General features: G+C 36.6%; 1 protein-coding gene across 1 annotated transcript; it reads left to right on the forward strand.

Moving 5' to 3' along the window:
* The first annotated feature begins 5,814 nt into the window (after nt 1-5,814).
* On the forward strand, nt 5,815-62,657 carry LOC123561989 (toll-like receptor 4). The gene is made up of 3 exons (XM_053524618.1): nt 5,815-5,882; nt 60,467-61,221; nt 61,717-62,657. Exons 1-3 carry the CDS (start codon nt 5,815-5,817, stop codon nt 62,655-62,657), a joined length of 1,764 nt encoding a protein of 587 aa, XP_053380593.1.
* The last annotated feature ends 40,824 nt before the right edge of the window (nt 62,658-103,481 follow it).

The following is a 103,481-nucleotide window of genomic DNA, read 5'->3' on the forward strand; positions in this document are numbered from 1 at the left end:
TATCGTGAGTGAAACTATTCTTCCGCTTTTTACTTCATTTATTACGCATGGACCGAATATACTATCTGACCACTGTATTGTCGAATTTTCGTTGCAAGGTTGTACTGTTGATGATTTAAATGCTACCAATGAGCCCTTTTCAGAACATTACAAATATGGAAATTCAAAAACATATTACTACCGGTGGAAACCAGAAAAGAAAGAATCTTTTATAGATTCAATCTCAAGTGACAGTTTTAAAGCCAAAATTGGTGAATTAAATCGTAAACTTGAAAATGCATGCTTAAACAATGATGTAGACAATTGTATAAAGTCTTTTCTGTCCTGTTTAGATAGTGTTTGTAAACCATTATTTGGTAATAGATTTACTGCCCAAAATAGCGCACAACCAAATCTGCAGAATAGAGTTAAGTCCGAGCCAATGCTGTTTAATGATATATGTGAGACAAGTAGGGTAGAATTTTATAGACTCTTGAATGAGTTCAGAAAGAATCCGAGCAATGATAGTAGAAGAAAAATGGTAGAAGCTAGAAGTATATATAAGAAGAATGTGCGAGTATTCAAGAGTCCAAAAGGGATTTCTTTAGATAGTTTTACACGCTATTTTAAAGCAATAAATAATCCAAATGACAGATTTTTTCAAGCTGATGAAGATGTTGTTGAATTTAACTCCAATACAATAGATTCTGAGTTAAAAATAATGTTTGAGGAACTGGATTTGCCTTTCACTGTGAGAGATGTATTAAGGGGTATTTCGGAACTCAACATGGGCCGTAGCGCTGGACCTGATTGCATTCTGAATGAGTTTTTGGTATATGGAAAAGATGTTTTAGCAACCTATCTTTTAAATTTGTTTAATAAGTTATTGCAAACTGGTTATTTTCCGGTTGAATGGAGTGAAGGGTACATAATCCCGATTCATAAAAATGGCAGGATATCAGATGTTTCTAACTTTAGAGGAATTACTTTGTTAAGTGTTATAGGTAAACTATTTACCAGAATTATTAATACAAGGCTTACACAATGGGATGAAAATTATTACATATATGTTGAAGCCCAAGCCGGATTCAGGGCCAAGATGAGCACAACTGATAATATTTTTGTTTTACATGGTATTATAAACTATGTAATTAACCAAAAAACAACAACTGTTCTGCTTATTTGTTGATTATTCTAAGGCGTTTGATTATTTAGTACGACCCAATATTTGGTACAAGTTGTATAAGCTAGGTATAAGAAGAAAGCTTTTTGAGGTAATCAAATCTATGTATCATCAAGTTCGTTCTAGAGTTAAGCTAAACAATGAAACTGGTGATATTTTTGAGAGCTTTCTTGGTGTGATACAAGGCGAATGTTTCAGTCCTTTTATCTCTGCTATGTACCTTAATGATTTAGAAGAAGAACTGTATATTAAAGGAGCAGATGGAATAGATCTTGGAAGTCTTAAACTATTTTTACTTATGTATGCTGATGATATTGTGATTTCTGCTAATACAGCTGAAGAATTACAGAATAACCTAATTGTTTTGAGAGATTATTGTAACAGGTGGAAATTAAGTGTAAATAGAACAAAAACCAAAGTCGTTAGGGTGGACGATTGCCTAATAACCTAAATTTTTACCATGACGGTAATCCAATAGAAATTGTATCTAAATATTCATATCTGGGAATTGTGTTTACATCTGGTGGATCCTTTGCTGAAGCACATAATACATTGTCAGGTTAAACTCTAAAGGCAATTTTTAAGCTTAAGCGTTATCTATATAGTTTTGTGAACATTTCAGTTGAACATAGGTTAGATTTATTTGATAAATTGGTCAAGCCAATTTTATTCTATGGATCAGAAGTCTGGGGTTTCGCACATGCCAAATCAGTTGAAAGAACTTATACTATGTATCGTAAATCTGTACTTGGTGTAAGAACAACGACCCAAAACGACTTGATATATGGTGAAGTTGGAAGCACTGACCTTCATAGTCGGAGATTAGCATCTATTGTAAAATTTTGGTTGAAAGTTATAGGATGTAGTGATCGTAAAAGTTGTATGTTTGGTATATCAGACAATGTTAAATGACATTGAAATTTATCCAAGAAAAACAAACTGGGCGTCACTAGTTAAGGAAATGTTAAGTAAATTAGGATTTAACCATGTTTGGTTGGCGCAAGGTGTTGGTGATAACAACCAGTTTCTAAGTTTATTTAAATTGAGAGTTAGAGATGTGTTTGTACAAGACTGGCAAAGTAGAATTAATGAATCGTCAAGAGCCGTGTTTTACAGATCTTTTAGTTCTTTCGAATTACAGTCAATATACAAAAGTATAGAATAGCGTTATCGAAATTACGATTGTCTGCCCATAGGCTTAATGTTGAAACAGGCAGATGGAGCAATATTGAACGTAATCAGAGACGATGCATTGAATGTAATGTGCTAGAGGACGAGTTTCATTTCCTTTTCGAATGTCAACTGTATAACCAAATTAGGCAAAAGCACATACAGAAATACTATCGGATCAGGCCTAATATGTATAAAACTGTCGAACTGATGAATAACAAAAAACACTGCTACTATCAGAAATCTTGCTTTGTATATCTTTAAAGCCTTTGAGATAAGGCACCAATATATAATATTATATATATATATATATATATATATATATATATATATATATATATATATTATATATATATATATATATATATGTATAGATTTAATATGTTCATATATATATTTGATCCAAGTAACTGGAGATATAGTGTTCATCTTTAACTCAGAATGATCATAGTTTAATTTAGATAATTAACCCCATAGTATATAATACTTATTATCACATCTCCAAATTGTCATAGTACCACATGTCTCTCCATTTACTTATATTGAACTAAAGGTTATTCTGTCTAAATCTTTTGTCCGCCATGTTGAATGATATTTGGGCATAGTGTATATAACATTTGACAATGGGCCATTAGAGCCTAGTTCAAATATGTATTTGTATATGTGGAAATCTGAATAAAACTTCTTCTTCTATGCTATCACTTATAGCATTCATCTACCATATAGGTATAACCCTGATGCCTTGGCTATACTTTGCCAATAACGCCGAACCTCGTCTATAAGCTGGAACTCTCCTACTTTCTCAGAAGATCACCAAAACCTATGTCTCTGCCTCAGCTTTCCGATGCTCATCCTATATTTGCTATCGTCTATAGCATTCAACTACCCTTAAGGTAAAACTCCTATGCGCTGACCCTATAGCTCGAAACCTTGGTGAAATTCTGCAATTCTTCTTTAGTCTATGAACTTCAAGCGTTTTTTTAAATACTTTATCCGCCCTGACAATGTAATTGCAATAACTTCCTCATCAGGGTACTGGGATTAATATTATTTGAATCCTCGATGTGTTTTCTTCTATCGCTGGATACAGAATGATCTCTCTGTCCTACATCTACCTATTTATGCCTTAGCAGACGTGAGCTTTGATTGGTGCTATTTATAGAACTTGAGTTCGATTTGTGATCATTGGTCCAAATTTATACATAGTATTTTACGACGAGTACTTGCTCTAACAAATATCTGATCCCCTTTAACTATTATATATGACATAATGTGCGATGCTGGGATCCAGCTATCGACATAATGAACCCAAATCAGCCAAAAATGACCCAAATCCTATTATTAACAGGTCACAATAGCCTAAATAGTTTTCCCTATATATTCTATATAAAACTGACCTTTTTCAAAGAGCTACCAAACATAGCTAGACCCATTTCAGAGAACAAATCCTTACCTCATTTTAAAGAGTTATGATAAAACTGATATAAAATGAAGAGAAAAGTAGGGGTCATGTATCTTCTAAGAGAAATTTCTCTGGTCACATTTACTTTCTGTAAACTGACATCAAAATCACACTGCTGTGACCTGGAAGTACTACTCATACTAAAATTGAGCTTGACTTCACCAAATACAACCTGCTCTCCCATTTTTCTTCCTACCAAAATGTCAACAATACATCCACAATGAAATTTAAACAGAAACTAGCCTCAATTTAGACCTCTGTTGCCATGCCAAGTGAAAATTTAGTGTTCAAATACCTGGCAGCCATTACGCGACTAGACCAGATGGCTCCCGCGCTGGTTCCTTTAGTTTAGTTAGGCCTATAAGAAAAACTGTTTTTCTGTAATAGTCTCAATTTCATTTGTATAGTACAAGTAACACATCTGCATGAAAAATACCAAGTTTCAGCTTGATTAAATCAGTTTTCCAGGTTTTATGGCATTTTCAGTAATGCGGGTCCCTGCGCCAATTTTCCTTCAAAACTGATGTCGCGACACAATTTTTAACCAGTTCTTCTAGCCAGAGCTGGTTTTTGCCCTATTTCATACATTTTTACCATAATTTGCAAGCAAATTACACACTTACACTTTGAAATATACCAAATGTCCCCTCTGAAAGGTATAGATGGGCAAATTTAGAGTGCAAATGTGCATTTTAAAAAAAAAATACACCCAACACAGTGAAAATGTGATTGTTTGGGTTTTTATCAATTTTTGCAGCAAAATTTCAATGAAATGCTCATTTTTTACCAAAATCTGACCAAACTAGTTCATTTATATCAATATCTGGACAAATCTCAATTTTTGCCCACATTTTCTTATAGGTCACAATAGCCTAAATAGTTTTCCCTATATATTCTATATAAAACTGACCTTTTTCAAAGAGCTACCAAACATAGCTAGACCCATTTCAGAGAACAAATCCTTACCTCATTTTAAAGAGTTATGATAAAACTGATATAAAATGAAGAGAAAAGTAGGGGTCATGTATCTTCTAAGAGAAATTTCTCTGGTCACATTTACTTACTGTAAACTGACATCAAAATCACACTGCTGTGACCTGGAAGTACTACTCATACTAAAATTGAGCTTGACTTCACCAAATACAACCTGCTCTCCCATTTTTCTTCCTACCAAAATGTCAACAATACATCCACAATGAAATTTAAACAGAAACTAGCCTCAATTTAGACCTCTGTTGCCATGCCAAGTGAAAAATTAGTGTTCAAATACCTGGCAGCCATTACGCGACTAGACCAGATGGCTCCCGCGCTGGTTCCTTTATTTTATTGGCGCAGGTAGAACCGATTATGAATAGAAGGCAGCAAGACCAGCAACAGAGAGATAGCGATATCATGCACATGTGCATACAAAATGTGAATTAAATTTGTACAAGTATACGTAATATTCAGCGTATGCCAAATACTTTCAGGTAACCTTAACCTGGTCAGAACTTTAACGCTTACACAAAACTTATTTGTGAATATTTTTTCTTGTCTGATTTTTGTCGCTTGAGATGTTCTTTGAACCTACACGTATGCGGATCCGCCCAAGTGCAACATCACGACCTCTCTGTTACAAAGTATACAGCCAGACCTGTGTTAAGCAACCCACAAAGGAATGAACCCATGAGTTGCCAAAGGCAGGTGGCTGTCTAATTCATGATGCAAGGGCCAGCTTAAGATCGGTTGAGATCAAGGTAGAACATACAGATATTTCATGAGGTTCGCTATATCTATGTCGTTTTACGACGTCAGTACAAATATTCTTAACTATTCTTATTAGCATGCACAAACAACAAACACAAGTAGATGGGAAATGGCCGCGACTTTATTTCATTGATATCATGGCATATAGCATGTTTAAATTTTAAGAAATGAATATGAACACAAGAACAATCACTAGCTAAATGGCATAGCAACTTACAGGCAACGCAAAGTGGCAGAAGCCTATTTTATAGACTGACCATGAAGAAACTGGCAAATGGCAGAGATTTCTCCATTCACAGCCGATGAGAAAGTGAGGCGAATTGCTCAGCACATTCCCGAAAGGTAATAGGAATTACAAGTAAGATGGTAGCGAAGAAATCATGCAACAATTGCTTTTATATTTAGTTTCTAATAGAATTACGACTGTAATATTTTGCATATTTTAACGAAAAAGGGGGTTGGATCGCGACAGTAATGTCAACGCAAAAATAATATCCAGGAAAGACTGCACTATTGATATGTTAATAAAGAAGCAGGAAGCGCTACCAGATATAGCAGGTGGTCTTCTATTTATAATCAGACCAATGTGTTAGAGGTATGTAGCAAAGGATTTTGTTTTCCCGGTCTTGCCATTATTATCAATATTAACCCTGCTAAACTAAGAAACAGCCATTACGAAGATATTGGTGAATGACCGACCATTTCTGATCAAGGTCCCCTCTAACAAAGGTTCGAAAGAATTACTTCGGACTCGAATGCCGGGGAGGATCGCGTGATAACGCGAAAGATTAAATACCATCTAAGCAAAAGACTGTTCTGATAAACGGACTAATGGTAGCATAAGTTGGAGCCACAGACAAAATAAAGAGCTGGTTTACAGGCGCTTCCAGTTAGTAGAGGGGGTCAAGTTAAACATACAAGACCCACATATGTTGTTAGAGGTATGAAGCAAAGTTGATCCACACAAAATTATAAAGATATGTACGGCCCTACTCGTACATATTAAAAAAAACCCTCCTCCCGAACGGCATAACACCAACTTGGCCGGGAGGAGTCACCCTGCTAAACTAAGTCACAGTCAGTGCAAGGATATGTATCAATGACCGACCATATTTTGGTACAAGGTCCCCTCTAACAGGGTTGCAGCCGGTTAAACCCTGCAACACCAATATAAGACATGGTCATTCGATGGCAAATATTTTCGGCAGATACTCCTGACCAAGCTAGACATGTGAGCGTTTTTGATTTTTGATACAGCCGTTGTATCGTAATGCCAAGGAAGGCTTTATCGAAATAGGTGTGGATCAATTATAAAAATATTTATGCTCACTTTAAAACGGACAATTTAAACTTTAACTGCAACAAGCAAAGTTAAAAATGTCTTCGCATCCAGTCCTACACTAGAAATGTTCGTTGCTTTAAGAAAGTCGCGACAGATATATTTGTAATCCGCGCACCAAAACCCTAAAAAACTCCTATTGAGAAAAATACGGGAAAGCGTTGGATTACATTTAAAAGCAGTAAAATTGTTATTATATATGCATAAAATTAAATACAAGTAATAAAAGAAATAGAATAAAGAAAACACAAAATATCATAAAGTTGTTACAGCAATTGAATATCATTTTCACTTTAAACCTCGAAACTTAAAATGTTCACCTCTTTCAGAAGTTACCACGAAACATTAAAACGTTCGTTTCACTATTTCATTTAACTAAAATAGATAATCACTGCGACAGTTTATAGTAACATGAATAGGTGAGTGCAAGAGGCAGCCTTCTGAACACGCCCAGACCCTTGCGAATATCACGTTGACATGCCTGAGACTCCGTAAATGTATCAGTCTGGATCTGAAAAACAAACTTGACAGCAGAAATACGTCAATTGATACTATACATATATCATTCTTAAAGGGGAAGGGTGGGAGGGAATTTTTCTATCGATGTTGTTCGGACGATTTCAGCTAGCAAACTGGTTCAAGGGCGTGGCAAATACATGCACGGACTTCTCGTATTTTTTGCCGCCAAGTGTGTAGATAATAGATAAACGAAACAAACCGTATAACGGAATGCAAATAATGATGAATAATAGCCGACAAGTAATCTCTTTCAACATGACAACAAGTGAATATATATCACCAAAAAATAACACCATTTATTTCTACAAGAGAACATAAATGCATTTATTTTATTGGCGCAGGTAGAACCGATTATGAATAGAAGGCAGCAAGACCAGCAACAGAGAGATAGCGATATCATGCACATGTGCATACAAAATGTGAATTAAATTTGTACAAGTATACGTAATATTCAGCGTATGCCAAATACTTTCAGGTAACCTTAACCTGGTCAGAACTTTAACGCTTACACAAAACTTATTTGTGAATATTTTTTCTTGTCTGATTTTTGTCGCTTGAGATGTTCTTTGAACCTACACGTATGCGGATCCGCCCAAGTGCAACATCACGACCTCTCTGTTACAAAGTATACAGCCAGACCTGTGTTAAGCAACCCACAAAGGAATGAACCCATGAGTTGCCAAAGGCAGGTGGCTGTCTAATTCATGATGCAAGGGCCAGCTTAAGATCGGTTGAGATCAAGGTAGAACATACAGATATTTCATGAGGTTCGCTATATCTATGTCGTTTTACGACGTCAGTACAAATATTCTTAACTATTCTTATTAGCATGCACAAACAACAAACACAAAGTAGATGGGAAATGGCCGCGACTTATTTCATTGATATCATGGCATATAGCATGTTTAAATTTTAAGAAATGAATATGAATACAAGAACAATCACTAGCTAAATGGCATAGCAACTTACAGGCAACGCAAAGTGGCAGAAGCCTATTTTATAGACTGACCATGAAGAAACTGGCAAATGGCAGAGATTTCTCCATTCACAGCCGATGAGAAAGTGAGGCGAATTGCTCAATGTTCACCTCAGTTCATAAATTGCTATATGCCATACCGAAATGCACATACGGACACATGTGTATTGAGGGCCACTAAATATTTTATGAAATAAAATTCGTCCAATCAAAACACAGAACGCTGCATTACATTAGGGTAAATAAAAGAAATAACTCACCTTCGCTAATTTAAGACGTAAACAAGATACTTTTTTACCATTTATAATGACGTTCAATCTGTATTCTGTTTTACCATAACCGTTACCTTTATATTTGTAGCTGAAACTAGACGACATGTTCTCTTGTACTGAAATTTAAAGCAAAGGCCTTGACAAATTAAGAAAATTTATAAATTGTTACATCTTAATGATTTATAATTTGTAACAAATTATATATGAATCTTAAAAGTATGCCAGCGGTTAAACATGTGACCTAATATGAATCAAAACATATGCCAATGCCTGGCTTGCTAATACTGTTACTGACAGAAATAGTATGAACTAGACATCATAATCTTCTCAAGCTCATATCCGAATGCCTGCAATTTCATAACTACATACTGGCAACAGCTGATATCTTTTAACGGACGCTAGAAGCGGCTTATGATAAAGACAAAAGCGTTTGCTGCAGTAGAACAATCAATTTGATTTTCCTTTTTATAAGGCAGTTGGATTGCTTCTTAAATGCTGCATGTAACCCTGAACGTGGTTCGAACACCAAACAGAGAGCGACAAGTGATCCGTTCCTTATGACTAATATTCTGTCGACTGCAATGGCATATTTAAAATGTATTATATCTATATTTTCATAAATATATTAATATCATAACTATTAAATTAAGTTTATGAAATATTTACCAATCAAAACAGTTTCAAACAGCTTCAAAACTAAGTCAAACGTAATTTTACCTTTTACCTGACGTTTACCTTTTACCTTTGATTCATTTTACCTGATGTTTCCCCCTAATGTTGGAGTATTGTTAGCAAACTGAAATACTTAATTATTACAATATATTAAAACGAATTAGTAATGTGGAACATTTTCATAATTATTGAGATAAGTAATTGTCAACATCATCAACGACATCATCATCGCCATTATTGTCTTATCATCGTCAGAATATTATCACCATTGTCATCTTTACCATCAACGACATCACCATCGTCCTTAAAGTACTATAATGTACCAACATTATTTCATATCATTGTCATTTCGTAATATCACAATCATTATTGCCATCATTATCATGCCATCACAAAGATCATATCTGATTCGTTGTACCATATCATCATCGTAATCAAAACATATTATCGTGTAATATCATATCATGTTATTCTTATAACGTACCATCATGGTAATCATTTTCCTCTCAGCATTATTGTATCGTCATATCATCATCATGTTATATCATTATCATCATCATTAATCATAACTATTTCATATTTATGATCGTAATTTAATCGCTATCAACGCCATATTGTCACCAAATCTTCATCTTACCATCATCATCATCATATCGTTATGATCATTTAGACACAAACTGAATATCACCATATTATCATAATAGCATAAACATCATCATTATGAACAACATTATTGTCATATCGTCATAATATCATAATATCCACCATACCGTCATCATCATCAGCATCATCAACACCATAATAACATTATCATACTAGATACATATCATTGCATATCGTCATAATTATCTACAATACCTGTCACCACCCCACATCACACTGACAAAACTGAACATTTTGATACCGATTTTATCAATATTATCATCATTGTCCGTACTTTCAGTTATCTCAAATTACCTTAAATTAAGCTTTTGTGACATGATAATTGTCCAGCTATTAACTAATATACATGTGCACAGAGCTGGAGATTTTGAATGAACGTTTATTATAAGCTGAATATTGTTCTAAATCAAGCTTTGTTATGCACGACAATAACAAAAATATATAAAACTTATCTTCCTTTCGTGTCCCAGTAACCATTCTTTCTCTAGAATTCCATCCAACTAACGTAACAGCTTAAATTCATACTACAAGGTAACTTTTATACAGCAATTTTTCTATCGATGTTGTTCGGACGATTTCAGCTAGCAAACTGGTTCAAGGGCGTGGCAAATACATGCACGGACTTCTCGTATTTTTTGCCGCCAAGTGTGTAGATAATAGATAAACGAAACAAACCGTATAACGGAATGCAAATAATGATGAATAATAGCCGACAAGTAATCTCTTTCAACATGACAACAAGTGAATATATATCACCAAAAAATAACACCATTTATTTCTACAAGAGAACATAAATGCATTTAGTTTAGTTAGGCCTAACAGCAATTCAATAATTATAGCAATTATAGCATGAAAAAGGAGTCAAGCACTATCTGTGCTTATGTGTAACATTATCAATATATCAAACATACAAATTATTCTGACCGTCCACTTGACAAATACAGTTTTTAATTTCCTTTGGCTGGTTGCTTGTGTACACAGAACAAGTCATCTACAGACATCTCCTTTCAACTGAAAAGTCAGACTCGCTCTCACTTACGGGAATAATCTGGCATCGAGATGGACCTCGTCATAGAATAAAACAAATGTTTACTTCTAGCTTATTGGATATTAAAAATATTTCCCTACGTAAACCTATGAGAGTTGAAGTGTTCAGCAGTTCGTTATTTTTTTTTTTCTTTTAGCATTTATGTTTTATTGAATTAATTATAACATTCTATTGCTAATATTCTGATATTACCTGATGAGTCTACAAAATCAAATTTTCTTTTCTTTCTTTCACCCTCTTCCCTGGTTCTGAACTAGATGCACTCTTTGACATTATCTGCCTTTGCTTTGATTTTTGCACTATTTAGAAGTGAAATAAACTTCTTCAAGTCATTATTTAAAAAAAAGCTTTATCTAAAATTAGTATACCTGTGTCCATCGAAACTAAGTAGCAATGGCTGCTTCTTGTTTTCACGTTGTGAGTATTTGTCGAAATCATCATGTAGATATTCAAGAAACACATCAGAGTTTGGCTAATTACAATCTGTATGAGTACTACGAACATACAAAAAAGTTAAACCAATTTCCAATACATCACAAGTTATGAGTATTTGAATACACTTCATGCTAAGTATGTCTTACATATCAAAATTAGGGAGTGTTTCAGACAATCCATGTTTTTTATTTCTTTTTTTTATCACGACTTGTATCTCAGACCTAAGTTGTTGACTGACATATCACAGGTTACCAATATTTCGACATGAATTGCGAGTCCTTAAATATCACAAGTTTTAAATATTTCCATATTTCCATCGATAACGAATAGTAAAAGTCTCTCATATTTAAGTTTCTGAATCTTTCGGACATACCACAAGCTGTGAGTATTACCAACAAATTATCGTAAGATAAAGTTATATATCCAACATAGCAAACTGAATTATACATAAACAAATCCACAGATAAAGTGAAAATAAAATATATATACAAAATTCCATTTGTTTAACCTTTACCCTGCTAAATTTCAAAAATGGGCTGGCACATCATTCAATTTTGGCAGTTCCATTTCTTATTCAAAGGGATGTTCATTGATAATTTACTGACTGAAATTCAAACAGTGCACACCGCTGAGCATGGTCTGCACTGGTCACAAAGGCAAACTGACCACTTGCTGCCAGCAGGCGAAAGGTTAAGAGCTACAGCCATTCAGTTAGCTGGTCTTTTTTTCTAGATAATATGCGATAATAGGGTGTATCAGTTCGTAAAGATCGTGAGAAATATATACTTCATATAATAGGGTTATTATAACAGTAGCTTGATCTGGGATGCAGTATTCGGCTCGAGTGGATTTTGCCAGATCGGATCTCACGAGGTGCGTAAGCGCCGAGTGTGATCCGACCTTGCAAAATCCACAAGAGCCGAATACAAAGTCCCAGATCTAGCTACTGTTATAATGACCCTTTTATCATATACATTTACCATTTTTGATTCTTAGCACTTGTTGAATGAAATCTTCAATGTTTATCGATATTAAATGGAATTTAGTGAAGTTTGTATTTGCGCTATTTATAGAAATGTGTCGGGTCATGCATATTAATGAAAATAGTCCGACAGCATACAATACGGAAGGTACAATACGGAATTTAAAAGGTGCAATACGGAAATTTTGTCTGTCTGTTCATATTTAATTGTGAAATACAAGCCAATTCTTTACAGAATTTATTTAGGTATATAATAAATGAAAATAGTGCGAATTTTTGAAGAAACCAGTAAATATTATCTAATCGCACAGTGGTCCTCTATGAACAGGTGTGTGAAGTTGGCGCGTAGCTCGTAGATCGTAGGTCGACAATAAAAATGTCTACTTTGTTGACCTGGGTCGTAGATCGTAGATCAACCATCAGAAAAGGGTTTAGAATTGGTTGACCTGGGTCGTAGCTCGTAGATCAACCATTAGAAAACTGTTTAGAATTGGTTGACCTGGGTCGTAGATCGTAGATCAACCATTAGAAAAGTGCTCAGGATTGGTTGACCTGGGTCGTAGATCGTAGATCAACCATCAGAAATGAGTTTAGAATTGGTTGACCTGGGTCGTAGCTCGTAGATCAACCATTAGAAAACGGTTTAGAATTGGTTGACCTGGGTCGTAGCTCGTAGATCAACCATTAGAAAACTGTTTATAATTGGTTGACCTGGGTCGTAGATCGTAGATCAACCATTAGAAAAGTGTTCAGGATTGGTTGACCTGGGTCGTAGATCGTAGATCAACCATCAGAAATGAGTTTAGAATTGGTCGACCTGGGTCGTAGCTCGTAGATCAACCATTAGAAAAGGGTTTAGAATTGGTTGACCTGGGTCGTAGCTCGTAGATCAACCATCAGAAATGAGTTCAGAATTGGTCGACCTGGGTCGTAGATCGTAGATCAACCGTTAGAAAAGTGTTCAGAATTGGCTGACCTGGGTCGTAGCTCGTAGATCAACCATTAGAAAAGGGTTTAGAATTGGCTGACCTGGGTCGTAGCTCGTAGATCAACCATCAGAAATAGCTCGTAGATCGTAGGTCGACAATAAAAATGTCTACTTTGTTGACCTGGGTCGTAGATCGTAGATCAACCATCAGAAAAGGGTTTAGAATTGGTTGACCTGGGTCGTAGCTCGTAGATCAACCATTAGAAAAGTGTTCAGAATTGGCTGACCTGGGTCGTAGCTCGTAGATCAACCATTAAAAAAGTGTTCAGGATTGGTTGACCTGGGTCTTAGCTCGTAGATCAACCATTAGAAAAGTGTTTAGAATTGGTTGACCTGGGTCGTAGCTCGTAGATCAACTATTAGAAAAGTGTTTAGAATTGGTTGACCTGGGTGGTAGCTCGTAGATCAACCATTAGAAAAGTGTCCAGGATTGGTTGACCTGGGTCGTAGATCGTAGATCAACCATTAGAAAAGTGTTCAGGATTGGTTGACCTGGGTCGTAGATCGTAGATCAACCATCAGAAATGAGTTCAGAATTGGTTGACCTGGGTCGTAGCTCGTACATCAACAATTAGAAAACTGTTCAGGATTGGTTGACCTGGGTCGTAGATCGTAGATCAACCATCAGAAATGAGATCAGAATTGGTCGACCGGGGTCGTAGCTCGTAGATCAACCATTAGAAAAGGGTTTAGAATTGGTTGACCTGGGTCGTAGCTCGTAGATCAACCATTAGAAAAGTGTTTAGAATTGGTTGACCTGGGTCGTAGGTCGTAGATCAACCATCAGAAATGAGTTCAGAATTGGTCGACCTGGGTCGTAGATCGTCGATCAACCATTAGAAAAGTGTTCAGAATTGGCTGACCTGGGTCGTAGCTCGTAGATCAACCATTAGAAAAGTGTTCAGGATTGGTTGACGTAGCTACGACCCAGGTCAACCAATCCTGAACACTTTTCTAATGGTTGATCTACGATCTACGACCCAGGTCAACCAATTCTAAACAGTTTACTAATGGTTGATCTACGAGCTACGACCCAGGTCAACCAATTCTAAACACTTTTCTAATGGTTGATCTACGATCTACGACCCAGGTCGACCAATTCTGAACTCATTTCTGAGGGTTGATCTACGATCTACGACCCAGGTCAACCAATTCTTAACACTTTTCTAATGGTTGATCTACGAGCTACGACCCAGGTCAACCAATTTTAAACAGTTTTCTAATGGTTGATCTACGAGCTACGACCCAGGTCAACCAATTCTAAACCCTTTTCTAATGGTTGATCTAAGAGCTACGACCGAGGTCAACCAATTCTAAACCCTTTTCTAATGGTTGATCTACGAGCTACGACCCAGGTCGACCAATTCTAAACCCTTTTCTAATGGTTGATTTACGAGCTACGACCCAGGTCAGCCAATCCTGAACACTTTTCTAATGGTTGATCTACGAGCTACGACCCAGGTCGAACAATTCTAAACTCATTTCTGATGGTTGATCTACGATCTACGACCCAGGTCAACCAATCCTGAACACTTTTCTAATGGTTGATCTACGATCTACGACCCAGGTCAACCAATTCTAAACACTTTTCTAATGGTTGATCTACGAGGTACGACCCAGGTCAACCAATCCTGAACACTTTTCTAATGGTTGATCTACGAGCTACGACCCAAGTCAGCCAATTCTGAACACTTTTCTAATGGTTGATCTACGAGCTACGACCCAGGTCAACCAATTCTAAACCCTTTTCTAATGGTTGATCTACGAGCTACGACCCAGGTCGACCAATTCTGAACTCATTTCTGATGGTTAATCTACGATCTACGACCCAGGTCAACCAATCCTGAACACTTTTCTAATAGTTGATCTACGATCTACGACCCAGGTCAACCAATTCTAAACAGTTTTCTAATGGTTGATCTACGAGGTACGACCCAGGTCAACCAATCCTGAACACTTTTCTAATGGTTGATCTACGAGCTACGACCCAAGTCAGCCAATTCTGAACACTTTTCTAATGGTTGATCTACGAGCTACGACCCAGGTCAACCAATTCTAAACCCTTTTCTAATGGTTGATCTACGAGCTACGACCCAGGTCGACCAATTCTGAACTCATTTCTGATGGTTAATCTACGATCTACGACCCAGGTCAACCAATCCTGAACACTTTTCTAATGGTTGATCTACGATCTACGACCCAGGTCAACCAATTCTAAACACTTTTCTAATGGTTGATCTACGAGCTACGACCCAGGTCAACCAATTCTAAACCGTTTTCTAATGGTTGATCTACGAGCTACGACCCAGGTCAACCAATTCTGAACGCATTTCCAATGGTTGATCTACGAGCTACGACCCAGGTCAACCAATTCTAAACACTTTTCTAATGGTTGATCTACGATCTACGACCCAGGTCGACCAATTCTGAACTCATTTCTGATGGTTGATCTACGATCTACGACCCAGGTCAACCAATTCTTAACACTTTTCTAATGGTTAATCTACGAGCTACGACCCAGGTCAACCAATTCTAAACAGTTTTCTAATGGTTGATCTACGAGCTACGACCCAGGTCAACCAATTCTAAACACTTTTCTAATGGTTGATCTACGAGCTACGACCCAGGTCAACCAATTCTAAACCCTTTTCTAATGGTTGATCTACGAGCTACGACCCAGGTCAACCAATTCTAAACCCTTTTTTAATGGTTGATATACGAGCTACGACCCAGGTCAGCCAATCCTGAACACTTTTCTAATGGTTGATCTACGAGCTACGACCCAGGTCAGCCAATTCTGAACACTTTTCTAATGGTTGATCTACGATCTACGACCCAGGTCGACCAATTCTGAACTCATTTCTGATGGTTGATCTACGATCTACGACCCAGGTCAACCAATTCTAAACACTTTTCTAATGGTTGATCTACGAGCTACGACCCAGGTCGACCAATTCTAAACCATTTTCTAATGGTTGATCTACGAGCTACGACCCAGGTCGACCAATTCTAAACTCATTTCTGATGGTTGATGTACGATCTACGACCCAGGTCAACCAATCCTGAACACTTTTCTAATGGTTGATCTACGAGCTACGACCCAAGTCAGCCAATTCTGAACACTTTTCTAATGGTTGATCTACGAGCTACGACCCAGGTCAACCAATTCTAAACCCTTTTCTAATGGTTGATCTACGAGCTACGACCCAGGTCGACCAATTCTGAACTCATTTCTGATGGTTGATCTACGATCTACGACCCAGGTCAACCAATCCTGAACACTTTTCTAATGGTTGATCTACGATCTACGACCCAGGTCAACCAATTCTAAACACTTTTCTAATGGTTGATCTACGAGCTACGACCCAGGTCAACCAATTCTAAACCGTTTTCTAATGGTTGATCTACGAGCTACGACCCAGGTCAACCAATTCTGAACGCATTTCCAATGGTTGATCTACGAGCTACGATCCAGGTCAACCAATTCTAAACACTTTTCTAATGGTTGATCTACGATCTACGACCCAGGTCGACCAATTCTGACCTCATTTCTGATGGTTGATCTACGATCTACGACCCAGGTCAACCAATTCTTAACACTTTTCTAATGGTTGATCTACGAGCTACGACCCAGGTCAACCAATTCTAAACCCTTTTCTAATGGTTGATCTACGAGCTACGACCCAGGTCAACCAATTCTAAACACTTTTCTAATGGTTGATCTACGAGCTACGACCCAGGTCAACCAATTCTAAACCCTTTTCTAATGGTTGATCTACGAGCTACGACCCAGGTCGACCAATTCTAAACCCTTTTCTAATGGTTGATCTACGAGCTACGACCCAGGTCAACCAATCCTGAACACTTTTCTAATGGTTGATCTACGAGCTACGACCCAGGTCAGCCAATTCTGAACACTTTTCTAATGGTTGATCTACGATCTACGACCCAGGTCGACCAATTCTGAACTCATTTCTGATGGTTGATCTACGATCTACGACCCAGGTCAACCAATTCTAAACACTTTTCTAATGGTTGATCTACGAGCTACGACCCAGGTCGACCAATTCTAAACCATTTTCTAATGGTTGATCTACGAGCTACGACCCAGGTCGACCAATTCTAAACTCATTTCTGATGGTTGATCTACGATCTACGACCCAGGTCAACCAATCCTGAACACTTTTCTAATGGTTGATCTACGATCTACGACCCAGGTCGACCAATTCTGAACTCATTTCTGATGGTTGATCTACGATCTACGACCCAGGTCAACCAATCCTGAACACTTTTCTAATGGTTGATCTACGATCTACGACCCAGGTCAACCAATTCTAAACAGTTTTCTAATGGTTGATCTACGAGCTACGACCCAGGTCAACCAATTCTAAACCCTTTTCTAATGGTTGATCTACGATCTACGACCCAGGTCAACAAAGTAGACATTTTTATTGTCGACCTACGATCTACGAGCTACGCGCCAACTTCACACACCTTCTATGAACAGCAAATTCCACAGATTTGTAAAACTATTTATATTTTGAGAAAAAGTACTGGAAAATAAATGATACAGAGATCTAGATCATCGGATAAGATAAAGTTCCAAGTGCATCTGTTTTCTATTAGAATAAACAGGAAGATGAAACATGAAAAAAATGCGATTTGTGAAAGAGGAGTTTATCATTTTAACTTTAAAAATAGTACACAGTCGAAAACATAATGTAAGGAAAATAGTTGGTCAGTCTGGTTCGATTGTCATCTATTCATAGTTCTTACCTGGAAACTTTTAACAAAAATATCATTAACATTATTTTTAAGTGTTGAAAATGTTTTCTGATAAAAGGATAAATTTTAAAACGTATTTGACGTTTCGGGGAATACATATGTTGTTAGTGCTAATTTTGGTTCAAAATCAACAGCACATATTCTGTCAAGCTGAAGGTAAGCATATATACCTGAAACAACAGGTGTTTAGAAAAATCCTAAGCTTTCTTAACAGTTTAGATTAGTTACATGATAAATGAGCCGCGCCATGAGAAAACCAACATAGTGGCTTTGCGACCAGCATGGATCCAGACCAGCCTGCGCATCCGCGCAGCCTGGTCAGGATCCATGCTGTTCGGTTTTAAATCCTACTGCAATTAGAGAAACCGTTAGCGAACAGCATGGATCCTGACCAGACTGCGCGGATGCGCAGGCTGGTCTGGATCCATGCTGGTTGCAAAGCCACTATGTTGGTTTGCCCATGGCACGGCTCAAATGTTTTATTAGCTAGTTTTATTTGTTTGTGGATGAGAGTGAAAATAGAATGGCAGTAGATAACAAGACGACGTTGTTTATTAGAACACACCTTCTTCAATTATTGTTATCAGAAAATGGGCATCAGATAAAAACATTATGGTTTTCTTCACTTTGAAAAATGTTAACACGTAAACATTAATGTTTTGTCATTTTTTGTCCATGTCTGTATATATTGCAAAATGGGTTATATTCCGGAAGTCGAGAATATTAACATAAAAGCTCCGGATAAATTGGACATATTGACATCTAAGGGTTCCGGGAAAACTGGAAACAATGTAAAAACATTTGTAGTTTGTTACATTCCGGATAATCGGAAATAGTATAACAAATATGAATATTTATTCCGAAAATATCGGAAATAATGTAATATAATTGTTTACTTCGGAAATCCGATATGTAGGTACTACTAGGGTAACAGATCAAGAAAGATAATCATGAATAAGTGAATTTGTAAAATAATAACCAAGTTGTCTCCCTTCCCAATAACGGCACTGATTAGACATCTCAAATCAACAATGTGTGTTTAACTTTTTCAACAATTTTTCAGTCATATGAACGATGTTGTCAACATGTAGCAGTGAGCACAATGCCAAACATTATAGTGCTGCCTCACTGGAATATTACGCTGTAGACACGTGACATGATACCCCACCCAGTCACACTATAATGACACCGGGCTGACCAGTCCCTAACCAACAATGTCACAGTTGCGACGGGAATATCAAGATAAACAGAAAGTAAAAAATAACCTTGACAAAATAAAACATTAGATTCTGTGTTGCTAGTGACGGTGTGAACAAATTTGCTAACCTCACAAATAGGCACAAGAGCTACTTTCACGTGCGGCAAAACCCCGATAATATAAAAAACTATTGCTCAGGTTCCAAAGGAAAAGGGCCAATAGTTTTGACACTGACCGGCAAACCATTCAAAAAGATTTTTTTATTAGATGACAAAAAAATGTTGTCCATATTTTTTATTATAACTTTTTTTTTCTTCGAAAACTAAAACACACTCATTGAATTTTACCGTAGCTGTTTAAGAAACACTTGACAGTTCTTTTTGTTTTTGTAATCTGGAATAAATTGGAAAGGTTTTTTTTAGAAAAAGTAAAAAATCCTTTTTAAAAAAATTTACGCAGACTGCAGTTTTTTTAAAAGCCGCTTTGAATTATTTTTTTGTCGTTTTAATGTCTTCCCAAACCTGACTTCACTAGGTGTGGAATTTTGGCCGTGCTCGTAGATCGTAGGTCGACAATAAAATGCTACTTTGTTGCCTGGGTCGTAGATCGTAATAAACCCTCAAAGGGTTTCAAAATTGGGTTGCCCGGGGCGACCTAATAAACCATTAAAAAATGTTCAAATTGGTCGACCGGGTCGTAGATCGAGATCAACATCAGAAATGAGTTCAATTTTGCCCCGGGTCGTAATCGTAAAAAACCATCAAAAAAAGGGTTCGGGATTGGTTGACGGGCTAATCGTGATAAAACCTTGAAAAGTGTTTAGAATTGGTTGCCCTGGGTCGAGCTCGTAGATCAACCATCAAAAAGGGGTTTCGGGTTTGGGTTTTGACCGGGGTCTGTCGTAATCACCATTAAAAAATGTTTAAAATTGGTTGACCTGGGTCCGTAGATCGTGATCAACCATCAAAAAAAGGTTTTGAATTGGTTTGCCGGGGGTCGTAGATCTAGATCAACCATCAAAAGAGTTCAAATTGGTCGACCTGGGTCGTAGTCGTAGATCAACCATTAGAAAAGTTTTCGAAGGGTCGACCTGGTCGAGATCGAGATCAACCATCGAAATGATTCAGAATTGTTGACCGGGGTCTAGCTCGTAGTAAACCATTAGAAAAGTGTTCAGAATTGGTCGACCTGGGTCGTACTCGTAGCAACCCATTAAAAAGTGTTCGAATTTGGTCGCCGGTCTAGATCGTGACCCAAAACCCATCGAAATGAGTTCAAAATTGGTCGCCCGGGGGCGTAGCCTAGATAACCATTAAAAAAGTGTTAGAATGGTCGACCGGGGTCGTAGATCGTAATAAACCATCAAAAGATTCAAAATTGGTCGCCCTGGTCGTAGCCGAGATCACCTTTTAAAAAAAGTTCAAAATTTGGGTTGACCTGGGTCGAGCTCGTAGATAACCTCGACATGATTCAGAATTGGATTGACCGGGGTCGTAGCTGTAGAAAAACATTAGAAAAATGTTCAGAATTGGCGCCCGGGGTCGTAGCTCGTAATCAACCTTTAAAAGTTTTCAGAAGGGTTGACCGGGGTCGTGATCGTAACAACATCAGAAATAGTTCAAAATTTGGGTTTCCCTGGGCGTAGCTCGTAGCAACATTAAAAAAGTTTTCAAAATTTGTTGCCGGGTGTAGATCGTAATAACCCATGGGAAATGAGTTCAGAATTGGTTGACCTGGGCGTAGCTCGTAGATAAACCCTTTAAAAAAAGGTTGGGGTTTTGGTCGACCTGGGTCGTAGCTAGAAAAATCAACCATTAGAAATGTTCAAATTGGTCGCCGGGGTCGTGATCGTAGATAAACCACGAAAGAGTTCAAAGTGGTCGCCCGGGGTGTAGCTCGTGGATAAACCTTTAGAAAAGTTTCAAATTTGGGTCGACCTGGGGTAGATCGAGATCAACCATCAAAAAGGGTTGGGTTTGGTTACCTGGGTCGAATCGTAGACAACCATCAAAAAATGAGTTCAGAATTGGTTGCCCCGGTCGTAGACGTAGATCAACCACAAAAAAGGGTTTGGGGGATGGTTCCCTGGGTCGTAAACGTAATCAACCTTTTAAAAAAGGGTTTTTAAAATTGGTTCCCCGGGGTCGTAGCTCGTAGATCAACCATTAGAAAATTTTCAAATTGGTCGCCCTTGGTCGTAGATCGTAGTCACCACGAATGAGTTCAAAATTTGGGTCAAACCGGGGTCGTAGCCGTGTAAACCTTTAAAAAGGTTTTTCAATTTGGGTTTGACCTGGGTCTAAGTAATCCCATGGGAAAAGGTTCAAAGGGGTTGACCGGGTCGTAGCTCGTGATCACCTTTAGAAAAAGTTCAAAATTGGTTGACTGGGTCGTTCGTAGATAACCATTAAAAAGTGTTCAAAATTTTGACCTGGTCGTAATCGTAGATCAACCATCAAAATCTTTCGAATTGGCCGACCGGGGTCTTATCGTAGATCAACCTAAAAAAAGTTTTCAAATTGGTCGACCGGGGTCGTACTCTAGAAAAACCTTAAAAATTTTTTCAAAATTGGTTGACCTGGTCGTGATCGTAATCCCCCTGGGAATGAGTTCAAAATTGGTTGATTTGGGGTCGTGTCGAGATAACCACAAAAAAAGGGTTGGGAAATTGGTTGACCGGGGTCGTAGATCTAGATCAACCATCAGAAAAGTTTTTAGAATTGGGTTGACCTGGGTCACTCGTAGATAAACCTCAAAAAAGGGTTTCGGGTTTTTTGACCGGGTCGTAAATCGTAGATAACCATTAAAAAAGGTTTTAGAATTGGGTTTGACCTGGTCGTAGATTAGTAACCATTAGAAAAGTTTTGAATTGGTTGACCTGGGTCGTAATCTAGATAAACCATCAAATGTTCAGAATTGGTCGACCGGGGTGTAGCTCTAGATAAACCATTAAAAAGTTTCGAATTGGTCGACCTGGGTCTAGCTCGAGATCAACCTTTAAAAAATGTTCAAAATTGGGTTTGACCGGGGGTGAGATCGTAATCAACCATCAGAAAAGGGTTGGGAAATTTGGGTTGCGGGGTAGATCGAATAAACCTTAAAAATGTTTAAAATTGGGTTGCCCTGGGCGTACTCGTAGACAACCATCAAAAAAGGGGTTCGGATTGGTTGCCGGTCGTGTCGTAGATCAACCTTTAAAAAAAAATGTTTAAATTGGGGGTGACCTGGGTCGTAGATCGTAGATCAACCATTAAAAAGGTTTTTTAAAAGGGGTTGACCGGGGTCGAACGAGATCAACCCATGGGAAATGAGTTCAGAATTGGGACCTGGGTCGTACCGTAATAACCATTAGAAAATTTTGCAAAAAGGTCGCCTGGGTCGAGCTCGTAGATAAACCCATTAGAAAGTGTTCAAAATTGGTCGACCGGGTCGTAGATCGTAGATAAACCACCAGAAATGAGTTCAGAATTGGTCGCCCGGGGGTCGTACTCGTAGATCAACCATTGAAAAGTGTTCAAATTTGGGTCGACCTGGGTGTAATCGTAGATCAACCATCAAAAATGAGTTCAAATTTGGTCGACCTGGGTCGTAGCTCGAGACAACCATTAAAAAAGTTTTCAAAATTGGTCGCCCTGGTCGTAGATCTAATAAAACCATCGGAAAATGTTTTCAAAAAGGGGGTTGCCCTGGGTCGTATCGTAGATAAACCCATTAGAAAAGTGTTCAGTTTGGGTCGACCGGGGCGTGCTGTAGAAAACCCATCGGAAAGATTCAGAATGGCGACCGGGGTCGTAGCTCGTAGATAAACCATTAGAAAGGTTCAAAATTTGGGTTCCCTGGGTCGTAATCGAAATAAACCCATCAAAAATTTCAAATGGTTGACCCGGTGGGTAGATCGTAGTAAAACATCAAAAAAAGGGTTTCAAAATTGGGTTGACCGGGGCGTAGATCGTAGATCAACCATTAGAAAAGTGTTTAGAATTGGTTGACCTGGGTCGTACTCGTAGATCAACCATCAGAAAAGGGTTTCGGGTTTGGGTTGCCCTGGTCTTAATCGTAGATCAACCATTAGAAAAGTTTTTAAAATTTGGTTGACCGGGGTCGTAGATCGTAGATCAACCATTAAAAAGGGTTTTTTAGAATTTTTTTACCTGGGTCGAGTCGAGACAACCTCGGAAAATGATTCAAATTGGTTGCCCTGGGTCGTAGTCGTAGATAAACCATTAAAAAAGTGTTCAGAATTGGTCGACCTGGTCTTAGCTCGTAGATAACCAGGGAAATGATTCAAAATTTGGCGCCCGGATCGTAGCCGTAGATAAAACCATTAAAAAGTGTTCTTTGGGGACCTGGGTCTAGATCGAGAAAAAACCATCAAAAAGTTTTCAAAATTGGTTACCCGGGTCGTAGATCGTAGATAAACCCACAAAAAGGGTTCGGGTTTGGTTGACCGGGGTCGTAGCTGAGATCAACCATTAAAAAAGTTTTCAAATTGGTCGACCGGGTCGTAGATCGTAGATAACCATTAAAAAGTGTTCAAAATTTGGGTCGCCTGGGCGAGATCGAGATAAAACCATCAAAAAAGGGTTCGGATTGGTTGACCGGGGTCGTAGATCGTAATCAACCACAAAATGTTTTCAAATTGGTGCCCCGGGTCTAGATCGTAGATCAACCATAGAAAAGGGTTCGGGGGGTTTTGCCCCTGGGGTAGATCGTAATAAAACCATTCGAAAAGGTTTTGAATTGGTTGACCGGGGTCGTAGCCGTAGTAACCAAGAAAAGGTTTAAATTGGTTGCCCTGGGCTAATCGTGACAACCATCAAAAATGAGTTCAAATTGGTCGCCCGGGGTCGTCTCGTAGATAAACCCATTATAAAAGGGTTCAAAATTTGGTTGACCTGGGTCGTACTCGAGATAAACCATCAAAAAAGGGTTTTCGGGATGGTTGACCGGGGGTGAAGACGTAATAAACCCATTAGAAAAGTGTTTGAATTGTTCCGGGGTGAAGACGTAGATAAACCATAGAAATGAGTTCAAAATTTGGTCGCCCGGGGCGTAGCTCGTAGATCAACCTTAAAAAGTGTTAGAATTGGTTGCCGGGGGTCGTGTCGAGAAAACCATAACGATTTCAAATTGGTCGACCGGGGTCGTAGTCTAATAAACCTTAAAAAGTTTCGGATTGGTCACCTGGTCGTAGCTCGTAATCAACCTTAAAAAAGGTTTAGAATTGATTGCCCGGGGGGCTAGCCTAGACAACCTTAGAAAAGTTTCAGGTTGGGTTTTGACCTGGTCGTAGCTCGAATCAACCATTAGAAAAGGGTTCAAAATGGTCGCCTGGCGCATTCGTACATAAACCATTAAAATGCTTCAAAATGGCCCGACCTGGGTCGTAGCTCGTAACAACCATTAAAAAATGTCGGGAAATTTGGTTCCCTGGTCTTAGCTCGAAATAAAAACCATCAAATGCTTTCAGAATTGGTTTGACATGGATTGATACAAAAACAACCATTTAAATTACTTGGTATTGGTGACCCGGGTCATAAAATTTCTCAGTCACAAAAATGGTGCCCTTGGGGGTTGCCCCAATTCGTTTAGAGACTGTAGGAGGAAAATTAGTTAAAAAGTAAAAATAAAAATTTTTTCAATCCAAAATTTAAAAACAAGTTTTTTTATGCTAGATTACCTTTTTTGTCGTTTTTTTGCCCATATTTTTAAAAATACTTTGCCACTCTGCAAACGAGGGTTTTTGAGAAAATTTTTTCCCCAAAAAGGCAAACATTCTTGCTGTTTGATGTTAAATTCCCAGCCACAGCTGCGGGGGGTGTATTTGCCTCAAAAACTGAAATTTACCGCCGCAAAAAAGAGCTACCTAAACTGTAACCGACCAACCAAGAGTTTCACGGATTTTGCAATCCATGCACCCACAGCCTGCTTGCTGCCAGGGATACAAATTTGGCTGGATTTAATTCCCTTTTAGCCAGGGCCAAAAAATCACATTTGTCAGAAATCTCCAGTCTTTATTATCAAATAAAAAAAAAATTATTAGTAAAAAAAATTCCTGAAATGTACAATGTTTTCTTTTGCTCTCTTATGGCATACATTTTTTTGTGAATACACAATTTGACTTGCAGGAGATGAAATGAAAAAAAGCTACAAAAACTTAACAACGTATAAGGGAAAAAAATAAGCGCTTAGGGTAAAAAAATCATGCATTGAGAAATGGGGCGATAAAGGGAGAAAAAATTAGGACACCCTGTTTATGAAAAAACATGTACTTTCGACTACACCGCATAGGTTTGTATTGATTTAATAATTTGCTTTTAAATCAAACCCTTTAAACAATTTTATACGCTTTACCTAAACTGAATTTACGGACTTTCCATAAATGGCGTTTAATTTTTTATTTATTCTTCTTTTAAAGGGCCCTGGCTTTTCCCCCAACATGTTCAAACTTCCTGAGATTTTGAAAACAATTCTAAAAGCAACGTCAAAAAAACTATTCACTTTGTAAGTTAAAGCGGCGATGTAAGTGCTTTTTTCATTTTTCAGTTTTTTAAAAAAAAATAAAAAAGCTTCAGACACTGAATAATCCTTTTTTAAAATCGGAAATGCTAAAAAAAAACACACTGTCAAGAAACAAAAGCAGTATATTATTTTGTCTGCAAATATCCAACCCCATCGCAATTTTAACAGCGAAATTTTTAGTTTAAAATTTTAAAGCGCAAAAGATTTTAAATGGTGTATTAAAAAAAAAACAATACCGTCTTCTTTTACTCATGTTTAACCGCAAAATAAAATTTTATTTTACAATTCAAAATGCCAAATTTTCAATCTGTTCAAAAATTTTTGAAAGGGGCACGCATTCAAAATATATCTTGAACTGCAAAAAAGAAATCCTGAAAAAGCCATAAAAAACATGGTTTTTGAAAATCTACACGCAACTCAATAATTACAAGTATTTTGAATTGAAAATAACAAATTCGAATGCAAAAAGAAAAAAAAAAAAAGTTTTCATTTCATATTACAAAAAAAAAATGAGACTAAAATGTTACATTTTAATATCGAAAAAAACCCCAAATCAATACCATGTATTCCACAAATCCTCAAATTAAAGGGATATTTTATTTTTCAATAAAAAATTTATTTTTGGAATGGAACGAGAAAAAGGGGAAATAGTTTGCACTTTGCGTTCAAATATAAAATCAATTAGGCAAGTTTAATTTTAAAACCCGAAATTCAAAAAAAAAAAACAATACCCGTTTTCCAAAAAAAGTAATCAAAAAAATACTCCAATTGAAAAAAATAATTCCTTTTGCCTCGAACTGTAAAAAGCAAAATGATGGTACAAAAAAAGGAAGTAAATTTTGTCTTACAAGTCCACAAAACCTCCTTACTAGGTGGATATACCTTTAAAAAACACCTAAAAAAATTTAAAGTAACATCTAGTTTTACCCAGAAGAGTGGCGTAGTTTTACTAGGGTTATTAAAAAAAAATACATTAAAAATTTTTTACAGTAAAAAGAAAGGGAAAATTAATCTTAAAAAAAATAAAACAAAGTCCACACGTTTCCTTTAAAAGTTGGATTTAAAATTTTGCATTTTTACTGCAGAAAAGTGGTCTCGATTTTTCCAAAACTTTAAATAAAGTAAAGCACTCCTTCTTTGCGCTATATAAAATATGTTCACTCGTGCGAAAAATCGATGGCCCCAGGGTCTAATTCTCCTATATGAGTTTGACCTTGACCTTAGAGCTAGGGTTCTGCATCTTGCGCATGACACGTCGTCTCATTATGGGTAACATTTGTATCTCCCTTGATGAATGGCAGAGTTATGAACCAGACATGAAACAGACCCTGTTAACCTTTCCGTCTAAGTGACCTTGACTTGTAGGAACCTGGTCTTGCGCATGACATCATCGTCCCATTATGGTAATCATTTCAAAATCTTTTTGATGGAGGCATAGTTTATGGACCGACAGGAAATGTGACGGACGGACGGACGGAAGTACTCGTCATATTTCTATGTCCCCATGGTATTCTTCGAAAAAGGCGGAAACAGCTAGAAAGTTGCGAGAATTCGATTTAGTTTGTTTCTAACAATAACATGTTGTTTTCCTTTCATAAATTTCACGTACTTCAGTGTAAGTAACATACTAGGCTACACACAGTTTTTTTGTACATCTAAGAATACAAGCGAAACAATTATCTCTCTTCAGTTATTTGGTTATGTTGGAACGCATATTCCGTTGTACATACGAAAAATATATTGTAGGTTTCATCCAACAGCACCGTTGCAGTCTTTCTTACCCGACACGAACGGAAGCAAATCAAACATATTAATAAGCTCACAGGGAAACTGAGACATGACTGCTTGAACATTATCCAGCTTAACCAATGCTCTACAAGGCCAGGAGTGTGATGCGGGAACTGCCCCATGAAAGGGATCTGGGAGCAAAGTCCCCTAGAAGCCGGAGACTCCCCCTCATATGAAAAATTTTAGTTTTTAACGCAATTAGAACCTGGTTATGAATCTTCTCCCTCCATGTGATATCTCCAATTAAATACTTCATTACATTCCTATGTTTTATACCCCTAAATTCCGAAGATTTTAAGCATACTGTACTAAGAATAAGACCAAAAGTTAGCCGACAACTTCATATATGAAACAATGTATAGAAAATGTCACATCAAAACAGATCAACCTGTGACCTGTAATTTGAATGTGTTGATTTTTTACCACGAGCTATAATGATTGAAAGCAAATACACTTAGGCATAAATCTACCTCGTTCCTTATTAATTAGTAACAATACTATTTTATAAGCATCTACATATTTTAACCAGAAAAAGAATATAACATCACTACATATTAAACATGATATTTAAATAATTCCAGCTGCCATCTTAAATTTGCACATGTCGAAATGTCCCGCATGGATACTTGTCTACAGTACTGTACTATCAAGATTCCGACGCTTGTTTCATAACAACCATCGCTTGCATTATAAAAAATGATTCAAAATGCCAATTCAAAGGAACTCCATACAATACTACTAGAATGTCCACGGACATAATACACACATTCAATACGATTCAGTAAAGAATGTTCATAAACAATATTCTCATGAGTCAAGTTTTAAAACTTCACAACGCTGCTGAAAATTTTGGTATGTTAGAGAGTCCATAAAAGAAAATAAAAAATGTGTGTGTTAATTCGCAGACAATGAAATATAACTACTTGATGTATAATATGTATTGTAACATTAAAAGCAACACTAGAATTTACCTTTTTATTGATTGACTTTATCGATTGTCGATCTGCTGTTTCATTATGCACTCAAATGAACGCTAATTGGGGAATAAAATACTGGACATGAAACGTACAAGAAGGCTCTTTTCCTAGGGTGGTTTGTTGAACCGTAATTTTCACTACAAACGAAATTCGTCACACGTGTGAAAATTTCGTACAATTCCTCACACATTGCGGGACAAATACGTACGAATATTGTCCAAAAGAGCCACATTATTAACCACCCCCTTAGTAACAATGAAATTTCCACAAATATGTCCTACATGTGTGAGAAATTCGTACGAAATTTTTACACGTGTGACGAATTCGTTTGTGTGAAAATTACGGTTCAATACAGGATCTGCGTGAAGATAACAGAATAGCAGAATAGCAGAATAGCACAACAACTCCAGCAGATTAGCAGATGTCCACATTTACAAGGTAGATTTGGGGCGAGAGGGGTAATGTCAAAAGTGAACATCCTTGGCAAGATAACATCTTTTTGTGCTGTTTATTTTTTTGTTGTTTTTTTTTTTTTTTTTTGGCGGGGGGGGGGGGGGGGGGGGGGTGAGGAATGGTTGGCCTCAAACACTTTTTTTTTTGTGCTGGAAGAGAGTTTCAAGGTGCAAGGTCTTGTAATCTTTTCAAGGTATTAGGTAGGTGGTATGATTTTCCGCACAGGTTTTGCTCAATGAGAGTAGTTTAAGAAAGAGTGAAGATACAATGGATCAGGGCACCAGGCACGGACTTTCTTCGAATGGACTTCCCTTTGGCTCCTAAACGTGCCGGCGTATAGCATCGATACAAATGGGCTTTATTGTCTCCCCTTATGGAAGACCAGTACTTGACCCCAGATGTGTGAGTCGCCAGGCCCTGGTGAGGCTCGAAACCGTGACCTTAGATCAAGATATCATAACAAGATCGTAGTTCGGCATTATTTATATACCCCGACTCTCAAATCGTCAACATGTTTTTCAGCATTCTATCGGCAACATTCAGCATGTTCCTCATTAATCGCAACCTTTTTCGCATGATTGGGAAACATTCGGAGCCAACTTCTGGAGCTGTCGGCATTTTTTTTCTCGCTCGCATTCCAGCTACTTCGGATATGTTTCGGCGTTATGCCACAAACGTCCTATGCCACTCGCTCAAATTAAGCCGACAAAGCCCGGTGGCAAGACTCCCACAATTTTAATTAATTAATGATCCCGAAAGTAGCAAAATTCTTGCAACCTATCCGCAAATCATCCGGCTTGTTGGCTATGTGTACGTCAGGTCTTATTGTTCCACACACCGCAGCGAAATTTGCTAAATGTAGCTGTGTCTAACTGGAAGAAAATATTACAGTACTGTCACAGGATTAATATTCTGATTTTAGCAACTGTAGTAACGAAATTTATTATGACCGTGGTCCAGAAGCTCTGTCAAAACCCTGACAATAGAGCGTACCCAATCATTCTTAAATTATACATTTGATATCTCAATTCCATCTTCTAACCAAAAAAAATGTACAGGAATTGGAACACAATGATATCCATTTCAAATTATACAAGCTTTTATCTGAATCTTTTACAATAATAACCAATTTTTACACTAATGTATGCTTTAGAGAGACTAGCCCAGAGTGTAATGCGCGATTGATTCTAGAAATAATCCATGTTAGAAAGACGCCCAGTATCTAAGATGCCTTTTCTTACTGCCGCAACTAAAGGCGGTTGCCAAGCAATTTCATCACCCATGACAGCTGCATTTGGTGTGTACTTTCCTACTAAAAAGTATCTCATGACAAGATATTGGATAGCATTGATACAGCCCCATATAGCCGCACCATATCTATGACGGGCCAAACAATGGAGTCCAGATAATCTTGTGAATACATTGTACGGGACTCCACTAATTGTCTTAACACTTCCAACAACTAGAACCACTGGCATCGACTAGCACTCTGTGCTACTGCCTTAGCTGTAACACCAAAATGTAAATGTTTCACTTAAACAATAACCAAAAGATTTGTTACTTGTCAGTAATAACTTATTGCATTAATTATACCACACGGGAAACAATAATCACTTCTCAAAAATGAATTTGGCCGAAAGTGGGACTATGCGCTTTATTAATATAACAGAATACCATTTATTTTACCACCAATCTGACAGAGGATTTAATAAAATCATGCCAAATCTGGAGCATTAATCTACCCAACCATGGACTATATCAGCTAGCATACAATAAAATGCAGACTGCTCGTTGTTCAATGGTGATTCTAACATTAAATCTCTAATACAATGCTTAATCATTTTATGTACAAGGTGAACAAAATCAGAGACATTAAACATTTCAATGTGGCCTGCTTTCAAAACATGAGTTTTTCCACATTGATAACATCTCATCTTACTACTACTACTTCCCTAAATACGCTTCCTTTTGTCGTACACTTTTCTTACTTGCCCCTCAAGTACATAACTCCTTCCCATCTTCTTGTTTTTTTTATGTCTCATTCGGGGTTGAAGCTAGAAAAGTATCCTGATTTTCATTCACATTCCTATAACGTCTTTTCTTGAATTCATAACTATTTACCCTTTCAAATCAACACGACCATGACCACGAAATCATGCCAAAACTGCCGTGAACGTTACCGTATCGACACACGTGTTCCTACTAATTTTATCCCACTTCGTCTATTCGTAAAGTATTTATAGTTGTCCAATACGTCCCTGCAGTGCACAACTCTTTGCCACGAATGCTCTAATCTGTAACTATATAAAAATACATACCCTAACACAACCATGCAGCTGAAACATGGACCGGCAACATGATAATCGCTTGTTCATTATGCGTCTTTTGAGGTTCTTTATTCTGTTGTCACATTCTCATTATGGCTTGCATGCTCCACTGTACTGCTGGAGATCTCACAAGAATCTAGTCCAGAATCTTCTTCTTCTATATCATCTCAACAAACCATCACCGGATCACAGCCGTATCAAACCATCTTTTTTTTTTTCCCCCCCCTTTTTTTTTTTCATACATTGTAAACTTTCAGAGTAATACAACAACAAACTCGATATTTGTATACGCAGAACTTTCTGAATTCGATATTTTGGCCCTTTTTCTGAGACATGGTTTAAATCGCTCAATTACTTATGAGACTTAGTGCTGCACTCCATATCATAAACCCGAAACGAAACGATCTGATGGTGATTCTCATGGAGAATTATTTTTGTAAATGTTAGAGAGAATATACATTACCTTCATTCATAGATCAGTACCCTGGAGATCAATCGTCCTTGAATGCTTTGAAATAGTGCTTTGTAATAATAAATTTTAAATCAAATCTCTATTACCAAACTCCGCAATACAGAAACATTCTTTTCCATCACATACCAATTTATCTAGAATAGCTTATGAAGAACCAATCCATTTTCACTGAACCACTTCGACATCCATTTTAGGATCTCATTTTTCGTGTCAAACAGAAATAACATTCTTCTTATCAGGTGTTGGGGAACACTTTCTTTAACAAGACCAACGGTACCACATCCCAATCCCTCGGGCTTCCAAATTCAATAAATTGAAACAAAAATGCTTTGACAACTGGTATGGGAATAGGATCGGGGAGACTATGACAGCCTAAGAACGGAAACCGACAATTTTCAACTTGAATAGCTGATCGGCCCAATATCATATATACGCCTCCAATATAGACAATCAAAATCCACAGTCCATTTCAAAACATAATATTCCTATAAAAGTGTCACAAATTAGACCCTCAGACGTCTCGTGGATGAACAATAATATGAGGAAAGAAACATAACGAAAGGCGTGAAGCGTATTTACAGAAAAGCCTAAGAGAACAAACTCACACCCGTCAACTAGCAAATATTTCGAACAAGTCCGAAATGAAACTGTTTTTGGCCCTTCCTGAAGCCAAATCACAATACTTCATAAAACTTCAGACAAGCTTAAAAACGGATCGTTCTCTTGCAAAGACTAGTGGACTACTTTAAAATCCTTCATCTCTAAAACGAACAACAATGTTATTCTTGCACTATATAACTCCAACACTCGTCAAACAACGTCTTCTGATTTTGAAAAAGCCTAACCTTTTTAAATGATTACCTTCCCCAAGAGCAACATACAATGATGACGAAAATATAGAGATACTTAAAATTATCTGGTCCCTACGATTCTACCACTATTTAAATGAAATTCATCTTTCTCCCGGGAGAAACTGATGATGTTTTTAAGTCCTTATCATCCACAAGGCCGCAAGTCCTGCATGGTAATAAGTGACAGAATTATAAAACTGCGGCTTCTCTTGAACTATCTTTTCCTCTTTGTGACCTTTTCAATGCTTCACTCCAATCTTCTACTGTGTTCCAGCCACATGAGAAGGAAGCCATGTTAGCGCAATCTTCAAGCGCGAGGTGATGGCGCACTCTTCCGAATAATTTCCGTTCCAATATCACACTTAAAAACACTATTAAAAGTTCTTGAACGCCGCATTTTCAAGCATGTTTATAACGGTGCGACTGGGGGGGCCCACTCATGATTCTCGGCTTTCTAACTCTGTATAGTCTGGTTTTCATTTCCGGATGACCCACAGTTAACTTGTTTTTCATATACGATAAACCTCTAGATAATGGTCGTAATTTCGATATAAGCAAGGCCTATTGACAGAAGTCTGTCACAAAGGTTTACATATGTAGACTAAAATACACAGTAATCACAGGTTTCTCTTCACATGTGGGTTTCCGCAAGTTTATCTATTATATAACATAGACGTCAACGTGATTGTACTGCCAGGTGTCCAAATCGAACGGGGCATGACTCAAAGCTGGAGTTCCATCAGGGTTCAATACTTCGGGCCTCTTCTTTTCCTTATTCTTATCAATGACATCGTTGATGAAATATCAATCATGCATCGACCTGTTTGCTGATGATACAAGGTCTTTATATTATAGTTGCAACCGGACATTTGCGGCAATCTTTTCCAATCTGATATCCAAACTAATTTTCATCTTGGGCAAAAAATGGCTTGTTAAATTTAATCCACGTGACTCCAAATTCAGAAGCGCTTTTAGTTTCAAGAAAATGAAATTTTCAACTACAACACATCATCCTCTGACTCGGAATGTTTAACCCGATTATTCCTGAGTACTCGAACATAAAATCTTGTAGTGTATTCCTGTCAAACGATTGTTGCTGTCATTCTCATATCAACTACATTTGTAGAAAAGGCTTAGAAGAGGATAAACATAAATAGCATAAATTTAAATTCTCAACTTGACTGTCGCTCCCTTGAAACTTTATACATTTGTATATTTCTTTCATCAAGGCCAATACTCCGAAGTATGCAGACTAGTGTTGGGCTACTGTTCCAGTATGAAATGATCAACTCAACAAAACTCAAATGAATGTTCACGCCATTGTCTCCGTAGCTACCAAACTTTGTTTCCTTGGAAAAACCTAAAGAGAGAAGTGAACCCTGTAGCACTTTCCCCGACAGACGTTACAAACATCGATTTCTTATGACTTCATAATGTATTAATCTGACCCCTCAATCCTCTCTAGTTCCTGATCAGGTGATACTCGCTACAACCTAAAAGCTCTCTGAAAATATCATGGTGTACCTGCAAGAATAATCTTTTATATTTCAGTTCCTTTTTGCCTTCGTTGTACGTGATTGTAATTTATGAGACCAGAAACCGTAATTTGAAACACTTTCATCATATTATAAGTAATCTAAATAAAAACAAGCAGTGTACTTCATTTATTAATACACCGGAATCAGAAACTCCAGGTACTACGCCATAATACGACTTCGAACATAACGAAGTGCGGCACTGAATCATCATCTTTAACCTAAAAATATTTTCTCCTATGCCATTTTTGCCAGTGTGACAGATGGAAAAACTAATTTCCACTTCTTTTTTGAATGCAGAATTTTTAATCGGTTGTCGAAACAATCTTCTTTAATAATTTGCGGAATTTCGAAACTGACTTGATACTGGTTGGGCTTGGAAAACCCAGACCTCTACTGATCAGATAACATGACTATAATTTACTCATGTACATAGCAACATATCATCCGAAAGTTACAAAGGTTCTCTTATAATTAGCACCTGAGATATCCCATTTTTTCCCACTTTCGCTCTTCTTTTCTAATCTACCTTGACTTGTTCTAATTTCTACATTTGTGTGAATACTTTTCTTCTACCATACATTGTCCTCTTTTCATTTTTTACATTCACAACGATTTTTTTCATATTTTAAGACTATATTCCTAGCCTCATTACAGTTTTAAGCTCGATATGCTCACACAGTTATATTTTGTCCGGCAAAGGAAGGAATTGTATAAGACTTGTAGTTTCATTCTCAAGTTATCCTTTCCTGTTTTGCTTCAGCTACATTAGACATAAGTCCAGTATTATGTACTCTATTTTGAGATAAATATGTTTAAACCTAAAATCGGAGACCGCACAACGGCCGTGTCTTAATCCACACCTGTACATTGAACCCAATCAGTAGTATAATATTGAAACCTAACACAAGATAAACAGAAGAAACTATCATTTAAGAGCAAGAAGCATTTCGATGTGTGAAAATTACGGTTCACCAGTGCTTTCCAGGCCGGTTCTAGACAATTTCATCGGGGCGCCAGCTTATTATCGCGAAGATGCATAGAGTGGGGTATGTTCGGGAAAGGGTACCCATACTCCCTCCTGAATATTTTTAAGTAAAGGTATGAAATGGTGCCTTCTGGTGATTTTTGGTCTCAATTTTGAGTGCACCTTTGATAGTATAGTTCACTTCTAGTCGGACTTTGGAGGGGGTAGCACGATCCCTCTGACCCGTCCGGCCCGGGGATCCGGTATTTCAATAAATTGCCTTTTCATAAAATGGGCCTCATTAACTTTTTGCGTATGCCCTTTTTTTATCGACATGTCTATACACTTTTATTTTATGATAAAAGTACTTTAGCAATTGTCTATCATTATGCATCTGTCACCGTTCATTAACCTTATGAAAGTGTTTTTTTCGAGTGTTATTAAATAGTCAATTATTCCTCACTACATACACATCATTGATGTACAATAGAAACCTTTTTTTATCTGAAGCCTAACTTTAGTCAGTATAGAACATACATTCAATGTGTGCGTACTTTAGGAAATGCTTTTTATTTTGTTTCAACATTAAAGGATAGATTTGTCGCGGCGCACGAATCTCATCTCGTGCTATCAACATCTTATCTCGTACGCACAACTTATCTCGAATGCACGACATCTTATTTCGTGCTCACGACATCTTATTTCGAACGTTCTTGAGCGCACCACATCTTATAACGTGCACACAACATCTTATGTCAGACGCATGACATCTCATCGCGAACGCACGACATTTTATCTCAGGCGAACGACAGCTTTATCTCGAACCACACGACATATTCTCTCATTGTCGCGACATCTTCTCGTGCGCTCAACTACCTATTCTCAACACGAAAACATCATATCTTGAGCGCACGACATCTTAATCTCGAACGCACGGCATATTATCACGAGCGTACGACATCTTTTTTCGGCGCACGACATCTAATCTCCTGCGCACGCCAGGTTTAGTTTTATGAACTTGGCATGGCCTACACCGCGGCTTTCCATGGCCTATAGTTTTGTTATATATGGAGTCGTGGTCCCTTAATTTGTAGGCAGCTCTTCTGAAAACTCCCAGATTAATATATTTCCAGAGTCACAAAATTTGAAAACTCACAACGAATAGTAATTTAATTTAAAGGCATTGAAAAACAATCCACGAAACCAAAATAAATGCAAGCGCGAGTTTTCGTCAATTCTGGTGATGCGACATTTACCCAATTATAATGAATTGATAGTAAAATGAACACGTATTAAGTTACTTATTGTGCCTTAGAATCATTGCAGTTAATATTTTAATACAATTATTAATTTAATTAGTAAACAATAATACAATAACAAAAACCGTTTTAGTATATAAAAATTTCAATATTCCGCCATACTAAAGTCCTGACTTATCTTTATAGTTTTTTTTACAGTGCAGTATAATAATCCCACGCATTTTTATTATCCACCCCACTCATACAAGTGTCCGTTCCTCCATCTAAATAAAACTGCAAGTCGAGAGATTTTCCTGCAGCCATAAAGTTATCATGTACGCGTCGTGCCCTCAAATATACTGAGTACATCAAGAAACGCAAACACTTGTCTAACTGTCGATATTTTTCTAAACCTGATAAATGACAAGAAAAGTACACTTACTTGTTTTTGGGCGTTTGATATTGGGATGATGATCAGTTTCTACATGATTTTACAACACAAACTTCAAATATACATGTTACAAGGAAAGTATGAAAATAAAAAATGAAACGTACTGAACATATTTTCCGCCACGTACGTTTAAAAATATACATTATAAATTAATTATTATTATTATTAATAGACCAATTTATATAGGCCGCTTTTCAATCAATTTCACGTCAAAGGCGCTTTACAAGTTCGAATGCAGGCCACACAGGGCGCATTAATTCATCCTCTACTAGTACAGACACAGAGCTATCTGACCAAGGACAGAGTGAGACAAAGCCCCCCACGCAGAGAGATCAGAAATTCAAAAGATTTCTGAAAATTCCGAGTAAGCTGACCGGGGATCGAACCCCCGACCTCCAGGATTGGAAGGCCAGTGGCAAACCACTGAGCTATCCGTCACCTTTACAATGTGGCGTATATATTTAGGCAGTGCACGCACATGTCGGAGCAGCGACTTATACATTTGACTAGAGGTGTACGTGGTGTGAAGAGTTGTGAGGTACACGAGCCCGGTTAGGGATAGAGGTTCTCTCTCGTATCTGCTCTTGGGTGGAGGGGGCGTCACTTTGACATATACACAGCGAGATATAGGTATAGCTTGACTATATACATATACTAGTATGATTATCTACGTCGTGCGTTGAGCATATTAACCATTGTACGCGTATAATTTTATGCATGCACGCTTTATTCGGAGTGCTTGTATATTTACCATTAACCATCGACATAAGACGTGCATGAGTAAATTAATATATAATCATTACCTATATAATTATGTATATTTGCACATACTTTTAAAATGAAATAAAGCCATTTATACACTATAGTGTACGAGTAATACAGTTTTGACGTTGGCGTCGCTTCAAGCCGGATATACTTGTTCTATAATAGATATTCTAGCATTACTGCTGTTCTTTTCACTTTTTCGAGGGTGTTTAACAAGAGAGAAAACGTGTGTTAACAGAGAGATTCTCGCGCTCACGTGCCTGTTAAAACACCCACCTTTCGGATGCCGCGTTTTCCGTGGCAGAGCGTAACGTATTACGGCACCAAAGCGGTAATTCTAATGGAATCCGACGTCAAAGTGAGAAAAAAAACGAAGACAAATGTCGTTTAGGTGGAGTTTATTTATTTATTATATATTTTGCGCTTTATGCTAGAATAGCGTTAGCGCATGTTCATTTCGTGTAATAAGAATATCAGCATCCCTCGGATACTGCAGACGTTATAACAGGAAAAAAAACGGGCGTTAATCGTAACAAAGAATGAAGGAAGTTTGATGTTTCGGCTGGAAAAAATTACATGTGATAACAAAATTTTTCCCACATTGGAATTTTAGTTAAACACTTTTGGCATCATTGCTCGCACAGACTCGCCATTTTATTCTTTATTCAACTGCTGTAATAAATTCAATATACAAGACACTCGTGTAAAAATCCTCTGATAAGTGCCTTGTATTTTTGAAATGTGCGCCCACGTAAGCAATTTAGACCCTTATGGTACAGACCATAGTTTTCACGGCATTCTGGTAACCCAGTCATCCTCTAACTGTCGCAAGACAGACAGACGATTATAATGAAAAAAAAATGACCTGTATTGCTTGCTTATATGGCCTATGTCAGCAACTTCCTTTCAATTTCACTATTTTATGTAATTAGTTTTTAAAAATACAATGAGTGCACGGATGGTACTGGTGACAAACATTGGGATCATGTATAGGGGTTTTTTTTGGCGAAGTACAAACAAAACTGGATCCCAAGTTTTCGGTGACAGGTTTTAACGTCAGTTGTTTCATTTACGTCCCCCCTACTGGAACCCCGAGCACCAACCGATTTACGATTCTGCAGATTTAGCAAAAGGAAACTTCACCGCATTTAAGTTATAGAATTCTGAAATGAATCAACATAACATATTCCTTGGAAAGCGAATCTCGATTAATATTATATCTTAGAACTGCGAAAATAAAATAAATAAGCATAGACATTTTCCATGATAAACGAGTAGGCTGGTTTTCTTATTCCTTATTCCTTTTCAAATAAGGAATAAGGAACTATTCCTTAATCTATTCCTTATTTTGGAGACACTCTGAGGTAAAAAGCAGTGTGACAATAATCCATCCTCTGTTCAGCACATAAAAAGAAACACGCTAAGATCATAGCACGAGTGATCAGAATCGAAGAAACCGAATAAGGAATAAAGGAACTGGTTCCCATATCTTTTTTCAAAAGTCCATAAGGAATATAACATAGATAAATGAAAATATTTAAATCATAATAATATCCTTTCAAAAAGTGTATAATAGATTATCGTTATAAAATGTTTAAGGTTGTTGCGGTCTTTTCGACAGATATGAGAGAGTATATTCAAAAATAGAGGTGCAATGTTCGGATAAGGTAACTGGACTTATTCGGAACCCGAAATGGTAGAAGCAGTGAGATAATAAGCTACTTAATCGACAGTTTAAAACAGTTCCACTGTATAAAAAGAATTTGTTTAATTGTAGAATTCGGCGCAAAGTGGGGTCATTTTTTTTTATATGAGGGGGAGGCGGTTTTGTCCCTCTCAAATTTATTCCAAACCGAAGTTATGATATTCCCAGTGCTGTGTAAAAATTATTCCTATGTCCTTCATCTTATGCTTTCTGTTGGTGTTTTAAAAAAAATTAAAAGACGGACAAAACTGAAGAAATGAAATAAAACATCCTTTATTGAAATTTTTTTCCTATTACATGATCGCCAAATACTGTTAACAAAGTAATTTTCTGGTATTTAGTGTATAAGGGCATTTTGACGCAGATGCGAATACATCGACAACTGCAGACCTGGGCCCTGTGTAAAGTACAGACTCCGTATATACCGAATTCTAACAATGTGAAGAAAGGTATCTTTAAATATATATATTTGTGACAAAGTAATTACTAACTCTAACCTTTAGTCAGCATATTTCTACATATTATAACATTAAATGCATGCTGTCATGCAATAATTTCCGTATTTTTTGCTGTTTGCTTCCGATTGATGATCAGTTCAGGACATGCCAAAGACCTTCCAGCTCTGGCAGACTGCAGTGAGAAACAAAGCTAAGAATGACCGTGACATTGAGCGAAAAATGAACGGATGTTGGCGATATGCAGACATCGAATGAGTATTTTCTATTTCTGCGTTTTCATGCGCCGTTGTCAGATTTTCTGTTGATTTTTGTTACAGTTTTTTGCATATCACGGCTCATAAATTTATCAGAAATTTGAATATAGTGAAGTCCTTCAAGCACTTCATCGACTGGATTACATGTTCTTAAAGAGAGCACACCAACGCTTAGAACGACGCAAAATATTTGAAATCCAGGTGAATGTACACACTCTTCTAGTAGATAGTCTAAAAGAATTTGAGACAGACTGAATTTTAATACCCGGACAGAAAAGGCAAGGAGTCCATAGCTATCCTCATTAGTGAATGGCATTTACGTAATAATAAAACAAAATTACGTATTTAAGAATATTTGTTTACCTGACCATTATATAAATATTCAATGGCAGAGTGTGTGAACATTTGAGATGTCAACCCGAGGGCAGAATGTCACTCCCCGAGGCGAATGCCGAGTAGTGACATTCTGTTTCAAGGGTTGACAATATCAAAGTCACATAACGTTGCCATAAATGATATAACTTTATTTTACCAACATAATTTTGTACATAAAAAAGTTAAAAATGTTTTATTCCATTTAATTTAACAGTTTCATCTATAGCGCGGTAATCGCCTTTAACACATTGATAGTGACATCACTACTATATGTGTAAAAGGGAGGCAATCGTATGGCTAAAAAATTGAAGCAGTTAATTACTCTTGTATGACATTAAAATATCAGCGCGGTCACATGACCTGACAGTCACTTTCGCTTGGTCACGAGTCAAAAAGGTTGAAAATGTTTTTGATAGTCAAAATATCTCTTTCTCGGGTAATGGGATTTTATCATTGTAGACAAAAGAGAGACCTGTATAATAATGAAGTATATTTATAGATAATATACTTAGATTGTAAATTACTTGACACTGTAAATAATGTGAATCTGTTTTAGTAAAAATATTTCATTTCCTTGTACTTTCATTGACCTGTATATACAAAAATGTATCTATAAAGGACATAATGAACAAAACATTTGTGTGGCTTTAACACCATAAATGATGTATCAACGTCTCGATATCTAGCTTACCAACAGAAAGGAAATAGATTTTTCAAAAATCTGCCATGAAGATCCCCCGTTTTTATTTTATTTATATTCAGAAAATATTAAAAGATTTTATTTTGAATATCAAGAACTTTGGACGGTTCCGTGTTTATTCTATATCGACCTCTACGGCCATGAAATACATTGAATTTTTTCTGCTATTTTCCCCACCCAACTACGGTTTAACTTCTTTATCAAGCATTTCCAAATGAAATAATTTACAAAACGCAACCTGCAAAACAATATCATTGGATTTAAAGCTATATTCTTGAGTCTTGTTATAACATTAATCGTAGTGGCGATTATACAGAAAAGCGGCGATTCCCTTGAAAATTATAAGTGCCGCCAGGGGGGGGGGCACGGGGGGCACGGGGGGGGTGGGGGTGGGGGGCGCTCCTCAAAGGAAATGTGGAGGACGGATTACACCAAACAGGAAGTGACTACTTCATGTTTACATAGGATGTAATCAAAATTGTAGTTCCATGCTATGGACCGAAATCTAATATAATGTAGTCATATGAGGTGGTGACAGTTATATTTTTGGCTTATTTTTATTTGCATATTGTATTTAGAAAAGATACAAAAGGATCTAGACCAATTTCCAATAGAGAATTTCCTAGAGTCAGCATTATTCTTTGAGAAAATGTCTACATATACGTAATTGCTAAACGGCTAGTTTCATGGGGGCAGGGGGGAGCACTTTTAGAAGATGATGTTTCTCAGAACAGATCATTTTTCTTATATGTAACAAAACACGTCAATACTAAATGACCATATAAACTATGTATATGCTTTTTCATATCTTTGAAATGCTCTTAAGATGGCATGAAGTCCTGAATATTTAATTGATTATCTTAAAGAAAGAAGAAACTGAATTGGTAGTATGTAACCTGAACACGGAAAGCATTTATTTTTTCTCCAAATGAAAGACAGGAGATGTTAACACGTACAGACCTATAAAAATCAGTCTATATCTTATCACTTCGAAATTTCGTAGGAAACCCGCGAAACCACCTTAAAACCGCGATTAAGGATTATTTTCGAACAGTTTATGAACGATCAATCTATGTACATTGTTTTAGAAGATATACTGTGATAATTTTTTTTTCTGTGTTCTTTCCTTATTCGACTTTTGAAAAAGGAATAGGGAACCAGTTCCTTAATCCTGTAGTTGATTTTTTCGATCTCACTTACTCCTATTATGATCTAACGTTCAGTTTATACTGTGGATAGTTTTTAGACCGCGAATAAGGATTTATTTTCTCTTGCTGAACCATGTCCTTCTCGAGAAATCCAGTTCCCTACATTCGAACTGTTTTTCTAAGTTGCGATTTATACTCCTCTCATATCCAAGAAATAATACCACATACATCTTAAAACATCCATGAATATAATGATATAAACTTTTTGAAAAATTTATTTCGATTTAAAGTAATGTTCATTTTCTATTTCTGTTCCTTAGTTGACTTTGAAAAAGGAATAGGGAACCGTTTCCCGTTTTCCTTGTTCGGTTTTCCAATCTTACTTACATCGTGCTAATAATCAACTTCTTTTTCCATGTCAGGAGCGTTTTAAAACCGCGAGTAAGGTTTTATTTTCTCATTGCTTGTACCATCTCGACTGCAAAAGTCCAGTTCCCTTATCGAAATGTGTTACCCTATGGTCCATCATTTCCAAGGTCAGCCAATTTCTGAACACATTCCGATGGTGATCTACGATCTACGACCCAGGTCACCAACTATAAAATCATTTCTAATGGTTGATCTTCGGTCCACGACCCAGGTCAACCTTTCTGATGGTTGATCTACGATCTACGACCCAGGTCAAGCCAATCAGAACGCCTTTTTTCTGATGGTTGATCTACGACTACGACCCAGTCAACAACCAATTCTGAACTCATTTCTGATGGTTGAATCTACGATCTACGACCAGTCAACCAATTCTAAACCCTTTTCTTAACTGGTTTGATCTACGATCTACGACCCAGGCCAACAACCTGACCCACGTTTCTTCCTGTATGTTGACGCTACGATCCATGACCCAGATCAACCAATTCTAAACACTATATATTATTTTTCAATAGACACTAACTGGTTTTGTAGATGTAGTATTTTTATAAGCGTTTTAAGAACATTACTATATCTCTTTGTCCCATAAGTTTTGATTAATTCTATACATTTATATAATATTTTTTGATTATGTAGTTTTGATAAATATTTAAATGATTTCTTAAAATTTATATTAGTCTAAATTTTTTCGTACGAATTAAAGGGAGGTAATACTGTCACAGTATTTGTACAATTTTTATCGTAAGTTTTAATTTATAAATTTTTTTTTTTCTTTGTAATAGTAAATTACATTAAATGTAACAACAGGTTTTTATAATTTTACATAGACTTTAATATATTATTGTAATTTTTAACCTTATAGATTGTACAATACGGCTTAAAATATATAGTAGAAAACTGTCACGTTTTGTAAACATTAACTTTTGTTTTCAGAGTCCCATGTATCTTGTGTCTTTGTCATCTGTGTTTTTGATCATGGTCGCAATGAACATGGTCGGAAATGTGAAGTGGTCATCTATACTTGATAAAAGGCAATAAAGTCCGTAACCTTGTATAAAAAACAGAGTTTGTTATTATTAACTTTTTCAGTGGTTTGAATCTAGGACCCAGGGGTCAACCAACTAAAATTCTTTTCACTTATGGTTGGATCCTACGAGCTACGACCCAGGTCGACCAATTCTAAACACTTTTCAATTGGTTGATCTACGAGCTAAGACCAGGTCACCAATCCGTAACACTTTCTAATGGTTGATCTACGTGCTACGACCCAGGTTCGACGCAATTCTGACTCATTTCCTGATGGTTGATCTACAGCACGACCAAGGTCAACCAATCCCGAACCCTTTTCTGATGTTGATCTACGTTCTACGACCCAGGTCGACAATGCTGAACACTTTTTTCTAATGGTTTATCCACGAGCTACGACCCAGGTCCGACCAATTCCTGAACTCATTTCTGAATGTTTATCTACATCCTACGGCCCAGGTCCGACCAATTCCTGAACTCTCATTTTATGGTTGATCACGAGCTACGTCCCAGTCGACCAATTCTGAACACTTTTTCTAATGTTTGATTACGAGCTACGACCCAGGTCAACCAATTCTGAACTCATTTCCCAGGTTTATCTACGATCTACACCCCAGGTCCAACCAATTCTGTACACTTTTCTAATGGTAGATCTACGAGCTACGACCCAGGTCGAACCAATTCTGAACTCATTTTGATGTTGAATCTACGATCCACGACCCAGGTCAACCAATTCTGAACACTTTTCTAATGGTTGATCTACGAGCTACGACCCCAGGTCGACCAATTCTGAACATTTTCTAATGGTTGATTTACGACTACGACCCAGGTCAACCAATTCTGAACTCATTTCCGATGGTTGATGTCTACGATCTACGACCCCAGGTCAAGCCAATTCTGAACACTTTTCTATGGTTGATCTACGAGCTACGACCCAGTCGACCAAATTCTGAAACTCATTTCTGATGGTTGATCTACGATCTACACTCCAGGTCACCATTCGAACCTATTACTAGATGGTTGATCTACGAGCTACGACCCAGGCGACCAATTCTAACAAATTATTCTAATGGTTGATCTACGAGTTACGACCCAAGGTCAACCAATTCTGAACTCATTTCCCATGGTTGAACTACGTTCTACGACCCAGGTCAACCAATTCTGAACCCTTTTCTAATGGTTAATCTACGAGCTACGACCCCAGGTCGACCAATTCTGAACTCATTCTGATGTGTTGATCTACGATCTACGACCCAGGTCAACCATTCTGAACACTTTTGTAATGGTTGATCTACGACACGTACCCAGGTCACCAATTCTGAACATTTTTCTAATGGTTGATCTACGCTACTAACACCCAGTCAACCAATTCTGAACTTCATTTCCGATGTTGATCTACGATCTACGACCCTGGTCAACCAATTCTGAACACTTTTCTAATGGTTGATCTACGAGCTAACGACCCAGGTCGACCAATTCTGAACTCATTTCTGATGGTTGATCTACGATCTACGACCCAGTCGACAATTCTGAACACTTTTCTTAATGGTTAATCTACGAGCTACGACCCAGGTCGACCAATACTGACATCTTTCTATGGTTGATCTACGATCTACGACCCAGTCAACCAATCCCGTCCCTTTCTAAATGGTTGATCTACGATCTACGACCCGTGTCAACCAATTCTGAACACATTTCTGATGGTTTGATCTACGATATACGAACCTGTCAACCAATCCCGAACCCTTTCTGATGGATGATCTACATCTACGACCCAGGCGACCAATTCTGAACTTTTCAATGGTTGATCCACGAGCTACGACCCAGGTCGACCCAATTTTCTGAACCATTTCTGATGGTTTATCTACGATCTACGACCCGTCGACCAATTCTGACACTATTCTATGGTTGATTCTACCGAGCTACGACCCAGGTCGACCATTCTGAACAACGTTTCTAATGGTTGATCTACGAGCCTACGACCCAGGTCAACAATTCCTGAAACTCATAACCCCATGGTTTGATCTACGATCTACGACCCCAGGTCAACCAATTCTGAAGCCTTTCTAATTGGTTGATTACGAGCTACGACCAGGTCGACCCTTCTGAACTCATTTCTGATGGTTGATCTACGATCCACGACCCAGGTCACCAATTCCTGAACACTTTTCTAATGGCTGATCTACGAGCTACGACCCAGGTCGACCAATTCTGAACATTTTTCTAATGGTTGATCACGAGCTACGACCCAGGTCAACCAATTCTGAACTCATTTCCGATGGTTGATCTACGATCTACGACCCATGTCTAACCAATTCTGAACACTTGTCTAATGGTTTGATCTACGAGCTAGCGACCCAGGTCGAGCAAATTCTGAAACGTCATTTCTGATGTTGATCTACGTTCTACGACCCAGTCGACCAATTCTGACACTAATTCTAAATGGGTTGTCTCACGACTACGACCAGGTCGACCAATTCTGAACACTTTTCTAATGGTTGATCACGTGTTACGACCCAGTCAACCAATTCTGAACTCATTTCCCATGGTTGAATCTACGATCTACGACCCAGTCAACCAATTCTGAACACTTTTCTAATGGTTGATTTTTATTTATAAATTATTATCTACGACTTACACGCCCCAGGGTCGACCAATTCTGAACTCATTTCAGATGGTTGATCTACGATCTACGACCCAGGTCAACCAATTCTGAACACTTGTAATGGTTGATCTACGAGCACGACCCAGGTCGACCAATTCTGAACATTTTTTCTAATGGTTGATCTAGCGAGCTACGACCGCAGGTCAACCAATTCAGACTCAGTTCCGATGGTTGATCTTACGATCTACGACCCCAGGCAACCATTTCCTGAATATCTTTTCTAATGTTGATCAATCGAGCTCCGACCCAGGTCGACCAATTCTGAACTCATTTCTGATAGGTTGATCTACGATCTACGACTCCAGTCGACCCATTTCTGAACACTTTTCAAATGGTTTGAACTACGAGCTACGACCAGGTCGACCAATTCTGAACTCATTTTCTGATGGTTGATCTACGATCGACGACCTCAGGTCACCAATTCTAAAACCTTTTCTAATGGTTTGATCTACAATCTACGACCCAGGTCAACAATCCCGAACCCTTTTCTGATGGGTGATCTACGACTACACCCAGGGTTCACCAATCTGAACTCATTTCTGATGGTTTGATCTACGATCTACGACCTCAGGTCCAACCAATCCCGAACCCTTTTCTGATGGTTGATCTACGCATCTACGACCCAGGTCCGACCAATTCTGAAACTTTTCTAATGGTGAATCCACGAGCTACGACCCAGGTCGACCAAACTGAACTCATTTCTGATGGTTGATCTACGATCTACGACCCAGGTCGAAACCAATTCTGAACACTATTCTAATGGTTTGACAACAGCTACGACCCAGTCGACCAATTCTTGAACACTTTTCTAATGGTTGATCTACGAGCTACGACCCAGGTCAACCAATTCTGAACCATTTCCGATGGTTGATCTACGAGCTACGACCCAGTCGACCAATTCTGAACATTTTTCTATGGTAATGATCTACGAGCTACGACCCAGGTCAACCAATTCAGAACTCATTTCCGATGTTGATTACGATCTACGACCCAGGTCAACCAATACTGAACACTTTTTCTAATGGTTGATCTACGAGCTACGACCCAGGTCGACCAATTCTGAACTCATTTCTGATGGTTGATCTACGCTCTACGACCCAGGTCGACCAATTCTGAACACTTTTCTAATGTTGTCTACGAGCTATGGAACCCAGGTCGACCAATTCTGATACTCATACGTCTGATGGTTGATCTACGATCTACGACCCCAGGGTCGACCATTTCTGGAACACTTTTTTGTAATGGTTTTGTACTACGAGCTACGGCCCAGTCGACCAATTTCTGAAACACTTTCTAATGGTTGATCTACGAGCTACGACCCAGGTCACCAATTCTTGAACTCATTTCCGATGGTTGATCTACGATCTACGACCCAGGTCAACCAATCTGAACACTTTTCTAATGGTTGATCTACGAGCTACGAACCCCAGGTCGACCAATTCTGAAACTCAGTTCTGATGGTTGATCTACGATCTAACGACCACAGTCAACCAATTCTAAAACCTTTTCTAATGGTTTGATCTACGATCTACGACCCGGTCAACCAATTCTAAACACTTTTCTAATGGTTGATCTACATCTACGACCCAGGTCAACCAATCCCGGAACCCTTTTCTGATGGTTGTCTACGAGCTACGACCCAGGTCAACCAATTCTAAACATTTTTCTAATGGTTTGATCTACGATCTACGACCCAGGTCAACCAATCCCGAAACCCTTTTCTGATGGTTGATCTACGATCTACGACACGCCGGGTCAACCAATTCTGACTCATTGTCTGATGGTTGATCTACGATCTACGACCCAGTTCCTAACCAATTCTGACACTTTTTTCTCTAATGGTTTGTTCTACGAGCTACGACCCAGGTTCACCATTCGGAACTCATTTCCTGAGGTTGATCACGATCTACGTCCCAGGTCAACCAATTCTAAAACCTTTTCTAATGGTTGATCTACGAATACTACGACCCAGGGTTCAACCAATTCTAACACTTTTCTAATGGTTTATCTACGATCATACGACCCAGTCAACAATCCCGAACCCTTTTCTGGATGGTTGATCTACGAGCTACGACCCAGTCAAACATTCTAAACACTTTTCAAAATTGTGATCTACGATCTAACGACCCAGGTCAAACCAATCCCGAACCTTTTCTGATGGTTGATCTACGATCTACGACCCGGTCAACAATTTCTGAACTCATTTCTGATGGTTGATCTACGATCTACGACCCAGGTCGACCAATACTGAACACTTTTTCTAATGGTTGGGATCTACGAATCTACGACCCAGGTCCGACCAATTCTGAGACTCATTTCTGATGGTTGATCTACGATCTACGACCCAGGTCAACCAATTCTGAACTCATTTCTGATGGTTGATCTACGATCTACGACCCAGGTCAACAAAGTAGACATTTTTATTGTCGACCTACGATCTACCAGCTACGCGCACAACTTCCACACACCTTAAAATTACGGGCTTCTACATTTTACCGCGGAATACCTACAATCTTCTAAGTAAGTAACTTGAAAATTACCACATATATTCACGTGATAAAGACAACTATAAAAGTAATGATTTGTAAATACAAGAATGAAGTATGTTTCAGAAAGTATTAGATTTTTTAAAGCGGTATCGCTAAATATCTATTTGCAAACAGCATTCGCCATTTTAGTGATAAGACGTTTGCGTAACGTCAGAAAAAAGCGGGAAAATGCGCAACGCCAAACGCCATCCATATCGCCATTTGAGACTTTATCATTTTTTTTGGAGACTTCGTAGCTCGCAAATAAAGTCGTAGTCAAGGACTTTATTCGTTATTTTGCTGAAAAATGCCTTTTAAGTATTTGTTTATGTTTTTATTTAACTCTATGGACCAATCAATGCATGCTCCCAATTTATACAAAGAACGTCACTTCCGTAGAGTTCAGATTTGGAACAACACATGCTAAGATTTATGGCTACAACTTTATTAATCGAAAAGGGTCAGACTCAAACTTATCAGTTATCAAACTCGTGTGCAATCAATGCCGCTATGGGCTAAAACAATTCTGGTAAAAGTGTATTTCATTGATTTGTCAAATGATTTTTATGCCAGAAAAATGCAAGAAAAAAGGGAGATAGGGGAAAATTTATGACAATACTGCAAAAACGAAGTCGGTGACCTCCTATTTTTGTTTGCTCATTTTACAGTAAAATAAATGTGTAAGATATTATTAGTTTCGACGTCATTTGCGTAAAAAGTGTGCATTTGACCTTTTCAATAATAATTGTACATCGGGTGAAGATCAACTTTTGCTGTTATTTACGTATGTTATCAACGATGCAACTTGTTTTTGAAAATCCCGCTCATTACACCTTCTTCATCTTAATTGAGTCTTTTTGGCAGTATCCAGAATTGATTTTCAAAATCTTAGTACATGCTTTCAAGTATCCAAATTTTATTTCTTTTATATGTCGAGCAAAACAATATTATCTCCCGCTTTTAAATGGCACGGTATCTGTTTCTGCCTGCTCCAGTTTTGTGCGTGTACACAGGGATATTCTTGAGAGGCATTTTACGCGTTCATGTGTTTGCTGCGACGTCTTTTTACGACATTTCCGTATTTTGTTGTTTTGACGTTACATCATTGTATTATTTAAGAAATGAAATGATTTTTTTCGGTGTTCATGCGAAATGAACGACAGAATAGGATCGGCAAATCCATGTTTAATTTGCCGATCTTATTCTGTCGTTCATTTCGTATGAACACCGAAAAAAATAGTTTAATTTCTTATATTTACATTATACTTCATTTCCATTTGTAGACAAGATAATATTATAAATTGCACATATATTGTGGCATTTAACATTAAAATCAGCTTCCCGGCCATTCTGTTCACCAGACGGAACAACCGCGGCGTCATGTAAGGAACGTTCTCCCTGACTATACGCGGACTACGATAACGAAAACGCGACAACACGATGATGATAACGCGATACTACGATAACGGAAATGGTGAAAAAGCGACAGTACGATGGTGAAAACGCGATATCACCATCGTAGTATCGTATTATCGCGTTATCATCATCGTGTTGTCGCGTTTTCGTTTATCGTAGTTTGGTGATTTCGCGTTTTCAACATCGTACTACCAAGTATCGCATTTTCAGATCAACACATTCAAAGGCGATGGCCCTAACGGAATTCCATATTTATTAAGTAAGCGATTCGCGTGGCTTATTGTATGATTTACTAAGGTTCAGAATTCAAATTGCTTGAGCGCTAGGCTTTAAAAGTTTTATTCATTTATACCGATTTGAACGTTAATACTGCATTAAACATCGGATATGGCGATTCATTCGATGACAGGTTGAGCAACGCTGTGCGGTAAACAGCCGTGCAGTCTGATTTAAGTCTATGTTTGCTTCTATATCTCTGACGTGCCAATGACTTCAATAAGTGTACAAAATAATGTATAGGCTGCTAGGCTGCTAACTTTACGCCACTAGACCGCTAGGCTGCTAAGCTGCTAACTTATTTCCTGTGACCTCATTATGTTCTTATTTTGTAGCTACGACATTTATCTACATTATATTGTAATTATAATGATATGTCTGCAGCACTGGACTTAAAAAATATAAAACCCGACCAGAATTTGATTTTTCCCCATGATTTTTGTATATATTCATCAGGTCAAGGTCACTTCGTTGAGGGTCCAAATTTATTCATCACTCATTTGTTTTAAAGTTTGTGCCTAGCACTCACTAATAATATTTTTTATTACACCAAACTTTATTTTTTCGCATTTTTTCAAAGGTTTTTTTAAATACCCACCCCAAAAAACATTACCATCCCCCCACCTCCCCAGAATATTAGTTTAGGGTAAGATATTTTATTTTTGAAGGCAGTTCCGTCGATGAAATAGATTAAACTCGTTTTCTTGCAAGAAAAAAAGAACAACAACAAAAATCGGAGACAAAAAATATTTTTTTCGAAAATATTCAACAAGGTACACTTTAATATAAAAAAAATTGTCTCCGATTTTTTTTTCAGGAAATCAAGTTTAATCCATTGATTGAGACCATGTTAAAGTACTTGGGTGAGCCATATGTGTCAGGGGAGGTAGTACATGGAGGTACGGTATTGTTATAATGACACTAGGTTAGATTTTGACCGCTGTTCGAGACTCTTAATCCCGGGTATCTACCAATACCTTATATGAATATGTTGGTAGGTATCTAAGCTTTACATTTAAGCTACTTACAAGTCCATATAATGCCATCAGAGCTCAGGACAGGTATCAGTAAATGACCAAACTTGTTATATGCGGTAGGGTGCTGGCAAAGACTAAGCTGGTCCAACCGGGGAGCCGTGAGAATTGCTCCAATGGTGTCGTTGGACTCAGTGAAGATAGTGCCTGCCTTGACTGCTCTAAAAAGTTCATATTTTGAGAATATTACCGAACTTTAACCTATGACCTTGACCCCTAGTCGACCGGATTTGAACCAAACTTGGCCTGTTTTCTCTAGGTACTGGCTTGCCCTTTGCATTAAGGTATCATTTATTTATTAAAATAGGACATCAGGTTATGAAGATATGACTCCTCTGACAATGCCAACCCCTATATTTAATATATGAAGAAGTATGCATATTTTCACGAAAAATGGTACATGTTTAGACCGTCCCACGACGAAACCGTAGTTTGTCAAAATATACAAATCACATGTCTGTTTAGACAATATTTACATTAAATTTATAGAAGTTATTTCATAAAAATATCTTGTGTTTGGACATTTTAGAATTATTTGAAGTTAACACTTACCCTGCTAAATTTCTATAATGAACTTGTCCATCCTTCAATTTGGACAGTACCATTAACTGTTAAAAAGGGTGCTATCCAAAAAGATACTTACTGAATGGCGAACAGTGCAGATCATGATCAAACTGCACGGATATGCAGGCTAATCATGATCTACACTGATCGTAAAGGCAGAATCAATCTTGTCCAGCAGGTTAAAGGTTATTGAAAAACACGGACTTTTTCCGTACGGAAAAGTACGGCAATACAGCTGATATCCTAAATTACGTACAGACGAAGGAACAGATAATATTGTCTTTTTGACACAGAATTTCAGATAGTGTCATTTTCTATATAAAAAGAGTTTTATTTGCAGTTATTTACCCCAGATAAATATTTCATAAGCACTTTTTCCTTATTGTACGGCTAATATTTTAAGCAAAAATTGCAAAGTTCAGCAAATTTTTCCGATGGCGTGTAGAAAATTGTTTTCATACTCGTTTTTTAGTCAATATTTCGTCGGCATTCAATGGGACACTAACCGGATTCCGTAGTATCCCTTTGTCAACGGTGCAGCAGAAAATTTCACCAACGGTGCTGTAGTAAGAAATAATCCCTATCACCGGGCGACAAAGCGACAATGCGACAATGCGAGCGCAACTATGTATATTGGATTTCAATTTCACGATGCGAGAATTAAGAAAGACAAGCGATAACCAAGACGATAATTGTCGCCCTCTTAACCTCGCGAGGATTGTTAAATCTCGCATGTAAGTATGTTTTCGGACAAGGCGAACAGATAATTATCGCGTTGTCGCGTGTTGGCGAGGCGACAATTTAAGTGGCACGAACAGGATTCCGTATACTTATGTTGCATTATTTATTCATACAGACGTGCGTCGTGTTTGCATAATATGGGAATCTATCATCCATTGAATGTTCTACAGTATATGCGTTTTCTGGAACAACGATTAGGAAATTGTCTTTTTGGTTGGGTCATGACTTGATTTAACTATATTTTATTGCTTATATTCATGCAAGTTGATACATAAAATAACAACAATACAAAAGCTAATAGGTTGGGCAACAAGTGCTATCCACATTACATTAAGACCTTCTCAGTGGAAAAATGCAAAAATGGCGACACAGAATCATTTACATGTATCTGTAATATTTTAAATGTTATTTGTCATTTAATCTTAGTTTGAGAAGTTCATATTTGTGAATGTAAACTGTAAACAAAGCAAATTTATTAAGTAACATTACTGAAACGAATGTACTGAGATACTAATCGCCATTGGTCACTATCCACGGCTTCCTGCCGAAGTTACTAAATTCCGCCTAGTATTAGTAGCGAGCTACAGGGTTTGTTGTTATAAATACTGGGAACAGTTAAATTGTGTTATATTGAGATAAGAATAATCAATCTGTATTTAAAGGTTTTGTCAGTTTAATAATTTTTTGTACAGCTTCAAAAATGACTAAGTTGTCATCGTATCGTAGGTTTTTGCAGCCAGATAATTCGGTGGATGATATGGTCTTGTGTCGAGGAATAGAGCAATTCTCTGACTTTTAAATTTTTGTTTTTATTATTATTATTATTTATTATGATTATTATTATTATTATTATTATTATACCAGATTTATATATCGCCCTTTTCATGATAAACACGTTCAAAGGCGCTTTACAGCAACTGCAGCCACACAGGGCGCGAAATCATCCTCTACTAGTACAGACACGGAGCGATCTGACCAGAGGGACAGAGTGATATCAAGCCCTCATAACAGACAGAGAGAACTTTTCAGATACAGACGTATCGGCTAACTTAGCCTAGCTCTTTTCGAATAGACAGTCTGGTTCTTAAAGTGCCCGGTGTATAGCACCGATACACGCGAAGCGGTCTTTCCTGGGAAGAACCAGTACAGGCCTCTAGTTAGGTGGGAGACACTCAAGAGCATCTCAGAAATTTCCAGTGCCTGGACCGGGATTCGAACCCCGGACCTCTGGACTGACAGTCAAGCGTGTTACCACTAGATCACCGGCCCACCGGTGGAAAAAACAGTTAACAGTGGAATAAACAATGTTCAACGTTTTCAGTATTCGAACCACACTGACAGTAAGAGTCTTCTCTTGGGTGATTTCTGAACAAGTCATCATTTAAATTGCTGCATTTGTTTCTAAAACGGGGATGTAATACTGATAAATTCCTCTGATCATAGAGAAAATGTTTTGGCACCTCTGTTGCTTTATATTTTTGTTTTAATTCTGATTTAAAAATATTTAAAGACTGAGAATTTCTTATTTCAGGCTCGAGATTATTCCATACTTCAGTAGAAAATGGAAGAAATGATGTATTAAAATCAGTACGTCTGGCTAAAGTTTTATAATTGGTATTATTTCTCAAAGAATAACATTTGGGCGGAAGTATACCGGTATTTGCTAAGTATTCAGATAAAAGTTCATTTTTAGCTTTATATGCAATGACGAGCTTTTGTATTTTGCGTCTATCCCAAAGAGAAACCCAACCAATTTCCTTTCTTAGACATATAGAGACAGATCTAGTTAAGCCAGCAGCCTAGTACTGTAGTTCAATTGAATTGATTGTTTTACATACGCAGTGCATCCGTCCCAAACAGTGGACGCGTATTCTAATAAAGGATGCATATAAGATATATAAATCTGACATAAAGTAGACCGTTTAAATTTGAAATTTAAAGCTCGCATTGAACTAAGAATTTTTGACGCTGATATTGTTATATTATTGATATGGTCATGCCATTTTAGATCCGATGAAAGTGTTAGGCCTAAATTTTTTTGATGTTTGACAAAATCAAGTGAAATATTATTGTCACAGGGTGAGAAAAATGTGCAGCCAGACCGGGACTCGAACCCGGGGCCTCGGTATACCGTTCTGATGCTCTACCGACTGAGCTACCCGGCCGCCTACACACTTTCTCCCCGTTTTAATATTCAAGTTCTATACCGTGACATTTCCCCACCATTTTGAAATTCGTCCTCGAATTTCAGCGGGTACTTTATATATATAAAATTATTCACGTTTTTCATCGTCTGCTAACTATTTTGTCTCCAGTTCCCGGTAGTTATTTTACCGCGTTTTCTGCTTGCAATTCACGATTTTCTCATGTTTTCAGTGCACTATATAAGTGGTTGTTAATTGATATTCTTCACTCGAGGTTGAATATTTGACAGCATAACAAGTATTTTGATTATTTGTTTATTCCCTCCCACCCACCCTAACAGACATTTCAAGTTTCTTAATAGTTATTCCTGATGGCTTGTAGCTGTATTCGAATATCAAAGACAGATTTGACTTTTTGACTGTGATTTAAACAAGAGTAATCATTTAGTTCTAGAGAGATTCCTCAGGCCAGACATTACGTCTCCTTTATGTTCTGATAGAAAATAAGGTTCACAGTTACGTACCTTATATTTCAAGGGTCTTTAGACATGAACAGTTCCTTGTTAATTATTACTGTTGAGTATTCATGTATTACTAGAACTTTGAAGGCAGATATACATTTAACATTATATGAGAACATTTGAATTCTTCATGCCAGACTCGGTATCTACATTTAGAAAAGTAACATTCACAAGTACGCATTTAATTCTATATCAATATATTTTATGCTGTTTTTTCCCATGCAATGTTATTCTTTCGTTATCAAATGGAAATTGCCGTTATCCTCTTTGAGCTAGTTTTCATTGTCTTTTTGATTTTACCTTGAAAGAATGTTATGTTTTACACACTGCACATTTTTTCTTATTTTGTGGTTATTCAACGAAGCTGAGAGAGACCAGAATTGCCATCTTATATGCTGTTTAACTATTCTAGATAAGATGAGTTCAAGTTATTACATTTGGTTCATTCGGGACCTAATAGAAAGCACATTTTTACAGTTTAGATTTTCATGTACATCTGATTGTAAGTTTGCCTTAAATTTTGATAGTATGTTTTCAGGCTGAGTGGTGTACAAAGATAAAGATAACCACATTTACCCCACTTCTACTGGTCGATCGTCAACATATCGCACAACATCGTACCGTCTGACATTTGCAAGACAAATATATTCGTATTTTTTGTACATTGGAATGCTGTCAAATACTAAGACCTGTATCCTATATTTTTGTTTGTTGTTTTTGTAGTTAGGAACATGAAATTAGTGAATAATTGATTTACTCACGACATAGAGTGAGTAAAAGCAATTACAGGCGTCGGAGACTAACTAGTGTAATGCCGTCATGGTCCCATGTTGGGCGCCAAATGTCACAGGGTGAGAAAAATGTACAGTCAGTCCGGGGCTCGAACCCGGGACCCCTCGCTTACAGGGCGAGTGCTCTACCGACCGAGCTAACCGGCTGCCTGACACATCTTCTCCCCTAACGTGACCAAGTCCGTACCGTGACATATACCCTCACAAACTGGAAATTCGTCCTCAAATTCCGAAGGTACATAATATTGCAAGCGTCGTAAGACTGACCAAGCAAGCATGCCACGGTCCCTCGTTGGGCGCCAAATGTCACAGGGTGAGAAAAATGTGCAGCCAGACCGGGACTCGAACCCGGGGTCTCGGAATACCGTTCCGATGCTCTACCGACTGAGCTACCCGGCCGCCTACACACTTTCTCCCCGTTTTAATATTCAAGTTCTATACCGTGACATTATTAAACATGACTGAGGGTTTATTTTCTTGATTAGAGCAGAAGAACATCACTTTTGTCTTGTTAGGGTTAAAGTTAACAAGCTATTGTTTCGACCACTTATTGATTTTTTTGATTTTTTCTAGATCAGTATTGGGAACGGTTTCGAACGGTTTCGATATAACTTATATCGTTGGATGAAGTCATCGGCAAACAGCCTTGTCACACTTAAGCAATATCGTTAAGGTATGTGAGAAATAACAGAGGACCAAGGGCAGAGCCTTGGGGAACACCCGCTGATATACTTAAAACATTAGAACTTTCATTTTCAACAAATACTTACTGTTTACGGTTAGAGAGATAATCTTTAATCCATCTTCGTTATTTATTCCATATTGCTTTAACTTAAATATCAATCCCAAATGCCAAATCCTGTCAAATGCTTTGGATATATCGCAAAATACAATATACGTGGATTGTTTTTATCGAAAGAGTCACTGATCTGGTGATAGCTGTCGATTAGCTGATAGACTGTTGAATGGCTGGAAAGAAATCCGGATTGTACGGATATATTAAATTTTCGTTAGAGTACAAGTGATTATATATGTGTTTGAACACAACTCTTTCCATAATTTTTCCTACGACATTTATGAGAGAGAAACGAAATATATGAGAGAGAAATTGGTCTATAGTTTGAGGGAACGTTCGTGTCACCTTTCATCTCAGTGTTGTTATATTTTCTGGTCCTTCGGGATCATTGATTTCAACTCATTTAGATTTGAAGATTGAATACTGCTTAAGCCGGTGCTAGGGGGCGTGGGCAGTTTTGCATTTTCCATTACTGCTCATGAACAGACTCAATCAAACCGAGTCTGCAATTTTCACTGTTTGCATTGTTTTCGGTGCTTCCGAGGGATCTACTTTCCAGATTTTATTAAGCTAATTTCCATTTATTTGGATAGAAACCTTCGTGAAGAGATCGATTAAATAAAATACAAATACTATTTCGCGTTTCGGCTTATTTCGTCTGGCCCTACAACTTCATTCAAAATTAAGTTTGAATTAAGCATTTCACTATCGGTTTTAGGAATAAAGTTCGGCAGTTGCGTGTTAGATTCGTCTATAGTGAAGACTGAAGTAAAAAATTCTTTTAGACAATTAGCCTTTTCCTTATCTGATGAGTAATTTAACTCGGTACCATTATTTTCCACTATAAGTGTCGGTATACCTTTACAATTATTAATATTGTCTTTAATTAGCATTTGTACAGTTTTCCACAAAAAAAAGCTGGATCATTTGATTTCACATCTTCTAAGGAAAACTCAAGATTACTAAAAAAAAATAACCCCTTGACATGTTTCTTTGAATTATTCACTTTATTGCGTACTAGTATGCGTTTGCACGAGTTCCAGTCAGTTATTGATTTACATCTAATTGTTGTTTTTTTCTTTGCTCTATCTCTTTTTCTGGAAGTCCTAGGCTGGGTCATGAAGACCAGAATATTGCGCTTATTCACATTGGTACAAATAACATTTCAAATGGTCATTCATTTAAGAAATAATAAGTTCCCAAGTGTGGTTTATCGTAGAATAACCCGTGTTTTGAGTTCTAATGCGTAAGAATATATCACGAACGCCGTAGGACTGAGTGATTTATTGTTTTGCATAAGTACGAAAAATTCGGATTAAACTACGATAATTCACACTTGGGACTTGTTATTTCGATTCTAACACGACATGCTTGAAACAACAGTGTTAGGAAAAATAGTAACTACTTTTTGCGACATGAACTGCAATTCCTGCTACGCACCTGGATTTGGCTGTTGAAATTTCCTCCATGTATTCTCCCCATTGCCTAAGGATTGCAGCAAATATTGTGTAACATGGCCATCAAACCTTTCATCAGTTACCCTCCAGTCCCCAAAACCACGCCGAATCTCGGAGATTGTTCGCGTACGCAACAGATTACTTGTTTGTGCCATTTTTCAGCCGAACTTTGTTGTTGCTGTTGTACCCTGATACCTCTATTTTACGCTAGTATTTACAAACGTCACGTGACTTTTATTCCTAAAAAGAATTGAACAGGGCGGGGGTGGGGGGAGGGGGTTGCGGTATACGGAACAGTCAAAACAGTCCTTTGCACGAGTATGGGTTATCGCAAAATAACCGTGGATTGATTCTATGTGTATGTAGGTTATTTGCTGGTCGTGTTAGAATGCAAAATATGTCCATCATATTGCTGCCAGTCACAAATTAATAGGGACATATCGATTATTGTCTCCATTTTCCATTTTACTCGGTCGGCGGCTCGTTCATGTCGTTGATGATATGCATATGTCACTTTCATCTTCTTGATGTGTTTGCTGTTGATTTAAATTTCAAATGTATATGATCGTATAGAACTTTTTGTTTCAAAGGTGACACAGAAGATACTTATTTGCCAAACTTGATGGAGGTCATCACCTTAAAACTGAAGGCTCTAGTCGTTCAAAGTTCTTTTTCGTTAGAGTGATTTCAGCATTCTGAGAGCTGACGCAGTGGTCCAGTAATAAATTAACATTTCGTGAGTTCGAGCCCCCTCGAGCCTCCTCTAACCAGACATTACTAACATTGGGATAAGAGTTCCGTATATTGGTGCTTTACATCAGGCACGCTAAATGACCTGGGAAGCTTCATAAATTTGAGCGCCGTCTGTAGCTTGCGCTATCCTTCCACTAACATTACTAACGTCTATGGGCGGTATAATGACACAATACTAGTACTGATTAAACCCAGGAACATCTCATATTTATGAGCAAGAGACCATGGTATACTTCCATGGTCTAAGGCACCATGGTATACTTCCATGGTCTAGGGACTACCTCCTTTTAATAGGACGGGGAGGAGTGCAGTGCCCGCGTACGGTCTGATACTGCCTACCGGGCGATAGCCTGAACTCGGAACACAGCAAGTGTGATTACCCTTGGAGCGGGCAGCGCGGAAAGACGTTGCTGGTGTTGCCAAACAGTATTATTTAGCTATGGTCCCGAATTGCATAGAGTAGACTGATACCACCTTGTAAGTTTAATTGGTAAGTGTTTCTATCCACCAAGTACAACAGTAACACAAAATTTGATTGGTTGACTAACTCGTGGGAACGAGATAGCTATGTCGTGGTAACAGCTTAATATCTCGTGGGAACGAGATAGTAAGTTGTTCCCACGACATAGCTAACTCGTTCCCACGAGTAACTAAGTCGTTCCCTCGACATAGCTAGCATGCACTACTCTTTTTTTATTGTACTCTTTTTTTTGCCAGGTCAGAAAATGCACTATTTAAACCAGGAAGTTTAAGTTTACACCAAAATCTGTTAACAAATATTTCATTGGACGATAAATATATCAGTTATTAAATGTTGTGTACCCGTAATATACGATCTAATAAACATTATGGATATCAAATCAAAAGAAATTATTTTATTTTTCATTTCCACAATTTTCTTTAATTGTGTATTTTCGACAAACAGTAACGTGTTTGAACGTGCAAATGGTGATACATATGGTGAAAAAGATCCTTGTACCACTACTAAATATGGCTCGCAGTGTTCACTTTTGAAAATACAGGGTGAAGGATTATCTTTTCTAGGGAAGATACATGGAGATTTTGGAGAAATAGAACATCTTGAAACATCAGGAAATGCAGCTGCGTTCATAATACCATCCGGTCTGTTCTTGCTATTTTCTAATCTGAAGACGTTACGAATTTACAACTGTAACGTAGTGGACATTGAACCCGGAGCTTTTCGCAGTTTACACAGACTAGAGGTTCTAGAAATATCCGGTAATTCCAATCTAACATTTGATTCAGTTTCAAAGGGAATTTCTCAGTTGAATTCTCCGAATTTACGGGTGTTTAATATTAGTGGTAACCATAACACCGAGGACCTTCCTGGAGCAGTTATCAGAAAACCGATGTTTGAGCTTCTTTCTAACACTTCCTTGAAAATTCTAGACGTCAGTTGGACCAAACTAACAACATTGTTGGCACCATTCGACTTACTACCTCACCTCGAAACACTTAATGTATCAGGTACTCTGTTACAAGGTTCAAGTAGTTGTGTTTCTGCTATTACATCACTGGTCAACTTTTCTTATATGGCAATTGACCACTGGCCATTTTCCACAAGAGGATATAACAATATTCAGTGGATGGAAGAGCCGCATGGTTTATTCAAACGGAGTGCCAAAAACACAACCAGGAAGTATATATCAAAAAATGGATGTATTATTACAGGAAAGAGTATTCGTATTTTACAGACAAGATTTTTTGATATCAACAATTTTTTCTTGGATTTAAGTAAAGATTTCTGCATTGAAGAAAATAATATTTTATATCATACTTTATCAAAAAGTAAATTTTCAAAGCAACTTGGAATTATATCAGGATATAATAAGCTTCAATTATTTGATATGTCATATCCGGAAGTTTTATTTGGAGGTCCCTTAATAAAACCAAATATGTTTTATGCAATGCCTTCTTTGAAAGTTTTACGATTGGCGGGATTTCACCTTAATAGGATGAGTAATGCACACATAGAAAAGCTTGTCTCCCGAAATAACAATCTGACTGAACTGGATATTTCACACAATCAACTAACATACATACCAAAGAAAATGTTCGTCGAAAATATAGTTTTAGAGTATTTGAATATATCTTGGAATAAATTAACTGTGTTTGAAACAGATCTTTCATCTTGTGTACATCTTTTGTCTGTAGATCTTCAACAGAATCTCCTTAAAGTGATAGATGTAGCTGTCGTTCAACATTTTACTTACTTAAGAAGACATATCGAAATTAACTTGAAGGATAATGCATTAGAATGTGACTGCGAGCTGTTAACTCTTACTGAAGATGTAAACGTATCAACAACACCCTTCAGTTGTAGCTTTGAAGGTGAAAATAGACTGATCAGTAGAAATATTGCTCATGCATTCGTACAAAATGTTTGCGCTGAAGAAGATGAACGTAATTTGATGACTTTGTTGGGTGCTACGTCTGGAGTATTGGGAGCGGTTGCGTTGCTTTTCGTGGCAGTTGTGATTTATAGAAAAAGAAAACATTCTCCTGCCAAGAAAAACATGCCTGTTATAATTCATTTAAAAGACTGTGAGTCAATTGAAGAGTATCCTCGCAGAAACCCAAAGTTTGTCGTATTCCTTGCATATTGTTCCAAAGATTCCGAATTTGTCCTTAAGAAAATTTACAGAAAATTAAACAATAAGTTATTAAAACTGTTGGAAGACACTGAATATGTAAAAGATCCAGATCATTTAATTATTCTATATGATAAACATTTCTTAGCAGGAGTAGATATTGATGAAATTTGCCGTAAAGCAATTACAGAAAGTCATGTGACTGTAGCTGTAGTAACGGAAAACTTTCTGGAAAGTTCATGGTGTAACTTAGAAGTTAAAATGGCAATTTCTTCAAACGTTCCGTTATTGCCTTTGTTTATTATGAAATGTGACCCAGGAAGGTTGACAGGATTTTTGAGAGTCGTGTATGAAGAAAAGGTCAGACTTCTCTGGCCGGATACATCTCTTTTGGACGACAGGCTGGCAGAAGCGGAAGAAAACAAGCTCTTGGACACACTGTGTACTCACATTATGTCTTATGTTCAGCTTCATCAAGATCAGTGTTGTAATGCGCAAATTTAGTAACTGTGTGTTTACTACATAGATAATTGTTTATTTCATTTTGTTAGCACACTATCAGCCGTGTACTGAGGCCTTATTTAGTCGTAAAATAAATAAATATTTCTTTATCTTTGTGTTGAACTTAAAGGTTTTTTATTTAAGTGATACGATAATTACAATTAGTGGACAACCATTCGAAAAAGAATTGTGTGGGAACACAATTTTCGATCAGGATCGAGTATCTGTTTACTTAAAAAGTTTGTCCAATTATAAATTAGTGTGCTGTTTTGTTTTTGGAGAAAAATCATGTTAAAGCATGTCAACCCTCCACCCCTTAGAGTGTCCTTAAGAAGGCCTTGAAACTTAGTTACAGACAATTTATAAGTTATAGATACACGTAAGAATGAGTGGTTTTTCTATTTTTCCATTCAAAAAAGAAGAGTTTGTAACGGGGTACTGAAGGTAAACTGTTTAAATTAAAAAGCGTTGTATTTAACGACCGTTAAGTACACATTTCTGGTTGTACTGGTCGCAAGATAAAGATTTTCCAAACAGACCACCTGATAGGATGCATCTGTGAATTGGACACGAAGACACTGTGAAACATGTGTTCGTAAGTTAACATAATGTTCACATTCAGTAGCTACTTTTCAATTACCATGATGCTATACTAAATATAATATTATCTCTATAAAATCATATTGTGACAGGATTCTTTAAATTAATTCAGTTTCTGATAAATTTTCATAATATAAAATGGGTTGGGCCTCAATAATACCTGTAGGTTTCATAATGCACGTATCCGTGAAAAAAGTGCTTTTACGTCTTTACGTGCGGATTGTATAATTACTTCGATGGTGTTTTGGGCTTTTCGTACTTTGCTTTTAAAGAATTCGACTAAATATGATGTAATGATTTCTGTTGATTTTTTTTTGTTCTTTCTTAAATACACATTTCCTTTCTTGAACTTCCCACCAGATCTCCAAGAAGGGGAAAACCCGTGCCCGCTACGCTCTCGGAAGGGAATACTATTTCTAGTCCCCTTAGTTTTTGATCCTGTCAGTTTTACCTGACGTCCTGGTGACACTAATTTACAAAAACATATTGTCAAATATATATAATATACATGGTCAGATAAATCTTCCTGTACTGTTTTGGACGTTGAAAGATTAATTCCCTTTACCTGACTCTACCAAGGTAAGATGAAAAGTATATGGTATGGTTGTTGATTTTGATTTAGGACTTTTCGTTATGTCGCATTGGACTGAGCGCAGTTTTTGAAGCACAGCGAGTTGTGACGTCGTATATAGTCTGGGTCTCTGTTCTTGAGAGACCCACGAGTAAACCAACTTATCACAGGTTTTATGAGTGAATTTATAAAAATGGTGTTTTATAGTCTCAATGACTGACAGACAAAATTGTATCGTAAACGTTTGGTAATATTTCGAGAGTAGAGATGTCTTTGCGTTTAAAGTATTTTTTGAACAATTTTCATAATACAACACTAGCAGAATAGTCAATGAGTTGAAGGGTACATACGGGTGCTTAGACATAATCCGAATGAACTATGCAGTTAAATATATACAGCAAATGGTGTAAAAGATTAAGTTGTCCAAAGGTAGGAACAGTGTACAAAAAGAATACAACTGCTATAAAATAGTGAGAAGGAGGAACTTGTGCTTTTTCTGAACGGATCCACAAGAGATGTGCAAATGCTAGTTCGCGCCAAAATGTTATTCGTACAGAAAGCAATGCTGACCCATCAAATCGGATTCTATTTTACAAAATAACTTTATATACATGGCTAGACACATGACAGGAAACGAGGGAACGAATACGGAGTACAACACAATACAACGGATCACAGAGCATAGGCACGATACAACGGACTACGGAGTACTGATACGATGACTGTAAGAACAAGTACAGAACTATTTTATAAATTAAAACTAAACAAGTTATACTTGACTTTGATAACTATTAGTTTTCTCAATGGGAATTTTGATTTCTTTGTATTCATAAAGATAAAGAATTTGTTAACATTTTCATAAAACGGTGGAATATATTCGTTATGCGGTGTTCGTAGAGAAGCTAACGATCCATCATATATATTTGTACGGATATATAGGCAGCCAATGTTTGGCAAAATGAGTCCATTTGGCTGGATAATTATTTATCAGAAGCTGAATATTATATTAACAACAAAGCGTATGATTTCAGTTGTTTGTCTACTATATTTAAGCATTCTGTTGAAAAATATAAGCGGCAAGTTTTCCTGTTAAGGTGTTCTGACTTTGATCTACAGACATTCAGAAATATTGCTCTGTAAAAATGATTTAGATAATGGCTGTTAAGCATTGTACTGTTTCTAAAAAGAGTCCAAAATTAGATATCATGCACTGGTTTCATTTCTATGGTGTTGTTCCTCGTAGATTAGAAATGGTTTTTCTGTTGGATGAATGGAATGGTTTAATATCTTAGTCCATCTTTGAATTATTTATTTTTAGAAATATTTCAATTATTACTCATCTAGCCACTTCTCTGAATTTTCTATATACATACACGTGAATCAGGACTTTCTGAAAGACTACATTAACGTTAATCCCCGATAAAAATGAAAAAAAAAAAAAAAACTAGAAATGTTAAAGACAAATGGACAAAAATCAGACCGCCCCCGGAAAATTTTAAACAAAGGTTATGGAAATTTCAGCGCAAAAAAAGGGAAAAACTGAGAACACTGAAACAAGACAAAGTAAACCATTTTAGAGTTTTTTTCATTTTTTTTATATTTTAAATACTGCCCCACAAACAAGGGGGCTATAAAGGGCCCTGTATCGCTCACCCCTGCCCTTTTGGGACCAAAAAGATCATAAAGATTAACATTCTGACCAAGTTTCTTAAGATATAAATCATAAATTTTTTAAAATTTTTTTTCCCTTTTTTTTGGCCCCGGGTAAACCTAGTTTTTGACCCCACATGCCCCCAGTTTTCAAACTTAAACCTGAAGATCATCAAGATTAACATTCTGACAAATTTTAAATAAAGATACAGTCATAAATAGGGCCTCTTGCAGGGGTTAAAAACTTTTGCTTTAAATTTGACCGGGTGCCCATAGTTTTTGATCCTAGATAACCAAATCTCAAACCCTCGTCCAAGATTTTATTGAGGGTAACTTCGCCCCAATTTCATAAGTTTGGGCCAAAAAAAAAATACCTTTTAAAAGTTTCAAGATTTTCCCTTTAAATTGCCCGGGTGACCTATTTTTTAAAACCTAAAATTAACCCAAATCAAACTAGGCCCCAAAGTTTTAAATTCAGGGTAACATTCTGCCCAATTTTAAATTAAAATTTGGGGGCCCAAAAAATTGGTGACCTCTAGAATGTTAAAAAAAGTTTTTTTCCATTAATTTAAAACCCGGTGCCCTAGTTTTTGACCCCAATGACCCGATATCAAACTCGTCCAAGTTTTTTATTGGGGGTTAACATTCTGCCCCAATTTTCTTTAAAGGGATTGGGCCAATTTGGACCCTAAGTGTTAACATAAAAATTGCTGACGACAAACGACTGAGGGAAGAAAAACCCAACAGGGGGGGCGATCAAAAAAAAGCCCCCTTTTAAACATTTCGTGCTCGGGTTGAGCAAAAAAAAAAAAAATTAACTAACAGTATGAACTGGAAAAGGCTGAACACGGGTCGGTTTTTTTTTTTAAAAGGTTTTCAACCTTGCATATTCAAATATATTCTAAATTCACCTAAAAATTTCCGCCCCGCATCCTAAAAAAATATTTAAATCATTATTGATTTCATTTAAAGGGGTTTTTATTTTTTTAAAAACTTTTTGAAAATTTTATGTTTTTTAAAACACTTAAAGGGGGACCGATAAAAAACCCGGAAACCCCCCCAAACACAAAATTTTGGGAAAGAAAAAAAGGGTTGACATTCAGCAGCTGCAAAAGAAAAAAGTGAAAAAGGGAAAACAAGACCAGGTAAAAAACTTTTAGTCTTTTTTTTTATATAAAAAACCCGCCGAACAAAAGATTTTTTTTTTAAAAAATCCCAAAAAAGGAAAGGCTTTTACGTTTCCAAAATTTTAAAAAAGGTTTCACCCCTCTCCCATATTAAAATATACCAAAAAAACTACAGTAGAAAAAAACCCAAATTGAAACTTAAGGAAATTGGGCCCCCAAAATAAAAATTTTTTAAGAAAGGGCCCTTTGTTTGGGGAAAATTTCTTACAGTGGAGGGTGTTTTAAAAAAATTTGTTGCAAATTTTTAAAAACTTTAAACCGTCCCGTTTTTTAAAATTTTGTAAAATTAATGGTATTTCCCCCCAAGCTCAATGAGAAAAAAATTTTCAAAGTGAGGGCCCCTTTATCTAAACTTTTCCAAGAATTCTTTTTCCCCATTTTTTTTTTATGAAAAAAACCCAAACTTTTTGGAAAACAATATAAATTTAAAAAATAAAACTGTCAAATAAATTTTTTTAAGGGTGCCTCAAGTAAAGGGGTTTTTTTTGTGACAGAATTCTAACTTCGAACGCTGTGGGCTGCCCTTGAATTTTGCTCGTTTTCATTAAAACAACCTTGGGGAAAAAGTAAAACCCCCTTTCCTACATTTCTTCCCTTTTTAAAAATCTAAAAAATTAAAAGGCAAAAAAAAGAACTTTTACCGTAGTAACAAGTATTTTTAAAGATGGAAACTCCCCCCCCTTCTTTTCCGAGGAAAATTCACTTTAAAACCCCAAAAAAATCGTTTAATCAAATTTTATTTTTTTTCCCCCTTTTTTAAATGCAAGAAATCATTAAAAATCTTGAAAAATGAAAACTTACTAAAAAAAAATTTGGGAAAAAAAAGGGAAAAAAATTTTGGTCCCAGGGGGGGTTTGAACCACGCCCCCCTAAAATTTGCAGTAAAAAAGTGGGTTTTATGGTAGAATTAAAATACTTTTCAAAAAAGGTACCCCTTTTTGGGGCAAACCCCAACCTTTAAATAAAAAAATTTTTATTGGGCCTTTTAAACCAAAAAAGGAAATTTTTTTTTTCCTCTTTTTTAAGTAAAATTTCCCCCAAAAGTGAAATAATTTTGTGTTTATTTTCAGAGAATTGCTTCAAGAGAACACAGGGAAAACCTTTCTTGGACATGTGCAAAGACCTCTGCCTTGAGAAAGTAGAAGAGTTCACAAGACTAAAGTACCCCAAAATTTGTGCAAAACTCCCAAAACATAAAGTGTTTCCCTTTGGCCACAAACCCTGGAGTCTAAACAAAAAAAGGGTTTGGGTTTTTAAAAACAAAAAACTGTCTTTGAAAAAATAAAAAATTTTGGACTTATTTTCCTTGCAAGAACTTTGCACTTACAGTTGGAGAGCCGGAATGGAGAAATGAAAAAAAATTGTTTCTTTCAACCAAGCTGTTTGCATATATGCAACAGACAAGCAGGAAAAAATTAACCTGATCCAAAAATTAGAAAAACACATCCTCCTTGCTGTGTTTGGGGGGTTCAATTTTAAAACAGAAACAAATTTTTCCCACAACACCTTTTGAAATTTTCTTTTGTAAAATTTTAAAGAAAACCATAAAAATTGCAGCCACTATTCCCTACAAAAGGGTTTAAATTTTCTTTGTTTTGACCAGGTGACCTTGTTTTTAAAATAACATGACCCATATTTGAACTTGACCTTGTTTTCATCTAAAAAACCATTTGATAAAATTTTCCCCATGAACTTTCCACCTTAAAGTAGCCCCCCTTTTGAAAACACAAAAATTTTTTTTTAATTTATTGGTGACCTATTTTTTTAACTCCGGGTTTGATCCCCATTTGAACGGGCCCAAATTTCATCAAGAAAAACCATTCTGATCAAATTTCACCGAAATCCATTTTAAAAATTTTCCCCCACAAACATGGATCAAACTGCGTTTGTGTTTTGAAAAAAGCCCCCCAAAAATAAAATTTTAAAATTTAAAAATTCATTTTGAATCGTATCACTGTTTAAAATTTCCCTTCGTTTGTTATTTTAAGGAGGGCAGCCTTTTTTTTTTTTTTTTTGATCCCTAAACCAACTACCTAAAGGGCCCAAAAAACCACCTGACCGCTGCTTGTGGGTTATAAAATTTGGTTAAAATTCTAGGCCTAATATTAAAATTTAAACCCTGCTCCCCCCCGCCCATCGCGGCTTGGGCCTATATATCAATCCCTTTTTTGAACTAAAATTTTTTTTCAGGGGGCACCCCGATAAAAAAATTTATACAAACCAAATTTTTTTGGGGGGCCCTCCCCAGGGGAAATTTGACTTACCAAAAAATTGGTGTCTTTTTGGGGGCCAATTTTAAACAAAAAATTGGGTTTTTTTTTTAAATTTTTCCCGGGGGAAATTTGGAGATTACTTTTCAATGCACAAAGTAAAACTGTTTTTTCGAAAGGGTCTTTTGGGTTTGGAAAACAAAAAAACAAATAAGGGAAAAAATTAAAACCGGGCTCTGGGGGGGGGGGCATTTGCATGCGGAGATGGATAATGGCCCTTTTCCTGCACTTCTATACAAAAATCGATAGGGGCCCTCAGGGGGAGCTTCCATGCAGAAAACAAAAGGGGCCCCTTTTTTGACTTTAAGGGGAAAAAGGGGTTAACTGGTAAAACTTTTTCTGGGATTTATTTAAAAATTTTTGGACTTAAAATTTTTAAAAACATTAAAAATAATTTTTGTGATTTAAGAAAAATGGGGGGGGAAATTATTGAAACTGTTTAAAAAACCTTTCTTCTAAAATTTGACATTTTTTAGGAGCCTTTTTTCTTGGGTCCTTTTTGGTTTTAAATTTTTTTTTAATCTTTTTAAAGGAACAGGGGGTTTTGAAATTTTGGAAAACTGAAAAGGGGGTTTTGCAAAAAAAAAATTGTAAAAAAACCCAAAAAAATTTTGGGGAATTTAAAAACCAATTTTTAAGGTTTTTCCCTTTCAATTTTTATTTTTTTTAAATTTTTAAAATTTTAAATATACAATCGATAAAAAATACAGAATTAAACCTTACTCTTGTTTTTTTCCATTCTTTTGGAAGTTTTTTTGAATTTTATCATAATCAAAGTGGGGGTATAAAAAAAAATTTTTTAAATTAAACTTGGAAATTAAAAACTTGGAAAATAACCCCGGAAAGGGGTGTTTAAAAAAGGAAACCTTTTCCCTGGGCTTTTTTAAATATTTTTAAAAGGAAAGAAAACCTTTTCCCCAAAAATTGGTCTTATTTAACATAAGGGGAAAAAAAAAGGGGGGGCCCTTTTTTGGGTGGGGGAAAAAAAACAAATATTTGTTTCAAAACTTTTTTACAGCTCTTAAAAGTACAAAACCGAAAACCAAAAATTCCCAAAGGGGGCGAGAGCCCCCACCTTTTTTGGATTTTTTTACCGGGGAAACAAATGCACCTAAAGGTTTTTACACACTTCAAGAAAACCATGTTTAAAAATTTTTCTTACCGATAATTTGGTAAAAGAATTTAATTTTCGGGTTTTTGTAAAAAAAAATCAACTTTTGAAAAAAAAATGGAAAAAAAATGAATTCTAAGGGCCTTGTGGCCTAAAATTTAAAACCCAAAAAATAAAAACCAGCCCTGAGCAAATGGGAAAATACAGAATCATCCGTTTTCGACGAGCAAAGCCCAAAAACTTTAGATAAGGGAGACAAATTTCTGTCCCTGCAATAACTGTTTTTTTCAAACGCAAAAATTCAGGGAAAAATGAAATTTTGCAACATTTTCCCGACGGGTACTGTAGGAAAAAATTTTTAAGAAAAGGTGCGTACATCCACCATCTTTTTTACCAAAATAGTTTTTTAAAATCACCCGTAAACAAAAATTGAAAGAAGTGTTTTTTTTCTTTCTTTAAAGATTGGAAAATCACTGACACACCGGGAAACTAACCTGCCTCAAAAATTTTCGACCCAGAAAAACCACCAAAACCCTTACAAAAATTTCCGGCTTCTGTTTCCTTTGCACTTTGGGACAGCGGGGTGGAGCCACCAATGCTTAACCTTCTGGAAAAATCACCAACCGGGAGAAGGACCTGATAGAACGGCAGGGATGTACCCTGTTTAGAGATGCGGGCTTTCGTCCTTTTAATTATCCTCAGGGGGATAAACCCAGCTCCAAACCGGGATTTGACGGGCCCTCCAACACTTGTAAAAGGAATGTTGGGGGGGGCTTTCCATCATGCCCTTTAAACCCGTTTCCCGGAAAATCCTATAGAAATTTCATGCAGCGTCGGTGCCCCAACGCACAGAGAGAGGAGCCGGGGCACACAAGCTCTTCAAGGTAGGCCGTGATCGACATTTTTATCAGATTTTTTTCCCAAGGAACACTACACCCCTGCCACCTGAATTTCCCCTTGGTTTGGGGCCAGGTAGCTTTTGTGAGGGGGTTTGTTTTTTTGGGCCCCGCACATGCCGAAAACCCCCCAAAAGAAAGGGGGTCAAGGCCCTGGGTCTTGTCTGACACCCCAAAAAGCTTTGAGGGTCTTGTTTTCGACATCATTTTCAGGCGTCAAAAAAACCCCCGGAAAATGGGCGGGATACTTTTCGTCCCCCAACTGTCCAACCACATGCAGGGTCCCTTTTCCCTTTTGGGGCCGTTTTTTTCCCCCAACTTTTTCCCACAGGGGTCAAGTTAAAGAAAGATCTACTGGGCCGGGGGGTTTTGTTGCCTGCGCAAAATACGAACCGGGCGGGAAAGGGGCCTTTTTCTACTGGGGCTGAAAAACCCGGCAGCTGTCAAACAACTTGGGGAGGGTACCCCCCAACCCCAACCACAGGGGTGCATTTAAGGTAACATTTTTTTGGGGAAATAAAAATACAAAAAAAAACCCACATTTTTTTATGTAACATTTTTGGGTGACCGCCCCTTTTTTTGTTTTAGCCCTTGGGGTTTTTTTTTTCCATTTCCCTTGGGGGTTTTAAATTGTATTTAAAGTGTTAGCTCTTTATAATTTCTTCTTTTCATCATATTTCTTGAAAAAAGGTCAACAAAAAAAATTTTTTTTTTCCTTTAAAAACCGGGGTCAAGTTTCAGGGAAAAACACCCTATAGAGTTGGTGCTAAAAGATTGTTCTACAAAAAGACGGAAACCTTTTTTTGACCGGGTTTTGGAGTCCCAGGCCTTACCCCCCCGGGGAATTAATGGGTGGGCTTTTTCCCCAAAAGGGCAACCAATAAAAGCCAAATTTAACCAACGAAGTTGTCCCCAAACAAATTTGCCAATTCCCGAAATTCTCGGGCATAGCCCAAGGGGTGATGGTCCTCGAAAATTCCCCCCGTGGAGCTAAACTTAAAAAGGGACACCGGCTCGAAAATCCCTTTATGAAAAGATAAGGGGATGGGGGGAAGGGGAAATAAAACTTTGCAGCGAAATTTTGGCCTCGACATCCTAGATTAAACAAAGATGATTTGTTTCCCTCGCCACTACGGTCATGACGGTGTTCATTTAATGCCAGATGGAAACCAGGCACTGTTCTACAGTGTGCTAAGGGTGTTAGGCTTCTGCTTTTAATTAAAAAAAAAAAAAGAAAGGGCCCTTTTTAAAGGGCCTTTCCAAATTTGGGGGTCCAGAAACAGTAAAAACTCAGTTTTTTGCCCTTTTCCTTTTGCTTCAAAATAAAATATTTTTCAAACCAAACACAAAGTTAAGTTAATTTAAAGATTTTTGGTCCTAACCATCCCCAATAGTTTAATTTGTTGAAACCAAAAACCAAGAAAGGCTTTGTAGAAATTCCCCCATGCCAAAAAACCCAGGGGAAAAAGTGAAACCCTTTTTCAAAATAAAAACTTTTTATTTAAATAATAGACCCGCACCCCCGGGAAACCATCATTATGTTTTCCCAATTTTGTTTAAATATTATTGCAGTATCATATTAATTAGAATCCCAAATTTTTAACTATCATTTTTTAAATTGAAATTTTTTTTGGGTATTTTCCCTTATTACAATTTTTGCAATTGAATCATTGTTAAGTGGGGGAAATATTCTTTGTTGTTTTTTTTTTTTTTAAAATTTATTATTTTTTTAAATTCAATACAAGATGTAAATAATTCAAGCCCTACTTAAATTCTCTGCCCCAAAAACCCTTTCCTTGGAAAAAAAAAAAAGGGGGCACGAAAATAAGGGTTTTTTTTTGGGGGCTGAAAAGGGCCTAAAAAGCCAGAATTTTCTCGTAAAATTTTTTTTTTTTTTTTTGTTTGGAAAGGCGGGTTTTTAAAATCTCCCTTCAGTTTTTTTGGTTTGGGAAAAGGGCGGGGCTACGATTTTAGGGGATAAAAAATCCTTTCAAAAAATTCATTTAAAAAATTAAAAATTAAAATTTTTTTTTACCAAAATTTCAAAATTACCTTTTTGAAAAGGATATCCCCTTAGATTTGCCCCGCACGCCCTGAAAAGGGAACGTATAATGGACCTGCCTTTTCGTTTTCCTTCCCCCCTCGTTTTTTTCAGAAGATGTTTTTTTTTAAAATAAACTCCATGGGGCTGCAAAAATCTTTAAAGCTCCCCAAAAAGATACGGGGAAAAGGCGAGCTTTAAATTGGGGCGAAAAATGCCACTTTTAACGGGGTGAACCCAAAATTTGGAGCCAGTATATCCCCGGGCAGTTCAAGGCATTCTTAGGGGCCTGGGAAATTAAACCAAAAACTGAGGGCCTAAAAAAAATTTGGCCCAAAAATTACATCCACCCTCGCTGCAGGCCATCACCAAAAGTTTAATCCCCAAGCAACATCAAAAAGAAGACTTGTATTTTTTGACGTGAGAAGATGAATGAAAACAGAACCGGTTTTCCAATGTCCCAAAGGGGGGTAAATGTTTGGGGTGGGGGCATGACGGGGGTGGGGGAAAGTGGGGAAAAAAAATCGGGGATTTTTTAAAAAATAAAAGGGCAAAAACCTCTAAAGTTAGTAAAGAGACGGGGATAAAACTTTTGTGCTAAACCCAAAAGGGTTTACCCAAAAATTAAATTTTAAATTTATAGTTCTAGTCAAATATATAAACAAGTTCAAAACCCCCAAAAAATTGGCCAAAATTTTAAAATTTTTTTAAATTTGGGTTTTAGGGCGCACCAACACAGATGGGTTTTATATGGGGGCCAAAAACGGGACTAAAAATTTTTTTGGTTCCACATCTCTTTTACATCGAATCACAGAGTTACGGAAAAACCCCCGTTTTAAGACCCTATTAGTCCCCTAAAAACGATCATGCAAGGGAAAGGGCCCGGGGTTTTCCAAATTTTTTCATAAACCGTTTCGCCCCCAGAACCACATGGCCATTTTTAAGAAACCCTATAAATTTAACACAAGAAATTTTCTAAGGGCCAAAACTCAAATTGTTCCCTGGGCATTTTTGACTAAACTTAACGGGCCGCAAAACCTCAAAAGGGGTGAACATTTTTGGGGTTGAATAGGGCTCGGGACGGGGAAATTTTTTCTTTAAAAAAGGGCAAAAAACTCAAAGGAAAATTGCCCAACCCCAAAAAAACTTAAACGGGGCTCATTGCAGAATGTTGGTTCATATTTTTTAAAATTTTTAAATGAAATTCTCCCCTGTTTGTTACGGGGGAGAAAAAGGCTGCGGGCAAACGGAAAATTTGCCATTTCAAAAAACCCCCTTCCAATTTCCAACTTTAAATTTTTTTCCGATGTACTAAATGTAAAGATTAGGAAAAACGCTGAAATATTTTAAAAAATTGGCTTGTTGTTTTTTTTTTTATTCCTCAAAGTTCCTGTAAACCCCTTAATTTTGGTGAAAACCCTTAACCCGGTTTAAATCGTTGACTGCCCAAATTTTAAAACCAATTTTAAGGGCAAAAAACAAATTTTTGGGACACGGTACTGATTCCCCTTTTTTAAGAAATTTCAAACTTTAACAAAGGCGATAGAAAAACAATTTAGCAAACGAAAATTTTTTTATTTTTTGTAAAGCTGAAAGGGCAAAGGGTTAATACAGGTACTTGTATTTTAAAGCGGGTTTAAATGATAAAATTTTAGATAAAAACCCGCGGGATTTTTTTTTTTTGGGTTTTTTTTTTTTTAAAACCCCCAAAAAATTTTGGGACCAGACAACCGCATTAAAAAACGGATCCCCGGCGGTAAATCGATTTTGCATTAAAACGGGTTTAGAGGTATATTGTGTAAATTATTTCCCAAATTTGGGATTTTTACATCTCCACTTTTTTATATACGGGATCACAGATCTTATTTCCCCATATTATTCATGTGCTTAATTTTTTGGGAAAAATATAAAAAAAGTGTGCCCAGATTTCCCTGTTCTTTTCCAATAGGGGTTTTTGGGGCCTTGTTCAAAGGTAAATTAACGGGACAGAAAAGGGTAGCAACAAATTTCTTTCTCAATTCCAGACCCAACTTCAATAAAAAGGCCCGGTCTAGCACCGGGGGCCCAACATAACTTGTATATTTCTGAAACCCCCAAAAGGGTTTGAGGGAATTTGGATATCCCCCTTTTGGAATTTAAGAAAAAATTTTTGTTTGGGGAACTGAAAAACCCAAAAAGCATTAAAACAAAACAAAAAAAAACCCAAAAACCAATTTTTTGGAAAACATTACCAACCCACAGATCTCAGAACTTTTAACATATTTTTCTATTTAAAACTTTCTGGGGCCATCAGCAACTCCTGCATTCAAAAATTTTCTTTTAAATAAAATTTAAAACCATCTTTAAAAAAAGATATCAAAAAGAAATGATCTGGGCTCTAATCAGATTATTTAAGTCATTACTTAGCAAGGGACCGTTTCAAAAAACCGGTAATAAATTCGCCCAAAGGGGCCTTTTAAATGAAGAAGAGGGGCATTTTGCTTCTTCTCTTTTAAGAAAAAACTTGGGCCCGATCCTCAGATAAAAAAAGCAAACCCTTTTTTTTAAATTTTAACTCAAAGGGAAAATGCATACAATCGGCGTTGAGCCCTATGTACGTCTGCAAAAAAAACCCCCAACTTCCCTTTCCCAATTAAATCAACAAAAAAAAAACGTGCGATCAAAATATTAGAAAAATAAAATTCCAAAAGCAACAGTGCTGTTTGCAGGGGTTTTAATTCTTTTTCTTGAAAAGCAAGAAAGTATTTTGAAGCCCGGGAAAAAAGATTTTCTATTTAAGGGCATCCGTGCCCCCCATGCAACCCCCTACAAGTCACTAAGGGTCGGGTAAAATAAAAACCCTTTAAACAAAGCTTTCATTTGACAGTGCGCTCCCCTATTCTCAGTGTTGGGGATAGTAAAAACCGAAGCAATGAAAAAACTTTAAATTAAAATAACATATTCTCAGTCAAAAAGGGGGCCTAATTCAGCCCAAATCCCTTGACAGATTTACCCCCCCTCCTTTTTCCCAACGGGGTCATAGGGTAAAAAATATGAAAAATACCCAAAGAAATATCTAAAATATTTTGAAAATTTTGGGGGTGGTACCAAACTTTAACTTTTGGGTGTAAACCCAAAACGGCTAAGGGGCCCCCCCAAATTACGCCCGTTTCCGGGGGCGAGTAGATAGCTCCCCAATTTCTTTAAAACATTCAGCTAAAAATGTCCGTACTGATCTCTCACCCAACCCCCAGAACTGAAAGTTCTGCTCCTAAACCCAGGAACATCTCAGCCCTCGTTCGGGCCGAAGGTTTTTGCCGGGCCCAAATAACCCCGGTCAAAAAACTTTTTTTACTGTCTGTCTATCTATTTGGGTTCGAAATTTAAAAAGGGGCCCCGTGGCCCAAAAAATAAACCAAATTTTAAAAAACCCTGTTTGGCCTAATATACAAGAAAGCACGGAACACCAAACTTAGGGGCTAAAGAGAAATTCACAACTTGTTAATTTTTTTGTTTTTTTTTTAACCCCTTTTTTTAAACCCAGAAAACCCCATCTTTTAAAGGGCGGCATTTAACCAAACCCATGTTCCTGGTTTTTCCCTGTACCAGTACAGACCTTTTTCTCCCAAGAAACCTGCCAACTTCCCCCCCAAAATCAAGGGGGAGGACTAATGATTTAAAAACAATGTCTTTTTATAAAATAGCCGGAAAACAAACCCCCACCCGGGGATCAACTCACGCCCCGGCGATCCGTAGCCCCGTTTGCTCTACCTACGAGCAAAGGGGGGTTCCCCCCTTCCCCCACTTAAAACCTGGGAAAAAAAATTTAAATAAAAAAAAACCCCCTTTCCAACCCCTTTTCTACCCTTTATTTAATAAAAAATAGAGCTGCCGACATAGTTAAATTTATTTTTGGCCCAAGCATAAAATAACAAACCTGTTTTAAAAGTTTGTGTCATTACAAACTGAAAGAAAAGGGTTTTTCCCAAAAAAATCCCTTGTCAAATTAAAAAACTGTAGGGAAAATCAAGCCCCAAAAAAAGGAAAGCTGCGTTCAGTAAACGCTTTTTCCCCCAGTACACCCTTGTCATAAAAGGAAACCAAATTCCAAAAACAAGGTCAAGGCAACTGAGGTCATTTGATGTGGGAAGACGAAAATTTGGTCACAGGCTACACTGCATTAGTATCAAATCTTTCCCTATTTGGGGAAATTAAATGCTAGATAAAAACGGTCCCATTTTTTTTAAACCCTCGTACTCCGAGGGACAACGGAAGGAAAAATCACTTATCCCCCCCCGATCAGTAGATGTCAGGGGCAAAAAAATGACAGTTCCGAAAAACACTCTAAAAGCCTAAAAAAGGGACCCAACCTTTCCCGCTCTTTTCAAAAAAAAGATTTGGCCTCCCCTTTTTCCCTAAATGAAAAAACTGAACAAAAAAGGTACGGGCAAAAAAACCCAAACACGTTTTGAGGCGGGTACAGAAACGTTTTTAAACCTTTAGAACTTTTTTCCCCTTCAAAAAGGGCCTCAAAGATACTTGGAAAAACTTCAAAACCCAACATTTACATGTTTAGATTTGATTTCTGAAAGAAAGGGGGGTTTTTTCTACGGGGAATTTCAATGTAACGGGCCCCCCCGGGCAAGATAAAAAAAGGGTTGCTCATTAACCTTTGGAAACCAAGCCAACCCAAACCAGTTGTCAAATCTTTTTAAAAGGGTAACTCATGCATTTTACTTTTGCCCCTCAATCAAATAAAAATACAAAAGGAAAATCCCTTTAAACTACGGCGTCAAATGACAAATTCAAAAACATTGTTTTGGTTTGTCAGTGTAAAGAAGAGCACCCCCCTTTGCGGGTGCAACACTCCCCTTTTTTTGTCACTTTTATAATCAATTTTTACCAAACCTATTTTTTTTCCAAAAAGGGGCCCCTAATTCTGAAAAAAGGGCAATGCAGGGTTATGGTACTTGCTATGGGAGTGGCCCGCTTTTAATGGCAAATAACTGCTCCAAATTTTAAAGCAAAAGGGTTTGACTGTAAAGGGGAAAAAGGGTTTAAACCCAAAGGCAAAACTTTAAACCCAAAAAAATCTTTATTTTCAAAAAACCAAAAGGGGCCCAATTCTTGTAAAAAACAGGGGGAGTTTAAAAGTTTCTTTTCTCTACGGGGCACTTTGAAAATTTAACGTTTTCGCTAGTTTTTAAAAACAAAAGCTTTGTAGTTTAAAGGGGAAAAAACAGACCCAAAAAACCCCCAAAGTAACCAAAAAAATCCCGAAAATTTTTTAAGTCCCAAAAAGGGGCCATAAATTTTTGCAAAAAGCAGGGGGGCCTTAGTTTCTTGCTGTACAGGGCAGCTAACGGTGGGAAAAACTGTTTTTCCCGTTTCAAAAAAATAGCTTTGATATTTTGGGGAAAGGGGACCTAAAAAACAAAACTTAACCAAGCTGAAAAGCTGACGCCGATCAAGTGGTACAAAAAATCATCATTTTTTTTCAACTCAGATGAGCCCAATAAAAAGACCCCAAAATCAAAAGGAGCAACTACCAGCATGTCCATAAACCTATAAAGTGTCCCCCCTTTCAGGTCAGTGGGTTTTCCCTGTTATTGGGTCCCGGGAAAAGGGTTTTCCCTGTTCAGCCCCCCCCCTGTCCTTTTTACCTTTTAAAAAGCGCCCCCCAAAAACAATAGGGGTTTATCTACTCTGCATTACCAATCATCTTAAATGGAAATGGTTTTTCCCCCGTTCATTTCCCCTGTGACCCTTTACTTTTTTATAGAGGACCACAAAAAAAAATGGGGTCATCTACCCCCAAAAACCCCCGCTACCCTATGAAGCTTTAAGGGTTTTAGGAAAAAGGTTTTCCCCGTATTATTGGTTTGGGGGGGGGGAAAATTTTAAATTTGTTAAACCCAAAAAAATATTATTTTTATTATTTCATAATATTTTTTAAAATTTTTTTTTTTCAATATAATTTTTTCAACCCTGCCTCTGACAACGAAATTAATTTAAAATCGGGAATTTTTTTGAAGAAATTTTTTTTGCGGGGTTGAAATGTCTGACCTTTAAACCCAAATGATAAACATAAAAAACCATCTTAATTTTAACCCGTACTGTCCTCCCAAAAATTTTTTAAATTTAATTTTTGTGGGAAACAATGATATTGGGCCCTTCCAATGGCGAAAAAACATGGGGTAAAAAAGACTTAAAATAACACCCGTATTTGTTAAAATCAAAAAAAAAAAAATTTTTGGGCTCAAATTTTTTCCGAGGGATTTCCCGAGATATAACTCCAATGTCAAAGCCAATAAAATACCTCGAAAATAAACAGTTTTTTAAGTAAAAATTTTTATTAAGCAGGTAGGTTTACAATAATAATAAACAAAAAAAAAAGTCATTTTAAATATCCAGATATTGATGAAAGTCAAAGATCTTCCACACTAGACAATACATATCAAACCTTGTTATAGTATATTATGCTAAATACTATCGGGGGCAATTATTAATTTGAAGTCGTGTTATGAAAGTTTTCTTTTTTTGGAGCCCGCTTGGGCAGAACCCCTTCTCCCAAATTTTTTTTTAAAGCGGATTTTGGCCTTAAAGGGATTTTTTTTAGCAAAAAGGTTTTTGTATCCAAATTTCCAGGGGAAAACAATTAGGGAAAATATATGTTCCCAAAAAAAACATCTACAAACCCAAAAATTTTCTTCAATAATTTTTTTCAGCAATCAAGCCAAAGTTTTAGTTTAAAAAAAATTTTAAAATTACATTTGTATGTTATTATTTTCCCCTTTTTTTTGTTTTATACTCTTTTTTTATTCATTAAGGGCTAAAAATTTTATTTCCCAAACCCTCACCGGAAAACTCCCTTAGGGCCTCCTTAGATTTTTTTCTTTTTGTAAGAATTTTTAAGGGGACAATTTTATTACTATATACAATTTTTTTTTTTGTAAGTAAATCCATTTCTAAACATTCCCTTTTTTTTGACAGCCCATTGCAAGGGAGATGTTAAAAATTAATTTTTAAATTTTTTACCCTTTCAAAATTTAATAATCAATTTTCTTTAAGAAAACAAAACCTCACCCATTTTTAATCCTTTTCTCTTTCCTTTTTTTTTGCTTTCAATTTTAACCCTTTTGTCATTGGGTGAAAAACCGGGAAAATGGTCAATTACAAACAACTCCTTTTTAGCTCACGTTTAGTTTGTCTGTCCCCTTGTTTTTTTTGATCTTGCAAAAATTTTGCTTTTTTACTTCTTGAAAGGGGTGACTTTTAAAACCCCTGCCGCCACTGCTAATCTGGGGCAACCATTAGCCTATATTATGGGGTTTCCCTTTAAATCTCTGTTTGTTTTCCAGTGTTAATATCAGTTTTCAATCCTTGAAAAATGGCTTGCCCTGAGTTTTTTTTTAGTCATACTGCAATTTTTTCCCTTTTTGAAATCTGTTTGTTACCCTTTTTATAGGGGTTAAAGCATCACTGAAAAAAGGGCTTGCACGAGTTTCTTAAGTCGTTTCTGGCCCCTTTTCCCCTTTTTGACATTCTGTTTTTACCATTTTTATAGTCGGGTTTGGGAAATTTTTGAAAAAAGGCTTGCCCCGATTTTTTTTAATCGTACGGCAGTTTTCTTTTTGAAATCTGTTTGTTTCCAGTATTATAGTCGGTTAGGCAAACATTAAAAATTTGGGTTGCACATTTTTTTAAGTCGTACTGGCATTTTTTTTTTCTGAAAACTTTTTTGTTTTCCCGGGGTTAAAGTTTGGTTTGGGAATCATTTAAAATGGCTTTCACGAGTTTTTTTTAAGTCGGACTTGGGAGTTTTCTTTCTGAAAACTGTTTTTTTACCAAATTATAGTCGGGTTTAAGGGAAACAATGAAAAAAGGCTTCAAGAGTTTCCTTTAAATCGTTTCTGGGATTTTCTTTTTGAAAACTGTTTGGGTTTCCAGTGTTTAAGCAGGTTTGGCAATCTTTTAAAATGGGTTGCAAGAGTTTCTTAAGGCCCTACTGGCATTTTCTTTTTGAATCGTTTTTTTACCATGTTTTAGTCGGTTTTGGAATCATTAAAAATGGCTTGCAAAAGTTTCCTTTTTCTTTCTGGCATTTTTTTTCTGAAACTCTGTTTGTTACCCCTGCTATAGCGGGTTCGAAAACATTTAAAAAAAGGCTTGCCTGAGTTTCTTTTAGTCCACGGCATTTTTTTTTGTTTTGGCCTTCGCCCCACACAGGGAGGGTTTACAAACCTCTGTAAGTTCTATTGGGAATTTGAAATCTTAAAAAATTTTCTGGCACACCCCATCCCCCTGCAGTGTGAGCAGAAAACAAAATTGTTCCCGGGGGCAAATGGTCAGCCCCCGAGAGCCTGTATTGCCAGGAAAGACTGGGGGAATCTTACAAATGTGTAAAAATCTATTTTTCCCGGTGGAGAATTCAACGACTTGCCAAAAATGCAGGGGTTTAATCATATTTGAGTAAAACTTCCATTTAAAAAGTTTCGGAAAAATTTTCCCCAACTATATGGTTGTATCTTGTGGAAAAGTTACACGGAATGGATTCCCTAATACTGAAGGCCAGTAGCGGTAAAAAATTTTTTGTGACTCCCCGTGTGGGGATAGGGCCGAAGCTGGTTCCTAAACTCTCCACCCCCAAGGGTCCATGGCAATTTATTGGGTCCCGTGGCCCTCCGGACCAAAGGTTCGAACCCCTTTTGGGAGCCGCACCGGCAATGCCTACAAGTTCTGGGTGGCGAATTTATGATCACTCCGTATAAAGTATAGTGTGGGGGGAAATGGAAAGAAATTGGGATATAACCCACTGGGTTTTTCCTGATTTTCCTCTTTTTATCAAACATTAACCTCTACAAGACCCTAACCAACGTTTTTGGGGAAAAAGAAGAGGTTCGCCCCTTTTCCCTTTTTATGGAGTTGACCCGGGGCTTTAAATTTTAAGGGTTCCCCAAAAAGGAAAGCAAAAAAATTTTTTCCTTGGCCCTTTAAAACCCCTTAATGTTTAAAAAACAGATAGAAACTGAAAAGAATTTTTTTTTGTTGGAAAGAGAATTTGATTTTCCCCAAAAACTTTTTCCTTGACAAAAATTGTCCCAAAAGTTCAAAATACTAAAAATCCCTATTTTTAACATTGGGGGTAAATAATAATGATGGGCCAAAACCCCTTTCAATAAGGGCCCAAATTTCCCCCATTTTAAAAAAATTTTTACAAAGACCGTATAAAATTTTTTACAAAACCAAGTTTGTGAAATTCCATTTAAACTGTTCATGAAAGTACTTTTAAATATTTCTATTTTAAGTTCTAGTGGGTCCCCCAACAGGGGCCAAATCCCCCCCCCCCCCACCCCCTGAAATGGGAACAAAAAGGGAAAGCACCCATAATGATGCCTTTGAGAAGGTCTATTAAAACCTTCCCAGGAGTTAATAGAAGAAGTTAAATAAAAAGGGAATTTTTAATTTAAAATCTGCAGCCCCAAAAATCTCCAACTGAACAAATTTGAGAAGGGGCCTTACCCTTACCCCCTAGCCCCGGTCTGATAAGATTTCCAACCCTTAGGGGTTTATGAGAAGAAATCTTTTTTAAGGCATTTTTAGTTCAACCTAGGGCCCCTAAAAAGGGGTGAAACAAAAACCCCCCCCCCTCCCCCTCATTTAACGAACAAACTTTGAAAAGTACCTTTTAATGATGCTCTAAACTTTTGATAAAAAAACCCTAAAACAGTTTTAAGAGAAAAGTTTTTTAAAAAATTTTTTCCCATTTAAGCCCGGAGGGTTTTCACATCACAAAGGGTGAAATTTTTCCCCATGCTGGACTCTGGGGGCATTCCCGCAGTTTCCCGACATTGCAAAACAGGGGGCCCGATTAAAACCACCTTTCCCCTTTTACCATGTACAGTACCAAATTTTTAAGGGGCTGCTTACATGTTTGGGAAAACCCTTGGGGTGCAATAGACTGGCCCTTGGTCCCTTTTCCCCCTACTGTGTCCGCAGCCCCTGCACAGCCCCTTTTCCCCCCGACACCGGGCGTAAAAGGGGGTTAAACCAGATCTTTTAAAAACTTTAAAACGAATACCGACATCGAAGATGTACTGCCCGAAATGGGCCCTTGGCGGACCCGGTAGGCAAAGAAAAGCGACCTTCAGCATACAGGACTGAAAAGAAGGTTTTACAATGGAAAACTAATGAGGACAAAAAAGCATTTTTTGCTAGGACAAACCACCATCATTTGCATGGAAAAACACCTGGAACTTTCTATTGGGGGAATCGGGCCAGAAGAGGACGAAAACCCAAAGAAACCCATCAGAAATCTACAAAAGAATGATTTTTAGCACCCCGAAGAGATTGGGCCCCCAAAGGAAAAAATCAGGGCCCAAAAAAGTCCCCCCTTTGGTTACAAGAGGACACTGACACAGCACCTGGGCCCCAAGGGCACCAAAGAAACCCCGATGAACCCCCGACTCCCAGATGGAAACCCAAAAAGGAAAAAATTTTTAAAAACTGAATTTTCTCTGTTTCCCGCTGGCTATGGACAACAAAAAGTATTTGTGGGGAAATAGGGTACCAAAATTTAGGGGGAAATTTAAAAGAAGGGGTCAGTAAAAACGTCCCTCAGAAATTATGTACAAGATGGGGGGCAAAACCAGAATTCGACCGGGAAAAAATTACTGTCCCCTAAAAACATGGATGCCCAAAGCTTTTTTTAAAATCACACAACATCGACAAACCCGATCATCAAATTTCAAACCAAAACCCGGGGAAAAAATCCCTTTAAATTTTTACCTTTTAAAGACCAGGGAAATTTTCAACCTCAAACAATTTTACCGGACCCTACGACGGATTAAAGCGTAAAATAAACCCTAATTTGGGCTAACTTTAAAAAGCTCGAGAAGGGGAAAACAAGAGACCCAAAAGAAGCCAAAAGGGAAAGGGGACTGACCTAACCCAGCGACACCTTTTGAATCAAACAGTTTCGAGGGGGCAAAATCAACATTTATTTTCAGTAAAATTTTTATTCCCAACTTTTCCCCCTTGGGTGCTACACTTTTTAAATATTTTTTTCACCATTAATTTTGTCTTTTATCTTGTATGAATCTGTGACATTAACAATTAACCCCCCGTAAACTATGCTGGGGGATCCGTAAACCCCTTTTCCAAAAATGTTTTTCCCCCTGTGACCCCCCAATCCTGTAAACCCCTACCCTTTATACATGTTGGGCCCCTATGTTACCCTAACCACACAGCAAAAAAAACGTTCTGGGAGTGGCTTTTAAAAGCTGGGTAAAGAAAAGAACAGAATATAATTAAAAAACCCTTGCATTATTCAGCATTTAAAAAATCAAGACTGGATCCCGGTTAAATCATTTACCATGAAAAGAAAAAAAATAAAATTAAGGCTCAAAAACGAAAATAAAATGGGGAACAAAAATCGTGATTACCAAAAGCAAATTTTCTAAAATTATAAAGAAAAAAAAAATATATGGGAAAATTTCTTCCAAAACAAAAGTCTAATTCATGTTCTACATTAACCCAAAGACTTTTTTGCATTTGGCATAAAAAAAACATAAACACAAACTAAACAAACTAAACTAAAAATAATTTATTTCTTATTTAAACAAGAGGGCTCTGAAGGGCCTGTATCGCTCACCTGACCTAATTCTAACCCCTGAAACCCAAACTTTTAGGTTTAAATTTTACCCGGTGCAAAGTTTTTTGACCCCACATCCCCAATTCGACCTTGACCTAAAAATCTAAAAATTAACACTCTGACCAAATTTCATTTAAAATTTTTTCCCCTAAATGGGGGCCCCTAGATTGTTAAGGTGGAATGCCCTAATTTTTAAGTATTGGGTTCCCTTTCCCACTTTTTGTTTGATAAAAAATTTACATATTTTCCCATCAAAGCTTAAATTTTTTTTTTTTTTCCCCTGGGAAAACCCTTTAAAAAATTAACCTTGACAACCATTTTTTAAAAGAATCAAGAATTTTTACGTCCCTATTACTTTTTGTAAATACTCTATTCATTCACAAATACCCAAATTTGCCCCCCCCTTCCCCTCCTATTTTCATTTAAAAATTTTTTTAAAAAGTGTAATTTTTTGGGGGATCATTTTTAAAGTTAAGGTCGAAAAATTTAGAGCAACTTGGGCTAAAATTTTTTCTATGGATTCAACCCTCAATGCCGCCCTGGATTCTTTTAACTGTTTTCCCTTTGACTTAAAAAGGGAACTTGTAGAGTCCACCAACTCCCCATTCACATTGGGAAAAATGACAGAACAGGGTCGTAGATGAAAAAGTGGGATAGGTTACCCCAACCCGAAATGAAAGCCTTTCCGGAACAACCCCCTGAGGGGAACAAACACCACCTGAAAAACAGACTAAAACTGGTCTTTAGATCCAATTTTTACAACCCCCGGTGTTCAAATCAAGATTTTAAACCGCTTTTTAGAAGATAACCCATATTTCCTTTCATCAAAACGGGGCTGCTGAAACCAGTAACGTGGGGGAACCAGGGCAAAAGAAAAAAAAAACGTAAAAAGGGTTTAGGAAAACATCCGTGCAGTGTCCATAAAAACTTGTCCCGAGGTTTTTGGTGGATGAGGCAATTTAAAAAGTTTCTGGAAGGGTTGCCTTTCCCCCCCTAAAATTCCAGAGGGGAAATGAAATCTGGATGCTTTGGGGAACCCATTTTTTGCCCACCTTTCAAAATTCGAAACTACTGGTTTCCCGGAACCGCGCAGAAAAAATTTCCTAGGGTACAATGTGGTAGAATTGACAAAGGGTCATCGAAACCATTTCCAAAGAGGTTTTTTTTTTTGACAACCCACTTCACCATCTGCCACTACTTTAACCCCCTCAAAGGACTTTTGGCCGTTACAACCAAACGAACTGTCAAGGAAAGAGTTGGCCCCCCAATTTTCTAAAGAAAAGGCCCAAAAAAGTTTAAAAAAACCGAGGGGTTTCCCAAAGGGTTTTTTAGAAGGGGACACCAACCTTTCAGTACAGCCACTGTTTGGAAAAGGGCAAACAATTTTTTTTATCCCCCTGTCCCCCCTTAAATGGGCCAAAAAAAACCATGGATCTCAAAGAAAAGTTGGCAAAAAAAATTTCCCCCGGCCTTTGCCCCGCCATAACAGTGGGTTTCCCCACAAACATTTAATGGGGGGTGTGGATTTTCCATGAACACCCCCCCCTGAAGTACCGTAGGTCTTCCCTTTCCAAAAAGTGGTTTTTGTATCTTTTTTCTGGGTTTTTCCTTCCCACTCAATTTTTAAAGCCCGCATCCCTCGGGTTACCCCAAAAGAAACATTAAATTTTCAAATTTACCAGGCAGGAAAATTTTCCCAGAAATTATCGGTGGGGTACTCAAAGTGAAAACGTTTTGTGGGCGTGGGTTTTGGAAACCCGTACTTTTGGGAAAAAGAGGGAAAATTCATGGGGCCCGTTAATACCCCCTTCCAGGCTTAAAAGAAACCCCCGTAAAAAACACAAGCTTTTCTTAAAACTATCTTCCCTTTTTTTTTACATGACTCCCAAATTTTTTTTTGGTTTTTAAACAGCACTGACATAAAATTCAAAAAATTAAAGTTAACAGACTTTTTAAAAAAAATCCTGATTGTGCTGTGGCCATTGGAAATATACATTTTAAATAGAATAAAGAAGAACAGCTATTTAGTGTGTTATAAACCCAAAATATAAATTTTGTAAAACCAAATGATTTTTTAAAAAAAGCACTGTGAAATTAACCAAGAAGGCCAAAAAACGGGAATTTTAAATTTGACGGCAGGCCGATAACTAAACCACACAATAGACAAATTTCCCCGAATTGTAAATTTTCGCCATTGGAATGGTAGGGGGGCCTTACCCCCCCTAGGGGCCCCGTCATTAGTACTCACAGTCCCCCAATGGAAAAAACTCTTTTAAAATTGCAAAATCACTGGCAACCCTTGGGAAACCCAGAGGGAAACTACCGGCCAAACAAGAATGTTGAAAAACTTGCATTTAAAAATTTCAAAGGTGGGCTACAGGGCTGGGTTTCATGGGTACCAATCAGTATATAACCTCCACTGTTCACAAAGCCTGCCATTACACAAACACTAATAACATCCTACTTTGGTCACTCTAGCGGCTATCCAATGCGCAACCTTGCCTTTGCAAAAAGAACCCAAAACCCTTTTAAAAACTGTGAAAGAATTTTCCGCAGGGAAAAAGGGGGAGAACGATGCAGCTGCTGTAAACAAAAAAACTACACCAGAGGGCTGGCAAAAAACCCATCTGCTGGAGAGGCAAATCCAACCCGAATGACCATCAAACACATTTTCAAAAAACCAAAGAAATAGGAAAACCTGGTAAAACAAATCTTTGTCTTATACTTTTGTGCAAACCCATAAAAAGACCCGGGAGGGTTTCTCCGTGAATTTTTATCAGATTTGATTGCAGGGGAAACCGGTTTCAAATTTTGCAAAAACCCCTAAACGCTTAAAAAAATAAAAATCCCCGAAACCTTTCTTTTTTTCTTTATACATTTTTTTTTTGACTAGCACAAAAACCCCCCGTATAATTTTCCCCTAAAAAAACATGGGGGAAAAATTGTCAAAATTTTTCCTGTCGTGAAAATTTAAAAAAAAAATTCCCCCAAAAAAAGACTTAAATTTAAAATTACACTGCTTTCAAAAAGTAAATCCTAAGTTCCCCAATGTAATCATTGAAAAAAAAACAGTTTTTCAAGGGAAAAAAAAACAGCATTTTCAATATGGCAGTCAATTAACCGGTTTGGTTAGATTTCATACAAATGATTAACCGGTTTCGAATTTCTGAAATTGTCCAGCCCTAACTGTAACATTTTCCTAATAGACTATACAGGAGAAAAAAGACATAACACACGCATACACACAACAGGTAGTTGAAAGTGCCATAAATTACAGCTTGATGGAAAACTTCAAGGACGGATACTTCTGGAGTCCTAAATACGACTAGAAATTAGCAAGAGGGCCAAGTTGGCCCTGGTTCGCTCACCTGAGAAACATACCATAACAGTTTAAACATGTTTGACCTAGTGATTTCATGGAAACAAATATTCTGGCCAATTTTCATTAAGATTGGACTAAAAATGTGATCTCTTGAGTTTAAACAAGTATTTTATTAAATATGACCTAGTGACCTAGTTTTAGATCCCAGATTACCCATATTCGAACTTGACCTAGATTTTATCAAGGCAATCATTCTGACCAAATTTCACGAAGATCAACTGAAAAATACAGTCTCTATAGCATACACAAGGTTTTTCTTTGATTTGACCTAGTGACCTACTTTTTGACCCCAGATGACCCATATTCAAATTTGACCTAGATTTCACCAAGGTAATCATTCTGACATAATTTTATGAATATCAATTGAAAAATACAGCCTCTATCGCATACACAAGGTTTTTCTTTGATTTGACCTAGTGACCTAGTTTTTGAACCAGATGACCCATATTCAAACTTGACCTAGATATTATCAAGGAAATCATTCTGACCAAATTTCATGAAGATCAATTGAAAAATACAGCCTCTATCACATACACAAGGTTTTTCTTTGATTTGACCTAGTGACCTAGTTTTTGAACCCAGATTATCCATTTTTAAACTTGGCCTAGATTTCATCAAGGTACTCATTCTGACAAAATTTCATGAAGATCAGTTAAAAAATACAGCCTCTATCACATACACAAGGTTTTCTTTGATTTCACCTAGTGACCTAGTTTTTGACCCCAGATGACACATTTTCGACCTTGGCCTAGATTTCATCAAGGTAATCATTCTGACAAAATTTCATGAAGATCAGTTGAAACAAGAGCTGTCTCCATAGGATGACACATGCCCCCGATGGCACTTTAAATGAATAGTAATGGCCGATGTTCGAGTTTAGGACCTTTGACCTACGAAGCTGGGTCTTGGGCACGACACGTCGTCTTACTGTGTCACACATTTATGCGTAGTTATTTTAAAATCCATGCATGAATGACAAAGATATGGACCGGACACGCCCATCAATGCACTATCATGAAAAAAGACCTTTAACATCTAAGTGTGACCTTGACCTTTGAGCTACGGACCTGGGTCTTGCGCATGACACGTCGTCTTACTGTGGTACACATTCATGCCAAGTTATTTGAAAATCCTTCCATCGATGACAAAGATATGGAATGGACACGCCCATCAATGCACTATCCCTTAATGTCTAAGTGTGACCTTGACCTTTGAGATACGGACCTGGTCTTGAAAACGGACACCCCGTCTTAGTGGTACAATTCATGCCAATTATTTGAAAATCCTTTCCATCGAGAAAAAGATATGGACCGGGGAACCCCCCTAAATCCCTATCCCTTTGTCTAAGTGGGCCTTGCCCTTTTGAGGTAGGACCTGGTCTTGCGGGACACGTGTTTTCTGTGGTCACATTCATCCCAAGTTTTTTTAAAATCCCCCTCGATGACAAAGATAGGGCCCGGGACCCCCCATAAATGCAAAAACCCTTTAATTTAATGTGACCTTGACCTTTAAGCTACGGCCCTGGGTCTTGCGCGCGACCGTCGTTTTCTGGGGTAACATTATGCCAAGTTATTTAAAAAATCCATCCTTTGATGACAAAAAAAACCGGACACAAAAAAAATGTGGACGCCGAAGACGAAAACCGGGTTTTCAAAAACTAACCCCCCCCCTTCGGGGCTTAAAAATACCCTCTTTTGCATACCAACAAAATGATGAAGACAGAAAACAGACCCGGGGCATCGAGCAATCACAAAAACTAAAAAATTCAAAAATTGTTTGACATTGAAAGGGTAGTGTGTGTAATAAAAAACCCTATGCTAGAATGCTAGTGCAAAAAGAGGGGGTGGGGACAAAAAATCGCAGGGTTTTAAAATCCCGGGAAATAAATGAAAAAACCCAAAATTCCCAAGTGCTTATTTTCGAATGACAACCCGCAGTTTGGTAAAATTTTTCATAGCTGTATCTATAACTTTAAAAGTTATGCATTTTTTTCATGATATAAAAAAAATACCCCACACCTATGACAAAATAGAGTATAATCTTTCCGAAAATTTCCCTGGTTTTAAAGGGGGATCAGAAACCAAATAGATTAGGTGATACCTGTGAAACTTTCCCTCTACTCAAACTTTAAAAGGAATTTAAAAACTGTAATTTAAAAAATCTGAAATAATCTGATGTTTCTTTAAGTAAAAACGGGTTTTTTAAACTCGGGCTGCTTACTTTGTCCACAAAAGACTTAAAATGTAATGGGAACTAATCCCCCGGGGAATCTGAAAGAAACTTTTTTCATAAGCCGGGAACAAGTTTAGCCCCAGGTAGTTCCCCTTTTGGGCTGAACCACTGGTCCCAGATAAAAAAATGCAATCCTCCCCTAGTTCTATGGAACTATATCCCAACTGGAAAAAATTTAACTAGCCAATTTTAATTTTCTCCTCAACATGCTTTCAGTAAAGGGTACATAAAGTTTTCAAGTGCCCCATTGAGAAAAAGTGGGAAAAAATGGGACCCTCGAAAAAAAAAAGGGGGGAAAAAAGTAGGAAAAAAGTGGGATTGTGAAAAATAAGAACTTATGAGAAAAAACTCCCCAGTTTTAGAACAAAAGCATAGGCCAACACCTCGAAGTGTGTGCCAAGAGGGGGGTGGGTAGGGGGGGGGGCCTTGCCCAATTTGGGAAAGGATGAGGGGGGTTTTCCCCCTGAATGTTTTGTTAATGTCCAAGTTCTGAAGTACTGGGGGGGGAAATCCCCCCTTTTTTGGGGAAAAGGGGGGAGGGGGAAAAACATTAAAATTGGTATGAAGTGATGGGTTCTGGTGCTTTTTTTTAAATTTTTTTGGTATGGAAGAGGTTCCCGTTTTTTTTGGGGGGTCTTTGGGCCTCTCCCTAAAAATTTTGCAATGCGGGTATGAAATGTGGGCTCTGGTGCTTTTTTTTTGGTAAATTTTTGGGTAGGGGAAGAGGTACCCCATCACTTTGGGGGGGTCGGGGCTGCCCCCTGGAAAAATTTTAAACATTAAAAGTGGCTCTGGGTGAAATTTTTGGTTTAATTTTTAAGTATGGGAAGGAAACCAGTCTTTTTTTGGGGAGTCGGGGGGCTTTCCCCCGGGAAAAATTTTTTAAAATATAGGTATAAAATGGGGGCTTTTGGTGCTTTTTTTTTTAAATTTTTTTAAGTATGGGAAGGTATCCTCATTTCGGGGGGGTCGGGGGCTGTCCCCCGGGAAAAAGCGAAATGGGCTGAGAGGGGCTTGGTGATTTTTGGTTTAATTTTGAGGTACTGGGGGGGGGTCTTTCAAATTTTTGGGGGTTTCCTTTTTTCTCCCCTGGAAATTTTAAAAAAAATTTTTTGGTAGAAATGGGGGCCCTTGGTGCACTTTTGGTCTAATTTGAGAGAAAAAATTAATCTTACCCAAAAATGTGGTACAATTGGATGGTTAGGTCACTTTCACAAAGGGGAAGGGGGGCATGGGCCCCTCTTTCCAACGGGGATTGGGCCTGTTTCTTGTCATTTAGTCACAATTCACGCGCAAAAATTTAAAATTTTTTATTTTCATTTTTCTTGAGGTCCCTTTTGAAAAAGCTCCTGAAAACCCTCTTTGCTCAATAAAAGGGTCGTAAAAATCACATAATGAAGAGGTCAAAAGAGATATCAAAGGTCTTTAGCCTCACCAGTCCCCATAGTCCTTACTTAGTAAAAAAAATCTTTTTAACAATTTTACAACATTTTTTAAAACATTTTTTTTCTTTTTTTAGATAAAAAAGTGGGAATAGTGGGGTTTTTTCAAAAAAAGTGGGAAAAAAAAGTAGGAAAACCTTTAAAAATGGGAAAAAATGGGAAAAGTAGGACTACTTGAAAGCCGTAATCCCATGACATTTTTTAAGGTTTCTTGTTGAAAAAGCTGGTATTTATGTATTTTTTTCATTAAAAAAAATTGAAAATACCGAACCGTCTGCCACAGCCTTTTTTTGTTGGCTGTAGGGAAAATGTACGTAAGATTGTTTCAACTACTTTTCCCCTTAAATATTATATGCAATGGAACATGCAATGTGAATTTTTTACTGATAAAATCTGGGTCTATGGGGATGTAAAGCTCTTGAAGATAGGAAGCCAAAACAGCGTAAAGACCCCATTTTCCCGATATATTTTTAAAATTAAACTTAACGACTTCAAAATCTTTACCCTTGGTAGTTTTTTTGCTAAACATTATATCTGTAATTTTATCAATAAAATATGTCACGTTACGGGATATGGAAAGAAAGTTAAAAATACAAAAAAAAGAAAAATATCAAAAAAGGGGAATTTGTAAAGTGATATTTATATGATACTTTTTTGTGTACAGATCAACAATCCAAAAAGGGACTTTGGCAAAAAAATTTAGCAGATCAAAGGGATATCAGACTCCAAAGAGGGGGTCGAAAAATTTAAAAAAAGTGTTGTGTTTAAGGAGATTAAAAGCTGCATCAAACCTACCAGGGGTTTAAAATCGCTCAACTGATTTTTGGTATATGGTGAAGAAAGCCATCTTCTGTTTTTTCAGACGGTTTAGTAGAACAAGCAATCAGTTTAATTTAAAAACCAAGGGGAATAAAAAAATTTTTTTAAACTTTATAAAAAACTTTTGAAAAATTAAAATGAACACATTTTTTTTATCCCTTAAAAGCCCCCGTAGTAATGATTTAGAAAAACCAAATGTTTCCTTTTGATAAAAAAATTTATAAAGATTTTATAAATTTAAAAAGAAAAGCGACCGTCTTCAGGGTTCAAATTTTTAGTACCTGGCAAAGAAATTTACAAAGTTTTTGGTTTTGCAAAAAAATCGAACTTCTCACACTGTTTATATTTTCGGGTCTTCTGCACGGGTAATTAAAAATTCTGCGTTTCTAATACAATTAAAACTATTCTATTTTTAAGAAAGGACCCAGTAAAAATGGAAGTTTTTATGTTACAAAATTTGCTGATGGACTTTTTTTTGATTGGAATCCCACAGCTGCTGTGGTGAAACTTGCTTAATTTCCTCAATTGTGATGAAAGAAAAGAGTTCCAAAGAATTACATTGAAAATTAAAACTAAAAACAAAATCTGTTTTTAGGGTTTAAAAATACGATAGGAGTAGACAAATAAGAGGGGAGTTTTTCTTCATATTTTTTTTATTTTTTAAAAAAAACTATTTTTGAAAAAAAAGTTTTTGGGTCCCCTTTTTAAAGTCGGGACTTTGCTTGTGGACTTGTGGAAATTGTGTTTTCATTCTTGTTTAAAAATTTGCATTGATTATTGAATTATCGATAAATTTTCCATTTTAAAAGGGTGGCTGTCTACCCTTTTTTCAATGCTTTTTAAAAAAATACAAATGCCATCATTTAGAAAATCCAAATGCCATTTTTAAATGAAAATAGAGATATCACTAAAAGGTGATAAATGTACCCCCCCCCCCCCCCCCCCCACTGCACTGACACAGTACATTGCAATTTGACGAAACCCAAATTGCAAAATTTATGTGGACTGTATAAAATTTATATAGATGTATTATAAAAGGAGAAACAAAAACAAAGTCCATACTTGCAAAATTTTTCAAAAAGAACGAACGCACCGACAATAGGGTTGGTATGATCACTTGTGTGAATTTTCAAAAAATTTGTGAAAGGGTTTGGAAATTTAGGCTGCAAAAGTTTGCAATGCAACTTATGTAATAGATGTTAAACAAAAAACAAAGCCCCATAACTCTGCATTTTTGTCGCTGAAAGAACAAAAACCCCCTGCACACTACTTTTGTTACGTACTTGTAGAATTTCATTAACTTGTAAAGGGGATGAGGGAGATGGTGAACAAAAGATTGTGTTAGTTTAGTATTCAAAAAAAAAAAAAAAGTTCCAAAAATATGAAATTTTTTTTTTCTAAAAGAAAAAACATGCCCCACGCACAACTCTTTTGTTACTGATACTTGTGTAAAGTTTCTTAAATGGTCAGGAGTGGGGAGAGATGGTGACACAAGTTGTGTTTTTTAGAAGTAACAAAAAAAAAAGCCCCAAAACTATGGATTTTTATCTAAAAAACGTAACATGCACCATGTACAATAGGTTTTTGGGTATGATATTGTGTGAATTTTCAAAAAATTGGTGAAGGGTTTGGTAATTGGCATGCACAAGATTGCATATGCGACTATTTACTAGTATTTTAAAAAGAAACAAAGCCATAACTCTGAAATTTTTCGCGAAAAAACCCCTAACATCCCCCGGGCCAACTACTGTTTTTGATCACTTGTATGAATTTCATTAACTGGTCAAGGGGATGGGGGAAGAGGTGCAACAAGATTTGTCTAGTATTATTAGTCCCAAAAAAACAAAGCCCCATAACTCTGAAAATTTTTTTTTCTAAAGACGTAACATGCCCATGCAAACTACTGTTGGTACTGTCATTTAGGGGAAGTTTTCATTAATTGTGTGGGGGATGGGGGAAGATGGGCGCCAAGATTTGCCCTTGTTATAGTATAGTAACAAAAAAAACAAAGCCCCAATCGCAAATTTTTTTCTAACAAACCTAAATGCCCCATGCCAACTACTGTTGGTATGATCCTTGTGTGAATTTCTTAAAATTTTCGTCGGGGGGATAAGGGAGATGGTGGCACGATTGCGTTTAGGGCGCGGACGACAACCTAAACCTTATCCCCCCCCCCCTTACAACTTTGTTGTCGGGGGGTCAATAAATTTTTCCCAAAATTTTTGCATTTGGGTGCTTTTTAAAAGCCAGTTTAATATTTAAGCGATTGTTCTACACAAAGCTTTCAAAAAATTCTGTTCCCCATGTTTTAAATTTCTATATAATTTACAGAATTACCACCACATTTTTAAAATGTGTTGAAACCCTAGAAAGACTAAATATATAAAAAAAATTTCTCCTTTTTAATTTCACACCTTTTAAATTGCATTTTTCCCCAACTAGTACCTTTTTAAATTTTAAACTTGTGCGCAGAAAATATACTTTTTACAGGGAGTCTATGCTGTGTTTATATTCTTGCCATTTTGGCACAATTTTCTTTGGTTAACATCGTACAATAAAAGAGTTTTGTAAAAAACCTTTAAAATTTTGTAGTTTTCTTTTTCTTCCTAATTAAATTTTTCTATTTTTTTCAAAAAAAACACCGTCAAAAATTATTGGAATTTTTCCAAATTTTGGCGTAACACCCTTTTTTTAAAAGAAAAAGTGAACCATTTATGCTCATCGTCTAAGAGCAAAAAAAACAATTCTTGCCCTTTTAAAAAAAGTCGTTTTGGTCCCCGAAACCACAAGGGAATACCCTATTCTAACAAGTGTTAAAATAAGAAACTTCAACGGTTTTTTAAAAACTAAAACCTATGTTTTACCATTAGTTTTTAAAATATATTAAAAATTTTCAATTAACCTTCTTGAAGCCCTCAGCAAATACGGGGATGTATTGTGGTCTTCACATTTTGTTCACAAATCTTTTTTCTCACATTCTGCCTTTATACAATAAAATGTCACATACCATAAAGCTGTTTTACTGATTCTGTAATCTGTATACATTGTTCACTTTTTGTTTTATTTTTTTTCATTACTTCATATATACTGTTTCATTTTAACTATTCAAGTTTGTTCTGAAGTTTTGTAGCTTAAAACCGAGAGAAGACGTGTCTGGTTCAAAATTAGATTTTGCTAAATAACAGCAACACCCCCTTTTCCCTCTTTTTTCATAGTACTATGCAAAATTTCAACCAAAATTTTTGAAAATTTGTTCAAACCTTCTTTTCCCCCTCTAAACCAGCCGGGGGCTCTACATTTAATTGCCCGAAAGTGTGACAGAGCTTATTGTGTTTTTGTAGAATGCTGGAAAAACTTTCGATTTGGGATCCATCGATGGGTACTGACGCCCTTTGTTCCTCCTAAACTTTGTTCTTCTTGTCAGAAAAAACGGGCGTAGAACCTTTCTTAGTGTATACGAAGGGAAAAAAAAAAAAATTCAAAGTGTCTAAGTGAAAATTTTTTTTAGGGGCCCCCTATATGGAATTCAATTTTTGGTTTTATCTTGAAATCATTACCCCTTGGAGCTTTTTTTTAACCGATGGTCCTTTTAAAAATTACCTTCAATATGTAAATATGGATAATCATTTAAAAAAGAAATTTCAATAATGTTTGAAATATTTTAAAAGTGTCCCAATACACTTACCCAATTTTTAAAAAACGGAGAGGGCAAAAAAAACAAGAGCACCGCCTTTTTGGTGCGCCTCATCGATTTTTTTGTCTCTTATAATAAAAATTTTCCTCCCTATGATTTTCTAAGTCCAAAAGGGGCAAAATTCTTGCAAAAGCAATGCAGAAAACAGTATTTCCTGTGCAGTGTAACTTTTAATGCAAAAAAAACTGTTCCAATTTTTTAAAACATGCTTTGCTAAAAAGGGAAAAAAGTTGACCTAAACTAAAATAAACCCCAAGAACCTGATATTTTCTAAAATCCCAAAAAGGGGCCCTAATTCTTGAAAAAGCAGATGGATTATGTTTTTGCTGTACGGTCGTTTTGATGAAAACAAGGGTGCAAGTTTTAAAGCAAAAGCTTTGAATTTTTAGGAGGGAAAAATGCCTAAAAATAAAATTAAACCAGGCAACGCCAACGCCGCCCAACGCCAACAAATGATGGCGTAACCATCTTTTTTTTCCAAAAACGATGAGCTAAAAAAAGAGACACTTTTTTACTTTAAATGTCAAGAAAATTTGTTTTTACCAAGGATCAACTCAGGGCATCTCAAATTTGCCTTGTTTTTGACTTTATAAAATTTCATTTATTCACCTAAACCATTTTTTTTCTTTAACAAGGGTAACAATTTTTCATCAAAAAAATTTAAAGGGTGTACTTCAAGTAAAAACTCATAAATCATTTCCTTTTTCCCCAAGAAAATTTTCCATAAAATAGTACTGTTTAAGTCCTAGGAACTTCGAACCCGGTCCCTCACACTGTGGATTTCCCTTTTGAGGTCACCATCTTGATATATTCTGCATTGAAATTTTCTAAAAGTAAAAACTGCATCAGATTGGATAAGGTTACCTTTTAAATGATGAAGCCCGGGACAAATTATTTCAAGGGTACTTCCCCGGTGATTTACTTGAAATCCACTTTTAAAGCGGGCAAAAGAAAATACAATCCAAAAAAAAAAATCCTCGTTAGAAAATTTTTTCCGTAACAAACTGATCCTCAAACATGAAATGAAAAACGATGCATGACTATGATTAAAGTTCCCTTTTAGAAAATTTTTCTGAAAAAAAAAACAGTTTTTTGAAAACCCTTAAAAATTCAAAATTTAAAACTTTTTTGACTTTTTGTCCATGCCAAATTTCTGTCAGGAAACCCAAAACCCCATGTAAATTTATGTCGCAAATTTTAAATACAGGGTCTATTAGTTGCAAGGAAAAAACTGTCCGTAAGAAGTCAATGCTAACTATTGAATTATTGTCCCAGAAAAACAGGAAAATATTAACCAAAGTTAAAATATCTATAGTGGTCCCTGGGCCCAAAGGGCCCAAAAAAATTTTAAAGCGTAACCCCGAAATTTGGCAAAAGGGTTTAGCTATCCATGGTTATTACTATCATTCAGGAAAATTTTAAGGGGGGGGTGCGGGCTGAGCGACGTCATAAAATTTAAAAACATTTTAAACTTAAGTCTAAAAAACTTTCATTGGCAAGGGTACGCCGATTTGCATGGTAAAAGTACATTTTGGCTTTTTTTTAAAAAAACTTACTTTTTTTCTGAAAAAATCAAAATTTTTCTTTTGTTGTCAAAGAATGCTCGATATGTTTTTTTTCCCGAATAAATGTAAAAATAGGGGTTGTGTACCACCCCCATTAGCACATTATTTTGCGGGGAAAACTTTAGAACTTTTAATCCTTTTTAAGGAAAAAGAATCCCAATTTTACGTAAAGAAACGAAATGAAAATTAAAAAAAAATTTCAGCCACCTTTACACTTTAAAATCAGTTTCTAAACCCATGGGTTTTTTTTTTTTTCTGGGCGAATTGCATATGACAACCTTTTTTTGCTAGTGCATAAAAAGAGAAAGTATTAAAAAATAAACGACCCCAAAAGTTTTTGGAAGTTTCCCATGGAAACATCAAAATGGAAAAAGGTCCCGCAAAAAATTTTTTATTCAAATGACAGCTTTTAAGTTAATCCAAAATTTTTTACATTAGTTAAGAACAAAGTTTTTTTTATTTTTATGACTTTGTTTCTTTAGCTTTGGGCTTCTTTTTAGTCTTTTGATAGTTATTAAATCACCCAAAATTTTTGTTTGTTAAACTACCAAAAAAATTAGTTATTTGTTTTGCAACTTAAAAAATTTGCGGCCCATTTCCCAAATTTTTCCCAAAACTGCTTTAATTTGATCACAAATCCCAAAAATGAAAAAGGCGTACTCTTTAAAAAACAAAAAATATAACACGAATCACTTGATATTATTGAAAAATGTTACAGAGGATTTCCCCTCACAAAATGACCACCAAATCGGCTAATGTACAAATATTGATGACTACTTGTTTTTGATTTCAGTATTTAAACCAACCCAAAAATTTCCCAAGGATTGAGTTTGGTTATCCAGATCAAATTAAAAAAAATACGGTCCTGTCTTTTTAAATGGCGCCAAAAAATAAATTTCAAACATACTAGGGTAAGTTGAATAATCATTGCTGTAATAGAGTTAAATAATTTCAATTGAAAAAATACTTACAATTAACAACTTTATTGTTTTTAAACAAGATGGCGCCTTTTCAAAATGCGTACATAAAGAATAAAGTATATGATTTAAAAAACTGCTTTTATTTTTTTTAAATCAAAATGTTTCTCTAATTTTCATTAAAGGGTTTTTAAATTTGTTAAAAAGTAATATTAATTTCGAATGGGTGCGATAGATATTTCTACACAGTGTATCCATGGGAAAAATGAGAAAGGGAATGGAACTATCATGAAATTGTCACTTTCTTCTGAGGAGTGAAAAAGTCTTGTACAAAAAATTATGTCTTTTTAAACCCTTTTAAAAGGGTTTTTAAGTTCAATTGAAAACACTTCCAATATAACTACTTTTATTGTTTTAAACAAGAGGCGCCTTTTTTTAAATGCGTACCCTAAAAGACTAATAGTAATTGATTTAAAATTGTTTTATTTCTTTTAAAACTAAACTGTTACTTCAATTTTATTTAAAGGGTTTTGAAAGATTAAATGTAAAAATTAATTTTGTCAAATGACGGGCCCGATGATGTTTCATATACAGTGTATCCCAAAATTCATATACGTTCTAAAAAATATCCCAAAACATTTTAAAATGCATATTTTGTGTACCTTTAGGTTGTGCTTTAAGTTTTATCTGTTTTTTTTTGAAATAGAAAAAGTCAGATATATTTAACCAATTCAACAAATCTTTCCGCTATTTCCTTTTAAATAGTGCCCAAAAAGTTTGAATATTTTTGTAGTCAGCATTTGCTGACATAAAAAAACAGGTAGTTTCAGAGCTTTCACTATAAAATTGAGCAAAATCCGGAAACAAAAAGTCGTGTATCTATCTTTTTTTTTATTTGTTTTATGAGCCAATAATTTTTGGTATTTTTGTAATTAAAATTTAAAGTAAGTATGTTTCATCCCTTTTTAAAATGGGCTTAATTTTTACTACGGTAAAGCACTTAAATAAAAAGAGTTTTTAAGATTTCTGAAGTATCAAATTACCACTTGGGGGTTTTCCAAACAAATTGTACGACTCTGTAAGTATTCATAGCATTTTTACGTGTATGATGAACTTTTTTACGATACGAAAAGTATTCCCCGAAAACCCCTCTATAAATTTAGAGTATTTTCTGTCTATGGTGTACTAGGGGGTTTTTAAATTTCCTCTTGTGTATTTTTGAAAAAAACGTTGAAATTAGTTAAGGTTTACTAACTTAATGGTGAACACGTTTAAACCAAGGTTTCTAAATGTAACATTGAATTAACCCAATTTTTTTTAAAATAGTTTCTTTGTATTTTTTGATAGTTTTTAAAAAAAGAAAATTGAATTTTTGTAAGAACGCAGAACTGACATAAAATCCCCAATAGGTATGAAAAAGGGTCTTTTCTATGTTTTCCCCTTAAGGGAGTAATATGAATTTGTAGTTCGAATTTGTCCACTTTTTAAATGATATTTGAAAATAAAGGGGCGAAAAAAATTTTAAAAAACATGTTTTACAAAAAATGTCTTTGTTCACTACATGTACCATTTGTATGTATAAATTTTTGCTCCCCTAAAATTTAAAAAGTGCCTGGGTTTTTTTACTTCGGAATTATTCAGCAAATTTGAACACAAATGCATTTAAACCCATATTTCAGGACAAAACCCTCTTTCCCTTTCCCTGAATATCAAAAAAAACGCAAAAAATAAACCCCTGTCTTAAACCGCCCAGCCTCGGAAACCCCCAAAATAAATACTTTAATGTTACTTAATTAGCTTTAATATTACTTTAAAGTTTTTGTAAACTTGGGAAATATGTTTCTAATTATTTTTCATTTTTTCTTTGTAAGCTGTAAAAACGAAGAGTTGGGCTTTGCGATCCCCTAAGCGATTTTTGTATTAGTAGAAAATTATATGAAATATAAATTTAAAAGGTGACTTTAAAACCTAGGTAGGAGATGGTCTAGTGGATAAGGGCCGGCCGGGTTTCCAGTGGTTCTGGTTTCGGTTCCTAGGATCACGACCCTGGCCTCTCTATGGCCCCTATTGGTTTCTCCCGGAAGGGACTCAAAAAAAAGGTTTCAAAGGCTTGATTTTTATTACAATCGGCTATAACAAAAAATATAACTAAAAAACCCAGGTAAAGTACATTTGATTCTTAGATCCCTCACGTTCTTATTTTTTTGAATGAAGACAAAAATTTTTCGCTGCGTACAAAATTAACCAATCAGTTATTGATAATTTTGCTATCTTTTGAAGCGAATCCCTAAAAAGCTTTAAATCTTTGCTTCTTTACGGTGATCGAAAGGCACGTTTTTTTACTGTAGTTTGTCGCTCCTTTTAATTGGAAAAAAATTTAAAGGGTTTTGTCCAAAAAAATTATAAAGGTCTGTTGGGGATTGTTTATTTTTTTTAAAAGCATACATGAATTTTGGAGTTTTTTAAAGTTGTAATTTTTCAAGGTGGAAAAATTTTTTGGCGGCGTTTTGTATGTTCTTTTAAAAAATTTTTTTATCAAATAAAAAGGTTTAAAAATTTTCATTAAACTTACTTTAAACTAAAAAAGAAGAAAAATTTTTGGTACCAAAAAAACCTTTTTTGAAAAAAACACAAATGGCTTTATTTATTGAGAAAAAGCATGTGTTTTTATTTTTTACTTTTTATGCCGTTTTATAACCTAAATGATTGCAATATTTCATATTTTTCATGAAAAATTAAAATTGTGCATTTAACACAATTTTTGATGATGTCTTATTAAAAATAGTATTTTTATAATTTTATGAGTTATTTAAAAATGGCAAAAAAGTAGCTCGGGGGGGTGGGGTATTTTTCCCCTAAATTTTGGGGAAATCGTCAAAATTTGGAAAAAATTTCTTACAATGAGCTTTAATTGATTTGAAAAAATTACATAAGCAAACTCCAAAATTTTGCAAATCAGTATTGAAAAAAATTGTTTAAAAATTTTTTTGCAGCCCAAAAATACTTTTAAGGGGAGAGGAATTCCCCTTTTTCATACCAAGGTTTTCTAAAATGTGTATAATTTTTTTTTGACATACGGGAGAAGCGACTCCGGGGCTTAAACAATCCGGAATGAATGTATTAATGGCTGAATGGATGAAACCCTTTGCCTAATTTTGGGTTAGAAAACGAAAAAGAAAGGGGCTTTCAGAAATGGCCACGACCATAGAGTTTCAAATCCGTTTTTCTGCTTAGTTTTGGAGATTTTAACTTGCAGCAAAAATTTAACCGAAGTTTTTTTCAAAAGGGGACATAATTTACGAAAATGCAGTCAAGTTATGGACTTTATGAAACAAAGTTTTTAAAAACCAGTAATTTCAATTTTAAAATTTGCATTTGTTCTGCGACGTAATTGTTGCAAAATAACCAAAATTTTGAAGTCCAAAAAAGGGGGATTTCTGCCCAAAAAAATGTCAATTTTGGGACTTGCCCCGTGAGGTTGGTTATTTATCTAGAAAAGAAAAATAAGTTTTTAAATCTTTGCCTTTTTAAAACAGTTTGTACTTGCACGAAAATTTAACCCCGGTTTTTTTTAAATCCCCAAAAAGGGCTAATTTGGCCCCAAAAGAGGTCAAGTTTGGGACTTAATGCTTTCAACTAGTTTTATAACACCAAGACACGGGAAGTTTAAAATTTTAATATCTGCTTAGTTTTGGGGATAGTAACTTGCAAAAAAAAATTTAACCGGATTTTCTAATCCCCGGGGGCTATTTGCCAAAAAAACATTCAAAAATTTTGGGATTTACCCGTGAGGTTGGTTATTGATTGAAAAAGAAAAAATAATTTTTAAATCTATTGCCTTTTAGGGGGAAATGTATGTACTTGAACGCAAAAACTTTAACCCGGGTTTTCAAAACCAAAAAGGGGGCATTTTTTGGCCCAAAGCAGGGCCCAAATTATGGAACTTGATGCTATCAATATTCTTAAACCCCAAGACACTTGAAGTTTAATTTAAAATTTTGCATTAGTTTTGGGTAGTAAATTGCGTAAACTTTAAAAAGGATTTTTTAAGTCCCAAAAGGGGCAAATTTGCTCAAAATACATACCGTAATCACGAAATAGGGCGCAAATTTTTGTTAGGATCTGAAAAAAAATCGGCAGAAATTTTGGCAAATGCTTAACCCACATCACTTATCCCAAAATTTTTGTTTGTCTGAAATTTGCTTTTAGTTTTACGAATCGCCGGTTTTTTTTAAAATTGTCAATGTTTTTTTGGTGTTGGGCTAAAATTTTAAAAAAATCTGTGTAACACTAAACTACGCATCCCCTGACACTCCATGAATAGACCCCCCTAAACCCAAAGTCACTCTGGTTGTGGGGTTTTAAAGACTATTTTAAGATGGTTTGCAAATTGTTTTGAACATTACGTCCGACTATGATCTATTGGGCGTCTAAAATTTGCCCCTGTTTACAATGCTTCCCGGGGATGATTAAACGGTTAAATTTTTTGCGATTGTTAAGCATTGAAATAAAAAAATGCCCCGGGCGTGAAATTTTCATGAAAAAAGGATTTAGACAACTACAAAAATTTGTTTGAAATTCGGGCTACCTGAATTGGGTTTCAAGTTTTTAATGCAAAAGTTGAAAAACCCGGGGGGTTTTACACAGGCTTGTTAAAACTTTAAAGATCGTTACAAAAAAGCGTTTTAAAAAAAATTTTTTTTGAAAAACGCATTTAATTATCTTTTTTTCAGAGCTCTAAATTTTCATTTTAACAAAGTAAATTTAAAACCTGGGTCCTGTACCTATTGCTGACCCGAGTGATTGGTATTTATCCCC

Source organism: Mercenaria mercenaria, chromosome 2 (assembly GCF_021730395.1).
Source record: "Mercenaria mercenaria strain notata chromosome 2, MADL_Memer_1, whole genome shotgun sequence".
Taxonomy (NCBI): Eukaryota; Metazoa; Mollusca; class Bivalvia; order Venerida; family Veneridae; genus Mercenaria; species Mercenaria mercenaria.

What these genes read in the sequence shown, in the direction of transcription:
- LOC123561989 (XM_053524618.1), top strand. Translation starts at nt 5,815, where the DNA reads ATGGCAGAGATTTCTCCATTCACAGCCGATGAGAAAGTGAGGCGAATT. An exon ending in GCTCAGCACATTCCCGAAAG is followed by an intron (nt 5,883 to 60,466) that starts GTAATAGGAATT and finishes TTCGACAAACAG; the next exon opens with TAACGTGTTTGAACGTGCAA. An exon ending in GTATATATCAAAAAATGGAT is followed by an intron (nt 61,222 to 61,716) that starts GTATTATTACAG and finishes TTTTGTCTGTAG; the next exon opens with ATCTTCAACAGAATCTCCTT.